Source organism: Prosopis cineraria, unplaced genomic scaffold (assembly GCF_029017545.1).
Source record: "Prosopis cineraria cultivar Desert tree isolate PC_DT_omini unplaced genomic scaffold, ASM2901754v1 PC3, whole genome shotgun sequence".
NCBI lineage: Eukaryota > Viridiplantae > Streptophyta > Magnoliopsida > Fabales > Fabaceae > Prosopis > Prosopis cineraria.
The window spans coordinates 37,269,608-37,409,655 of NW_026555334.1; the positions used below are offsets into that span (position 1 = coordinate 37,269,608).

The 140,048-nt window shown below is 33.0% G+C and overlaps 16 protein-coding genes and 1 pseudogene across 41 annotated transcripts; 8 read left to right on the forward strand and 9 right to left on the reverse strand.

Annotated features, from left to right (window-relative positions):
- Positions 1–3,144: 3,144 nt before the first annotated feature.
- On the forward strand, positions 3,145–9,442 carry LOC129306559 (uncharacterized). 3 transcript variants are annotated; one of them, XM_054947225.1, is made up of 14 exons: positions 3,152–3,474; positions 4,031–4,311; positions 4,500–4,542; positions 5,373–5,399; positions 5,501–5,590; positions 6,053–6,219; positions 6,916–7,087; positions 7,172–7,294; positions 7,598–7,717; positions 8,048–8,068; positions 8,250–8,308; positions 8,421–8,511; positions 8,844–8,949; positions 9,134–9,442. In XM_054947225.1, exons 1-13 carry the CDS (start codon positions 3,421–3,423, stop codon positions 8,922–8,924), a joined length of 1,329 nt encoding a protein of 442 aa, XP_054803200.1. In that variant the 5' UTR covers positions 3,152–3,420; the 3' UTR covers positions 8,925–8,949; positions 9,134–9,442. The 3 variants fall into 3 exon arrangements, with proteins under 3 accessions (XP_054803201.1, XP_054803200.1, XP_054803202.1); XM_054947227.1 differs by lacking the exon at positions 3,152–3,474 and adding an exon at positions 3,612–3,702; XM_054947226.1 differs by lacking the exon at positions 9,134–9,442 and having other exon boundaries at positions 3,145–3,474; positions 8,751–8,890.
- Positions 9,443–11,027: 1,585 nt separating this feature from the next.
- Positions 11,028–12,386, forward strand: LOC129305581 (protein PHYTOCHROME KINASE SUBSTRATE 4-like). Its single transcript, XM_054945574.1, has one exon. The coding sequence runs from the start codon at positions 11,028–11,030 to the stop codon at positions 12,384–12,386; it is 1,359 nt and encodes a 452-aa protein (XP_054801549.1).
- A 4,672-nt stretch (positions 12,387–17,058) lies between these two features.
- LOC129304913 (14 kDa zinc-binding protein-like) lies at positions 17,059–20,227 on the reverse strand. Of its 2 annotated transcripts, XM_054944758.1 has the most exons (5): positions 20,065–20,222; positions 19,461–19,518; positions 18,692–18,781; positions 17,696–17,813; positions 17,059–17,456 (listed from the first exon to the last, which is right to left on the reverse strand). In XM_054944758.1, the coding sequence occupies exons 1-5, from the start codon at positions 20,187–20,189 to the stop codon at positions 17,389–17,391; spliced, it is 459 nt and encodes a 152-aa protein (XP_054800733.1). In that variant the 5' UTR covers positions 20,190–20,222; the 3' UTR covers positions 17,059–17,388. The 2 variants fall into 2 exon arrangements, with proteins under 2 accessions (XP_054800733.1, XP_054800734.1); XM_054944759.1 differs by lacking the exon at positions 18,692–18,781 and having other exon boundaries at positions 20,065–20,227.
- A 4,801-nt stretch (positions 20,228–25,028) lies between these two features.
- Positions 25,029–27,635, forward strand: LOC129305396 (UBP1-associated protein 2A). Of its 4 annotated transcripts, XR_008591985.1 has the most exons (4): positions 25,029–26,611; positions 26,772–26,948; positions 27,057–27,126; positions 27,268–27,635. XR_008591985.1 is itself a non-coding variant. In XM_054945432.1 (2 exons), the coding sequence occupies exon 1, from the start codon at positions 25,127–25,129 to the stop codon at positions 26,609–26,611; it is 1,485 nt and encodes a 494-aa protein (XP_054801407.1). In that variant the 5' UTR covers positions 25,030–25,126; the 3' UTR covers positions 27,268–27,635. The 4 variants fall into 4 exon arrangements, 1 of the variants encoding a protein (XP_054801407.1); XR_008591983.1 differs by lacking the exon at positions 27,057–27,126; XR_008591984.1 differs by lacking the exon at positions 26,772–26,948 and having other exon boundaries at positions 26,985–27,126.
- Positions 27,636–36,174: 8,539 nt separating this feature from the next.
- LOC129304432 (ABSCISIC ACID-INSENSITIVE 5-like protein 2) lies at positions 36,175–39,449 on the forward strand. Of its 4 annotated transcripts, none has more exons than XM_054944082.1 (4): positions 36,175–36,322; positions 36,783–37,795; positions 37,882–37,953; positions 39,130–39,449. In XM_054944082.1, the coding sequence occupies exons 2-4, from the start codon at positions 36,977–36,979 to the stop codon at positions 39,214–39,216; spliced, it is 978 nt and encodes a 325-aa protein (XP_054800057.1). In that variant the 5' UTR covers positions 36,175–36,322; positions 36,783–36,976; the 3' UTR covers positions 39,217–39,449. The 4 variants fall into 4 exon arrangements, with proteins under 4 accessions (XP_054800057.1, XP_054800059.1, XP_054800058.1 ...); XM_054944084.1 differs by having other exon boundaries at positions 36,214–36,592; XM_054944083.1 differs by having other exon boundaries at positions 36,214–36,587.
- An 8,762-nt stretch (positions 39,450–48,211) lies between these two features.
- On the reverse strand, positions 48,212–52,889 carry LOC129306349 (myb family transcription factor PHL7-like). 2 transcript variants are annotated; one of them, XM_054946898.1, is made up of 7 exons: positions 52,488–52,889; positions 51,964–52,185; positions 51,071–51,147; positions 50,925–50,967; positions 50,738–50,795; positions 50,559–50,628; positions 48,212–49,109 (listed from the first exon to the last, which is right to left on the reverse strand). In XM_054946898.1, exons 2-7 carry the CDS (start codon positions 52,172–52,174, stop codon positions 48,843–48,845), a joined length of 726 nt encoding a protein of 241 aa, XP_054802873.1. In that variant the 5' UTR covers positions 52,175–52,185; positions 52,488–52,889; the 3' UTR covers positions 48,212–48,842. The 2 variants fall into 2 exon arrangements, with proteins under 2 accessions (XP_054802873.1, XP_054802874.1); XM_054946899.1 differs by lacking the exon at positions 52,488–52,889 and having other exon boundaries at positions 51,960–52,152.
- A 558-nt stretch (positions 52,890–53,447) lies between these two features.
- On the forward strand, positions 53,448–58,227 carry LOC129306676 (probable U3 small nucleolar RNA-associated protein 11; annotated as a pseudogene).
- Positions 58,228–58,963: 736 nt separating this feature from the next.
- Positions 58,964–61,683, reverse strand: LOC129306849 (translocase of chloroplast 34-like). The gene is made up of 8 exons (XM_054947612.1): positions 61,569–61,683; positions 61,010–61,112; positions 60,735–60,842; positions 60,513–60,637; positions 60,117–60,381; positions 59,587–59,655; positions 59,318–59,479; positions 58,964–59,219 (listed from the first exon to the last, which is right to left on the reverse strand). The coding sequence occupies exons 2-8, from the start codon at positions 61,106–61,108 to the stop codon at positions 59,133–59,135; spliced, it is 915 nt and encodes a 304-aa protein (XP_054803587.1). The 5' UTR covers positions 61,109–61,112; positions 61,569–61,683; the 3' UTR covers positions 58,964–59,132.
- Positions 61,684–63,002: 1,319 nt separating this feature from the next.
- On the forward strand, positions 63,003–63,982 carry LOC129305582 (uncharacterized). Its single transcript, XM_054945575.1, has 3 exons — positions 63,003–63,345; positions 63,436–63,560; positions 63,773–63,982. Exons 1-3 carry the CDS (start codon positions 63,003–63,005, stop codon positions 63,980–63,982), a joined length of 678 nt encoding a protein of 225 aa, XP_054801550.1.
- Positions 63,983–74,651: 10,669 nt separating this feature from the next.
- Positions 74,652–76,474, forward strand: LOC129307359 (calmodulin-2). The gene is made up of 2 exons (XM_054948293.1): positions 74,652–74,889; positions 75,896–76,474. Exons 1-2 carry the CDS (start codon positions 74,814–74,816, stop codon positions 76,267–76,269), a joined length of 450 nt encoding a protein of 149 aa, XP_054804268.1. The 5' UTR covers positions 74,652–74,813; the 3' UTR covers positions 76,270–76,474.
- Positions 76,475–78,202: 1,728 nt separating this feature from the next.
- LOC129307110 (ubiquitin-conjugating enzyme E2 22-like) lies at positions 78,203–82,696 on the reverse strand. 3 transcript variants are annotated; one of them, XM_054947978.1, is made up of 7 exons: positions 82,553–82,696; positions 80,575–80,637; positions 79,937–80,081; positions 79,774–79,851; positions 79,469–79,581; positions 79,248–79,351; positions 78,203–78,727 (listed from the first exon to the last, which is right to left on the reverse strand). In XM_054947978.1, exons 2-7 carry the CDS (start codon positions 80,575–80,577, stop codon positions 78,361–78,363), a joined length of 810 nt encoding a protein of 269 aa, XP_054803953.1. In that variant the 5' UTR covers positions 80,578–80,637; positions 82,553–82,696; the 3' UTR covers positions 78,203–78,360. The 3 variants fall into 3 exon arrangements, with proteins under 3 accessions (XP_054803953.1, XP_054803954.1, XP_054803955.1); XM_054947979.1 differs by having other exon boundaries at positions 80,575–80,666; positions 82,553–82,631; XM_054947980.1 differs by lacking the exon at positions 82,553–82,696 and adding an exon at positions 82,397–82,481.
- A 1,686-nt stretch (positions 82,697–84,382) lies between these two features.
- LOC129304778 (COP9 signalosome complex subunit 2) lies at positions 84,383–90,366 on the reverse strand. Of its 2 annotated transcripts, none has more exons than XM_054944567.1 (12): positions 90,241–90,366; positions 89,537–89,629; positions 88,843–88,921; positions 88,093–88,333; positions 87,933–88,007; positions 87,691–87,825; positions 86,043–86,230; positions 85,666–85,734; positions 85,449–85,539; positions 85,202–85,336; positions 84,789–84,901; positions 84,383–84,686 (listed from the first exon to the last, which is right to left on the reverse strand). In XM_054944567.1, exons 1-12 carry the CDS (start codon positions 90,248–90,250, stop codon positions 84,596–84,598), a joined length of 1,320 nt encoding a protein of 439 aa, XP_054800542.1. In that variant the 5' UTR covers positions 90,251–90,366; the 3' UTR covers positions 84,383–84,595. The 2 variants fall into 2 exon arrangements, with proteins under 2 accessions (XP_054800542.1, XP_054800541.1); XM_054944566.1 differs by lacking the exon at positions 90,241–90,366 and adding an exon at positions 90,005–90,207.
- A 4,589-nt stretch (positions 90,367–94,955) lies between these two features.
- Positions 94,956–99,475, forward strand: LOC129305936 (uncharacterized). Of its 5 annotated transcripts, none has more exons than XM_054946162.1 (3): positions 94,956–95,135; positions 96,046–96,339; positions 96,955–99,475. In XM_054946162.1, exons 2-3 carry the CDS (start codon positions 96,321–96,323, stop codon positions 99,033–99,035), a joined length of 2,100 nt encoding a protein of 699 aa, XP_054802137.1. In that variant the 5' UTR covers positions 94,956–95,135; positions 96,046–96,320; the 3' UTR covers positions 99,036–99,475. The 5 variants fall into 5 exon arrangements, with proteins under 5 accessions (XP_054802137.1, XP_054802140.1, XP_054802139.1 ...); XM_054946164.1 differs by lacking the exon at positions 94,956–95,135 and adding an exon at positions 95,145–95,318; XM_054946165.1 differs by lacking the exon at positions 96,046–96,339 and having other exon boundaries at positions 94,957–95,135.
- Positions 99,476–101,088: 1,613 nt separating this feature from the next.
- Positions 101,089–104,852, reverse strand: LOC129305938 (magnesium-protoporphyrin IX monomethyl ester [oxidative] cyclase, chloroplastic). 2 transcript variants are annotated; one of them, XM_054946171.1, is made up of 6 exons: positions 104,339–104,852; positions 103,892–103,956; positions 103,460–103,787; positions 102,899–102,997; positions 102,413–102,682; positions 101,089–101,381 (listed from the first exon to the last, which is right to left on the reverse strand). In XM_054946171.1, the coding sequence occupies exons 1-5, from the start codon at positions 104,798–104,800 to the stop codon at positions 102,419–102,421; spliced, it is 1,218 nt and encodes a 405-aa protein (XP_054802146.1). In that variant the 5' UTR covers positions 104,801–104,852; the 3' UTR covers positions 101,089–101,381; positions 102,413–102,418. The 2 variants fall into 2 exon arrangements, with proteins under 2 accessions (XP_054802146.1, XP_054802145.1); XM_054946170.1 differs by lacking the exon at positions 101,089–101,381 and having other exon boundaries at positions 102,255–102,682.
- A 1,249-nt stretch (positions 104,853–106,101) lies between these two features.
- LOC129305937 (probable protein S-acyltransferase 4) lies at positions 106,102–113,249 on the reverse strand. 3 transcript variants are annotated; one of them, XM_054946168.1, is made up of 6 exons: positions 112,760–113,249; positions 111,382–111,570; positions 110,310–110,618; positions 108,853–109,074; positions 106,802–107,401; positions 106,102–106,514 (listed from the first exon to the last, which is right to left on the reverse strand). In XM_054946168.1, exons 1-5 carry the CDS (start codon positions 112,859–112,861, stop codon positions 106,850–106,852), a joined length of 1,374 nt encoding a protein of 457 aa, XP_054802143.1. In that variant the 5' UTR covers positions 112,862–113,249; the 3' UTR covers positions 106,102–106,514; positions 106,802–106,849. The 3 variants fall into 3 exon arrangements, with proteins under 3 accessions (XP_054802143.1, XP_054802142.1, XP_054802144.1); XM_054946167.1 differs by having other exon boundaries at positions 106,102–107,401; XM_054946169.1 differs by lacking the exon at positions 112,760–113,249 and having other exon boundaries at positions 106,102–107,401; positions 111,528–111,570.
- Positions 113,250–115,054: 1,805 nt separating this feature from the next.
- LOC129307065 (probable protein S-acyltransferase 1) lies at positions 115,055–119,287 on the reverse strand. Of its 4 annotated transcripts, XM_054947927.1 has the most exons (7): positions 118,989–119,287; positions 117,424–117,606; positions 117,165–117,341; positions 117,042–117,086; positions 116,582–116,803; positions 115,994–116,446; positions 115,055–115,602 (listed from the first exon to the last, which is right to left on the reverse strand). In XM_054947927.1, the coding sequence occupies exons 1-6, from the start codon at positions 119,100–119,102 to the stop codon at positions 116,030–116,032; spliced, it is 1,158 nt and encodes a 385-aa protein (XP_054803902.1). In that variant the 5' UTR covers positions 119,103–119,287; the 3' UTR covers positions 115,055–115,602; positions 115,994–116,029. The 4 variants fall into 4 exon arrangements, with proteins under 4 accessions (XP_054803902.1, XP_054803903.1, XP_054803901.1 ...); XM_054947928.1 differs by lacking the exon at positions 117,042–117,086; XM_054947926.1 differs by having other exon boundaries at positions 117,042–117,341.
- A 4,581-nt stretch (positions 119,288–123,868) lies between these two features.
- LOC129306385 (histone-lysine N-methyltransferase, H3 lysine-9 specific SUVH1-like) lies at positions 123,869–128,250 on the reverse strand. 3 transcript variants are annotated; one of them, XM_054946969.1, is made up of 4 exons: positions 128,090–128,237; positions 127,801–127,903; positions 125,314–127,692; positions 123,869–124,177 (listed from the first exon to the last, which is right to left on the reverse strand). In XM_054946969.1, exon 3 carries the CDS (start codon positions 127,469–127,471, stop codon positions 125,369–125,371), a length of 2,103 nt encoding a protein of 700 aa, XP_054802944.1. In that variant the 5' UTR covers positions 127,472–127,692; positions 127,801–127,903; positions 128,090–128,237; the 3' UTR covers positions 123,869–124,177; positions 125,314–125,368. The 3 variants fall into 3 exon arrangements, with proteins under 3 accessions (XP_054802944.1, XP_054802943.1, XP_054802945.1); XM_054946968.1 differs by lacking the exon at positions 127,801–127,903 and having other exon boundaries at positions 128,090–128,250; XM_054946970.1 differs by lacking the exon at positions 127,801–127,903 and having other exon boundaries at positions 123,869–124,284; positions 128,090–128,250.
- Positions 128,251–140,048: the final 11,798 nt, after the last annotated feature.

Consider the following 140,048-nt stretch of genomic DNA (forward strand, 5'->3'; position numbering starts at 1 on the left):
AGTATATAAATTTAGAAAGTATTTAACTAAAATAACTTAATTTATTTTGATAGAGTATATTATCTTTTAATATACTTAATATAAAAAATCTAACAATCTTGACCTTCAAAATTAACATAAACTTGGTGTCATTAGTTCCATCTTATATACATGCATTTCCCTTTGATTTCTTCACGTAGCTTATAGTTTTAATTAGGGTATCCAAAAAACAAAAAAAATAGGTTTTTTATTATTTTAAAAAGTAACTTTAAATAACATTTGAAAACAATATAATACTGAATAGAAGAAAATGTCATAAAAATATGAAAATACATTAATATATATCATAAAATTTTAAAATGACTAAGTAATAAATTATTTTTATAAACAAATATCCACAAAAATATAATAAAATTTAAAATAGTAAATAATAATTATTTTTATGATTATAATCAAACGTAAAATAATATATATTTTAATAAAATTTTATAAAATATATCTATTTCTATAAATTATTTAAAATATTTAAAAATTATTTATTTTTTAATCTTAATAAACAAACTAGATCAAGCAAACTCATTTATACTGAGAGGGGGGGGGGGAGATAAAATTCTCTCACTATTTTCTTCGTCGGCAGATTTCTTTTTTGCCATATTCTTCATTCGCAGATTAAATTTGAGAATTTGCTTAAGACTAAATAATAATTGGCCAAGAAATATTAGTTTAATATTTTTATTATACTGAATTGTCTTCTAATGTAATTATCTTTTTGCCTAAAATATACAAAAATCTCCTAAATTTTAAAACAGTTGTACATGACTCCCCTCATATTTCAAAGTTAAAAATTAACTCCCTAACATTTAATTTAATTTTTCAAAATCTCCTAATTAATTAAATATTATTTTATTAATATAGTTATTACCGTGTCATATTAATACAATACTCATAACAAATGACATGACAAAAATATTTTTTATCAGTTTTTAATACAATTTAATAAGGGATAAAATTGTAATTTTTATTTTTAACACACATGATGATGCTCTCATTTTTTAAGTTGAACTACATTATTCTTATTGTTTATGGGCAATACAATTTAAGAAAAAATTATAATTTTATTATTCTTTATCAATTAAAATAGTCTTTTATATTAAACAAAAGAAAAAATATTTAAAAATTGTTATTAATAAAAGTAATATAAATTTCGCTATCTACTTTGTTTTTTTTAGACTTTTACTTGTTTGTAACAATTTTTTTTCTTCTTTGAATGACATTTTCAGTATTTATTTAAACAAAAATATATGTTACTGATATGTTGCAAATGAAATGATCCTTGCTTTAGAATAATATTTTTTTGCTATGGGTAATTTGCATCGATTTGGTTAAAAACAACTTGCAAAATATCATAATTTTCTTGTATTAAATGATAAATTTTTATTTATATAATTTTTATCAATGAAAGCTTTCAGATATTTTTCTTTCTTATTTTTTAATATAAAATAATGTTTTAATTGATAAAGAATAATAAAATTATAATTTTTTTCTTAAATTATGTTACTCGTAAACAATAAAAACAATGTCATTCAAATAAAAAAAATTAAAGTATTGTCATGTGTATTAAAAGTAAAAATTATAATTTTGCTCTTCTTTAATCTATGTTAGAAATAATAAAAATATTTTTCCATGCATTATACCTGTGTATTGCATTAATATGATATGACGATAACTATATCAATACAATAATAATTAATTAATAGCAAGAGGCTTTGAAAAACAAGATTAAAAGTTAGGAAGTTAATTTTTAATATTTAAATGTGAGAAAGAAGTCATATACAACTTTGTCAAAATTTAGGAGAGTATTATATGTTTTAGTCTATCTTTTTGTAAAAATAAAAAAATAAAATTGCTTTGTTGTTTTCACTGCTATGCTAAAAACAAATGTCTACTATAATTTTTTTTTTTTTGGTATAATACGGGGCAAAAGAGTGTCTACTATAATTTAATGGCAAGTACTCAACTTTTGAAATAAAAGGGATATGTATAAAATGTAATATATTCAAATTTTAGAAGCCAGCGTAATTGAACCTCCTGCGTATTCCAGATTCCTTGTACCTTTTATCGCACAAAATTTCTTACACAGGCCTCCCGCATCCCTGTCTCTATTTGCGTACTGTTCCATCAAAAGAAGGGCATTATTGTAATAGTGACAGTAGGCCAAAATTTTTGTTTTTTTATTTGGAGACAGAGAAAGATATATGAACTTCGTTAGAGAGCGAGGCTTGATCCAAAATAGAAGTTCAGAAGTAAGGGGTCCCACATCGTGCACTTTCATTTTGTTTTAGGAAAAATTATACCGAAATTCCCTTCAAAAAATTATTTGTGACGCCCGAATTTAAGGAAATGAGTGAGATCTTAAAATGATTCTTCTTTTATTTTATTATATACCTGTACGAGCAATAGTGTTGGGTCTGACAAAAGGTTTAATGGAGAAATTCTTATCAATGAAATTAACTTCTATTGGCATTTAAAGTTTTGGATTGGTCTGGTATTCCCTCATGTGAGCATACGCGAGCCTCTGCTTATGTATTGAAGTTTTCACATTTACACATACTAAGCTTTATTGCTCTTTTTATTATTAGAAAACGTTGGGTAAATCAATAAATAAAAAGAAATCAAACTCAAAATATTCCAGTAATTTTTTCTTTTAACTATCAGAATCCACCTCCACCTACATTAGAATCTTATTAGCTGAAGGCTTGCCATTTGTTTATTGCATGTTGTATCTCCTTCTATACACACACACACACATAACTGAAAAATAAAACTAATCGAATAAAATATTAAGCTATTCAAGGAGGGTTGATTCACTGATTTATTGTTCTCTTAAATTATAAAATATTTTTAAACAAAATCACATGCATGTATCAATTAGATTCATTAAATATACTTTATAATTTTTTTTAAATAAAAATATAAATTTTTAAAAATATCTCTCATTTAATACTCTATAAAGGAATATTAAAGAAATAATATAATAAAAATGATAATATCAAAAAAATATTATAAATGATTTTTGTTAAATTTAGTACATCAAATCTTCTCATATCTTATAATTTCTGATGGAGGTGGCACCAAACAAATCTGGTAAATTGTTTAGTAGATGAAAATTTAGAATAACGAAATCTTCGTCCTCCAATCAAGTTTTCCGATGGATACGAGGACCGCGATGCCAAATCGTTTTCGTAACTTGGTCCACGCTCCTTCGATCTCGCTCATTTATAATATGTATGGAAGGCCCAAGGATGGCTCTGGTTTTCACGTCCCCGAGTTAGCCGCCACCCGCAGCTAATTGAGCAGTGAAGAACGGCATCTTTTTATTTCCTCGCCGGAAATCCAAAGCTCTTTTCGAAAGCATCAGCGCAGTCTCTCTCGCTGTCTCGCATGAAACTGAGTTTTTCAGTGTATCCAAAATTTGGTTCTTTTCGTCTTTTCTGGGTATTCATCTTTCCGTGCATGTGATGTTTTTCTGCGTTTCACGTGTGAGTTTTGTCGTCTAATGACCTGTCATCTCTCGTGTTCCACTGAAGCGAGATTGTGGCGACCATTAATAATTGTTGAAGACAATATTTTATTTGACAATGATTTAATTCGGCGCATCCGTTCGCATTTTCATACTGTTGACAACAGTTATGAATATTCTGCCCGCTCCCTCTCTGGTTATGGGTTCGTGCCCTTCTGTCTAAGCCCAGATTTGTTGCAACATAACTTAATTTTCTTAATTATGGTTTACTACTTCTCTAATTCTGTTTTCGGGTAGTTACAGTCTTTTACTTCTAGGAGCAGAGCGAACCTTCTCTGCCTTTTGGTTTAGTTCAAGGAACATCGAAGTCATGCGTTAACTAGATTGCAAAAATGGTTACTTTCTAAAAGACAGCCCCAATATTATTACTCCACTACATTATTTCGTGACACTTCCAACGGGATATACTATTTTATTGCCATCTTTGGCTTCTTATGGCGTAGTCTGATCAGTATGTCCTGTCTTCTCCAGGAGGGACTCTTCATTGGTTTTTTTGAATTTCTGGAACTGCGTAGATACTTTGATTTAATGGGAGTCTTTGGGGACTTAATGACGTTGTGTCCTCGCGACCAGCATTGCTCACAATGGACTGTAAAGAATCTTTTCAGTGTGAAGGAGACGGCTTCCTTGACGTTAGGGATGATCAGTGTTGTTTCTTGGGTTGGTGCTGAGATTCCGCAAATTATCACAAACTTCAGAAACAAATCCACTGAGGGCCTCTCGACCTTTTTCTTGACGACATGGATTGTCGGGTTAGCCATTTTTCTTTTTGACTTCTTAGAAGCTGCTAACATTGTTATAATGATGTTCATATGTGCTTGCCTATTCTCGTGTTCTATTGATCTCTCTCTCTTTGATGGAATCTTCTCAAAATATCAGCTTGGAGTTCTTAAACTATGTTCAATATTTTGATACTGTTCATTTTTGTTGCCCTGTGCAGAGATCTATTCAACCTCATAGGCTGCGAGTTAGAACCTGCTACTGTGAGTATTTAAGTGTTTGATTTCTTGCGAATGTCAAGTTGATTTTCTTCTAGTCATGATCTGTACAAGTTTTACTTCAGTAACTTGCATGAAGCAACAACTACATCTTTACGAAAACAGAGCATATCCTTTTCTGTTAAGATAGGATTCTGCAGCGTGGAAATTGCTTAACAGAACATTAAAACCCTGACAACTCCTGAACAGCTTGATCAAAAATGTCTTAAATATTCTAAACAACGTAATACTGAATGATGAGTCGATGTATAGAGCATGCAGAATGATAAATCTGCCATGTGGGAAGTCTGAAAGTGATGACGTCGCTGTAATATGTCTTGATCTCAGCAAAGGCTCATGATATCTTGAGCAGCCATGACAATCTGCCTTATTTTAATTTTCACTGCAGCACATGCCCACCAAAGGAAAACTGGAACAGCCAAATTTGAATAACAAATTTGAGATTTCATTACCAGCAATTGAACCTTTTTTCATGGTCTAATCACTGCTAAGATTATTCGCTTCTGGCTTTGCATACCTTAGTCTTTGGATAATCTAGATTTCAATTTACTTAAGGACACTTGATTTGCAATGTCAACTGTACCTTTCTTAATCTCCTTTTGAGTAACTAGTCATTAGCTTCCTTTAGGCTCTCTTCATTTCATTCCCTTAGATGGTTGTTTCAAGGATCACCATAAGTGCTCTTTTACCCAATTTTAGTGGAATTTATTTTGAAACTGTATTCACCATTTGCCCATGCATCCATACATACATATATTATTGCTCAAACTATTAAGGATATGTTGAGTGATACCTTTTCCATATCTATATTGCAGCTTCCGACTCAATATTATACGGCACTGGTAAAAATTCTTACTGAAGGCTGACAAAAATCGTTCTTATATCTGACTTTCCCAGCCACGACTAGTTGAAGTGACCTTGCTTTTTTCGGATTGTTGTGCAGCTGTATACCTTGATAACTCTTGTACTTACTTTACAAACCATATTCTACGGATACATACATCCTCGATTCATATGCAACAGACAGAACAAGGTGCAAAGCGCATTCCTTTTAACGACATATGTGCACCTCATTACATACTTTTGTGTGTTTTATGGTGATGATTACCTAAATGATACTAACTTCATTGTGCAATACACTGTGACTGTGCTTCTGTCTGTCCAATCCACTTCATGTGAAATTGTTGGTCGGATTCATGAACCTTTTTTTAAGTAATCTCAGTAGTTATTTCACACTAAAGGACAATGAAATATCATATTCTTAGGATAGAATTCACATTAGAAGATATCTTTTTAGTTAACTAGAGTATTAAAGCACACCTCTAGATTCATAATTTGGTAGCATTTTCCCTGTGTCTCTCGAGAGTTGGAACTATATGATCGTATTCGGAGGTATAAAAGAGTCTTCTAAATAAGTATTGTATGTCTAAGATATTTTTGTTATGCTCTAATTCCTGGATATTTCGATTTTATTCTGGCATTCATGCGCGGACAGGCGGAGACACCAAAAGCTGCACACAGCAATAGTGGAGGAATGAAAAGCAGTGATATTTCTTACCAGTGTAATGAAGCTGAAGCTTTCAGCACAGACAATGGTTACAGTTCTCCTATTCCCCTTCCAGCCCTTCCTCGGATATTCGCTAGAGGAGAATTATATTACCAGTAATTGATCTTTCTCTTTGAGAATTACTCAAAATGCACCTTTGTGCTCAACCTTCTCTTTAAATTTCCATCTCCTGATGTGTTTTGGTATAAGAGGTTATATTTAATTTCCTTTATCTAGAAAAGAGTACATATTAAAAATTCAGATGTGGTTTGTCAAATACTTTTCAGTACATAGTACAAATATCTATGGCCTTCGAGGAAGGATGCGTTAATCATGTTCTATTATTTACTAGCAATGCCCTCTCCTTTGTCTTAAAAGATATGATTATCTGGGAAAGCTGTGTTTCAAGTCTCTGCCCTATCCTACTCAAGCTCCTTACCATTATTTTATTGAAGAAAAAGTAATTATTGAAACTTGATTGATTGAAAAAAGTAAAACAAAGAATGCATAAATGTATAAAATATTCCGTGAGGTGCTTCGCAAATTCTGCTATGAACATCTGGTTTCAACTCAAATTCAAATTCGATTAGCTTCAAATTCTATATGAAACTTTTTATCTTGATGAAATTCTTCTTAGTGTTCTGTAATACGTACACTTTATTTTGCTTTCCTTTTGAGTGTATTTCTTTATTAGGATGTCGAAAATTCAGAGATTTAAATACATGAGCTTGCAAGTAACTGGAGTTCTTGAGGCTTCTATTTTGTAATGTAGAAAAATTGTCATGAGAATCTTTTTGTTTTGAACACATTAGGTCAGCAAGATCTCTATCAACAAGTCATACTCCCACTGCTGGCTCTGTTTTAGCCCAGAGAATGACACCTACTTCTGCAGACTATTTGGATTCTAAAGAGGAGCCCTTGCTTGCTCCAATTGTTTCACCAGAGTCTGCACCAGACCTAAAGAAAAAAAACACTCTATGTTTGGTAAACTTCCTTCAACTATCTTACGGGTGAATATACCTATGAGTGCTCCTGCATTGATATCTTATGTATCTGGCCTTGGTTTAGGTATCTACATTCACTTTACTTGGTGCTTTAAATCTGCTTCAATCACCAGATAGAAAACCTAATTCCATGGTCAAATCTCCGAGGCATGAATTTGTCATGCTAGTTGGTAGAAAGCTTTTTCAGGTAATACAAATTACTTCTTGTTTACCTATGTAAGGTGAAGCTCGTTGCTGCTTGGATATTCATCTGACGATTTACAATTTAGTCATTGCATCCTATAAGAATAGGAACAGGCCTATTCAGCATCATATTCTTTTAAAAGTTAATACTTTTTCTGGGTCAATTGGGATGGGTTGCAGAATCGGACTCAACTCTCTTCTATAAACTTTTCCCTTCACAAACAGGAAGATCATAGTGATGTTAAACATACTAAAGGAAACAGGGAATTTCCAGTGTCCTATTGATCATTAAGTTAAGCAAATGCAGGCTAATGGGGTTCAGTTGTTAGAGCATGATTCAGAAGGAAGCAGTGGCATTGGGGTTCTACTTGGGTGGGGAATGGCAGCATTATATATGAGTGGTAGACTTCCTCAGATTCATTTAAATGTAAGTAATATTTTGGTACTGGTTAGGTCAGAAAGTTTACTTTCAAGAAATCTCTATTGCATAATTATGGACGTGGACTGTAGTAATCCATCGCATCATTGTTATACTTGCTTTTGGACTTTGAAAAGTATGTTAGTAAAACAAGAAATGCTCTGCATATTATTGACAAAGAACACAATAAACAATTGGAAGTAGTTATTGTGGTATATTTGGTAACTGCAAGAATTATTGAATAAAATTGCATTTTTAGTAGACCATACACTTTGAGTGGCTTTATTTGTGTACGTATCTGGATCATTTGTATTGACAGAGTTTTCATCAACTTTGCAGATAAAAAGGGGTAATGTTGAGGTAAGAAACTCTAACTGTCAAAGCTGATATTATCAATCAGCAAGTGAGTGAATACTCACATGAGTATCGCAGAGTCATCTTGTTCCCTTCTCAAGATATCCTCTATAGAATATTAGAGCTGTACTTTTCTACCTGGTTATATGAAGCAACAATGTTCATAGCTGTCTTTTATGATATGCAGGGCCTCAATCCTTTGATGTTTTTTTTAGCTTTGATAGGGAACGCCACTTATGTGGGAAGGTATGCTGCCAGTTGACAGTTATATGTTCTCGTCCCCGTTTGAAGTGTTGGTAAAAATGAATTTTTACATCCTCACATATATACATGAAATTGTTCTTTGTCTTCTCTGTAGCATACTTGCATGCAGTTTGGAATGGTCAAAAATTAGACCAAATCTACCTTGGCTGGTGGATGCTGCAGGATGTATCTTTCTTGATATTTTCGTATCCTTCTGTTCTATCTTTATTGTTGCACATTAATCTTGCTAGAGAAAGAGAATTTCATGTAAAGTAACAATTGTTTAAGATCAAAAGACTGTCTAATTTAGCTTATTAAATTTAATAGTTCACTATGTTGATTATCCGAACTCTTAGACATAAATAGGATTGGAGTTTAGAGCATGAAGAAGCAATCCAAGTACGCAACAAAATCAAATGATTTCCTGACATTCAACTTTTGAAAGATGCGAAAAGAAAGAGAACGGAGACATGAGATTCTTGAGCAATTTGCACAACGTGATCTGGCAGAATTATGCCTTCCTTAAAATCAGTTTTAGATTTTAATCCAATTTATCTATTTTCGCCATCGGGCATCAAATATCAGGAAAAGCAAAACTGAACATCAGAGCCTTGCTTAAGTGAGAAGCCAACAAGGATTTTCAGGTATTTGTGCTCGTTCAATTATTCTATGGGATCCCTTTGTGCATGGATTGTATCTGGATTTTTCATATCCTTCAAATCATCAGGTTTTGTTTGCCAAGGTTGTGAAACTTCCAGGATTCATTCTATAAAATACAAACACTACATATAATTTTGTTGATCATAATTCCTTGGTGATTTTCTGCAGCTATTGTTCGAGTTTGAGATTGCTTTGCAAAACCGACGAAGATATCCTCCTTGTCCATGAAATTAACCCAGGCAGGCATGATTGCGTAGCTGAAACGGATTCTCTGATGATGAATGATGATCACTGATAAACTGTTAGTGATCATTGTCCCTGCCTCCATAAAAGGATGAATTAGGTCCTCTCCTTGGGTTGAGGGCCAATGATTTTGTGTGACTCTGAATCTTCTTGTTTCCCCTTCGATCTATTATGACATTTCCTTCCAGGACATAGACAGAATCACTTTTATATAAATATTATGTATTTTCTTAATCCTGAGCTATCATCTTTGAACTCTATATTCATCCAACTTCATTTCTCTTTGGGTTTTCTTTTCTCTTCTTTTCATCAAGTGAGACAAACGAGACAATGTGAACATGAATAAATATTTATGTTATTCTCTTGTTGGAAATTGATGACTTTCAAATAATAGAATATGCTGATAGCAAACATAACAAACTCTATCTTTGATAATGAAATATTCCAGAATTTCTACCTATTACCTACACACACTGTGTATATGACATAAATTAATTATTCCAAGGTGAATTTTAAAGAATTCTCATGAATTTTAAAGAATTCTCATATGAATTGCTTCATGTTCACCAATTACTGGTTCGACCAAACATCTGACTTCTGAGAGAGGGATCTTCAAACCTCCATTGATATCAATTACTGTATATCCCATGACTCCTGATTGAGAAAATCATATATGTGAATAGCCAAAATTTTACTGAGAGAAAAATCCGTTCCCCTCAGGCAATAGCCGTACATGAATGGTCTAAAAAAAGCGAACAATAACAAAGCATTGCATGTTACCCGGAAGGTTAATGGTGACCCACCATGCTCTGCTTCCAAAATCAATCCAACTTTGAAAAGATCGTTTTGGGTAACCCCTTAAAGACACTTCTATATGGTCTGTTCAAGGTTTGGAGAGACCTTTCATAAATGTCAAATGAAATGGGCCCTCACATGACATTCACATTTTTAGCTGCCTCATGCTTGATGTCAGATCAGATCAGATGACCTTACTTCTTTTCTTGATCTCTTTAAATCAATGCCACTCAAGTTATCACGCGGCCAAATTAAGATAAAGCTTACTCACAAAGTGAAAGAAAGAAAGAAAGGTGAGGAATGGTCACAGATCTTGAGTTTTGGGGAAAAATCCATCAGAAGAAAAAGTGGTTCATTCACTTTTTAGGTCTCCGATGGTAAAATGGGCAAGATGCATGACCCTAGGTTCTCAATAAATTTGCAAAAGAAAAGCCATCAAATGTCAATATCATAGTTTTCTACCTTACGGGAACTAATTTAAAAATACTTGTTATTAATCGGTTAGTTCAAAATGCGACATGAGTGGTTAAAGATGATGGTTACCAACAATTATTTGCGGACAACAAAAAATTATCCTGCATTAAATCCTGAAAATATGTTATTATGATCACTTATACAAATATAATAGCTTATTGCTACCTTTAGCTCACGCTGAGAAAATCGTTTCAATGATTAACCCTTGAAAGAAATTGGCGCTGAGAGGTGGCCATGATGCATCCAAATGGCCAAGTAGCAGATGAATCGGCTGAATATCATTCTACTGCATAGGCATCATAGAATATAGGGAATGCTCTATTATTAAATTTAGACTTTATCTCTACATTCATGAAATACTAGAATATACTGTTCTTACTTGCCATATGATTGGTTTCCAAGACAAGATGGCACCAATCCTGGTCTATATATGTCAGCATAAAGCATTTTTGAAGGCAACAACTCAGCATTCCCTATTCACATTTTATCCTTGGGTTTTTTTTTTTTTCCTAATCACATTTTTATTCTAATTTCCCCAAGAGTAGGCAAAATGGAAAAGCCAGCTTCGACGAAGACCTTTCATGGAAGCCTGGCTTTGAAGTCACGGACCAATATAGATATAGATGCATATTTCTCTTCTTATCTCACCATAGATGATCCCATCTTTGAGCTTAGTATTTTCGATGCCCACAAGAGCTTCTTCAACCAAGTAAACAATCATCAGATTCAAAAATTGACCATTACCAGCAACACTAGAGCTTCTCCTATGCATGATAATGTTGTTACAGACTACGCTGACCCCAGAAACTACACAGATCGTTCATTTGCTGCGCTAACTGCAACAGCAGCCTCGTCAGAAGCCAATTGGAATAAAAGCCGCACTGGCTTGTTTCATCTTCTTTCAGGAGCGAAACCAGTCTCTATGAGCAATCAATCTCGTTCCACTGACCTCAAAAAGAAAATAAAAGCTTCATTGTCGAAACCTATACGGCTTTGCCGAAGGAGATGTCCGTGCGCTGATAAGAAATCTGTTCAAGTTAAGGAGATGAAACCAGCAATGAAAACCCATGTAGCACCACCTCCTCCCCCTCCACCATTTCTATCACACAACCCAAATGCTAGAGGCTATCTGAATCAGAAAAGGCCGCATCTTGAATCCAATCTGAAGACCCCTATAGAAGAGTCTGCCATGTCAGAGATTGCAGCCAACAATTCTGAGGCTCATAGGACTCCAATATCTTCCAACAACAGGGTTAAGCAGAAACCTTCGAAGCCGGATGCGTTTGCCACCAAATCTGAAATACTGGACACGGTTGAGAATGAAGAAGCTCCTGTGATTTTGCAGCCCCAGCAAGCTGTGGCCTCGGAGGCCTCTGTTAGTCCTGTTACCGATGGCTTCACCTTTCCCCTGTTAAACCCAAAATCAGTAGAAGAAGATCCACCCGGTAATTCTTTGGAAGTTTTTGGCCCCCCCTATATTGAAACCAGTTGTGTTTCACAGAGTCCCAAGTCCGGAATCGTCGACGACGACGCCGCAAGCGATGCAAGTTCGGATCTTTTTGAGATCGTGAGCTTCCCCGCTCAAGCCACATCGACACAGTCAGGAACTAACTTCGATGCAAAACCGTTAGATACCGTTATAAATAGTGGGTTCTTGTTCAAGAGTAAGGAATCAATGACAAGAACAATAACAGAGAAGTACGAGCCAAGCGAAGGCAGCATCGATTGGAGCATGAGCACCGATGAAGGTTTTGAATTTGACACAACTGGTGCTGGCAACTTGTCTCTTAAGGCATCGGAATCCGGCGACGGCGGCGAAGCTCCTCGGGAAACACCGACAACCCATTTCGTCGGCTCACCGCTCGCAATGTGTCAAACTGCTCACATTTCCCTTGCTTTTGCTATATAAGCCATTTTCCTGCTTCTGAATATTGCCCTGCGGTTTCCACTGTCATGCATGCATGTTTTGGGATTATGTATCAGATTTCATCCATCGCGGAATCCGTGTTCCATTGTGGCTAAGAGATTGTAGCTAGCTAATGCGTGTTAAGCTTATTCTTTATGTAAGAAAAATTAATATTTTGGTTTGATGATCAGGAGTATATTCACTGATATTGGAAATTTAGGAGATTGCACTTTCGTTGTTTTTATGAAGAATAATTTTGATTATTGTTGGCCAGCAGAATGAAGAAGACAATCAATCAGATAAAACCGCTCCTTCTGTGCATGACGCTGAGATTATTGAATTGAGTGAAAGAGAAACTAAGAATGGGAGAATTTCGATGGTGCCAGTACTGGCATTCACAAAGTTATCTTGTCGTTAGGGTTTTAAAAAGATAAGAACAACGCACGGAAAGTGGAGGGTCCTTTTAATGTAACTTTGCTGGGACCATTGCATGTGCCTGAGACTTTTTGAAGCTCGACGTGGGGAAGTTGGGCGCTGGAACTGGTCCCGTTTTCGTTTTACATAAAAAGTGGCTTTTATAGCTCAGCCGTCATCATCATGATTTGAGGAAAATCTAATCACTTCCCTACTGATTAATTATTGCCAGCAACATGAATGTAACGCGATAGATAGATTCAAGATGTATAAGATTCCTGTGTATCCAGAAAAACAATGTTAGCTATTTACGTGCATGTCACACACTCTGTTTGTTGTTGACCAAAACACAGTTCAAATTCAAACAAATCATACAAAAATGGAAAGGTCTTAAAATTCAAGTTGTATCGTACTGGGTAAAATTATTCACAAGGTTCGAATTCCGCTGGAAGAAATGATCACAATTATGACTCAATCATATTTGGATAGGATTGCTTTTAATAAAATAATACATGCACACAATAAAAAAATGCTATTGATATGTTCCTTGGAGTCACAATTTAAGGTCTCTTAAAAACTTATATGAAGTAGTTTTTGTAATTATCCTTTCAAATATACCCCTATACCATTTATTATTCTCTACTATTTTTAAAAAAAATAATTTATTAGGATTTTAATTGTTATTATTAAGGTATTTATATAAGATATTTAATGAAAAATAATCAAAAAGATATATATTCTTTTTAAAAGACTAAAGTTTCACCTAACTTTTTTCAAAATTATAACATAATTATCAATGCCCTATATTTTGGTAAATGAAAAAAAAAATAATCATTTGATCTCTGTAGTTTTGACATGGCTGTAACTTAATGTCTGAACTTTAATTCATTGTAACTTGATTTTTATAATTTTAACTCAATTATAATTCAGTTCTTATAATTTTAACTTGATTGTAATTTAATATTTAAATTTTTTCTCTTGCAATTCAGTCCCTACAGTTTAAACCATTTAAATATCAATTCTTATATTTTAAAAAATAAAATTATAAAGATTAAAATTTTTTTAAACATTTAATATTTATAATATTTAAAGATTAAGAGATTAAAATTATAATATTTTGAACTTTTAATATTTATGATATTAATAAAGATAAATATTATGTTAAAATTTATTACTGATATTTTAAATTATTAAAATCTTTTAATATTTATAAATATTAAAAGTTTAAATTATTTTTAATCTTCATAATATTAATATAGAGATTAATATTTAAGTGGTTAAAATTATAGAAATTAATTTGTTAAAGAAAAAGTTTAAGGACTAAATTATAATTGAGTTAAAACTATAAAGATTGAGTTATAATAAATTAAAATTTAAGGATTAAATTATAATTGAGTTAAAATTATAAAGATTAAATAATTAATTTTTTTGATGAAAAAAATGATATCTAACTGATGAAGAATTGAGAATAAGGCTGAAACTTAATTAAAGTTTTCATTTAGGAGATGTCAAATTTATTGGGCTGGATGAAAACATTATTGCTGCAGGATGACAAACTCTGATGGGATCATTCAGATCTTCAACAAAAGAAAAACTCAAGGAAGAATATTATCCTTAGCTTTCCTGAGAGGGTAACTAAATTTAAAGCAGACAATAAGAAGCATACCGTGGGCTAACCATGGGAGGCCTTAAACAATGGATTACCACACCTAAGCCCATTTAATAGCTATATCTTGCGGCGTGCCAAGTACGATTCGTTCTTATCCAAGTAGTGTCAGAACTCCAGAAGTCTACTCTGCACCCGACCTTTTACCTCTTCATAGGTCCACAAAATCATTACAAAAGTTGCTGAAAACTGAAAAGCCATGAAAGTCCATGGTTTTCCAAATGCCCCTTGTGACTTCCTGAGAATTGGTCAAGTACCGCCTTCTTCAACCTTTATAAATCAGATAACACTTCTTGGGGTTGAATATATATATCAAGCAAGAAACCAGAGGCTATTATATTCCCAGAAGAGAGAATGAGCTTGAAGCACTGCACCATAAGGTCAGCACCACGTAAGTTTGGAATCTCATTCACTGTGCCAGATCGTGTCACTGCTGAGATCAGTGATAAGAAGAGACTAATGGGAAGGCATCCCATGAGGATTTCTAGGATCCCTTCAGGAGGGCCACATGAGATTCATAAGCTTGTGGAAGAAGCTGAGAAAGAGTCATCCCCTTTGACTTTGCAGAAGATGAATGGCGGTATTATGAAGAAGAAGATGCTGAATCACAAGAAGGCTTATCACAGAAGCCGCTTCAATGATTGGTATGTCGAAGTTTTCTATTTCGAGAATTGGAGTGAAACCCAAACCTCAGACCCTAACTGATCAGGCTAATCTCTATCCTCAGACCCTAAGCTCTTAGTCACGTTCATATATTCGGAAGAAACTAGACTATATATCTCTCCTGGTGGCTGGTTAGATGTATTCTGTTAATTAGGATTGGTTAACGTTTTCTTTGATACAAAGCAGGTTAACTTACATGGTTCCAACAAAGTTCATTTACTATGAATGTCTTCGTCATCCACGCTCGAATAACAACTGAAAATAAATCGACACTGATAAGATTTTGGATTTGATAATTGTGAATGGAAAAATAACTTCATTTTCTCTCATTTGGGACCAGCACTAGCTTAAATCCAAAGGAAATTAAACGTGAAAGTTTATGATCACTGAACAGAAGAAACAAAGGTCCGTCGTGATTTGTTAAGGCAACATATTTCACCCGTTAACAAAACGTAACTAACAGACAGCGGTGATAGATTGAGGTCGGGAACGCAATTTTTACTAACCTGAATTTAAAAGTTTTCCATCAATAACGAAGTTTCAGATTTAAAACCCTGCAAATATCGAATTCTTTCTGTCCCAGTAAGGACCAGGATTTTTTGGTTATTAAAAAAAAAAAAATAAAATAGATTAAAAAAATAAAAATAAAAATAAATTTAATGACTCTTCTCCCTTATAATAAATATAATAAAACTTATTAATATATATATTATATATATAAAAATCATTACACCTCAAAAAAGTTAATAAATTATAATTCTTAATTTTATAAATTAAATTATCTTTTTTTTAATAAATGCTTTCACCTATCTCCTTTAATTATTTTACTTTTATTTTTATTTTTTTTTCATTCAATTCCATTCCATTTTGTTTAAATAACTAAATGGGACCCTGGAGTCATATTCATTCATTCCATCGCGTGCTCGAGATTCTTCAGGTTCTGTCGGTAATATTTCATACTCAAGTCTATCACAGCTAATTGACACACAAACAAGGGGGAAAAAAAAGGAATTCTATCAGAGCTAAAATATAGGGACAGGTAAAGCCTAAAAACCATACACCAACCAAACAGACAAACTGTTTATATTGCCTGAATGTGTATAATCTCATGATTCGTGAATCGAATTACAATACATTTCTACACAAACCAAACAGACAAACTGTTTATATTGCCTAAATGTGTATAATCTCGTGATTCGTGAATCGAATTACAATAGATTTCTGGGCAAGAAAATATCTGCAGCAACACCAAATAGAGACAAGCATCACTTGCACTCTCAGGAAATGCAGAAGAATAGTAAACAGTGAAACCTAAGCTTTTAATTGACGTAGCAGGTGACTTCGTATTTAAGTGTTGGGTTTTATTGAAGTACAGAGATGTTATTTCTGACTATACCATCCAACGATTAAGGAATTCAAGTGTCGGTGAAATTAGTCTCTTCTGTGGTTTGTTTCTAGCAGCATCCAGCTTCTACTTTCCATTGCTAGGTGTGGTTTAGACTTTAGATGCATCAGAGACATTTGAAGAACTAATTTATTTTTATTTTTTTTTTCAGATGATGATTTCCGATATCCTCCGAAATGTAGTGGAAAAAGAGGTCTTTTTTGGCCAACAATCGTCTTATTCTTTTATTTTTCATTTTGCATAAATTTTATAAATTAAGGGGACACACACACACAATTTAACAAAACTTTATATAATCTCAATAATTTATTCTTTTTAATTTAAAGAGACCTAATAAACATTGAAAATAAAAGAAAGATATAATCTCATCATGATATGTAATATGTTCAGTGGAAGACCTGAATTGAAGAACCTCGTTTAAATGTAGTCCCACCCGTGAATATAGTGGATTTCGCTATCCTTTAGGAATCAGGAGTGCATGAAAGAGCAAGAAAAACTTCACTTGTCAGGCGTAATTACCCCAATGATGGTAGCAGCAATAATAAAGAAATTAGACACAAGTTATGTAGACAGAATCCAGAACGTTAATGCCACAAACGTTACGTTGGAGCTTTGTACGGACAATCAGGATCAAGAAAGCACAGTGATTCAGTTAGGATAAAATTCTACTCGACAGTTTTAGTTTTAGCCATATTTAATTCTAATCATCATCAACAAGTAATCATAGTCACTTAGATGTAGAACTACTAATTGACCATGATTTCCCATTTTTAATTTAGATAGCATTAGGACAAATAAAAGTGTTCTGCCCAGAGATTCCTGCAACACATGGTTCACTGTGAATCCTTTCCTAAAGTTTACCCGGCAGGCCAGGTCATCTGTCGTCCCCCAAGGAGGTGCACATGAATGTGGTAAACCGATTGCCCTGCCAAAAATAATTCAATATGAATGTTAAACATATAAAGAAAGCTTAAATGAGATAGACAAAAACACAAACATTGTACTGACCGGCAGTAAAATAACCTCTGTAAAATAGATGTTTATTATGGTCGTATCGACTGACTAATTCATTGAGTTTCTAATGGCTCATTACATCGACTGGACTATATGGTTCCTCAGCATTTTTCCTAGCATAGTTCCTGTTTCGACAAGAAGAACACTTACATCCTGATGGACCATCGTTGATTACAACCCGAAAACCATCATCAAGACCTTCTTGCTTTGCAACCAGCTTTGCAGTGTAAAGAAGGCGGCCAAGAATCTCGCAGTGTCTCTCCTCAGCCTGGACAACAGCACCATTAAAAAATCAGGATACAAGCACACAAATAGCAGGAGCTGACAGTTTTGGTGCAACCAAGCTGGTACAACGTTGAAAGTTTCCACGCACAGTAAAATAAAGCAGATAATCCACATCCACAATGGATATAAAGTTAAAAAAATGTGTCTATGAAACCATGCACATCACTCAACGCATAGCATATATGTCCCAATTAGTTTATGATATATCTACTGGGAACGAAATGGAAACAAAACATAATGGAGGAATGATTCGGAAAAAACATAGGAAATAATAGTGGAGTAAGTGCAAAACGATCATCTATTGAGTTATTGTAAGAAAATAATACGCGTAAACCAATTTAATAAGTTTTGTGTCCCCTCCTTTCTACTCATGCAGGAAGAATGAACAGCCTTCCCCACGTTTTCTTCAGTGAACTCATGAACAAGAAAAGGATAATTGCTTCCTAGTGCTTAATGTGTTTCCCTTTGTTCTTATCTTGTTAATTTATTCCAAATCTTTTCACCCAAGTACTCAATATGGCGTTGCATGCCTAGCTAAAATGTTGGTCAAGTCTAACATTAGCTCTCTGATTATGGCTAAACACATAGTTGATTACTTGATTCGAATAAATGAGCAAAGTGGTCAAATAGATTCTTGAACCACTGCTTAGAAAAAGTGACCAAGACAAGTAATAATATGAATGTCAAAATTGATACCCATATCATAAATGAAAAGCCATTGATATCCGATGCCCCTGATGATCGGGCTCTATACTTAGCATGGTTATATTTGTGATGCTTTTTAATACACAACTGCCCGAGACAACAAATTATCAAGATGGTAACAGAAAGATCACAAGTTCACCACCCATTAACAAGTACCTTGGATAGACCAGTTAACCCATCCTTGACTTTAGGAATGATTAAGATATGCGTTGGAGCTTGAGGAGCAATGTCCCTAAAAGCAAGGACCTGCCGAAAATGCAAGCAAAATAGGATGATCGCTTGGGGTGACACGCTATTAAGACTTAAGACCATAAACATGATGACCAGAACCATGGTCAAGGGTTAAAAAAATACTTTCTGCCCACGACTCACTTTGAAGTTCAAAAATATACATAGAAAGAAATAAATTTATAATATGCTACCAAAAATACCAAAATAAAAATTTGCTCAGTATATATTTTGCAAGTTAGTGGTACTTCACTACTAGTGTTAACCAATTATTAGTTCAAAACAAAACATAGTACTTGATGGATTCAACTCAAAATCAGGATATGTTTCCTTCACAATTAACAAATCAAACATCAATTGAAATCGATATCTACAGTTAAGCGAAGACTGACAACATAGATCAAGAAATGATATTCTGGGCATGTAATGAAACTTCTTTTGGGAAGGGAATAAATTTAAAGAGAGAAGGAACCTAAATAAAAATAGAAATTGAATCAGCTATCCTCAGGAAAACATCCATAAAGGACGTTCATTCCCCCCTCCCAAGTCCATAAACAATATTTCTCAATAGAAACAGCGTAGTGACTGCTCCGTCTATAAGCATGCACAATGAATCCCTGCTCCCAAAAAAATAATGGAAAAACAAAAGGACACAAAACTAAGAAAAACAAAGGTTACACAAAACATCAGGAAGTACCTGATCGTCTTCGTAAACCACGGTAGAGGGAATTTCCTTGTTGATGATCTTGTCAAATCTGAGCAACGGAGAAAACAGGAGCCCATCAGTCCTAGGCACTGATGAGTGTTAACAACCAAGAAAAAATTTATTGTACTGCTACCGCCACAGACTCCAAAGAGGGAAAAATCTATGGTTGCGTTGTGGGTGAAGATTCCGGCATATCCATTTTGGACAATCAAATTAAATCCCAACAGATGGAGAAAAACTAATAAAAACAAATGAACAACAGCTTGAAAACAGCACCAAAAATCACCCGTCAGAGTTGCGAACTCCACTTTTTCCAACCGATCATGTACTTAAGCGTTTAATCATTTACCCGTTAAATTCTGGTAAAAAAAAATATCATTTACCCGTTAAATCAGACGACATCAAAATGCCCAAATTTTAGGTTTTTACGCCTAGAACGAGATAGCCGGGACATTAAACAGGCTACTTGCACAAAGATTCGCCAGATAAGCAGGTATTCAGCCAAATGAAGCAATAGTCTCTAGGAATGCGCAATGAAATATCGAAGAAGTGCGGAAAGAGACTGAAGAAGCAACGAAGATAAAGAGAAGATTACATGGTAGGAGAATCGGAGGGAGTGGTTGCGAGAGCAGCTTCCTTCTCTGAAGCCATGGAAGTCAAGTGCGATGCCAAAACGACGATTCGGCCACTAGCGTTGTTGGTGCTGCTGCTATGGGGCATGCCTTCCTTGCGGCTTCCTAAGTCCTAATTACCTTCCTCTGCGACAGTTTCCACGTCTTTTTTTTTTTTTTTAATTTTCGGTGATGCCTCTCCAAAAAGAGAGAGTCCACGTCACCTTTGGTACCTGGCTGTCGGTCCATGTAAGACTACATTCATCTTTTTCGGAATGCAAAATTTATGATTAATCTTTTGTATAATTAATCACGGTGAATGTGAAACTTAAATATTATTGCATGTCCTTAACTCCTTATTGAGGAGGGGTGTATTTCTTTCTTCTTTATTTCTGCAGAAACGTGGGGTGTATTCTTTAAAAAAAAAAATGATACCTTGATGCCAAATAAAGAGGACGATGATATTTTCCAACCAAATTGAAAAGGGATGGTTTCATTAAGATGTGTAATAAACTATCAATTGACAACACTTTTTTTTTTTATAGTCGAATTAACAGCACTCTTTTATTATGTTATGTTAATAACAAGTCTTTATATAATATTCACTTCAATTTTATTTATAAATTATTTTTATAAATCTCATCAATATTAATATAACAAAAATATAAAGAATAATATTAAATAAAATGTCAAAACTAATCGTCAAATGAAAAGGCAAAAACTACAATCAATTAATATAATATTAATTTTTTTATTTCTTTCTCTCATACTTTACAAATATAGGAATAATTGCTCCTTTTATAATGAAAAGGTTACTCTTGCTTCTTCTCACTTTTCTTGTCAGGAGTTGAAATTAACTACAAGATAAATTTTGGAAACCTTAAAAACATAATCAAATTGCAGATAAAAAAAACAAAACAAAATAAAGACAATTTCCACCATGAAAATGTGTTCCTTATCTTTTAATTTAAATACTCTAGCCAACAAGAAAGACAATGGAGACAACAGCAATGTTTCCTTAAACTTAAATGCTCCTCCCATGTAAAAAAATGTCCACTAGGACAACAAGGAAAGTGAAGATCAACATATTGCAACATCTTTTATCTTTACAAAGCTCATAGGTATCTCTATGTAAAATTTACATTGTAAAAATCTATAAAAAAGATGAATAATAAATATACAAAGCTTAATGCCTTTAGAGTTTGTAATTATGGCTAAGAGTGTATCTTTAATCTTTTACAAATTTTATGCTGAGAAATCAGTTCCAAGAAGCAAGGGAGTTTATTTGATAGGCTCTCAATTAATATGAGGACTAAAAAGAAAGTAATAAGCAGATTAAAAACTTAACTTTTAACGTGCTAGAAAGACAACAAAAGAATAAAATAACATTTTGATGATTATCATACTTGAGATCCCTTGACATCCTCTCAATTAACAACAAATCCATGAGAAGTCCCAAATTCAATATCTAATCTTTATAATCATCACCTAGAAAACAAAACAAAGCTTGGAAGTGTGATATGGCTTAGATGAAATAGTTGAGTTCTTGACACTGCCTTTATCCATTATATATTTTTTGTGATTTTAACCATTCCTTAATGGTTGTTAAATAAATGATAACTCATAACCAGATATAAGAACAAGGGAGGTAAAGTTAAGGATACAATTTTATAAATCCACAAAAAAAAGCCTCAAATTATAGAAGGTATAAGAGGTCGGCAGGCACATGTGTCATTTATCATTTGATGCCTCGTAAACTATAGAGTTCTCTCAATAATTTGAGATGAAGCAAAAAAAAAAAAATCAGCCCAAACATGTAATTCTTTTAAGTTTATTTTTTCAACCATAAAGAGAAATCTACTATAACTAAAGATAATTAATTTATGAGATCTTATCTCATTTGACTGGTTAAGCATTATAAAGCTTGTAGATAATATATTAATCATTCCTCATATTAGTCATTAGATTTATGTAAAGCTGTGATGCTAGAATTATAACATCCTAAATTTTAAACCTTAAATTGTTAAGAAATTAATCAAGTTTAATTATGGTGATTGAGTTATTTAATGTGGTATGTGGCTAGAGGGGTTTAATAAATGTATTCAGTTATGACTTTAGCCTTAATTATGGGTTCTAAGTAAAGTTGAGCCACTCGGACATTGAAAGAAGGAAAAAAACATGAAGGATTATATCTGTGCCACATGTCGTGACATGCAACACATTTACCATGGTGCACAAATAGAAATGAAGAAGGAAGGGCCTCTCTATGCCATACATCATGGTGCACGGCTAAAAATTTTCGTATACTAGTCACAAACTAATATAGAGATTAGAAGAGGAATACGAAGGAGCTCAACAAAGCTCTACCAAGGTTATCCGCATTGTAGATTTGGGAGTATTTTGGTGCTGGAAAACATCTAAAGTAAATGTCATATACCCTAATCTTTCTTTCTTTTCCATTTTATGAGGTTCTTTATTAGGGTTTAACAATGGAAGATGATTTTTTGTTCATATAAGTTATGCGTTCAAACTCATTAACTCAAATGGAGTTAATGAGAGTTATTTAATATTAATAGTTTTAAAGATTGTTAGTTGGTAGATGCTATAAACATCTTAAAATGACATTGATAAGGGTTGTTGGAGGACTTGTAATGCCATTAATGGAGGTTTAATGACTTATTGATGGTATTAGGAGTTAAAGAGAGTTATTATACCTAATGACTAAGTCCAAAGGTGAGAAATAAGAGTGTTGGATATTTTAGGAGTGAAAATGTGAGAGAGGAAATGTTTTAGCAATATTGATAGGTTTAGATTTGATTAATTGTAGATTTACCATTCGAGCACCATTCTGGCTTGAGAAATTGAGTTTGGAAGTTAATTGTTCAAGGGCAAACCTTTAATCTTTCAAAGATTTGAGTTAACTAGGAAAACCATACTTTGAATAGTTATTTATTAATTACATGTTAATGTAAAAATGGGTTTGTTTATCTGAGCTCAGTTTCACAAAGTCTAAAAATGCGATGATGGGTTTCAAATTGATTTCTTCTACCTATGCAAATGGATTTGCTACTTCGATCCAATCCTTTGGAGCACCATGTCTTGTGATAGAAGCTTTTGGCGATAAACTATCACATAGCGCTTTATTGTATTCTTGACGAAGCCTTGTCTACCACATCTTCATCCCGACAAGGTTGGGATTACTATTTCTAAAGGCTTAATAGAGACAAGGGGGGTTTTAAGGAGGAAAAATGTGTTGTTTATAAGAAATTCAAACAACTAACTAGTAACTATACAATATTTATCATATCTCACTTTATCAATTTATTATTTGTATATTTCAATAATATTTTATTATCATATTTTTATCATTTTACATTTTTTAACTAAAAATATCATTTTAAATTTAAGCTTGTTTTTAATTTGGTTTCTAATCATACAACAGAAATTTAGAATGCTTTATTTTATTTTAATACTAATAGTACAACTCCTTGAATGATATTTTCTTTTCTTTTTAAATTTTAACAAATAGGTATTTTTTGGGAAAATATCATTCAAGGGTTGTTGAGGTTATTTAATATCAAACAATAATAAAAAATTTTAAAATATCACTACATGATTAGGGAACTGATTTAAAAATATTTTTAGATGAAACAAGACTATAATACCTTTGTTCTTATTTTTTAATTGATATATCGTTATTCATAAATTAACAAGTATCATTTTGTATTAAATAATAAGCCCTTCACTAATTAACAGGTTCAAAAATTTGAAAGAGTTTGATTGTGCAAAAGGATGAATGTAGGTCATGTTTCAATAAGTAGTTATTAGTTAATTAACAAATAGCCATTTGTTAATTGATAAATTTAAGAATATGGACGAGTTTAGTAGTGAAAAATAATAAGTGGAGATTATGTTTTGACAAGTAGTCATTTTTTATTAACGAACACTCATTCACATTTAACATAAATTTGAAAATTTGAAAAAGTTTAGTCATAAGGAGGAACAAACGTAGATTATGTTTTAGCAAACAGTTATTATTAATTGACAAGTACACAATCACACTTTACAATAAACCATTTACTAATTGACAAGTTTAAAATACAAAAACAAAAGCAAGGGTATTATAATATTTTATCATCTAAAATTATTTTCAAATTAGTTCACTAATAATACAAAGATATTTCACAATTTTTTGGTTATTGTTTGATACTAAATTGCCTTAGCAACCCTTAAATGATGTTTGAAAAAATGACAATTAGAAACTTCATAAGAACATTAATAACAATTATAGATATTGAATTATAAAATCTCAATAACAAATCATGATTTTTACTTGTAATAAATTATATTTTTTTAATTAGCTCGAGAATCACAATAGTTTTGGTCAATCCCCAATTAACACTACAAATATTTTTAACTATCTTTTATTGATTGTCTAAGCGGTGGCAAAAAATCACAAGTAATTAATTTGTGATTCATAAGTGATTCTCATAAGTTCCTAATTGGCATTATAAATAATTTCAAGCATATTTAATAAATTTTTTAAATAATTTATTTATATATTAATATCAAAAAAATTTATAAGTGACTGACTTACAATTTACAACTTATTCTATTAAATTTCTAACCAACATATCAAAAATTCAAATTATATTTATTTAATTTCTTAAGTAATTTATTTATAGTTTGACAACAAAAAAATAAAATTTATAACTAATTTTTATAAATTTTTAATTAATATTATAAATAATTTTAAGTATATTTAATAAAATTTTCAACTAATTATCCGCATTTACATTTTAGTAACTTATAGTCTGTAATTGTCTAAAATTTTTAGGGTCCTTAATTGTCATTGTCCCATGATATTTTTTCTTTTCCTTTCTTTCTTTCTTTTATTTTTGGGGTCCGCGCATATAATGGAAAAAGGAAAAAAAAGAAGCGAAATTTTGTAATGCCGTCCGTATAAAAAAATCTGGGACAGTGCCGTGATTCCAAACCTCAAACCCTAAAGCCTTCGGCCGCACTTCAGCGAGTATCCATCCGGCAATGGGGAGGAAGCGAAAGCTCACGCCAAAACCTGCTGAATCCGTTGAACCCCCATTGAAGCAACAGCATCAACAGCAGCAGCAGCAGGAATATGAACCAGAAGCAGAGCAAACTGTTGAAGACCAAGATAACGGAGCCGAGTATGAGGAAGTTGAAGTGGAAGAAGAGGAGGAGGTAGAAGAAGAGGAAGAGGAGGAACAAGAACCAGAAGGAGCCGGAGATGATAGCGCTATTCCCGATCACTCCCAAAATGCGAATGACCTGGCATCTAAGCCCCATTCAACATCCGCGGCTGCAACATCAGTAACCGGTCCACATGGAAAGGACGACGATGACGACGAGCCGATACATAAGCTTCTGGAACCGTTCAGCAAGGAACAAATTTTAAATCTGCTGTACGAAGCGGCGAATAAACATCGCGATGTAGCGGATCGGATCCGCAAGGTGGCTGACGAGGACCCCGTACATCGAAAAATCTTCGTACACGGCCTCGGATGGGACACAAACGCTGATACCCTCATCAACGTTTTCAAGCAGTACGGTGAAATTGAAGATTGCAAGGCTGTATGTGACAAGGTATCCGGTAAATCCAAGGGGTATGGCTTTATCCTCTTCAAATCGCGTCGTGGAGCTCGCAATGCGCTGAAGCAACCGCAGAAGAAGATCGGGAATCGAATGACGGCCTGTCAGCTGGCTTCGATTGGCCCGGTTCAACAGCCAGTTGCTGCACAATCAACCCCGACACAACCGGTATCAGAGTATACCCAAAGGAAGATTTACGTTAGCAATGTTGCGGCCGATTTAGATCCTCAGAAATTGCATGTCTTTTTTTCGAAGTTTGGGGAGATCGAGGAAGGACCATTAGGGCTTGATAAGCTGACTGGGAAACCAAAAGGGTTCTGCTTGTTTGTGTACAAGAGCATTGAGAGTGCCAGAAAGGCATTGGAAGAGCCTCATAAGGAATTTGAGGGCCATATGTTGCACTGTCAGAAGGCAATAGATGGTCCAAAGCCGGGAAAGCCTCAATATCAGCAACATCAGAATCCTCAGAGAACCCAATTCCAGAGAAATGAGACCACTTCATATGTTGGTGGGGCTGCTACCGGGCAAGGGCATCTGATGGCACCGGCGGGACCTGGTATGGGATTTAACCAGCAGGCGGCTGCACAGACGCTAAGCCCAGCCCTCGGGCAGGCTTTGACAGCACTGCTTGCAACTCAAGGGGCTGGATTGGGGCTGACCAATTTATTGGGAACTCTAGGACCAGCTGCTACAGTAAACCCGGCTGTTCCTTCTGCAGGCCATGGAATGCAGGGTGGTTACAGTAACCAACCAAATATAAGCTCGGGTGTCATTGGTGGATATGGAAATCAAAGTGGTTTACAGGGGACATATCCGAACCAGCAGGCCGGACAAAGTGGTTCTGGAAGAGGGCAGCATGGTGTTGGCCAATATGGTGGCGTTGCCCCTTACATGGGGCACTAGGTATGCCTATGTTCTACTCGTATTCTTTCCTCCATTAACTCATCGTTGGAATCTATATTCCTGATTTCCACAAGAGAATTCTCCCTATCTTGATTTGTTTCCGTTTAAATGCTATGATTATTAGATGATAGAATTGGTGCTTTTTATCTTGTAATAATAGGTAAAGGAGCATGAACCTTAGAGTTTGATGATGAGTTGATGCTGTTCATTGAGGTTGATGTGTTTTTACATGAACTAGGAAGAAGAACTTGGGGTTTTTTTTTCCCGGTTTGCTGCTAATTCTTTGCATTGGATGAAAGCATCAGATTCATATTCTTAATATGATCATCTCTTCTCGGTAAATCCTTGTTTGGTGGTTGCTGTTGCGTTGTAGGGTCTTTCTGGCAGAACACATCCTATATTCACTTGTGGAGTAGTCTTGTAAAGTCTTTGTTAATGGTTGCAGCACGGTTTTCACTACATATACATAGTTAGATATCGACCCTTATTACGCCACTACCTGATGTTCCAAGCAAGTTAAGAGCATCAAATCATTTTGAACTTGCATTTGACTGTTTAATATCTCTTTCAACTAAGTTTATTAAAATCTGGTTTTTGGACACCTCATTCCTTTCACTCTTGAAATTGGTTTTCATGCTTTATTATTCATTTTGCAGATTCCACATAATCAGTCTTTTATTACTGGCCTGGTGATTCTTCTGAAGTTTAAGGAGCTGATGCAAATGGCGTCTTTATAATGAAATGTTACTTACTACAATGATCAGTATTTAAACTATCAAATGGAGTTCTGTTTTCCCCATCTTTTTCCATCCTGGCTTCTATTTCAAAATATTGTATTTTAACTTTTTATTCATCTTTAAAAACCCTTTGGAACTGTTTTAGACTTTTAGTGCCGTGAATGTAGTTTTATATGTACTTTGGGGGAGTTTCAGATGATGAACAAAAGACATTTTAGTTTATCCCTGTATGTTTCACTATGCTCGCACTTAATATTCTATAATCTATATAACGGGGTGTTATTTTCTCTTTTTCTCTTGTTTTTAAATAAATTTATTTTTTATTTATTGCATTATCTTTCTTTGTTATTTTTTGAACACCTGATGCTTGAAATGAAACTTTGATAGTATGCTAAGTTGTTTTCAGATCCTGGGTATAATTGCTTAGAAACCAATAGCTTATGTGATTATTTTTACTTTAAATGTATGCTTACTTGATTTTGTGCAGGTTCTTTGTGTTGCAGGTTTGACAGTCGTAACTACTATGTTATTATATTAAATATATTAAGTATATCAACAAGTGTTTAATGATGAAATCAGTTTAAATGAAAGAAAAAGATAAATGGTCGTGAAGCAAGTTTGAATTTTATCAGATTTTGTAAAAGCATTGAACTTTTTTTAAGGGAAGGGTAGGGACTAGGGTTCCTCAACTATGAACCTAACCAGTATTTTCCTTACTCGGTAATGTTCTTTTGGCTGTTATGTGATTATTTTTTTCTGCGGAAACCCAGATTTAAGAAATACGCCATCACTCCTCACTGTGGGTTGAGTAACACTTTCCCTTTTGTTTTTGTTTGCCTGCCTTCTTTTCACTGAAACAAGCCTTTCACTGTCACCCTTATATATGCCTATAATTGCTGAAGCAGTTATGGAGTAGTTTATTTTTAAATGATTCAGTGGGTTTCTTGACATTCTTTGTTTTAATTTGCGTTTATTTTGAAACTCGCAAACTGTTGTATGTTGCTTTGTTACAGGAAATAAAACCATCGTATAAATTAAAATTTATCTTATAAGCGTGTAGTTAGTTTTATTACAAAATGTGCTTCTGAGGTGCTTGTATCCAAAAATATGAGGCTGGTTCAGTAATTATGATAACGGCCTAGTTGGTTGCTAACTGTCCTCAAAGAACTAGGTGGCTTACAAGGACTGGAAGGTAAGTAGCAGTTTCAAGGATGTAGTTTTAATGTGTTTGTTGGCAATTGAGTGTGTTGTTGTGCTTTTTGTGTTTAAAAAGAATCTTGAAAGAGCTAAATTGAGAAGGTTTTTTTCCCCCTCTTGTGAGGGCCAAATGGAGGGAGAAGTGATTCTTGAGAAAGCCGATCGTTAATTTCTTGGTAGTTCAGTTGTCAGACAACCGTGACTTACTTCCGTTATGTGTTGGAAGCTCAAGCTCCAAATTCATGTGCAAATAGACTCGTTAGATGAATTCAAAATTTTTAGATGAATTCACTGAGAGCCTCATCTTTTTTCACTTCTACATTTATTGGAGCCTTTGTTCACCATCGTTTTTCCCCCCCTAAATCGGCGACATCGTTTTTTAATTTCTTCACAGTTTCAAGTTAAATGTTTTTTCGATTGAAAATGCTTATATTTTTTCAATTATGTAGTGTACTCTAACATTTTTTTTCCCTTTGTTTTTATTTTGGTTTTCTTTGATGCCTTTTGCCAGTCTTGGTCTTCGCTTCTTGTTTAGTTAAATGTTTTTTGGATTGAAAATGCTTATATTTTTTCAGTTCTGAAGTGTACTCTAGCATTTCCTTGTTTTTATTTTGGTTTTCTTTGATGCCTTTTGCCAGTCTTGGTCTTCACTTCTTGTTTGTTACTTGTCTCAAAAATCCTTAATGACCTGAAAAAATGCTTGTGTCAAAAGATTGCTTTCTGTTTGAAGTGATTTTATGTTCTCGTCGATGGTTGTCACGTCTTGTTCCCTTGGGCTTACTATTAAAACAAGGCAAGTCCTCGTCGATGGATGGCCGGATCTTTGTGCCCCGGGAGGGTGGGTGTAGGGGGTTAATGGTAGCAAAAAGTTGATTAAATTTCTGCAGTAATATAATATTGGAGGTCAAGTGTGTTTACAACGTGAAAGAGCTACAAGTTTGCAGTTCATCTATGAAGGTTTTACTTTAGTGGCGAGGATTGGGATTGGTGAGGGAATCATCGGAATAGAATGACTCGGAACGAAACATTCTGAGAGTAGTCGCCCAAGTTTTGCAGCAAGGATTGGAGGAAAATGGCCTGAGTAAAGAATACCAGGGTGCTCGTATGCCATTTTTGAGTGTATATTTTCAGGTGTCGGACATCCATGCTCGTGGGGAAAGAAAAATGAAATGAAAAAAATCCTGCAGAGGGTCCAGGATATACCTTCATCTTCCCCGCCTCAGGTCCTCACTTCGGGTGGATAATTTTGTCTCCATTTTTTTCATAAGCAGTTTTTCTTGGGCCATTTGTTTTTTTTTTTTGGGGGAGGGGTGCTTGGAGTTGACGGTGGTGCCTATTTGATTCAATTAAAATTTGTTAGAATATGAATATAAAAATAAATGAAATATATGTGCGTAACAATGGTGTCATTGATTCAAATAACCCAAAAAAATTGTGTTCCGGAAATTTGTGGGAGTACTGGATGCTGAGTTGACTATCATCCCTTACAAAGCATAAAATCGGGAGCATTCTATTCTTCTTAATCACCAATTTTATCTGGCTCGAATTTTCAGCCAAAACTTGAAAGAGGCTGCCCCACTAGCTAGAGACGTAGGACAAAAAATTCGTCAGTTTTATATGGCTAATTTGATACGGAATTGGCATGTTGGGTATGTCTAAGGAGAGCGATGGATAGAGCGTTTTTCTATCTCCCGTCGACCCTGTTAAAAGTAGCACAAATGTGTTCATGAGTTGAAAAAAAAAAAAAAATTATCTAGACCTTATTTTAATATTTAGTTGTGATGATTGAGATCATTGGGGACCTGATGCAATACCTTAGCTGGCAAACTCAACATATGCATGATCTGATTGGTGAGGCTGCAAATTCAGTACTTTTACATTTTTTTGGGGTAGGGAACACATTTCCTACTCTATTTTTTTATTTAAAAAAAAAATTCTTAATTCTGTTTTGAGGTACTGCCACTTACGAAATGTAAGCATTTTTTTCTGATGAAAATTTGAACTTTGATTTTTCATGTTTCGAAAGAGTAGTTCTGTTAAATTCAACTTCTGATGGTAAACTTAATACTCTATTTACTATTTAGGGTATGTTTGGAGAACGTCCCAATAGGTTGAGATGGTTCTAAACTAGGTTGGGATATTAGAAGTTCAAAAACTGTTATTTGGATGCAAAAAAGTTGCAAGCAGTGTTTGATGTGAAGCCGTAAAAGGTGGCTTTAAAACCCAGTGGTGGGGAAAAAAGAGGAGAAAAGGAAAGATGATGAAAGAAAGCTGATGTGATGACAATGTTACACAGGCTCCAACATGTGGGACTAGAGGTTTTTTTTTTTTTTTTTTTAAATTTTAAGTTACACAGTTTTATTAACCATTTTTTTTAACAACGTTGCAATGGAAGAGGATGGGAAAAAAGGAGAGGATTCATGCTCATTTTTATGCTTTATTTTGAAATATTAGAATTTATTTTTCAATTAGATTAGATTAATTCATTGGCAATATTATAATTGTTTAGGTTTATGTATAAATTTCAATTAAGATGATTAATAGTGTAATTCAATATTTTGTAATTTATCATTTTATTCTGCCTTTTAAAAATTTAAGATTTTTTAATTTGTCAATTTATTTTATCTTTTAGAATTGAATATTTTGTAATTTCTAAATTTATTTTGGCTTTTTATAATTAAATATTTTGTAACTTATCATTTCATTCTACCTTATTTAAAAAAAAATTGTAATTTAAAATTTATTATTTTTTGCTAGAGATCAAATGAGTAAAAAAAAATCATCAAATTCATATCTTATTATTATTATTATTATTATTATTATTATTATTATACATCTAAGCTGGTTTTTGAACTCAGATCATTCAAATAAATTTGAGTTTGTCCAATTAACTTTTAAAACAAAGTTTTCAAATATAAATAATGTTATATCCACAGATTTTTTTTTTTTAAATCTCAATTTGTTTATGTCAGTTGAGTTCTAACTTCAGCTGAAAATTGTTCAACTCTAACACATAGTGTCCCGGGGTCCTATTATGCAAGATGTGCAGCTGAAACACGGCAACACTCACGGCTTGGGCAAATATTCCTCTGCTCCTGGGGTAGCCCGTTCTTCATTTAGATTTTGTTGTCCGACCAAACAACAAAAACAAAAAGCCACACGGCCCAATAGTTATTTTTCACGGCTCAAGTAGGCTCATCTGGTAATTGAGTTAACCAAACGCGCGCATGATACGAAAAGATTTAGGGCGTGTTTACCCAAATCTCAGTTGGGATGTTAAAAACACTTTGGGAAGGGGAACAAAATCACGTTTTGGTAGAAAAATGTTCAAAAGGACTTATGGACCAAACATGGCGTTGGGTTTGAAGCAAGTTTTTCTGGCTTCTGTAGGGTAGGTGCGGTCAGTGCGGGTATTAAATAGAAACATTTAATTTTTTGTTACAATTTCTGTCTCTCCTCCATGTGGTACTTGCACAAGACAGACTCGTACATCTCTAAAAATTTATTACGCCTTTTTAAATGTTACTTCTTTTGTTTTTATATATAAAATATTTTTAATCAAATTTAATATATCAATAAAAATTTATTATTTAATTAAACTTATATAAAAATGTAATAATTTTTTAATTTAATCCTTAATAATATTATAATTAATATTATGATAGTGATAAAAATATATAATTAATGATTCATTTTATTTTTTATGATGAGGATAAAATTATTTAATTATTTAAAAATATTATTGTCACTACTTATATTTAGGAATAAAATAAACTTTCAAAAAACACTTTATATATAAGGACAAGAGGAGTATGATGTAAAATCATTTTATTGTACCCTTTTAAAAATCTATTTTTTTAAAAAAAATATTATTTTAATCTTAATATTTTTTTAAAAAAATATTAAATTAGTCATAAAAATATATATAAGAAAATTTGTGTTCATTTTCTCATTATAAATTTTAACTGACTTTTAAATTAAATTATTCAAATAAATTTTAGTTTGTTCAACTAATTTTTAAATAAAAAGGTATTCAATCATAAATCATGTTAAATTTATAAACTTTTCTTTAAACTTTAGTTTATTAATCTTAATTGATTCTGATTTTTAATCCAAGCACCTTTAACAAATTATGGACTTATTTAACAAAATAACTATTTTTTTAAAAAGAGTAATCTTGAAAAATAATTGAAAATATTGATATATTTAATTAGAGTTGCTAATTTTAACTTGTTTTCATGATCCAAGTGAAAGTTGTTAAATGTCTCCTAGGTATTATTTTAAATGATAAATAGTACAGTTTATTTTTTCGGTTTTCATGTGGTACATTAGACTCGTCGTAATTTGACAATAATTGACTCAATGTTTTTGCTGGAGGTTATTGTAAATTTTTTAACCTGAATTAAATTACTAAATATAACATTAGAAAATAAGAAGAAAGTAAAATAAAATACGTATGGAAATTGAGAAGGGAAAATAGACCGCATCCATAATTTTATTCTTGTGATTTTTAGTGTGTGTTTGGATTAAAAAATTTATAACTGAGGTTAGAAAAAATATTTATGACTTTAATGTAATTTTTATTTGGATATTTTTTTTTCAGAAGTCAGTTTGATAAATTAAAATTTTTTTAGATGATTTAATTCAAAAGTTAGTTTAGCAATATAATGATAAAAAAAGACATAAATTTTATTATATATTTTTATAATTAATTTAATTTTTTTAAAAAATATTAAACTTTGTAATTAACCAACATTCTGTTTTTAAAAAATTAAACTTTAAATTATAATTGTATTTAAAAATATAATGTTAAAAAAATTTAAAATAAATTAATATATATTAAATAGGCTAATTAATTAGAAATTCTTCATCAACATCTCTCTTGCTTTTGTCAGTAAAACATAAAAAAAAGCTCTCCCTCTCATGTTGAACACTGATGCAGAAATAAATAATAATAAAAAATTTAAATAAATTAAATGCTTTCAATACTCAACATTAACGCAGAAGCTATGAAAATGAGTTTTGAAAAAAAAGTTCATCTAGACCCTAACTTCAGTTAAAATTTTTTCTCAATTCAAACATGATTTTTATTTTGTAATGAGCTTTTAATATTTTTAATTAAGGTTTGAGTGTTTTCAACTTTAATTTGAAGCTAATCCAAACATAGCTTCAAATATTACAAGTCCATATTTCCACGGTTGATCCAGCTAAGCTAGCCGCCAGCCTACAACGTTACTAGCTGAAATGGTATTTCTGCTCTGAATGGCATTTTCTAGACTGAAGGATGGAAACCAGCGACGCAGTGAAGAGTGAACTACGAGGACTGATAAAAAAAAAAAAAGAAAAGAAAAGAAAAGAAAAAGAAAACTTAAGGAGCGTGATTAAAAATTTGATGAAACTGTAAAAATTAACGCATTAATATTTCCTTAATTAAACCCAAAAAAAAAAATATCACGTCGTAAGAATCTAATACTAATTCTTTCCTTCTCAAAATTTGAGCGTACGGTTCTTAAGTCGAGATTCAAATATATCTGCGCGACTGTGCCCCGTAGATTTTACAGCATCGCTTCACGGAACGATGCTTTTTTTTTTCTTTTCTTTTTTTTTGTGAATGAGCTGTGCTTGTCCACTCTATTTTGCAAAATCTGTTCCTTCAACTTTAAGAATTAGGGTTTCTCGTATCAATTAAAACAACTTGAAAAGTTATATATATATATATATATATATATAAAAAGAACAACTTGTAAAGAATGTCACAACATAGAAAATTATTTGAGTACTACAAGGAAGCACAAAGAAGCTAGCGCTCTTTAATTAATTAATTTAAAAATGGGGAAAAATGCAATACGATATATCTAATGCATAATTATATTAATTTGATGATGATAGACATAAGAATATGTAGGGAAGTGGGCATGGCCAGACGTCCGTGGCTGATAGAATGGGATGGTGTGGAGCATCCGCAACTGGCAGAAGAGTTGGCTCCCAACTTCCTCGAGGAATGAATTAGTCACACTGCTCTTTGTTTTAAAAAAAAGGAATGAAGCCGACACTGAGACAATAACTCTGGCAATCTGGTCCTAACAATGACACTTCTAATCCTTTTAATTATTATTATTACTAACTAAATCCCACTGATCTCAACGGCTATCACACCCAAAGCCTCTAAAATAATCACCAACCTTCTCATTTCTTAATCACTGACCATACGAATGTATGTATCAATGAAGATAAAATTTATTAATTAAGGTGCGAATGGGAGAGGGAATTAGGGGTGATAACATGGAAAAACATGGGCACGTGCTTCTCCTCCTCGGTGGAAGGCGCACGCAGGTTCTTTTGACTTTGTCCGTTTCCTCATAGCCTTTTGGGTCACGTGCTAAGAGTTTATATGCGTTTTATTATGTGATAAATTAATCAGTATAGAAGAAAACTGATAATTCCGTTGTGTGTGTGTATATATAGAATGGACTTATTTGGGAAGTTTCCAAAATGAATGGTCATTTTCAGAGAGTTTAATTTTGTGTAAAAGGATCTTTCATTGAGGGTGATCATGATCAAGTACGTCAGCTGTTTGTTTGTTGAAGAGTTCTAGAAGTCGCTTTTTTTGGTGCATGTTAAGAGAGGGAGGAAGCAGTCCTTGCAAACTTAACTAAATCAGCCTATTAGGATTCCAACTGCTTTAAATGAATTCTCGTCCTTCAAAAGAAAAGCCAGCACACATACTTTGAGTTCCAACATATCTTGTATTACTATTTATTGCAAGCCAAGCCAAGCCAAGCCATCTGTCATACTTATAATGTACATTATTTTACACATGAAGAAATGCTTAGTCAGTATCGCGGAAACCCTTAATGAATATATATATATATATATATATAATGCGTCAAAATCACTGCTATGATGCGTAGATATGTGTCAAGTATTGCGTAAGGGCAAGATCAATAATATTAGGTTATCCATATACATGGATACATATATAACATAGTCGACAAATCATGCATGCAGTGCCCTCACAATATAAAGTGTAATATATAAAAGGTAATGTTTTGCTTATGCCCTTTCTAGTTACATGAAATGCATATTAATTGTCAGGTCGTGAGCTTACACCTTACAAGTCACAATTACCTCGTGAGGACGTACACGAGAATTTAATTACATATTTTTCTCGCAATGTCATTTTCACTACAGATATACTTCAAACAAAATGAATTATCTGACGAAAAAATCAGTTTTATATATCACAACTACAATACTTGGTTTTTACAAAGATCATCCAGAACAACATGCCGAATTTCTAATACATTACAATTAGATGCTGACAGGGGATTTAATTTACAAAAGACGTAAACAGATTGTCGTTTTCATTTCATTAAAGAAATTTATTATTACAAATTTATAATAGATAGATGTAGAAAATGATTTGGCAAACCCCTCGGTGGATCAAAATCGTGGTCCAGAATTTTCCACAGAATTTCATTCCACCTGGAAAGGAGGAGAGAGAGAGAGAGATAATAATAATATAATATATATATATATATATATAAAAGAAAGGTGAAATGCAGGTCCTTTTTCTATTTAATATTGTAAATATTGTGATAATGCTGGTCGCTTTTCATATTCTTTTTTCTGGCTCGGTGCGGACTGATATCTCCACTCTCAACGATCAAAAATGGAAAGGCCCACTTTTTCATTAGACGGATTCAGATTAGATCCTGCGCCAAGTAGGTGGAGGAAGGGTTGCATAGATTTTTCTCTTTCTCCTTTTGAGTTCGGAGTAAGTACTGTCTGCATTTTCAAGTCCCAACGGTTCCACAAATTTCTTCATTTGTGAAATTCGTTTTTCCAATCTCTCATCACGGAAAATTTCGAACCACTTTTAGCTGTGTTTTCCACGGGATGTGCAACCCTACGATTTTTATGACCAAAAATAGTCTTGTTCATATTCGGCAATCAATGTTTTGCAAGATCAGTTTTGATGGTACTAATGACACGCATTTGCAGCTGATGGGTTTCTCTCTCGACTAATCTGTGCTTTTTCTGTGGAGTATCTGTTCTTCTACAACATTCTCTTTTATTTCCTATATTCCCTTTCATATCTGATCTGGACGATTCTCTGGCACTCCACTTTGCACTGTTTGCTTTGTGTTGCTAAGCACTTGTTGCTAAACCTTGAAGAATCTGGTTGTGTATCGATTGATTAGGGGGCCATTCGTCTGTTTCTTTTTTGTTTTCAGGTTCGTTTACGAGATTGTTTCTCTTCATATGTAAAAGAATCATTGTGTAGGCTTGCACGCTGTCATCTGGGTATTTAGGTCACTGTGGCCGGGTCGTAACTTGAGATAGAGACAATTCCTGGGTATTTGGATTTATTTCAGAAATGGAAGATATAAGGCTGTAGGCCTGCCTCAGGGAGTCGGGGGTTTAAATAATGGGACCTCAAGGAGGAGCAATCCAAGAGCTAAAGACGGCGTCGTCTTTGGCTCGGCAAGGTTCCTTGTACAATCTGACTCTTGATGAGGTTCAGAACCAGCTTGGAAATTTAGCGAAACCACTAGGGAGTATGAATCTGGACGAGCTGCTCAAGAGTGTGTGGACCGCTGAAGCTGGTCAGGGTCAGGCCTCTGGGTTGGATTCTCCTTCTGGTCAGCTTGCATCAGAGTCGTCCCTGAATCGACAGGGAAGCCTCACGTTATCTGGGGATCTTAGCAAGAAGACTGTTGAAGAGGTTTGGAAAGATATCCTGGAGAAGAAAAGCATTAATCTTGATAGGAAAGCTCAAGGCAGGCAGCCTACACTCGGTGAGATGACCCTAGAGGACTTTCTGTTGAAGGCAGGAGTGGCTGCAGAATCTCTCAATACAAAGAATGATGCTGTCATGTCTGGAGTTGATTCAAATGTGGCTTCCATGCAGAATATGTCACAGCATGCTCATTGGTTGCAATACCAGCTGCCTCCAGTTCAGCAGCCATCCCAGCACCCCCTTCAAAATCAACACAATATAATGGCTGGTTTCATGGCTGGTCCTGCAATTCAACCATCTTTCCCAGTTTCAGTTTTGGATCCAACCTACTCTGAGACCATGGTGAATATGTCACCATCTTCTTTGATGGGTACAATGTCAGATTCACAAGCTTCAGGTCGGAAAAGGTTGGCATCTGGCGATGGGGCTGAAAAAACAGTGGAAAGGAGGCAGAAGAGGATGATTAAAAATAGGGAATCTGCTGCTCGATCACGGGCAAGAAAGCAGGTTAAATCATTTATATGATGTAGTTTCTTTGAGGCTACTTGTTTTTTCATAGTTGATATAAGATTGATATCTTGGTCAATTGGCAGGCTTATACAAATGAACTGGAGATTAAAGTTAAGCGTCTAGAAATGGAGAATGAAAGGCTTAGAAGACTCCATGTATGTTGCGGTGCTTGTCACTTTGCATGCTTGGTTTATTCTACTTTTCTGATATTTCTTGGTTTGATTACCTCTTCCTGTCATTTTGATGGGGTTGATAAGACTTCATCTGGTTGCTTGTTTGCAACATGTCTCAGTTTGCCTGTTTTTTTTCATATCTTGGATAAAGATGTAACATACAAAGTGTCAAAGTGTTGAGAGTGCTAGGCATAAATGTTTTGGATAAAGATACTCTAAACTGCATTTTGCATTTGAATGGTAGCTTGTGAGGAAAGAAAAAAAAAGTCAGTTATAGTTGAATTTGTGTATTGTAGAAGCTACTAAAGATCAATTCTTGTCCGGGTGAGAACTCATTTACTTGAATTTTATCGTAAAGTTGAACAGCTTGCGCTTTATTCTTTAATGTAAGGAGCTGAGTTTATATTTTTTATATGTCTGGAATTTGGAATGTGATGGAATAAGCTTTAGAGAATAATGGAACATGTATGTGCTGAACTGGCCTATTCAACTTCTAGTTGTTTATGATGTTTAGTGTTAAGAAGGAATTTGACAGATAAATTCTTTTAGTAAAAAAAAGGATATTGGGCGAATGTAGTAACTAAGTTGACGTTAAAATTTTAGGATAGGTCGTTGATCTTAAGTTCTTAACTGTGATTTTCATGATACTTATGAACTATCCATTGTTACATTTGATCCCCTGTTTTCATATATATCTGCATTTTTCTTGGCAATTTAACTACGTTTTTAAAAAAAAAAAAATTCTGCGGGTGAAGCGAAATTTCCTCATTCTTCTGTAGAACTAGTATGCATCATGACGGTGATTGTTGATTGTATACATGCAGAAAACCTTCTTGTTTGCTCCTGCTGTTGTTTCCATGTGTGGTTGTTATTCATCTTTTTGAAATCATGTAAACTAAGTAGAGAAATCAATTGGGGAAGGATGTTACCACAGTAATTGGACTGTATAAGCAGTTTATTATCAAACAAGAAATTTATCTGTGGAAGAAAATTTTGTGGCGTGCTAAATTTTGACACACTGCTGTTGTTCTTCGATGTGCTGGTCAATAACACAATATTGAAGCACAAAGCGTGTAATGAATGCAGTGTCCATATAACTTGTTAGATACAACACGCAAGATGATTCATCTTCATGTTGGTGAACTCTTTCATTTGCAGATGCAGGAGATGGAGAGGACATTGCCGCGTGCTCCCCCACCTGAGCCTAAGCATCAACTTCGCAGAACGAATTCAGCGTCATTTTGACATTGTTGCTAATAAATGATAGCTCTCATTTGCATTACTTAACTCCCGAGTTTGCTTGCAATCGGAAGATTGTGTCTCTGGGTGGCATTTCGCTCGAAGCAAAGTATTTTTTGTTTGTGCTACTGTTAATCCTCTGCTAATGCATGTATTTTTTTGCATGTACATTTTTATGTTTGACTTCCAAGCTATGCAGCAGATCATCTCTATAAATATAACTGAATCTAATTTGGTGTTGTCTTGGCTCCATTACTGATTTCCCACTCTGTTCTTCATAGGCATCTTTCTTTTTGCCTTGTGGATTTCCATCTCAACCATTACTCCTTGTTTGAAGTTGGAACCCCTTGATTTCTATATGGGAATTTTGCTGCAATGGTTGACAGACGTGGTTACATATCTGCATGCCGCAATCTAGATGGCGAGAGAGGGACCTCTGAAGGGAAATGTTGGGTTAAGCGGGCAATCTTTTAAGCAGCTGGAATGACCGACTCGCCTGAAATGAGAGTGACCACGGTTATTTTAAGACAAGCTACATTCAGAAAATTTAAGCAAGTGGTCAAAATTTTTTGGGAAAATTATTTTGGGCAATATAGTGCCTGTTTGAATAGATGATATAATCAATTTTAAAAGTCAAAAATATAGTTTTATGAAAATATATTCAAATATTCATTACATGTCAATTTTTTTTAAAAAAATATTCAAACATCATTTATGCATGTTGAAATCAATTATAAACTAAAAATCATGACTTTTTTAAAAATATCTAAGCACTTTAGGAAGAATTTGGATATATTTTTACAAAATTATGATTTCATATGATTTTCAATTTTGTTTTTTTAATTCTACTTAAAATTAATCTTATTGATCAATTTTATAAATTAATTATATCACATAATATAATAAATTACATTCAAAATTAATCATATTAATCTAACTAGTAAACTACTCGTGCAATGCATGAATTTTATATTACAATTTTTGTGAAGAATTGTTAATCTTGTAGGAAGATGTTTCTTAAAAGAATAACTTGTAACAAATACTTTTGATCTCCATATCATCTTATATGTAGTGGGATTATATAATTATTGCCATGAATATTAAATATGTATATTAGAGTAAAGTAAATGATAGAAATTAAATGCACACTGTGTAAATGAATACGATGGAAAATAAATTAACAAAAATTTATAATTTGTTAAATCAAATTGCCAAAGATTTCTCTATAAGTGGTATTAGAAGTTTTATCTGCAAATAACCATCCTTATTAAGAATTAATATTTTCAAACCCTTAATTCCTACTTCAAACATGAGAAACAATATCATATAATTGATCGTGGGGTGAGAACAGGATGAGACAAGCACAAACCAACATAACGTTTAGAAAATTTGTAGAGTACATGCCATTAAGTAAATATATGTCCCCATTATCTTTTACAACACCATCAAAGCTCAAGTACACAACTTCATCACTAAAAAGTGGGGACAACATATACCTATTTGCTTCTTTAATCCTAGTCAAAATAGGAGTTAATATAGCCATATCTCTAAGATTCAAAGAATTATAGACATTGTTAAGGATAATCCAAAAAAGCTGAATCGATGATGGATTTTATTAGGTTATCCAAACCTTCCAATAATAAATTCAGTGGGGATCTTAATATTCATAGATCTTTCATTAATTCTAATAGCAATCCAATCATCAATTGATAATCTAGTATGCAAAATATTAAAGAACACTAATAGATGCCCTAGTATTTGTTGCTAGAAGTCATATGTTTCTTATTAGTTTAAGGAGTTGACAATTATCTTATATGTACGAAGGGTTAATGGTGGCAAGAAAAAAAATCATCTCTCAACCTACTTGGAATAACATGAAAAATTTGCTTAAAATCTCAACGAAACATAATAACTTTTCCTTTAAAGGGAAAGATAGTCAATTAATGGTCATTTAATTTTAAAATATCCTTTAAACATATGTTAAGAGCTTTGAAACAAAACTTATGTGTCATTAGAGCCTTATGCTATATTAACAACTTCAATATAGTAATTAACAATTTTAGTTTAAGTATTAATAATATGGTCATAACTTCAATTCAGTCATCCAATAACAAATATATTTATTATATTAACAATTTTACCTTTGTTATTGACAACTTTAACTTAAGTTTTAACAATTACGTTGTCTACTATTTTGTAGAGTGTTAGAAACATAATTATTAACAAAATTACTCCATTTTGCAATACTATTTTGTCATTTACTTATTTTAAAGAAATTTATTTGTCATTTTTCAAAAAATATATATGTATATGTATGTTACTATATTGTACTTATATTTTAAATTTTTTAGTTTTGTCACTAACAATACTGGGTTAGTTATCAACTCGATTCTTGATCTTTATGCATTAAGATTGGAACCAACCAACTTGATATAAAATATAAGTTTGGTCTTCTTTTAGAAACATGATCATTATCAAATAAATTTAAAATAACAAATAAATTTTATATACTATCTCCATCTATAATTATTTTCTCTTAAAAAATAATATTTTTAAATTATAAGAACTCAATGATTATGTATTATTTTAGAAAAAAATTAATATTTTGAATTAAAATAATATATTGATTTTTAATATTTTTTATGATAATGATAAAGTAATTTATATTAGGTATGACACATGAAGAAATATAATCTTATAAATTCAACTAATTAATAAAAATTCTAAATAATGCTCACTAACAACTTTTCTTCATTTAATTATTAATGTCTCAAACAAACCACTACATAATGGATATGATAATGATATTAAATATTTTTAAATACTTTTTAATTGCTCACAAGTATTTTCTTTATTGGAGACAATCTTATGTTAGGAAATAAAATTGGACATCTCTCCCAATTGAGATTTGAAATATAACACAACTATTATTATTTAATAATAAATTTATCATTTTTTTATAGAATAAAAATCGATAGAAGAAGAAACGTTAAGGTAGATTTGATGTAAACAAATGAAAGACTAAATAAATATTACCAACATAAATACATGATAGGATTGAATGATAATTAGGAATTTAAGATGCACCTATCTACACGATAAACTCATAAATGATAGAATTAATTCAAGCTTGAATCATGAAATGAAATCATGGCCAAACTCATGTTTATTAATTTATAATTGGCATAGTATCTTCACTAGAGAAAATTTTGAATTTAAATTGCCAATTTAATTTAGTTATCGAATATGCTTGGATTTTAAACCTAAAGACATTTTCCTGAATAATAACATAATTTTTTTTCTTCTTTTATTTGTTAGACGTTAAAATAAAAGGTCAAAATCACCCCCATTGATTAATTGTATAGTTTAGATTTTTAAAGTTTAAAATTACTACCTACCTGACTAATTGCATAGTTTAGATATTTAATTGCTCTTTTCACAATAATCAATATCCTTCCCTTTAATTATGAGATATTGGATATTATGGATCTCCATCCAAATCTAAACAATTAAAATTCAAATCACGATACTTTATAATTATATAAAATAAATTAACAACATAAAATGAATTAATGTTCAAATAGGATTGTTTAAATTAAGGAAAATAAAAAATTGAAGAACATTAAAAAAATTAAGTGAAATAAAAAGCACAAAGGAGAAAACCAAACTTATATATAATATATTAAATAGCAAAAATTTCATATGCCTTTTTATTTCCATATGATATAGTATACAACTATATATTACATAGATATTAGATATATGGCATTAGATTATAATTGTGTAATCTCGTACCTTTTTTAAATAATGTTGTTGTTACACTTGAGTGATCATTTGAACTAATACGTTATTTCTTAATTATTAAAACTGGTGTCATTTAGAAGGTAGAATAATTATGACATTTTTACTTTGTATGATTAATTAAATAAAATAAATTAGAATATAAAATAAATTTGTATTTGTATTTGAGCTGATAACAATTTTGAAGTTAGTCTCAAGAGATTTGAATTTAAAAAGCTTATTTATATTATGTAATTAGATGATGTTTTTTATATGTGCAGATTAGATAATTATTTTTTTTAATTTGAAACATGTAAGATTTATTGAAACAGATTAAAAGAAAATAAAATTAAAATTTAACGTTTAATCCATTTTAAATTGGTTCGAAGATTATGGGATTGATTAAAAAATTATTCTAAGCATGCATTTTATTTTGATTATATGGTTTTTAAGTTAATAAGCTATCAATTTTAAATTTGGAAATGGCATGCATAAATATTGAAATTTGATTATATTTGACATAAATAATCACATATATTGAATCTTATCAAGTTTCATTTAAATTTTAACATTTGAAATCATTTCTAGATTATATAAAATAAGTTGATAACATATACTGAAGTGATGTTCGGTTAGGAGCTCATAAGAATATTCAAGTGACCAAATTTGAATCTCAAATATTCAAATTATATCATTAACAACTTTTTTATTTTATATAAATAATAATTAAAAGGTCAAACAAAAAACTACCCGCCAATCAACAATTAAACTTAACTCTTGAAGCATAGAATTGCATAAAAGACTGTGAAATAAAAATTTTTGGAATGTATAGATAAAAAATATTTTTTAAAATATATCCTAATTTTTATAGTCCTTTTTATTTTTAATTTTTGTCATTAGTTTCTTGATTTAGTGAAACACTAATTCAATACTATTTGAGTTCTTAAATGCATTTTTATTTGGCATTCTTTAAATACAAATCACTTAAATCACAATATGCCACTCTTTTTTCGTTGTGTTGATAGTACGAATTATGTGAATATCATGTGTTAAAGCTATAGATAATATGAAAATTTAAGATACACATATTGCAAATAAGAAAATAGATAAATTAAACTTTAAACAATATCTAACAAAACAAGGAGCATAAAAAATAAATTGGAGAATACTTGGTAGCAAAATAAAATTGAAGAGGTTATAGCCATTGGTCAAATTCAAGGACATATGAAATGCAACATTAGCAACCTTAGTTATTTATAAGTAGTATAATATAAATTAATTCTAAAAAATTAATTCAAATTAATGTAAAATAAATGAATAAGCTTTTGTGAAAATAAACATATATTAGTTATTAATAAAATTAACATTAACTGAATATCATATTATGGTTTGAAAATTTGAAATTACATAGAATAAAATTCACATTAAGTATATCCTATTATCAAAAAACTGTTATAAAAATAAACATATATTACATATATTATATTTAAAATTTAAATTATATTAATAAAATATAAAATCCAAACCATATTTGATGAGCCCATGTTTTCATATGAAAGCATTGAGTATGCATATTTTGGTGAAAATAATACATAAAGTACAAATAGACTTGCTGTGATTATAAACAACGTTTACTTATTTAACCTTCATATTTCCATCATATCCACATCTCTCCAACATAACAAGTCTAACTTAACATGTTTCATACAAATAAAGTATAATGCTACATATATATTTCATTAAATAAAGTGAAAAAACAAAGTTTAAGATAGGAAAAGTTTCTAAATAAATAAGGTATTATATAAGGGCATTAAATAAAGTTTTCAAATAGATAGGAAAAGTTTAAGATAAAATATTATCTTAATTGTGCTAAATAAAGTTTTTGAATAAAAAATTTAGAAAGTTTAATAACATACCCACTAAGTAATTATCATTCATTGCCTCTCTATATACAATATCTAAAATATTGACAAATTTAAACCTAAAACAATGGATAGAACTTGTCTTAGGATGCAGCTTCACAGTAGTTAAGTATATGAAGCTAATCTTATATGAATGATTTGTTATCTAATACAATCCAAAGCATTGGGAGATCCTAAATTTTAAAATTTCACATTCTTAAATAGATGCAACCTATCTCTAAAACATTAAGAAAAAAAAGCTTCCAAATGACTACAAAAATATGCCAATTCTTTTTCATTGTATTGTATAGATCTCAAATGTAGAAGTCATGAATAATATAATAATAGTTGATAGGAGAATAAACCTAATATGATTATAAAAGTGAGTGGACGTAGAATTGTAAAATGTGATATTGCTTAGCCTAGTAATTTATAATTGAATAATTTTGAATTGAGAGGGAAAATGAAGGGGAGATTTTTTAAAATCATGATATATATTAAATACTAATTTTTGTAATGATAGATATCTAAAGTGATCCCAAATTAATTTGAATTCAAAAATCAATTATCACTTACCATATATATATATATTGTAAATCCTAAACGAAGTTAATATTTTCAAACCATGCAATACTAAATATTTATATCAAACAATTAAAATTAATATTTTTAAATGTAAATAATTGATAATATACATTTCCTTATTTATAAAAAATATGTATTTTACTATTTTTAAACCCATAATTGCATATTAAATATTTAGATAGATTGATCTTAATTTGACTTTAAATAAATAGATATCTATATTTTATTATATGATACAAATTTTTTGAAATCATGAGAATAAATCTAAATATTCAAACACAAATTATTTTTTCAAAACATTTATATATATATATATATATATATTAATTTAAATTTAAATTCAAATAGATAAATACACTCACAATCATATGAACCTTGATTTTCAGCAAATCTTCAGGATAGATAAAAATTTTTAAAAATGATGATGACAGATGGAAATTTTAAATAGAGATTATTTTTTCTAAATTTTAAAATAAATAGATATTAATTTAAATTTAAATATGATCATATTTGAATTTTAAATAGGTAAAAATGAATTTTTATATGCATATAAAATTAATAATTTATCCCACACCTAACTCTAAAATTGAATAATATATTTTGTATACATTAAAAAATGATAAATCATCCCAAACCTAATCTCAAACATGACTCTAAAGCACAGAATTGTAGGAAAGGTATCTCAAATCACAGAATTGCAACAAACCTAAAAATAAATACGTGACATTCTCTTATAGTTTTTAATCCTACTTATATATATATATATATATATACAATGATGGATATCCAAATGCATACTTAGATTTTTGTCTATAAATGTTTAATAAAAAAGTATCTTTTGTTGAAATTAATGTATGCCTTAGGAAAAATAATTTTGGCAAATGTGAATAGACAATTTTGGTTAAAGGGAAAATTTTTCTTAGAAGTTTTTTTTTACTATATTTAATTGGTATTCTTAACTTTTGATTGGGGCAATATTGGTCTAAAAATTTAAAATAAAAAGGGTGCAATTTTATCTTAAAGCAATGTTTGACCAATTTTGATTGTTCGTTGAAAATTCTTATTAAGATTAAAGAGTAATTTTACTCTAGAAGCTTTTTTAAAAGAGCAATTAATATCCTAAACTTTTAATTAAAGTAATGTTTTTGAGTTATCATTGATCAAATCATAAGAAAATTCTAACAATCCATTATTGTTGTTAAAAATGGTTGTTATTTCTAGATTTTGATGTGAGGTTTTACCCGAGATTACTTAAACACAAAATTAACTCTACCTAAAACACTCCACATATTCTTTAAAGTCTAGACTTTCCCTTATCTTGCTCATATGAGCATGTCTCGGCTTGCACATACTTAAATACAAACTTGTTCAGACCTGTTCATGAACAACAAAGATTAGCCTAGATTTGGATTTAGAAGCGTTTAGCTTAATTCAGCCAAAAGTCTTCTTTTGATTTTAAATTATTAAATCTTTGTTTTGATTGAAAGTTAAAATTTGTCCCAAAAAAATTAAAAGTTAATCACCCAAAAACATTACATCAATCAAAAGTCTAAGATAAAATTATTCGTTCAAACAAACTTTCGAGTAAAAAGTGCCTATTAACACTCAAAATAACGATCAATGTTAGTCACATTTATTATAGAGAGATATTGCATCATCTTTGAAATTTTTGGAGTAACTTTGCACCAATTGAAAGTGAAAAATATCAATTGCATTTGGCGAAAAACTTTTAGAATACATTTGTCTTTTAAGCCAAAGAATTTTGACAAATGCCAATACTTACCAGAAAATTCACATTTGTTACAGAGGAGAGGAGTTTCTAGAAATGGAGGAATTATCTTCTGTGCTCGCAAAGCGAATGAAATCTAAGTCGTTTAAATCAATACTGAATGGTTTAGATTTGACATTTTTTTACTTTTGTATTTTTAATAATTTTTAATGGATATAAAATTGCCCTTTAACTTAGAATTTTGATAAATATCCATACTTGCCAAAAAGTTCACATTTGCTATGCAGGAAAGGAGTTTCTAGAATAGGAGGAATTATCTCTCGTGATTGAGCAAATGAAATTTGGATTTTTCAAATTAGTACGAGATGGTCTAGATTAGATTTTTTTTTACTTTTATATTTTAATTATTGTTTTCATAGATATAAAATTTAAATAAATATAATCTTTTAACTTTCATTTTTTAAAAAAAATGAATTTATCAACAAATATTGATAAATTTAAAACTCTGAATCTTAGATGTCTAAATTAGATCTGCATGAAAAATCTGACCCACAAAAGGACAGGGAGGGGATTTTCGCCATTCATACGACTTATAGTGTTACACAGCTACAATTTCTTTTTATCTTTTTTTTGGGGGGGGGGGGGGGCACTGCTTGCTTGTTTTAATCTTGTTTCCCTCCTGAACAACTTTATTCCCCGACCATTTGTGAAAGTATTATGCATAATTTCTGACTATTTCTGAAAGTATTATGCATCGTTTCTTTGTTCTTTCTGGATACAATTACCCATATATATCGTTTCTGGAAAGCACATCTCGGAGCAGTTTAGTCCTTTAGCTGAATAAATGTTCATTTTACCCACTTTTGTATCTAATTGGATTTATCCCTCGTGTTACAGTACTGAAATGAGAAAATTTAAGTAAAATAAGACTTGTTATTGTTATTATTATAAATAAACAAGTTACAGTACTCAAGTGTGGAGGAAGAGAAAAGACGACCTGTTGACATATTCATAAAGGAAATGAAGGTATGATCCATCTTTTAATAAAATTTGACACCAGATACGGCTATACTTGTGGCCCTACTAGCATGCAAGACAACACCCCATTGTTCACCTTTTCACTCTACTAAATCCACAACAATCTCACCAGACGTGTCTCTTCTTAACTTCGTCATTGTTTTTCCCCCGATTAAAAGGCAATAGCTTCCCCCTTATACATATCATTACCTATGAAAAACGTTAATCTCGCCGTCGCTGTCCTTTTGATATTGCCAAGTGCAGCAAATTAACAGAACAATTATTAAGCATCCTGCCTCCAACAATTCAGCAGCCGCATGCACGATCACTGTCAAATGTCGATGCATTCCTATTGCGCGTGAGAGCAGTTTTCCCAACTCTCACCAGCTACAACAGGAGAAGAATGGATTGACTATTACCAGTTACACCTACAACATATATACAAGTGGATTGCGTACATAAGCATGTTTTTTGTTTTGTATCTTCTACCATAAAAATACAACAGGTATGACAAACCCAGTGTTGAGTTGCAAATGGGACCTACTCCATACTAACCCCCCCCCTTTTCCATCCTTTTTGAATCCAGCTTCTGAACGAACTCTAAATCACTGACAATGAAATCAATCTTCTGTGCAATCTTTGTTGGCAGCTGGGAGGGTCCTGATGACATTCTCGAAGCCATCATTAATTCTCTGTTTCTTCAACGGGGACTGTGTCTCTGCTGAGGCATCACCTGAAGGTTCTGACTGCGAAGGATCTTGCTCGTCTTTTGAAGATGGTATTGTTTCCGAAGCTCTCAAGGTATTACCTAGTTTCTGCTGCTCCTCTATGATCTTCTGCAAGTATTTACCCTGTGCTTCAATCCTCATTTGTAACTGCTTTTGAACCTGGAATTTTATTGAAGCAAATCAAAAGGAATCATCGTTAGCAGCCATGTCGCTTTTTTCACAACTGATAGATGGGATTCAAGAGTCACAAGGCTATGAAATCTCAAATGCAGCATGCATCTTCATTACACAATATGACACTAGTCTTAAAATGGCACATAAATCAGAAGTCTCACATGGTTATACCAAAAATCTGATGTTATACCAAAAATCTGATAAGTTTGATATCCCACCAGCATGTTAGCGCATAACTTGCTGATCAAACAAAAAATATACGGTATGTATACTTAAAAGAAAGACAAATGATTTTAAAGATAAATACTGAAGAAGTATTTCTTTTCAACCTATCACCATAACGGAATGATTAGGAAATGAGGTGAATGAAGAAGGCCATTCACATTGCATCTGGACTAATCATGTTTACTGATAAGCTTAATGTATAACTGGAACTCAAGTTTCAACCAATCATACGAATGCTTTTTCCTCTTTAACATACATTCGACATGCTCAAACTTCTTAAAACCCAGAGAGATCCAACTCCATGGCTATGAAGCATGAACATTCAAAATGAGTTGTGTATGCGACCAATTCATGTATGACAATATCACATGGCGGCTTGACAGAATTTATGAGACCCTTAAATTATAACCAGAGTAGCGATGCACATCCACCGTGTTATGAAATTATAAACCTACAAGCTAGGATGAGGTGGAATATCCCCTTCTAAACAACAAAGCATAAATAGGTTACAGAAATAGTCTATATATATATATATATTTTAACAATAACAATCTAGTATTCAATATTACTAATCCAAATCTAACCATTATCAAACATTGAATAGGGGTAGCTTTATCAACATGATTTCCCCCCCAATCTACAAGATATTTTTTATGGGACAATACAGCTTTTAGTTCCCAGAGTTTTGGTGAATTTGGGTCAAGGTCCCTATAGTTTTTCATCAAAGAATTAGCTCTTGGATTTATGGTTAAGTTGATCAAGGTCCTTGGAGATGAATGTGTCGTGGCAATGATGTTTTAGTAACAGTAGGGAATGTGGCCAAAGTTGACCACAATTCCAATGATTGATTCCTTAATAAAAAATAAAAAAAAAAACAACAGGGACCTCAATCCAACCTGACCACAATAATAGAAACTGTTTTCCTTTTTTTAATTGATGAGCAGAAATAAAAGAGGAGCTATCCATGCTAACAACAGGGAGTTTCAGGAAATTTTTGCCACTGCTCACTCTATTTGATTTATGCCTGTTTCCCATTTTCAACTTCAGTCTGTATTATCTTTTTTTCCCCAGCTCTTCTGTTCTTTCAGTCAACATCTATTTCTAATCTTCCTATACAAAAACAGAAGGGGGAAAAACTAAAACGGCTTGCTGGATTAATCAAAGTCTTCAAATTTAGGCAATAGGAAAGAGTAAGGAAAGGTACCAAACCTCTAGCTGTTCATGGAGACGTTTCTGAACCTCCATCTGCATCCTCAGAGCATCACTGATTTGCAATCCCCTGAAGGCCATGTAGGTTCTATAAATTGTTACCAGCAGAGGTGCAACGAGTTGAAAGCAAAGAGACATTTTAGAAAGTATAATTAACAATTGAACACAGAGATACCCACGGGGAAGAATCTGTGCCAGATACAGTGTCTCCAGAATTCCTTTTCTCATCCTTAGACTCTGAAATTCAAGAAGAGAATTCTCAGACCTTCAAATTAGCAAGAAATGAAAATGCAATTATATTTTTAGTAGATATTATCCCTCTCAGAATAAAGATAAGGCCAAAAGAAAGAAAAAAAAACACTTCACCATCAGCCGAAGACTCCGGCAGGTACTTTGCAAGGCGGTATTTCTGCACAGTGTAACGACAGAGAAAAATTAAAATCAGTTTTAAAATAAACAAACGGGCATTTCATGTGCCTGTATACCTACAATGGTTGATTTGGTGACACTACCTGTAAATGGCTTTTCACATGATAAATTGTGAGTCCAGGTACGCCCATAACCCTCAGAACACCTTTTGGAGTCGCCCCTGTTAGGAATAAATGGAATATCACGAGAGAAATCACAACTTCAGAAAATGTGCTAATCTGAAGCAGATCAACCCGCTAAAGAAGTAAAGGGAAAAGGCAAATGAGTAGCAATTAATAGCATAGAATCTACTTCAAATTGACTTCACCCACAAGATAGAAAAAGCAACCAGGAGTAGTTAGAAGACCTAAATGGCTAACAATTGGCTCACAGTGGAATGTAAACCCTTCAATTATTGATCTGAAGATTCTGATCAATAAAAGAGAAATTGCATTAAGCCATTCCAGAAAAATAAGATTTTGAAGGTGAACGGAGTTTAAAAAGAAGCATAATTTAAGAGCCATTTATGACAAAGTTAATATAAACGATTCAATCTGCATTTACCATGAAAAAAAAAAATTAAATAACCATTTTGTGTCCCATGAAGTGCAACATGGTGTCGTCAATAAGTGTGCAATTAAGATCTACCAATACGTCAAAAACTTCCAAAAGTTAAGGAATTGAACTATCAAAACTTCAAGAAAAGGAAAAACCATCTTTGATATGTTGCACTAAGTGGTGCAAGCATATACCATACATGCTCCGACTGACTTATGTTAAGTGCAAGGCTTGGCGCCACAGTAGATCCATAATGGGGAGAAATCAGAAGAACAGCAAATATTTCCTTCAAAACATTCTCATTCGTACAGGTTTTCCCGAAGATTATAATTAACTAATAAAAAAAGTAGTGACTTTGACGAATTTATATCTGATGCTAACAACAAATTGTTCATCATCCCAAAGATGTGATAATACAATACTCATAAGAGATACCCACTATCTGGTCCACCCAGTTGCGTAATGGCATCCACAAACCGGTCATGAAGATCTGACGTCCACCTTAATCGTTGTTTTCCACTTCCTCCCACAGGTGTGGCATTTTTTACTGCAGGTACACTCAAATCCGGTATACTTGCAAGCTGCTCAGCACCACCTTGAGCTTTATTTGGGACGACAGTGCCCGGGGGAAACTTCTTTGCGTGATACATAATTATACTGACTACAGTGTTAAAAAAAAAGGAGGAATAACTTTTGGTTCAGAAACAATAAAATTAAATCGTTAAATTAGGGCAACCTCACTGCCTAGTGTAACAATAAGAATACCCTCTATACATGGAGTGACATAGAAGCCTTGCACATAGCCTTCGATAACCAAGTTGATATTAACTACATCTTTTGGGAAAGAAAGAAAGAAAAATCTTTGGCAAATTTTATTGGATGCTATAATCCGCATCATAAAGGGAAAGATTTTCACGAGAATTTCAACAAAAAGCACCAGACACCACTTCGCTACAATCTTACCCCCAAACTTGAGATTAGACCACAGAATCCGAACGGAGAGATGGTAAGACAACAGATACACAACCTCCGGAAGACCTAGGAGCACTCATACTTCAATCCAGAAACACGTATAGGGACGAAGAGACCGACAGAACCGGAGAAGTCAGGATCGGAAAGTGATCAATTAACGAAGCGGGGCAGCTCCGAAGTGGTAAAGAGTATGTTTCAGGCGTTGAAAATGGGGGAAGAGAAATTGAGGGTTGGCCGGGGAGGAAGGGAATCTAGGGGAGAAAAAGGAATTTTCCGGTGAAGTTTGGGGGATTGGGATTGAGATTCGTTGGTGTGTATGAGAGCTCTTTTTGTCTCGCAGGAAATGATTGGACTTCAGGGAGAGAGAATTCCATTAGAAACCCCAGCGGGGAGTTGAATAGACGGCGGCGTTTAAATGGACGAAACTAAGAGGTGGGTCCCACATCCCACGTTGCTTTCCCTGTGCTATTTGTCCTAGCCGGAGATAAGCGCCCCATTTGGAGGGAGTGAAAGATGACGAATAGAAAATGGAAATGACAAACGAGGCGAAAGGGAAAATTAGATAAGTAACACATGAAATTAAAAATTTAGTACCAACAGGATTGGTTTGTTAAAGAGATTATTTTTTTACAACATGACAAATTTAAATACTCGTTTAAATTTTTCTGATTACATTAATTGTCTGATTTTGATCATAGGATTGACTTTAATAAAAAAAACACTTCTATATTTTATTTATAAAATATTTTTAATATGTTTCATTAATAAGATTATAAAGGAAATAACTTTTAATAAAATTTGTTCTGTGCATTTGTAATTTGTAATATATGAAGATTGAAAAGGAGACGTTGTAATAATTTTTGTAATTTTTCAATGTAATATGTAATTATGTATATTCTTATATGTCAAGATATCAGAACTTTTTTGGTGATTGGGCTTAGGTTTTTTCATTGTCGTTTTCCTCTACTACGCCAAAAGAAAAAAGATTGATCCTGGACGCTGGTGGTGCCTTTCTTTCTTATCCATGCTGCGTTCTTCAGCTCCTATCTCACGGACTCACGGTCACGGCCCAGCCCCCTCACGCGATTGAATAATCTCTGCCGCAACTGCCGCAGCTTTAAGTTACCTTTACACTGAGCTCAGTCTGTTGCAGCTTCTCCCTACTTGAATATGTTTTCCTTCACGAACGCCATTCCCAGACGAGCTCACAAAGAGCGTGCTCAACCGTAAGTTTACGAAATTCCCCGTTTGTCTTCCCTTACAAAATGGATTCGATAGCTCTTGGCTTGTTTGGATTTGTGGGTTTGTTTGCAATTTTATCTGGTCCTCGAGGAAAAAAATTGACCACCTTGAAAAGCACAAAAACTATGTCGTCCGTGCAAAAGCATTCCACAAGAAAGAGGAGACTTTACAGGTACAATCTGCGAAACAGTTTTTTTGTTCAAGTTCTGATTTTGCATGACTGGTCTAACTGCGTTGATGCTTATCTTTGTGGTAAGGGAAAGAGACTAGAAATAGAATGAACATGAAGATAGAGAGAAAATAATAATTTTGGAAATTTGTTAACATGACTTGACCTTCGTGATACAGTCCAGATTAGATATAGATGTGCAGGCATCTAGGCGCCCGTCATAGCTAGCTACTTTCTTAATAATTCTTGTATTATAAGGGTCAGTTACTTCAAGTCACTCGCTCCTTCTAATCTCTATGCAAACCAAACTCAATTACTAACTACTTATGCCTAACAATAACCTCTACCTCCTCCGAAAAACACTTGACCTCGAGTGGCTATCACTAGAACAAAAATTAGTGTGTATTCATTGAAAATCATAAAACTGGAGCCATATAGCATCTTCAACAACTTCCTTCTGTATCAGAACAGCATAGGAAGTTCAGTAAAGCAAACAGCCCCTATCATATTGATTTTAGCCATTGTATTTTAAAAGCCTTCTCAGACTCGTGTAAAGGAATAAGAAACGCTTCTCTTCTAATTTCCCTTCCTTGCAACTTCCTTTTGAACCTCTTGCCAACACCTTGAATGATCAATTTAGACCCTGTTTGGTTCACTAGAATTTTAAGGATGGGGATGGAAATGGAATTGAAATCCACGTCTTTGCATGTTTGGTATGGTTGAATTAGGCTTCTATATGGAAATCAATTCCTTCAAGATTGATGGAATTGGCTTCCATGAGGGGGACCGTGGAATTTTCACATCTATATGGAAGTGATATCTGGATCACCATTATGCCACCATTAGTAATATTTTTAGACTATTTTGTCCCTTTCCTTTTGAAACCCAAAACAAGATCCCCTTCTCCTCCCATTACCTTCTTCATTCTTTTCTTCTTCAATGAGGCAATGACCAGATGAATGATAGTGAGGGGGCCTCCTCCAGCAACGATGATGATGGTCTCCTCCGGCAATGGTAATGGTGGCTTCTAGTGACAACAAAGTTTCTCCGTCTTCCTCCCCTTCTTCTCCGATGATTAGGTGAATGATGGTGAGGTGGCCTCCTCCAGCAACAACAATGGCAACGGCGGTCTCTGATCTAGTAATTCCTTTGACGGCCAACCCTTGGACCAATCACGATGATAGTCTTGTTCCTCCTTTGATTTCGATTTCAATTTCGAGTAAAGGGTTCGATTTCGATTTCTGCCCCTTGGTGTTTGGAAGTGGATGATGGTTCTGAACGATTAATTATTGTTCCCTACCCTGTGATCTCGATGGTGGTTCTCTGGAAGGTTGGTTGTTGTTCTGATGGTAGCGGAGACTGGAAGATTGATGGCGGTGATTTCCAGTTGTGGATGATGGTGGTTCCGATGAAGAGGGGCTATTGTTTTGAGTTCAATATTTTTTTCTTATTTCCATGGTTGTACCAAACGTATTTTTATACTTCATATCCATTTCCAATTTCATATTCATCTCCATGTCTATATCTATTTCCATTTTCATAAAAATCATTTCCATTGTACCAAATGGCCCTTGTTTTTGTCAGCTTGACCATTTCAGAGTGTAGAGAATCATGAGTTTATCTAGTGTGGTCAAAAGCACTTGTGAGGCACTAAAGAGGTCCACCTCTGATGATGTGCAGGGCGCCACCTTCAGTTTGACTCCAAAAGGTGAGCACCTTTTCCACTTCTTCCCCTATGAAAAAATAGGAATAATGGAAATAGAAAGAATAGGAAAATTGTCTGAGAATTAGAATTTAACAATTGTGATTACTAATAATCACCATAGCTGCCTTCTTACTCCCTTGTAAGATTTAGTTTGATGAGAATCTTGTTAAGTCGGTCATTAGCAGCAATAATGGACTTAACTAGCTTCAGTTACTAACTACTTATGCTTAATGATTTTTCTATGTTTGCCCTACAGAAACTTAAGGATAAAGCAGAATTCAGGATCCCAGATGAGTTTTATTTCGAAATAATCAGAACAAAAGTGGTTGATAGAGTTCATAGACCCGAGTAGGATATAGCTCACTTTATGATTGTTCTATAGCTTTTTTCAGTAACTTGTTCCGAATTAGTTAGTGAGTCGAATTAACTTGATAGCTTTTTTTTCCTGTAGGAGGGAAGCGGATAAATATACCCAAGCAGAACTTATGTTGATGAAGACCCAAGATAAAGGATATGTTCTTCAAAAAGTTAGGAGCGAGAAAAAGGCAGATCAATGTGGTGGAATGTTTTCGTGTTATTAAGAATTTGATTGGAATTGTCATGGTCATGGGGGCTTAATTATGAATTTTTGCATGCAGAAAGTTGAAAAGCTAACTGCTTCACTACACTTTTGTTGATAACCAACGGTCAGCGCATGTTTACCTTACTGAGGACAGGTATGAGCTCCCATTCACTGGTGGAGCCAGAACCTTGCATCAGGATGCGAATTAATTTTAAATATAGTGATTCAAAAAAAAAATTATTTAATATTTTTTAATATAATCATATATTTTATAATTGTCCCCTACTTATTATTAAATACTATTAAAAATATTTCCTTCCATATAAGTCACTAATTTATGATATTATTTATATATAAAAATATATAATAATTAACCAGAGATTTAAAAAAATTAAATAAATAAGTATGTTCTTTTCTAAAGATTATATTAGAGTTTTGGATTTAGTGAATTCATAACTAAACTTCATTTAAAACATTTACAAAAAAAAGGGCCTAAATTTCAAAAGGTTCAAAATTTTGTTACCGGTGAAGGTAAAATTGTAAAATCTTTATTACTCATTTATAATTTTCTCCAGGTTGAGAGGGTGTATATGCCCCCTTTAAGTGTATGTGGCTCCCCCCAGTGCTCCCATTTCAATAACAAGCACGCATAGCTGGACAAGTGTCTTTTATCTTTATTTATTGGGTTTAATATTTGTTCCGTTCAGTTATACGTGTTTCAAGAGCATTGTCTCTTATGTTTTACTGACTTTTGATATTGAATGGAAGCTCCTTGTAAATTTTATGAAAAATTCCTTATTTCTTAGTTTTTCTGTTAACTCGATCTTTTCTTTTCTTCCTTATTGTAGCCTGATAACCCAATCCAAGTTTAGCTCAATGCATTTTACTTGATTTAAGAGTAGGCAATATCATTGATTAACGTAACTGTTAGGAATTTGAAACTATTGACCACTCTAGCCTAGAGACTTGTATGCATTTTTGAGATTCATATTGTTTCCTTATAAACTAAGAGGTGGGGAATTGCTTGTATTTGAGATTTGTGTTCGGTAAGACAGATATATTGGCCAACTGGGGAATAGAAAATTAGTTTAAAGTTGTTTTAAAGTCTATTTCCATTATCCACATTAAACTCTTCATGTTATAACGGGAAAGAAAAGAGCAAGAGAACCTTCAGTGTAATCTAAAACATAAGATTTTGGAAAGGTCTATGCCTTGTCACACGAAAAAAAGGAGGTTTACTATCTTTGTTCTTTTTATCAGGTTTTATTAATTTTTAATAATTATGATTAAGGGAAGTCTTTATTTGGGTCTGTATGATTGCAGGTGTATATTCGTTATTTACATTTATTATTAAATTGTATGGATCCTTTTTTGTCATCTATTTTCCATATTTATATAGGCTAGAAGCTATAGAGATGAAGTCACAAATTAAGGGAAGGAAGAATCTTGAGTCAAATGACGTTCCTGATGAGAGGTACCACTGTACAAAAAGTGGAAAATAAGATTTATTGACTTGGAAAATAAGATTTATTGAGTCAAATTTTTCTTTTTTCTTTCAATTCCTTTTTGTTTTTTTTTTAAATTTTATTGACATGATTTGTTGCTATTAGAGTAATCAGTAATAGTAATGTCTTTTTTTTTTTTTTTTTAATGTTCAGGCGAACCGCTGCCCTTTAGAGGGAGTTGGAAGAAAGGAAGAAAAGGCTGAGTCAACTGGAGAGAATCTACAATGATATGGTCATGCAGAAGGAGCTCCAGGTATTTTCCATTTTGTTATATTTTATTCTGAATTTGTTTTTGTTTCTATCCCTATTATGCTTAAAGAACATTTTTTTTTTTTTTTAACAGAAAAAGGGTCGGAAACGGAAGCTACATGAAGAGGAGATTGCCTATCCAACATCAGGACCGGTGTACAAGTGGCGATTTGAGAGAAAACGATAATAATTATTAGTGCTTCGGCCTAACTCCCCTCCTCCTCCTTCTTTTTTAACTTTATAAAGTGTTTTTTTTAATCCTTTAACTATTAGTTTTATCTTAATAAATGTTTACATTACATTTTTAAATATTGATAAAATATTTTTAAATATTAACATATTAAGTTTAATTATTTTCAAAATGACAATGATTGATATAAAAAATAATCATTTAAAGCTAATAATATTAAGGTTAAAGAATTAAAAAGATATTTTATAAAATTAAAAAATTAAATGAAAATTTTATATAATTTTAAAGGATTAAAAGTATATTTTAACCTAATAAAATATGTTTAAAAAAAACAATTTGTATGCACTCTTCATGGCTTGGCTCGTGCGATGAATTGATGATGATTAGTTCAAACACCACATTAATTTCAGTTAACTAAATGATATATATATATATATATATATATTACAACAATTGACATTTTAAATATTGTAGTTAAATGTTAAACTATGCGGATTTAAACCTTGCATTTTTTCCTTTTCATTAAAGGGCAAGACTTGTATAGTTAACTTTAAATACTTAATATGTTTTATGATTTTTATCCATTCAAAATAACACATGTAGACTTTAAGGTGTTTAATAATATAAATAATAAGAATTTATTATAATATAAATAATTTATAAGATATATATATATATATATATTGTTTTAGCTGAAAATAAATATATTATATATAGAATTAAGTATATAAGTTCAGTTTAAGAACACCACAGCCCAACCCCAAGCTTCTGATTATCTTCGTACCGGTCAGCGTAATCACTTCCGTCACTTTTCGATCAAGGAGCATTGTCAATCAATCATAATCTAACGAGAAACCAGTAAGTTGATTCCATAAACAGATGGTCAGTCAATAAATCCCGAGTACTGGAAGCTACATGAATTTAAACTAGATGAGACCAAAAAAATTACCCCCTAAACTTCATGAGAGAAAAAGGAACACAGCTAAAAGTAGATCGTTTCTGCGAAAATCTGCATCACTCATCCATCTCCCATGATGGCCTACTCTCGTTTGCAATATCCTTCTTGATAAATGCTTCGATGGGTTTCATGATGAATATATACTGATCACAGGCGGATCAAAAGAAGAGTTTATTAATCTATCTGTCAATATTCAATATACAGAGAAAACTAGAAAAGCCCCTAAATTCAAAATGCTTACTTGCAGCACAAAAATGAGTGGGATCCACAACTTTCCTCTCTGATTTGGATTTGGCCCATCAATCAACTTCTGGTCAACATGAATTGACTCACTTCCGTTCAATGCAACTTCTGTGATTGTTTGGACTAATTGAGGAATCCAGGCAGTTCCATTTGGAAGCACCTGTCACCATGAAAAGCGCCCACCCTCGATCAATTACAATACAACCCATGCTCAGATCAATGAGGTGGAAGAGGATACAAGGAAGCATCATGAGATAAATGTCTAACCTTTTCATCACTCTCATTCTTCTTGCATCTCCCACTGTTCTCAACCAACGCAACAGGAATGGTAGAATCCTTCAAGGTTGAAAAGGAGAAATCCAAAGGTGAATTTCTCAATAATTAAAACGCGCAAGTAAGCAGGTAGAATTTTGATTTTTAAAATCTCTCCTCGAGAATCCATACATTTTGCACCAGCCAAATACACCACGACAGCATACATAGCCCAGTACCAGAAAGCTTTTTCCTTTAACTTAGAAACCGCACCAAAATGTGAAGGCATACCTGTACAACTTAGCCCAGTGTCTATCATTAAAACCCAAGCAAACAGATTTTTAGATGAAGGGGTGCCCTTGAGTAATACAAAATCAACGTAAGGGAAGGCCAACGTTTGCCTTTGCCATTAAAAGCTCAGTTTCAAAAACGGGGATAATTTAACTTCAGATGTCCTTAAACCAATTGAAATTGTACCACGTATAAACACACGTGATTTAGAGGACCAGATTGCAGAACTTAAATCCTGAAATGCAGCAACATACCTGAGAGACATCTTTCTTTATCCGGGAACCCAATTTAACAACTTTCAAGAGAGCCTCTGATCTTCTGGATGAGAATTCATCATAAGGCAGTTCATCTGGTGGTGAAAACTGAGCATGTGTGAGTGCTATTATTGCTTTCTTCCATATTCCTTTGCCAAAACTATCTGTGATAGCCTTGGATACCAACTTATCCAAGTTATCCACTCTATACGCATCCAAACGGTCCACATAAAGCAGCACATCGATGGTCTTGTTCAAAAGGAAACTACTCACGCAAACCCATATCCAATGTAAAGAAACTGAAGTGTGTGAGGAGAAAGGACCTTATATAATTCCAATTAAACCATAAATATACTTTACAAGTGATGCGACATAAATATGCTTCACATGACATACCTTTTTATGATGTCCAGTGCCATAATATTGATGTATCCACCTTCTATGAGACCAGGAGTGTCAATAATGTTTAATGTAAATCCTGCTCTTGATCGTGATACCATCACAGGTCTTGGTCCTTCCGACTTGTCAAGAATGAAACAATTTACTTTACTGATACGTAAATAGACAAGAAGCTACAAAGACTGAGTATAAATAGGAGGAAACCAACTAATTTAATACCTGAAAAGGACTAATAGAAACGACTTTTTCGCCAATGATGGAGTTCACTATTGAAGATTTTCCAACACCACCTTTTCCCATCACAAGTATGGTCAAAGTGTTCACATTCTACAATCACGCAAGAAGTTCAAATAAAAGAAAGAAACTTCTTACAAACAAAAGAAATTATAAAGCATAATCAAACAACCGCGGACAGTTGTGCATTCTTGAAATATAACGCATATGCACGAGTTATTGTCTTGAAGAGTGCATGAATTTGAAGGAAAAATAAAAACCTCCTGTTTAAGTTTTCCCAGCAATTCAAGTAACTTTGTCTGCGTAGCTGGCGCAAATGTACTGATTCCTGCCCACTCACGGATTGCTTGAGATCCCATTCTCCTAACAAAAGAAACAAAAACAGAAATCCAGTATATTTTCAAATTCCCTCCAACAAACTCCGGTCAATATGCTAATAAACAGGAAGCCAGAAACCCAAACAAAATAATCAATGTATATTAACCATGTTATCCATGAAAATTTAAAAAAAAAAATGTAAACCAAGTGCAACAAAGAAATTAACGACTTGTCACTTTCCCTCAATCCCCGCTCACTGAGTGACCCGAAGCACCACTTCAACGGACAAATACTAAACATTTGCATTGAAGGCTGTAAAACTAACTATATATATATATATATATATAATCAATACAAGTAATCCGCATGAAGAGGTCAATTTCGGTCGAAAACCGAGAAAACTACAAAAGACCCCCCAAAAATAGTGTTATCCGCAAATGCGTTTAAAATGAAAGCATGAGTTCAAAAAACTTGAGCAAGAATGGAAGGGAAATGAATTACCTGAGCAGGCTTGTTTCCTGACGATAGTCGCTGAGAGAGAATCTTGCACTTCTGCAAGCGCCCTTATCGGTTTATCCGTTAATTCTCTGCCTCGATGGAAGCCGGTTTGTTATTTAATTGATTGTTTGCTTAAAAGGCTTTTGGTTTGTTTTTCAACTTGGGTCTTGGGCCCTTCCGGTTACCAGAAAAGAGGCTCTTGATTCGTGGCCCGAAGTTCAGTTGAAAAATCCCACAAATTACATTTAAAAAAAAATCAAAACTATGTTTTTGTGAAAATATTTTTTGTTTTCTTTTTCAGTCACGCTGAAAAACTTGGAATATCTATCATCCTCGGTGATGAAATGATAAATACCATAAATTCTATGGAGAAATTCTTTTTTCAAGACATGAAATTTTAAAATATTTCTTAACAGTTTTCAACTTTATAAAGATTAAATGTGTGAGAAATAAAAAAATTTTATTGAACAATCGTATCTCAATCTCAAATTACAAAATTTACGTACCTTTTTACTCGTCACCTATTCTTTCTTGAATTATAGCTTATTTCTGATTTTAGTTGGGGAGAATGAAAAATAAATTTCTTTAAAATAGAAAAATAAAATGTGTCTCACGAAATGTAATAATAACAGTAAGGTTTTAAAGAACTTTTTTAAAATTAAATTTTTGTATAAAAATACATTATTATTCCTCTAAAATTAATTTTATATAATTCACAAGTTTGGTATAAATATTCATAAGTTTGATTTCACCAATAACTAAAATAATTTAGAAAATCATAATTTTTTATTAGTAATTTTCTTTAATGAGCAAAATACTGCTAATTTTATATGATTTATAAATTTCATATAAGTATTTGCAAGTTTGTTTTATTGGTGATTAAAATGATTTAAAAAATCACAAATTTCTATCATCAAAATTCAATTAATTTTATATCGTTTATAAATTTGATACAAGTATTTGCAAGTTTAATTCTACCAATAACTAAAACAATTTAAAAATATCAGAACTTTCTAAATTATAGAAGGGCATTAAAATAATTTTATAAATAAATTTAATATCAAAAAAATTCTTTGAGATCTCACTGTAATTATAATATTTCATGAATCAAATTATCACAAGAATTTTTCTGCCCTTTTTCCTTTTAATTAAGATGACTGAAAAGTTTAATCCAGTAGGTGGCGTGCAAGGCACCGGTTAAGATAGCAAGTTATGGAAGGCGCTAAATTTAGCCTGGCCGGACACACGATATATGGGGCTGGTGAGGTCACTGGAACCTAGTTGTCAGACCAGGCGAACGCCACGCCATCTCCTCAAGCCGAGTAACCATGTCGCTAACGACAAAGTACAGCAGATAAACACAGCTCAGAAACTTGAGACTGATCATCATGAAGCAGAAAGATGAGAGCCCAAACAGAATGGGATAGCACAACAATGATGGCGACCCCTGGGAGGATCGTGTACATCAATGGCTCCCCTTATTACGATAATCCTTATCCCTACCAGATGCGACCTAGCTCTTCTCTTGCCGCTTTCATACAGTTCCTTCACAAGCCTCATTCTGTTCCCTTGGTTTGCATCTTCTTCCTCTTCATCACTTGGCTCGTCATCCGATTGCATCACGCTGCCGATCGCGCTCCTGATTTCGAATGGAGTTCCGAGGACGATCTGAAGGCCAATTTAGTCAGGTTCAGCTCTGGCATTGCTTCCCAGATTGCCAAAGACAGTCGTGGCTGGTTGCTCCATCCCGTTTCTCTCGCTCCATCTTCTGGCATTTCAGGTTTGTGCATGCATGACTCTTCTGTAATATTGGTATAGAAAAGAAAGTACGTACATTTTGTGGAGGAATGAAGAATATGCTTTTCCACAGGAGGAGCTGTCTCTTGTGCTTCGGTTTCTGTTGGGGAAATACGACCCGGCAGGTTGAGAGGAAATCACAGACACCACGATCGCAACGAGACGCTTCTCTTTTGGGGTGCTACAACAAAATTTAGGGTAAGATGTATCCTAGCTACATTTCACTTTAATGTATATTTTTGAAATAAAAAATAATATATATATACTGTGGGTCAATCAATACGGGTACAAGCTGAATGTCTCTCAATATACTGTGTGCATGTATAAAATTTTTGAAGCGGTTCTCTTTGATCACTGCTAATTCTTGTATCAATTTCTCATTAAAAATGATCAGCAAACTGAATGCGCAGTTGGAGAACAAGAAGGTGGGTGAGAAGGGGTACGCTCAAGTGATCGTTGGTGGAGATGAAATTGCTATTGCTGCGAGTCCAAGTGGTTCAGCCCACGCCCTGGTGAACATTGATCATATTCGGAGCACTTTCTTCATACGATGCCAAGATAACGTGACTGATCAGCATAATAGTTCAAGTACAGACGTTAATGTTTGGAAAGATCTTTAAGGCGCTCTTGATCCAATCTGAAATTTGCTTGGTCCCAGGATCATCACCAGGTAGACCGAAGTCTTTTCCCTGGGAAAATGGAAACGAAGGAATTGAGTGGATAGAAAATGGATCAGTGGCTAAAAAGAAATGAAAACCTAGTTGTATACTTAGATTTCATTGTTTCAGTTCTGATTAATTTCAATTTTCATGTTATATATCATATATTTTGTCATATTAAATATTGGCTCTTCAGAATAAGAATATTAATGCAGATCAGTCTCGGGCGGAACCAGGGCACGGACAGTTTCCCCGTAAGTTTTTTTTTTTTTTGGGGGGGGGGGTTATAGAAAAACATTATGTATAATATATTGTTAGCTTTTTATTTTTAAATAAATATTTCATTAAAATAATCTTATAATGTAAACAAAGTATAAGATAAAAATATTTTAAACCAAAATGAATAACTAATATTAATTTTGAACCAATAGTAAAAATATATAAAATTTGTTTCTATTTAATATACTACTCTCTCCGCTAAAAAATGTAAGACATTTTTTAAAAAGTTGGATGTTCAAAAATACAAGACATTTTTAATCTTTTAAGATGTAATCATTGTTTTTTTTTTCAAAAGTGCCCCTATTAATGATAACTTTATATTTATTGTAAGGTATTTAATAAGAGTAAATATAAAAAAATATGATTAATTAAAAATAGATAATTATTTTATTAAGAGTGAATTTAATTAAAAATATCTTATATTTTTTTAACAAAGAAAGTAAAGCAATAGCCAAAAAAATATATACATGAACATATATGCGTGTCAGTATTACTGTATTAGCATTGTGTGAGTTGCTGTGGGGAGGTTTTCTTTAATCGAAATTATGCCCAAAAGCATCATTTCTCATTAGGCCATCACCCTCAAATAGTCCCCTAGTAATATTCAAGGGGTGGACATACACTTGGTTTCGCCCAGCATAACTCTTAATTCATTCCAGTGATGGAATAATTATGTGATTAGATGAGAAAAAAGTTGTCATAATAGTGTAAATTGGGGATCATAATTTTTTAAAAATATAGTCTTTATCATATTAAAAGTTATGCTATTTAATTGGGCTTGATTTAAATAAGAGTATATGTTATTCTCATAATTAGTGTGAATAAAATATAATTAAAATGATCAATTAATATTGTCTTATAAGCTAAGTTTAAAATAATAATTTATAAATAGAGACCATTTTTTAAAAAAAAATACTTGTATGAATATTATAATTATACAGATTTTATCTGGTTTGTTTTAACATCATGTATTTGATGCGAAATCGTGAGGGTTTTTTTTTTAAAACCTTTTGTAAAATCATAATTTACTTCTAACTCCTGAGAAATATCAGTCAAATGTCGCATTTTGTTGGTAGTTTGTCGTGAAGTTGAGGCCTTGAGGAAGCCCTCCACTGTACAAATTTAATGTTTTTTTATTTTTATTTCTAAAAAATAAAAAAATTATATAAATTGTAAAAAAATTAAAAATTTAGTTTTTAGTATGAACAGTGAAGATTTAACATGAATAGATATACAATTTTTTTATTTTAATAAATTTAAAATAAAAATAAATACATAAAATATAGATTATAACAATTCAAATCTACACCTCCCATAAAGGGTGCAGAGGAGGATTTCCCTCAGCGAAGAAAAACCAACTCCGTATATAGTGTGGGCTTCTACTTTTGAAGAGGTTTTATTACATTACTAACCGACAACATAGGATTTAATCTTATTTGTAAATGATGAGGTGGGGTGATTAATGATTCTTTAAAAATCCAACCTTTTGTTTGATCATATGGAATTTTAGGAAAAAATATATTTATTTACAGTTTATGAACATCAGAGTTTTATAAATTATGAATCTTGGCACTTGTTATCAGAACTCTAAGATTTTATTTTTAGTCACGTTAATTAAAAATATGTAAAACGTCTATTCACACTTCATGAGATCATCAAAACTCTGAGGATCGATCAAGAATAATAGAATAAAACTACGTAGAGTTCGTACGTTATATTATAATTTTAAAAAAAATATTTAAAAAAAAAAAGGTATATAAACGACACGAAGGAGCCACCTGAACTCCTCATGTACGCTACCCAAACAAAGCCCTTCCAGGTCCCTATCATGAAAATTTCCGACAATATGCTGTTGAAATTTCTAGGAGAAAGACGGCGAAGAAAGTCACGGACAGATAAATAATATAAAATGTAAATGTATGTTTTATTTACATAGCAACACCGGAAACACAAGGTGTGTTTGAATTTCAATTAGAAAAAATTAATTATTAAAATGTGATGATATTTGAATAAATTTTTAGAAATTAATTTTGATGAATTGAATATGTTTGGATGATTTGTTGAGAATCAATTTTGAATGTGTAAATAAATGATATAAAGAAAATGAGCCAAATGAAGTTTTGCAAATGAAAAAATTTCAAATTTTTTAAATAAGTTTTTCAAATCAAATGGAGTTTTGTAAAATGAGGGTGTTTGGATAAATTTTTACAAAATCATAATTTTAATCTCAAAATTAATTCTCAATAAATATCCAAACAATTACGTAATCTTAACTATCAACTAGAAATTTTGGTTGGGACTGAACATTATCTGGACACTGACTGTGTGTTTTTATCATATATAAAGATAAAAACAAATTATAATATTTAATAATATATCATCAATATTTAATAAAATGTTAATAATAATATTTTGACATGACTTGACATAGGAGAGATTCTCTCTATTTTTTTCTCTCCATTTTTTTAATCTTTACTGTTTAAATTATTTTATTAAATAAATTTTTTAAATAATAAAATTAATGAATGGTGAGGATATGAAAATGGAGAGGATAAGAGTGGGGAAACTCCAAATCCAACTTGACACCCCCTAGAGCCTTGACAAGGAGCGACCAGGTCGGAGGTGGCAGACAACGTGGGCCTAGGTGCTCACCTCTCCGCGTTCAAGCCGTGTAACGAATGAACATCTTCATTAGGCGTTTAGAGAATTTCGTCCAAAAAGAAAAAAAGAAAAAGATGTTAGAGAACAAATATCAATGATATAATAAAATATAAAAAAATATATAAAATGGCAATAGAAATTAAAAAGCATGACGTAGGCCTAGCGGGTAGGGACCATATATTTATATTTCGGATTTTTGCCGAAAGCGACAATAGATGTCAGTGTGTCACAAAGTCGTACCGTCGGGTGGCCTTTCAAAGGGAATTGGTTATATTATTTATAGTATGGTTTGTCAAAATTTTAAATTATGGGATTAGTTATTAAAAGGCCATTGGGTTCAACCTATTGATTATTGTAGCCATGCAATGGTAATCTTTATCCCATTGCAAATGTTGTCTTTTTTTCAAAAAATAAAACCAAGTGGACAGATATATACATTAAAGTGAAAGAAAAAGAAAAATTAAATAACTGCAGTAGCTATGGGGAAATAAAATAAATTAAAATCATCTAACGACCATGCAGAACTGTACCAAGCAATTGTCTTATTATTGAACAGAAGAAATAGAGCAGCTATGAGTGCTAGGTAAAGTTATAGCTAGTAATTGGGACAAATCTGAATAAGTTTGAAAAATTTATGTTTCATATCAAATATATTAAATGAAAGTTTATCATTGAGAACTGAATTGATATATTAAAAATATCTGGATGAATTTAAAAATTATGAAAGACATTATCTACATATTGTTACAAAACAACACGTTCTTCACATACATTAATAATTTAAATAACTAAAAATAATATGAATATATATACAAGAGAGGTTTCCATCCACTTTATTGTACATATTGGACTTTGTCGTATTTTAATTTTTTAAAATTATTTTTAATCAGTAAAAAATTTGAAATCCCTCTCATGTTCTAGACGGGGCATATTCTAGTTATTTACAGATAATTAAAAAATTTATATTATTATGATTTAAAGTATATTCTTATCAATTTCCACTGGCCAAAAAAAATATTCCTATATTTAACCATGTTTCAGTGCAGCTATAAGGTGTATTCAGGCCAGAAAAGGGGGTGGGGGGCGAAGATAAGGGGAACAGGAAATCAGGTGCGGTCAGTTTCACGTTACAGAAGAGGTGCCTCCATTTCCCTTTCCTTTATTTTCCTTCATTTCTCTCTCGTTACTTTTGAATCAAAAATTTAATAGTTCAGATTGAAATTTTAATAAAATTATTATTTTATTTTATAAAAAGATATATAAATAAATTTAAAACTATAATATTTTATTTATATATTTTATATAAAATTAAAATAAAAATTTTTAAAAAAATTAAATCTAAACCATTAAAAAGGTTTAATCCAAAGGTGATGGGAGAAAAATGAAAGGAAATGAAAGAAAGGAAAATGAAAGACACCCTCTTTCCTTCATATTCACTTTGCAATAATAAGTGTAACACTTTAAAATTTTTGACCAGTTTTTCTTCAATAAAATGGTAATTGGTTAAAACTCGAATTTATAAACACTTACTCTAATAGAAAATAGTTTATAATGATAGAAATAATAAAATATTTATTATAATAAAAAGAATAACATATATTATTTCAAAACTCTACTAGGCGCAATGCCGTGTGAAATGTTTTGAAGCTTAAAGCAAAATTATTTAAAAGATTTAATTTTTTATTATTTTTTAGCTTTTTGAGCAGCAAAATTAGATAACAAAATTTTGTAATCAAATAATTTTATTAGTTTACTTTCAATAGATAGTATGGTTAATTCAATTAATTTATTTTATAGCATGGTTGATATTAAATAAGTGGTGAGTAATTTTAATTTTAACAAGCTTCTTTTAATAGTAACAATAAATTTTTAATGGGAAGATGTAATTAACATTAATACTTAATAAAATAATAATAACAAGCTATACTTGGTATAAGCATTCAATGAATTCTTAATGAAAATGTATAATTAGTATTAACCTTTAACAAGAAAAATGATGACTTGTTATATAGGGTATAAGTAAACATTTTGTTAGGCTTAAGGCAATGGCCCTAATGGCATAATAGCTTATACTGTCTTACCATGGTAAAAAATAGTCAATGATAATAATTAAAAATCAAATTAACTTTAGAAAAACTTTACCATAATAGAAAAATATTTTTCATAATATTAAATTGATTTCTTAGGTCAACTATTATGATAGAAAATGATTTATCATGGTAGAAAAAATTTAAACATAATAATTTGAACCCATGTGATAATTTGGGGATGAACTAAATTAATTAAAAGTGTACCAAGTGGACAAAATGGAATCCCATTTAAAAATGAGGATTTGAAATTCAAATTAAAGATATAAATCATAAATAATAATAATAATAATGATGATAATAATAATATAAAGCATGGTTTTTTAAGGTTAAATTGTCTAAAAATAAGTTTATATAATGATCAAAATGTCAAAAAGAACATTTTTGAAAACAAAAGTATGAATTAGAGCATTTTTGTAAATTTTGCATCATCCACCATAGTAGAATAGACGAAAAAACTCTCCCTCAAGAGGACCATGCTCCACAATGCAATGCACCTTATCAGCATTATAACATAATAAATAATAATTAAAAACCTTAAACATAAATAACTTTTAGCAAATACATCCAAATTGAATAATTAAAGTGTCCATATATGAAATCTAGCAAATAGCTTGTTTTGGTTCAAAAATTACTCAATATGAAAATTTTATCCACAAAAACTCCTTAAGTTCATAAATACAACTTTCCAAATAATTAACTTCTCTAGACTAACACTAAAGCTACAAATTAATGTGTGAACAACTTGATCACATTATAAACACCTCTAACAACATTTTCCAACTCAACAATCAATTGTGCAAATTAAATTCCTACAATCGAGTCACAGTCACTAAAAATAATAAAATCAAATAATTAATATAAATTGTCATAAAAGCATTATCATACCCAAATCATACTTTAGTCATGACAACTAAGACCATGAGAGTTAAAAACAAGTCTCATGGCTAACTTATGCAAGTTTAATTAAAAGTAAGAAGCCACAAAGCTTGATTGCACAAAACAAGACCTATGGTTGGCAAGATATGCATTAAAATTCATAAAAAGGCCAATAGGCAAAAGTGTTGATCATGCACATTACACTATTCCTTAGATGCTTCTCTAACTGAATCATTCCTTAAAAAATTGTTAATCACAAGAAATGAGACATAAAGGTTCTAGTAACCAATACTAGTATGTCATGATGCATGCAATGCAATTAATTATGTGATTGTTAAGTGGAATACAAAACATATTCCCAAACAAATCAAACAAAAATATATGGCTAACATCTCCTCATTTCTCTGAGACCAAAGTTCACACCCAACACTTAACTTACTCGATCATAAGTAAACTAGTTCAAACTATAAGCCGCTCATTAATCAAACGAGGGCACACCACATGGCACCCAAACAAAGCCCAAACAATAAATTCCCAACATCATTTTTCAAACCTTGACAAGTCATGCAGACAAATTTCTAAATAATGATAAGTCTAAACAAGTTGAATCATGCTTCCAAACAATTGTTTTCATACTAACATAATCATATATAATTTCATCCCACTTGGCAATACCTATCTCCAAACAAATAACATACATTTCTAAACATAATATTTTCAAGTAACATTTATTTTCAATAAATCACGCATAATCAATCACAAAGAAAACACTACAGCACATTAGTAAATGTTACATTTACTCATTGTAAGTAAATTTTCCCAAACAAGCAATTTATCACTTCACACCATGCGAACATCACAATCTACATACAAGACAATGATAACTATTATTAATACATGTAACACCCTCATTAAAAAAAAATATTTTTCTTAAATCATTAACATTGAAAAAAACCTTTCAAGATAAAATATTAGGATTTCAAAAATACAAACAAATGGGTTTAAAACAGTCAAAGCCCAAATTATCTTCCTACAATTAGTCAAACAACGTAACAAACTATTTAAAAAATATTTTGATATTATATAAGGGCTCGGCCCACACTTTAACTATTATTTAATTTAAATTCTCAAAATGAAGTCAACTTAAATATAAATATATTTAAAAGCATAATCAAATTATTTAAAAATTATTCAAATCCAAGCAACTATTAAAATCCTCATAGGTCAAGGAAAAACAATAAATGACAAACGATATATGCCAAGCCATCAAATGAAGCTTACAGGCTCAATTCTTTGGTGCCTTCTTTTTTGCCTAATCAATATCCTTACTTGAAAAATGTAAAAGGTAACATGTGAGATCAATGTCTCAATAGTATATGAGAATTTTAAATATACTAGCAAACCAATGTAAAGTATCATTTCACAATATTTATTTACATGCATAATACTTTTGTTTCTCAAATAAGTTCACAAATCATGAAATATTATTTTCACAAATAAAAATATATTAAAAAATTATTCAAACAAGTGATGTCGTCACTAACCATCCCTCATGCCTCCCATCTACCTTATCTCGCTAGCCATAATCTAGTTTGAGGATACAACAGGCCAAAATGCATTGCCTGTAAGACTAAACTTTATTTCTTAAAGGAAGTATTCAATGTCCACAATTTCGAGCAAAAAAATAGAAAAGGTTTTGATAAGAAATGTCAACCATGAAATTCTTGATGGTGGCTTGCCATATGGCCAACTAATAACACAATTTTCAACACATCCATCATAATCATATCTTCTTTTATATTTCATGCAATTGTATCACATTACAAAATTCAAAACATACAAGCATGTTTGAAGAGAGTAAAACATATTTCTTATAAGATTTCAAATACTTAAGAGTATACTTGAAAGATTCGAGTAATTATAATTAACTATTTTCACAATACAATTCATTAAACAATATAAATTAGCATACTTAAAAAAAGGAAAAAATAATATATAAATTTAACTACAGCCAAGCATGCTAGACAACTTTAAAGATACATTTTCAGTCTGGAATAAATCAATAAGTTTCAAAAATAATCTATACATATAATAACATCACACAAGTTTTCTATAATAAAAAGAATAATTATTGTTATATCCTTTTAAGCTAAAATTATGCGTTATGTAACGTTCAAAGAGCCATGTACATAAACGCTAGTCTAATTTTTAGAAGCCTTGGAGTTAACCAAATAAATTTAAGATCCAACAGCCTCAAATAAAACTTCCGTGTATACCTCAAGCTCTCAAATTCGATCACTATCATTCACTTGCACAAGCCGTGCTTACTCTCTGGTCCTTTCCGAATTGGACGCCACGAAAAATAATAAAGTGATGGCAAGTTTAGTAGTTTTATAAGTCAGGTTGTGTGCATTTGGTTTTGCCGATGGGCAAGGGTTGTCATATATAATTATGCACACATAAAAATTATATTGTATTATCTTATATTATATATATTATTTTATATAATTTTAATAATATATCCACTTGTGCGTGTTCTGGTATAATTTCTTTTTATCTCATAATCTTGTATTTTGGTTTTATAAATTTTAAAACCATTTTATTATAATATTTATATCTAATTCTCCAAAATTCTCCCAAAAAATTTATGACTGAGTTCAATTTATATATTATGCCCACCTATGATTTTCTAATACGTAAATAATTTTATTATGATAAATTGAAACACTAGTTTAACTATTTACTCAATCCCAATCCCACAAAAAAGATATCTTTCTTCTTTTCTGAAAATTATATATTTAACACCTTTTAAGTAGATTATCTTTAATCACTAATTACAATGTAAATTTTAATTACTAAAAAATCCCATCCCCATGTTACTTAAATCTTAAAAATAAAAATTTTGATATCACAATAAAAGTGTTTAAATATTAATCATACTCTAGTCCTAGGGTTAGATTAATTAATCTCATAATCCTAATACACTCCCATCCACTTTAATTATCAAATTCAATCATTCTCATCCTTATTTTACCTCTTAAACATAAATTTAACCTTTAATCACTCTAACTGTTATTAATTATCTCTCGACAAGTGTAGGTTTTCAAATTTAAGCGATCCATTAACATAAATATCATTAAAACAACTAAAACCATGCTTATTTAGTCTTAAAACAATCATAAAATTCGGACCCAAGGGCTGGAACCTCTGTCCATCACAAGCCCGAGCATTTTTCCGAACCCAAACAAGCCAAAAGAGAGGATTAGAAGGTGGAGGAAAGATTGGATAAGTTACCTTAACTATTTGGAAGTTAAAATTCCAGCCTTAGTGATGAAGATCACCAACCATAGAAGAGCCACGAATTTTCGCATTAAACCACACTATTTTTCCTTCCTTCTGTTATGTGTCTTGACAGAATGATAAATTAATTTTTTTCGCCATAAGTTGTGATACATGATACATATTCAGCTATGCCACCAAAGCTCACAATGTTTGGCTCAATCCGCTCCAATACTCATTTTGGACCCAAATTAACCCTCATACATGATCATAGACCTAATTTTAATCATAACTAAGTGCCTAAATAATTAATCAACCTCAATAAACCTTAGTCACAATTTATTCCTCAATTGAAAACCTCAATTTTACAATAATGCTAATTTAAATTCTCAATTAAAAATTTAGAATGTTATAATTATCGTGGGCTATATAATGTAGAAACTGTAAACTCTTAGTCAATTGCTAATGCCTCTTGATTCTTTTTTGAGAGTCGGTAATTTAAGCTAAACCTGATGAAATTAGCTAAAAAAATCTTAAGATCAAGTTAAGAGTTTAAAATTTTTTTTTTATTGCCGATCACTTGAACAAGCTTGAAGAAATGCAAGCCAAGCCTACAGTAAATATTTTTCATTATTAATAAAATAAACATAAAATAAGCAAAAATTTGAAAATCATAATTTTTTAATGATAAAAATTAAAAGTGGCTAAAAAAATAAAATAAAAATTAATAATTTAAGTATTTAAGCTAACTCAAACAAGTTAAAAAATTCAAGATGTTAGTATCAAACTTAACTATATTTTTTTTTGTATAATCAAATATTTTAGACTTATTTAAAATAAGTTTAGCCCGAATAGCCAGGTGGACGACTAACTCTTTTCTCTCTTTTTAGTTAGTTTTTCATGCATTTTACTTTCATACCCATTACTATTTACTAGCAGTCTAGCACTTTTCAATTGTTCAGCGGGACATTTTTTTTTTGGGGGGGGGGGGCAACAGCAATTGATTGGGACTTGAGATACTATCCTCGAGCCTTATCTAATTAAGAAAAAAAAATATAAAAAAAGGTTATCGAGACATGTTTAATTTCCATTTTTAACAATTATTTTAAAAAGTTAAGAGCATACCAATCAATACCCAACATATTGCTGAATGATTCACGTGAATTATAACAATGTTAGACTCAAGTAAAGGGCTTCATTGTCATTCAAGCCATTGATTGTAAAGTATAAAAATGCTTAAAAAAGATACTTAATCTTCCTACCCAAAAAAATAAATTACTATAATTATAAAATAATAAAGTCTAAACAAGTTAACAAGAAGAGAATAAAAATCCAAATATAGGTGCGTGGTAATTACGGATAATGTTAAGGGCAAAAGAAGAGCAAGGGGGAAAAGGTCAACATTTTTTTTTTTTTATAATGTCGAACAACGAACAGTAAGTCATCAATTGATGTCAATGAGCTCCTATTAAAGCGGCAGCTTCTGTCGGAAGAGGAATTAAAGGGCTCTGTTGTTTGGGTGCCTCGTTCTCCCTTTCTTTCATCGTTAGCACGGAATTCCCTTGAAGAAAGTTAGAGCGATTTCTCTTTCAGAGAGGAAGCGAACAATGGCCGATCAACTCACCGATGAACAGATCGCCGAATTCAAGGAGGCCTTCAGCTTGTTTGATAAGGATGGCGACGGTTCGTCTCTCTTTGCCTGCTTCGATTTGACCCATTTTCCTAGATCCGTGTTTTCTTCTAGATATGTTTTTCCAGCTATTGGTGCTTCTTGTTTAAAAAGATTAACTTGATTATTGAGTTGGAAGAGTTATTTGGCGCTTTTTATTAGAGCTGATTTTTGGTGATTTGAATCTGTGCCTGTTTCATTTTTATACGAATCCAGGAGATATTTTTATTTCCTGATTAGTGTTGGTATAATTTTTTCCTTTTCCCTGTGTTTGGTTGAGGTGAAAATTCTGGATAAGAAGAGTGGAGGATTCAATATTCATTGCCTTATATTAGGTTTATTGTACGTCTTGTGATTGATTTTACACAGGTATTATAAGTTTGCTCTCTTTGTTTTTAGAATCTGCTTTGCCTGACGAAATATGAGAAAAAAAATGGGTGGGTCTTCGCAAGTGCAGATTACTCTGCTTCAGCTAAAGATCTGTACAACTTGTAAGCATATATGCAATGGTGACAGAAAAACAGATTTTGCACTCCTACTTTTGTCGTTCTATCTTTCGGCAAATATAAACAAGGAAAGAGAGGGCGTGGTTCCCCTTTTTTTTTTTTTTTAGCGCGTGTATTTATTGGGTCATGAGAGAGCAGGTGATTTTGGAATATAATATGACTGTTTCACTCTTGGTTTTTGATGTTCTCTTCTGAACCACCTTAATTTCGCCTGTTTAAATTGAAAGCCATTACAATGCTAGAGGTAAAAGCCTAGAGCAGAACTTCAGGCACTGACATTTGATTTCTGAAGGGTTGCAATTTGCAGCACTATTGAACTCTGCCTACTAGCCTTTCCTTGTTGAAGTGAGGAAGTTGTAACTTTGGTTATATCCACTCACCATGCTTGGCTCTTAGTCTTTTTAACATCATTTTATTGACATCCTTGTAAATATTGATAGTTTGTGAGCATTTTTCTGTGTCTATGATCACAATAACTTACAATTTACTGTTGAATGCTCACATAATATTTCAGGTTGCATCACAACCAAGGAGCTTGGAACTGTTATGCGGTCGTTGGGGCAGAACCCAACTGAAGCTGAGCTTCAAGACATGATTAATGAAGTAGATGCTGATGGTAATGGCACCATAGACTTTCCTGAATTTCTAAACCTTATGGCCCGGAAGATGAAGGATACTGATTCTGAGGAGGAGCTGAAAGAGGCATTCCGAGTTTTTGACAAGGATCAGAATGGGTTCATTTCTGCTGCTGAGCTCCGCCATGTGATGACAAACCTTGGAGAGAAGCTTACTGATGAAGAAGTTGATGAGATGATTCGTGAGGCCGATGTTGATGGTGATGGCCAAATAAACTACGAGGAATTTGTCAAGGTGATGATGGCCAAGTGATCGCTTCATCCTCCTAGAAGCTATATTTATGAAAAGAACAAAAAGGCATCAAGGTTGAGATATGTATAATCGGAAAAATTTGTATGCAGTTCTTCTATATCCTTGTCATCAGATTCTTCAATTAAAATATTATCAAGTGTACGGGTTTTCAATAATAATATTCCAGAATATGGTTCATACAAGCGTATGATTACCAATTAACTCATACATCTGTTATGTTGTTACTGGAGTCATACACTTGACATATTTTAATCAAGGATAATTTGATAGCAAGGATATAGGAAATTTAAGTCTTACCCAGACAATATGTAGTAGCCGTAATCCCCCACCCCCGGACCTTTTTTTTTTTTTTTTAAATGCTTGTTAATCTGATGCTTTTGAATCCAACCTTCACAACACATATCTGTAAAATTAGTTGTCGATAATGGAATTGCATCCTTCTTGTTTGCCTTGTCATTGTCTCACAGAAGTTTTAATGGTTATTTGAATATTTCACTCCATTTGCCCCTCCTCGTTATTGTTTTCTTTATGAAACTACCTGTTTAAAGATGATTCAATATCCCACGTTTGAACGAGCAGATCTTCTGAATTCTGTCTGCTGTGGTTGAAATTTTGCGTATTTCGCAGAAAAATTTTAGGCTTTCGTTCTTGAGATTACCGACTTTGTGCTGCTTTAGTCTGAAAAAGGAGTTAGCCATGTGCAATATGTTGGAATCATTGCATCTGTTTGCGATTCCTCAAGGATTATTTGGAATGATCTTCAATTTCCATAAATTGATTTGAAAAGCACTAGAACTATTATTTTCCATTTACAATTAATAAATTAGTTGCACGAATTGTTATTGGCATGATCATTTTTCAGTTTTCCACGCCTTAACCTCGAAAACTGATTCTTGGAGATAGAGGAGGGAGGACTGGAGGAGCATTCTATTTTATTCATATTCTAAAAGCAATGAAGACGTATAATGTATTCTGGTGTAAAGTATACACATAGATCTATAGTGTTAAATAGTTAAGGAGAAAAAAATGGAACCAAAGATTGAAATTTACATATATTCTGAATATTTATTATTTTTAATTATTACTCCCTCCGAACTAAAATATGAAATATAAAACATTGATAATTAATTCATAATTTTAAAAAATATTAATTGAAACTTTAAATTTTTGAAAAAAGTATACCTTTTTTAATTTTACCTTCATTAAATATTCTATATAAATACTTTGATAATGATATTTAAAATTTTAATACATCATTTTTAAAAAAAATTAATAAATGAAATGTGGGTATAATTGAAAAAACAAATGTAGAAATTGCCCAATATCTTATATTTTGAACTAAGACTTGTAAAAGATGCTCCTTGAGGGCGTATATCACAACATTATTGTAAAGTTTTAAAGTTTATTTCAGAACGATCATGGCTGCTAATGGAAATTATATTTGGCCATCTAAAACCATTAAGAAACCTTTCGTTAAGGAAAACTATCATTAGCAAAATACATCTGGGCATGTTTTGAATATGCTGTAGGCTTAGCCACTCAGGGCGACTCAGTTTACACGTCAATACTTGATATACGTCAGTTGTAGTTTGAATATAATACAACATAACATAAAATATAAAATTCACGTTAATTTTTTTGCCCTTCTCAGTTTTGTATGTTCGTATTTTTGCATGGAACAGTATTTATATATGACATACATATTTACATAGATAAAATTTTCGTATGTAATTTAAATCCCAATCTTAGCTATTAATTTGACAACCTTTTTTTTTTTTTTTTTGTACTCTTCGCAGCCGTTTATAAAATATGTTTTTGAACGTGTGTGTGTGTGTGTCAGATTTTGCTTCACCTCTTCTCCAGCCAACTTTGCTTCACTCGCCCAACTTCCCCAATGGATGCAAAAACAATTAAAAGGCAGGGGCACAGCATCAACCGCATAACTACGTATGTATACATGTATACTTTAAACATTTTCCAGAGGCATCTGCTTTCGATGTGACATAAACCCGCCTACGCCTAGTCCCCCTTAAACTTTTTCAGTCAGTCAACAAAACTACAAATGAAGAGTTCAATTACTCGACAACTTCATTACAATCTTTTCAAGCTTTTCTTTCTGGCATCAATCTTTTTCTTGTCTGCCTGAGCTTTTGGTAGACCACTTTCCTTCTTTTGTGGTGCAGGAGAGGTAGGAGGCACTATGGTTGCACCGGAAGAGCCATTAACGCCTGCCTCACTTGGAGCAGCAACTAGCTGCTCCTGATTGCTCCCCCTAATTGCCATAGCTGAGTGGGCTGAAGAGGACTGCAATGGCAATGAAGCACCCAGAGATGCATTTTTCACATCAGTTTTAAGAACTGGGGGGTTGCTCTGATCAACGTTCAATGCAGTTGTAGATTCTGATATGGCACCGGTTTTAAATTTGGCCTTCGGCTTGGCATGGATTCCTGTGTAAAGCCTGCATGAAAAAGAAGCTACTTACTCACATACTCGGGGAGGAAAATATACAAATCAAATATGGAGGGGAGAAAAAACGAGAGAGAGAGTAAACTGAATTGGAAACCAGCCCCTGCAGGCATCAAACCAAAGCAAAAATTACCATAGAAGTATAAAATTAGTATTATTAGTTTATTCTTATATTTAAGTGAGCCGCGAGCTACATGTCTTCTGAATCATAAATCGGTATAAGTAACTGTAATTTCACAGAAAAAGTAACAAAATAAATTTATCTGAAATATGGTAAACTAATATATAGCTAGCTGTCTGGCTCTGGCTGAACTAAACAGATAAAGAGAAGCGGCAGTATTTTTTTATTTTTATTTTTTAATCTCAAGTTTTAATTCAATGCTCACTTGCCTTTATAAGACTTGAGGACATGATTAGTCTTTGTTAGCGCTCAAGGTCTCTCACATAACATCCCACTAATCCCATACAACACAGGAGTTGACAACACCAATAGCATTGTTGGCTTAACATACCTGGCATGTCTAGCATACTCTTCATAATTTTCGAGCAGCATTTTACCAGCTTGTTCATTTAAAGCTGATTCTGGAAATGGTTCAATCAATAGACACCTAACTACCTGTTAATTATCAGAAGTTAGAAGACCAGACATGTCAAACTATTCAATAAGGCCCAAAATAGATATGCTTAACCGTACAGGCAAACAAGATTTTGCTTGCGTGAACTGAACACTTACAATAAGAACATGACGTAACCCAAGACTGGGATTCCAATCTTTTTTTAGCGTGTTGACACAAATCTCTCCATTTGTTGCAATATTTGGATGAAAAATCTTAGTCAAGAAATAACCTACAACATTTAGGTTTGACAGCTTCAAGGTTAGTAAAGTTGCAAAACTCACAAAAGCTTAGACAAGATTATGTAGCCATTCCAGGCGCTTATAAATATATTAAAAAGTATGTCCCTTGCTCATTATCACATGCCTAAGTTGAAATCACTAAACCAAATAAATAAAATAAAATTCCTAATATGTAAATATACCTTTAGGTGGAGAGTTTGGAAAATCATGAGACAATAACAATTTCATGCGGAAAACTCCATTCTCATAAGGAGTCCCGGCTGCAAGAATAATGAATAACTCTGGTTTAGATTGAACCATGTGACTGAATACTCAAATATCGACTCAAAATAAAAGGCTACGTGCCTGGGCCTTCAATGTCCGCATATATTGTTGAAAAATCATCATCATTAACCATAACTTTGATGCCCTCAGGAGGAGATTCATCAAGATTTTTCAATTCCTTGACAAGTTGTTTTATTACATTGGGAGGAAGATTTTCATTTGTTGCCTGCAATAACAACAACAAAAAACTCAAGACACTAAAGGCCAAAACTTACATCCATGCCAACTTCATTGAATATAAACCGCAAACATATTATCAGCATCATGATAACTCTAGCCACCAAAATTATTCAGTTCATGGTGAAGGATATGGTTCCGCTAAAATTTCCTCCATTTCAATTCCCTATCCAGTTGTGCATGCATACCGGCTAATAAGTTGGCTTGAACTCACAGCCAATCCAGTTGCTCAATGAATATTGAGTCTGTTCACCAATACAAACACACACGCACACACACCCAGTCTAATAGTAGTTATCAGTAGATGAATCAAATGGTGGATGCCAAGAGATGTCCTGAAGGTCAGACTAGACCGACAAGCAAGTTTACTCCACAAATAAAATATGAGCCAAGGCCAAACAATGCAAGCCTTGGGGAACAGCCTCCAACAGGAGTCAAACTACAGAAGAGCAGTTGTGTAACATAAGAAAAGAAATACTTACCATTGGCCTCAAATACAGCTGCAATCTATTTTTTTATGTCACCAAGTAGCAACGAGCCCTTTCCTACACAAATTGCTGAATTCTCAAATTTTCTGTTCAGGAGTAAAGGAAGCAATCAAACCAAACCAAAAGCGCCTGTAAAATTCTGATTACGACTATGTGGAAAAAGGCAGCTCCAACATGATATTGAGGAATTAACTAGCATATAATATGAATAAACAACAAAATCAAATGCTAGAAAAGATATAACAAAGAGATGAGATAAATTAGAGAAACAAAAACAACAAAAATATGTCAGTATTCAAGTCCCAATTTAACTTCAGAATGAATGGGCCAATAATGGCAATACAGTCAACACGACTTTAACTTTAAGTTCAGAGTAAAGCAGACCTCTAAGCAATACATGATATAACAGGGACAACAAACATTAAACAGCTGAGGCAAATTATAGCATCAACTAGAATATTCCAGTTATTCATCAAAGCCAATTCAGCATGACAATGCCCAAAGCAATAATGTTAATATATTTAACACAATTCAACTTTTGACTTCACTATAACCCAGAGTCTTACAAACTTATATTTAACTACCCACTCAACCATCCCAAAATCCTTGTTTAACCCACATAAACTAAATTCTATTGAACGAAAGTATATTACTATATTGTTTTCAAATAATAGCTTTTCTATATGACTATCCTGCTCCCCAGACCTCAGTTGGTCAATTGATCCGGAAATAGATAAAAAAAATTCCCTTGAAACTTGAAAGTTTCAGCTAGTGAATCGTACCAAAATCTTATAATGGTCAAAATGTTATAGTAAAGAGATAATTCCAACAGAAGAATTCCTAAGTTGCAAGTTGAATGCTTAAGAAGCTGTTTATGCTTACCAGGATGTCAAAGAAAAAACCTAGGCTTGTAGCTAAATTCATCACAGTCTCAGATCAACTATAACCAGTATCACCAATATAGCACACAAACATGGGATTCAAATTGGTATATCTACTCAAATCACAGACACAAATAACATTTGAGGTGATTCCTCATTCAATGTCAGGTTAAGAAAAAATTAAGAATCTAAAACATCCTAGAATAATCAAACACCATCACACCAACCGTACCTCCTATCAACACAATGACCAAACCGTATTACCTGGAAAACCTATCAAGCCAAAACTAAAGTCATATGATATAGCAAAATCAATAGTGAACTGAACACAGTTCACGTCAGAAGGAGAAAATAAAGCACACAAATTGCAACTTTCAACTCATTTCCGTAAACACAAAAATAGACACATTCATGCATAGGTGCATTTGGAGTCGGACAGAAATACTTCATGACGAATAAGACCGACACTTGTTGCAGATAGCCAGATACTGATTACAACTGTCACAACATAGAACAAAAAGGTAATATTTTGAGCACTTAATCAGCCTTAGGAGTGAATGTTAAACAAGTAAAAACAAATAAGCTCCTCAAGCCCGAAGAAAATCACATAATCATAGTACAAGAAGCAAGCAACTAGCTTGAAAAAACCCAACTAATACAGACGGTCCACAAGAACTAGAAAAACTCTTTTCACGTTGGCAGCTCTTTGGTGCCCGAATTCACACAAGTGAAGCTCCAAAATTACATTTGTCTAACATACCCGTGCAATCCATGCCAGCAACAGAAACAATTTTCCTCACAAAAGAAGAAAGAAGCCAAACAAAAAACTGAACATCCATGTCAGATCAAACGAAACCAATCACCCAGTAAAGCACAATGCATAGCATAAACCCACGAACCTCAACATCCCAAATCGGACAAGAAAGAAATCATACCCATGCCAAATCGGATTGGACAAGCATCAACAAAGTGTACAATATAAACACATAGGACGCAGAATTAGGGGAAAGATGACATTGAGCTCCCACAACTCCACACTGAATGTTAAACCCACACAACCAAATTAAAAGAAAATGGAGATGCGAGTTCACCTAATCAGGGGCCTCCCAGGTGCGAAGCTAAAGCCAGGGGGAGGCGAGAGACAGAGAGAGTAAATGAAATACAGATGAGAGCGGAAAATGCGATCCCACTTGGAATGATTGATCAGAGGATATGAATGAGAATATATTATAGTCGAATAATAAAATAATCTTCTTGGAAATCCGATAATGATTATTATTATTAATCTGATTCTAATTGAAATTGAAATATATTTTTTATTTTTGGTGCCAAAATTGAATTGAAAGTTTAATTATTTAAATAATTTTGAGTTTGAATGACGTGTCCGCGAGCCAAGAGCCCAAGATTCTCATTCTGCAACTGGATTGATAGACGTTGGTTTCTTCATGTAGAGATGCCCCCACGTGCTTTTGGAGGGCGTGCAGTACACCGCCGACTGAAATGTTTTATTATTATTATTTTTTATCTTTTGGGCCAACAGTTAATAAGTGTTGTATTGGTGTCGTTGCAAAGGTACTGGTTGGATTGAATTAATACAATTCGATTGCATTCCCCCCCGGAAAACGTGCTAGTTACAACTGACAAGGATTCTCTCATCTTAGATCTAACAATTATTGCAACGGTATAAGAAAGTGATTCAGTAATCTTAACAATTACTGGAGAATACCTGGATTTTGATCAGAATGGGAAAAGGGCTTAGCTGCATAGTTGATCAATAAATTTTAAATAAATTCATCCAGCGTATCGTAATATTTGGAAAGAACAATTTCAGAAGATTAAAATTCTAAAAATATTTAGTTGACAGATTTTTTTTGTAGTGAGTGACAGTACCTAATATTTTAATCAAGCCCAGTGAGGTGAACGTTATAGGGTCGCCTTCTCAAGTAGCCGTTGCGGTGCCAGCAAGCGCCCTGTCACATGTTCTTAGAGATACACAACTAACTTCTGATTTTTGACAAGTATTTCAAATTACTCTTAACCTTTAAAAAAAAAAAATTGAAGTTATGGATTATGAATTGCGTATGACGAATTTGTCCTCCTTTTAATGTCAGTATCACCAACCCGCATCCACCTTACAAAAATTCAAAATATCTACAATTTGCTTTTTGTCACCTAAAAATTGGTGTTGCGACATTTTAACCAGCAGTAGTATATATAATTTTAATGTAAATTATACTTTTTTCAAATTTTGTTAAAAACGCACTTGTTTTCATTTTTTAAACACATTCAACTTTTAAAATAAAAGGGTTACATGACATTATTAAACCATAAAACACAAACTCTAAAAAGAAAATAATCCGATAGGTGCCCATTTTTCTTCCCATCTCGATTCTTGAAAATAACTTTCAAACTGTCAATCCCCCACTCCATCCAATGAGTCCTAGAGGCGTCTCTATCTGTATACCCACCCACCCCCCAAAAAAGGAGAATATAACCTTTTTTTAACTTCTTTTTTTTTAGTTGATTAGTTTTTTATTTCATTAAGAATACCTTATTAACCAGATGTTTTCTTAAAACCCTTTTAAACAATGTTTTACGCATATAAGCATTTAAACTTTAAGTCGTACAAATGAACACTTCGTTGAGTCACATTTCATTGTGAAATAATAGACAGATCAACGAAAAAGTAATTTGCGTGCTAATCATCAAGTCAGAGAGGGGCTTGGTGAACGTCGAATGTAACTATGTCTGCTCGTTATGGCCATGTACCGTTTTTTAAAAAAAAGGAAAAGGGGGGAGGGTTGACAATCGAGAAAGCCAGTAGTCTGAATATATGTGCACAATACATATACATATATATATATATATATATATATATAGGGCAGGCTGAGTGGGAGGGGGCCTTGTGAACAATGGAGACATTTCAGGGCTAAAAATTGGATAAATTTACCTCGACATGGATTTGCAAATAATCATATGTAGAAAGTAATACATGAACAAGTTGAGTTTCACCCCGGTTCCACTACTGAGGTAGCACGTTCCTGATGCTTCATACAGCTAAATTACTTCTCCTGACAAAACTGCGAGTTGAGGAAACAGAAGACAGATAAATAGAACCATTTCCCAATCACATTCTAACCGACTCTGTTGCTGATAGCTTGATGAAGAGATTTAAGCTGCGTGTTCCATTTCTCAACAGCAGAGTACTTTTTCATTCCTTTCGATCTGGATCACAGTATTTTTAAGGTTATGACTTGTGAGAAGTACTAGAATTCTGCGTAGCATGAATCAAATAAAAACTAGAAATGAAAGCGAGAAAACGCTGACCTATCTGAGCGTTCTAATAGCCGATTAACTTGATCTATGTGGCCCTGAATTCTGTTGTCCAAAATTAGTGAAACCAGTAGCTGCTCAACATCATGCTCAGGCACATTAAGTTCCTGCTCAACAATGGATTTCATCAAACATGTTGAACTAATTCATAACTTGAGCGTGCGTCTACATGTAATCTTACACATAACGATGGGAAGAATATAAAAGCAAATGAGTTTTTTATATTCATGTTCAAAATGTTCATGTTCGGCTTGTTCCGTTCTCAATGAGTAAAGAGTTTCTCATATTCCCCCTTAAACCAATGACGTCAGCCTTAGCTTGTCCAAGATTTTCTCTACTATTCTCCCCCCCTCCCCTTGACGGAGGTGGCGGGTGTTAAAAGGAAGGAGGCATGGGAGTAAAATTACCTTAGATATAAACGGGATCCTGATCCTTGTATAGGGTTTGATGAGCTTCAGCAAGACTTGTGTTCTAATGTTCTTCAGCAGATCCTCAATATAATTTCTGATAAAAGGATCGTCCATAATGGTCCTTCTGTTACTCTGAAAGTCAATCACCAAACATCCACTTAGGAGTTACACAAATATAAAAGGAGAAAGCTCTTAAGGTCAAATTTGCGCATGACACAACCTAACGACAGACTCAGTATTTTACCTTCAGGATTTTCTCAAACTCTAATATTTCATTCCGTTGATAGGCTGCTATTAAATTTGTCATTGCCAAAATTTCAGGGTCATTCTTGTATCTGAAGAACACAGTAAATGAAAGGTGAAATCAGACAAGAGAGCGCAAACATCATCCCCAAGTATTGAAATATAAGGAAAAAGGAACTATGAGACAAGCAAAATGAAATGGGATACAGAAGACTTACGGCTTAGCTTCCTGCCCGTCAAATGGATTGACTTCCGATTCCATCAACATGTTTGCTAGGACAAGGTATCTGGCATGGATAATAAGTAAATGGTACATGGTTTATGAGAAAAGCTGTGCAGCTGGGCACAGATGTCAATAATTGAACAATGCAACATGAACTCTGAATCCAAATAAATGAGGGACTTAAAACCAAGAAGATTGCCTAGTTTGCTAAAAATACAAAAATCTTGGTTTAAATTGATTGTACATATTCTCTCTTTTGGCCAATGAATTGATCATGCAAATTCAAGAACATGCATCTTGTGTTAATTTTGATTCACGTGTTTAGTTAAAAAACTGTTTGAAATATATTATAAAGAAAATGCTACAACGTACTTCAAGCATTGAATACGCCTCTGATTCCCAGCTTCATCATAATTCTTAAAAGCATCAAAGAAGTCAGTAGCTGCATCAGCCCACTGTCGCTCTGCCATATGCATTTTCCCCCCACATTCATGAATTATCCCCATTATCCTTGGATGGGGAATTGCTGACTTAATAGTGAGTGCTTTCTGGTAAAGTTGCTGCATTAAATATACACGGAGACTTGTAAACTACATAAACAAACTCCACCAAACCCAGCATAAATTTAATCAATCAGTTAGTCAATCCATGAGGAAAATCATTGAGTATGTGAACAATCTTATTAGCCAAATGCATAAGAGTTTCAATATCAAATATACTCCTTGATCCTTCCTTTCTATCAAGAAAACCTTCACTGGCTCTTACTCACGTTGTAAAAAATAAAAATTTTCACTGGCTCTTACTCCAGTTGTAAAAAATAAATATCTAAGCGAACTCCATCTTAAAGCATTAAGATCAGCTATAAGCTAGCAAGGAATTCTTAAGTTAATGATTTTCCTCTTTCTACAAATACTTAACTCATCAAGTTACGCCCCATGGATACAGCACTGCCTAATCATAAGAGAGAACAGCCCTGGAATAAAGCTGCAAACTTTCCTCACTATGTTGGGAGAGTTGCTTGGTGATATATTGATGATCTATATAACCCAAGCAAACACATTAAAATTCTTCTTTTTAGTTCCCCTCACAATATAATAATATATGGAAATGGGTTGCGGAAACTAGAGAAAGAGTAGTTAGTTAGGACAAGGAGGGAGCAAAAATGAGAAAGGTAGAGAGGGAGGATGAGAATGTAATTTACTTTATTCTAATCATTAAACATTAATTTTTGTATGCTCATAATATGTTTTCATCTATCCATATATATATTTGAAAAACATTAAAAAGTCGAGAAGTAGAGATACGATGTCTCCCAGGTCATTCATCAGAGGCGTAGCTCAATTACTATGTAGCATACCATAACATGAAAAGTGATATTTCATAATAGCCCCAAGTTTTCATATGCACCAGCAGGGTAGCTCACTGCCCAATCTATACATCATTCATTAATACCATATTTCTACTAATGAGCGAAGTTTAAATTTTCATCAAAATGGTTGATTTTGAGCAATTCAGGCCAATATGATATCTTAGAATTGCAAGCAGATGTGCAAACAGAGAATGAAGTTATACCTTCATAAATCCAAAAACTCCTAAGCTTCAGCATTTTTTCAATGACAGGTGGAAATTCAGATAAACTATAATAATTTAAAAATATAGGATGAGACAAATACATAGAGATAACGTGCTTGTCATAATCTCCAATACAAGCAAAAAATGAGATGCTTGTATTCCACCAAACATTTTGAAAGAATTAGGTGCATTTAGAATCTTCAACTTTACAAAACTAGTAAAAAGCATATTATTTGAAAACTAGCAAACATTAGTGAAAAGGCATTATTTGAAGAGTTCTGCTTCTACCAGAATCAGTAAGCACGCAAGATGGTTAAGAATCAATTGCAGCAAAATCCACAAGGCCATTAAAAAGCCAATGATTACTACTCATATAAAACAAGCCAAAGACCAATAATTTATTTAATTCCTTTTTTTTTAAGCAAACAATAATATATTTAATTCTAACCTTGAGTTTTTTGTTATTTTTAGTCTCCGTGTACATTTGAATCTCTATTGCATAAACCTCCAGAAGTTGGGTTCCTTTCTTGTGGTCATCTGTGCCATCTTCCCTTTGACAAGATTTATGAAGTTCCTTCAATATCTAATAAGGTCCAATGAATCATTGAATTATTAAATGCTTGTAGAAGCTAGTAACAGTAGGCGCAGAAATCTATATTTTGTTGGATTCTTATAAAATAAATATGATACCTTACTCATTCGTCCATATTCACCAATATCAAAAAAAATCTTGCAAAGCTTCAGATTTGTCTTGAACCATAATCTCTGTAGACAAGCACAAAGGTTGAATCACAAAAATGGGAGATACGATGGTATAAAATGAGACACAGATGATGTCTAATTGTCTAACCTCATTCTTTGCTTCTTCAAGGGCTTTCAGAGTTGTTTGGTAAAATTCCTGCAAAAGGCTAAAGTTCTGGCTAGCTGAACCTGAGACATAGTCCATGATGCTATTGATACATTTCTCACTATAGTTTCGAGTCACTGCTGACTTAATATAAGTCAACATCTCCCTATAGGATTCCATCATTTCCTTATACTTTCCCAGTCGATAATAAATCTTCACAGTTTGTTTGAGAGCTTTAAATCCCCTGATGAGTAATATATGATGAGTAATAGTTTATAATAAAACCCCTCAAATAAATATCAAAATGTGAAGAACTGAGACAAAAAGGTTATGCTTGAATATCAGAAATTCTCAGCTAATAAATTACAAAGGATAAAAAAAGTAAATATCAATAAAAAATATACAGGAGAAGAATCTCAAATGGAATGCTTAAGGCTGAACAAAAAGAATAATTGCTGAATGAGAATTAAGCTCAGAAGCTAAGGATGAGTTCAGGAAGCGAGTGATAACCGTTAAAAGCATGAGAGTTAATAAAGCAACCAGAATTATACAGCAAGTAAATATTTGGAGAGACAACAACAAGGAAAGAAAAAATTGCAAATGACCAAAAAAATAAAAGAAAAGCAACAACAGATCATGGAATTGATACAAAGAACCACAGGAGATGCAACCAAGTGATGTTGATATTGTTCTCTAGTTTTTCTACCTCCATATCATTTTTTATAAGCATCACTCAGAGAATAGAATTCCTACCAATCTGCTTTTTCTTGTTCCATTTGCACTACCTCGGCAAAACCAGCAAGTGCACCTTCAGGATCAGTTTCAACCAAACCTACATTCAAAAGAAATATTATTATCCTTATAAAAAAACCGTAAAAAATATAAACCAGACTGGAAACATCAACTATGAAAAACCAAAACCTCCAAAATCATAATAGAAACCCAACCGCTAAGTACTTTTTGTCAGGTCCTTTTTCACTTAGTTTTCCATGAGGAGCAAATGCTAAGCCATTATTAACACAACATCAGCAGGATAACAAAGTGAGTTTCTAGATATGACCAATTAATCATGATGCTTACATGGGAAATGGCCATAATAACTTGCAGTCAATTTTTTTTAACCGGAAGATCCTATGTTAAATTAAATTTAAACATAAAGAAATCAGTTTTTTTTTTTTTTTTAACTAGCACATCCAACAACAGTGCTAATAGCCACATGTGAACTGGTTCAAAACTCCTAAGTTCCAACAGAATAATGTTACCACGTATTTACTGATAAGAATATCAGCAAGCAAAAAATACAGCTCCAAGACAAAACAGCAAGTTTTAACAGAATAGACAGCGTCAATGTTGCATTTACTTCAAGCCCAAGATTAAACCAAAAAATCCTTACTAATAGTCATAGATGGTCATAAGAAGAATTGATTAGTATATTTGTTGGAAATACCTTTTGAATTGTAATATTGATTCTCAATATCAACATCTTGCTCTTCTGGTTCCTCCTCTGAGTACTCAAATCCATAGTCCTCCATATCGGCATCTACAGAATAATAGAAGCGGGAACTTAATTTTTCTATGTCAACTGAGGATAAGAAAACCAGACATTATGACAATGTAAGTCCATATTTGGTCACGTCTTGAAGGTTAAGAATACTTCGAAGAACAAAGAAGCAAGATCAGATAATTTCTGGGACTTTCAACCCACATATTTAGATGGTAAAATATAATCTAAACTGGCATTGTATCAATGGCCTATATTTGAATTTTGTTTCCCCTTTAGCCTTCGCTGTTTTCAAGAATTTGGATGGCTCAGAGTGAAATCAACATCGGTAGCATCTCTTATACTACATCACCCACGACTCGTCATCAATTATTGACGCAAATGAAAATACTAGTACTGCACACAACCACTAACACGTTCTGCCGCAACGAAAGTATCCTAGAAGTTTCCAGGCGCAGTTTAAAGCTTTCATCACAGGAAACATGTAGATGATCGAAATAGCAAATAAGTATCCAAAGATTCAAAAAATTAAAAAAAAAAAAAAAGACTTCTTTGGAACCACGGTAGTGGCGATAATAATTTCGAGGGCACGGAACATGAAGAACGATGAACCCCCGCCCAATACTGAGAAGCAAGAAACCAACGCATACCGGAAGCCATATCGACTCAACCCGAATCTGGATCCAAATTAGGGATTTGATCGTTACTACCGGTAACTATAAGACCTCAAAGCTGTTCTAAGTTGTGACTCCACAGAAGCAGGTGACCAAGTGGAGTGAAGGAGCCATGGGCTATAGCTGCTTGCACCTCGGGGTTCATCTGTTGGGCTATTCTGAGCCCAAGTTTGATGAACCACCTAAGTCCTCTTCATTTTGGGCTTAGTATAATGCTCTCATTGCCTTCTGGAGCCTTGTTGGTGTGTTAATACATAAAGAAAAAAGAAGCAAGCGAGAGCCGGTGGTAACCAACGCATGTTGGCCCAAGCAGCAATGGGTTTGAGTTCTCTTAACTATCAATTCTCGGATTTGATTCTTGGGGCGATGGGAATAAAGAAAATATGTTTGAAAGAGCCACCCACTTTTGGGGACCCATGATGCTCGAATTCAGATTAATTGAACTGTCATACCCAACCAAAAAAAAAAGAGAAAGCTAATGGTAGCTGTTTCAACTCATTAAGTATCATTCTAGAATTAGGAAACTTGTGGAAAAAGAGTGCTCGGGACTTAGGACCTCAATCCCTTCTTGTTTAGTTTGTGTAATTAGCCCTCTTTTATACCAAAATAAAGTATAATTCTAGAATTTAATTCCTAAAGTTGCATGTGAAAAATTAGTTAATGAGAAAGAATAACCCCTCAAATGATGCTTATATTTCTTGATAAATTAATCTCATGGCTATTAGTTATAGAAATATCTTAATAACTGATAACTTATAGAAATTTATGTCATCTCAGCACATTTTTCTATAATTTCATATACTTTTTTATGAAATCGTGCGTACTTCTAGTAGATATAATAGGAAAATGTGCATATCTCATACTTGATTTTAAATGACAAAATCTTGATGTAAATTGTGCATGATTCTTATATTGGTATAATTAAGCTTGGATTCACAAAATTTCTTACCTTCTTAAGTTGTTGAAGCATTATTTGAGGAGTAAAGAAGGAGTTATGGAGTTATTACATGAAGAAAAAGTTAAAACAAAGACTGAAGAATTGAGTTTTAGTCCAAGCGCTTTTGACCTCAGCTGAAAGCCAAAGACAACATACTACTAATGCATTTTTGGCTATAGTTGAGGAAGAATTGGCTGCAACTGAGAGATCATGACCGAGAGGTTTTGGTCACAGCCAAAAGCCTTTTATTGAAGCTGTGCATTTTTGAATCAGACTTGAAGCTAGAGTTATATATGCGAAATTCCTGCACTTTGAAGAGGAAGCTGCGACTTTTAGAAGTTCTTGGAAGCTTTCTCTACTAGGGTTTAGGGTTTTTGAAGGAGATTTGTTAATGATTAAAAATTTGAAGAGATTCAAGTGGATTTCCTTTAGCTTTTCTTCTTCTCATCCCCTTTCTCTCTTTGTTTCTAACATGGATATTGTATATTGTGATATTTATGGCTCTTTTATAAACATGAGTAGCTAGTTCTCTTGTTTTAGGATTATTTTGAACCTTTTTATGAATTAAGACTTGAATATTCCTTTCTTTTTACAGTTAATGATGCATATGTATTTATTTTATCCTATATTTAATGCTTTTAAGTGCTTGATCATCATTTAGATTATTTTGTTCGCTTGAGTTATACTTAAGAGAGTTAATTTAGGTGTATAACTTGGATAAAATAGTATTGGACTTGAAATTTACAAAGATAAATTGATGGTTTTGTAAGTAAAATAGAGATATTTTATTAACCATTTATAATCATATTAAGATTGGTGCTTAAAATTTGTTTTCACTAATTATTTTCAAAAGATTATAAAATTTTAGTGTTTTCAAATATACTTAATTTTGACTTGAGAAAGCTTTTTCAAGTGAATTGAAATTTTAGACTAACACTTATTTTTATTAAAAATCTATTTGAGAGGAATTAATTTTAGTTTTATGAAATAAAAAGGGGAGAAATAATCCTAAATCATCACCTCTAAAAGTCAAAGTTTCAATAAATTTTAATTGTTTTAAAATAATTTTAATCAAATTTTCCTTACTTTTACACAAACATATTTTTTGATTTTGCTCAACTTATTTTAAAGCTTAATATTTTAACTTTCATTTGCCTAAATCCTCATGAAAATAATAACTCTAAAATATTCTACACTTGTAACGATCCGTACACTTGCAGTAATGATTGATGACGAATAATAACCAAAATAACCAAAAAAGGAAAGAAAGAGAAGAAAGAAAGAGCCTTGTTGGTAAGGTCGGTTATTTCTCAAACAAATGGTTGGAGTTCAACTCTTAATCCTTGTGGCAAAACATTTTCCAAAAAAAAAAAAAAAAACTGTGGCAGACTAGTGCATTATGTTTGTTATTAAAATAAAAAAACTAATGGGTTATATACGTGACCAATAAAAACGAAAGATCACAAAACAATGACATGCAAAATCACAGGATCATAAAATATTGAAATTGAATTTAAATACTTGGATCCCTTTTTTACAGCTTATATATTATTATTACCGTGACTATAATATTCTAAAATTAAGCCACTAAATATGGATTTCAAACGTTAATGTTTTAGTCGATACATTATTTTTTTGAACCCACAAAAAGTGACCATGGTCTTGAATTTCAACTTTACCATTAATTTTGAGTGGTCATACTGAATTTTGGTAGGGCTTATCTTCCATTTTCCTTTAAAAAAATAGGAAAAATTGCAACCAAGAATTATTAAAGAATGTTTATTACTCTTTGGGACCAAACAATTCTAAAACTGCATTGTGAGACTAAAGACTTAAATGTAATGAACGTCTATTGTGAAAAGATAGAACTATCCTCCACACACACACATTAAAAATCCCACCACAATCACCAACTGCTAGACCACTATCATTGATTGTCAAAGCTCTTACAATAGCCATCAAACAGATGTTGGAGCTTTAAAAAAAAGTTTTATTTTCATTTTAATAACTATCAATTTCATTGTGAATAGCTTCAAAAAAATTAATGTGGCAATTAATAGGAATAATCGTTGCAATCTAGTAAACAAGTTTTCATTTAAAAAAATAAATAAATTTCATTTTCATTTTAACAATAATTAATTTTTTGGTCACAACACTTATTTCTTTCATCATTATTTTCACTGAGGATAAAACAAGTGTTGCATTGAAGGAATTAATTATTATTAAAATAAAAATGAGATTTGTTTATCCTATCACAACACTTGTTGCTCTCACTTAATGTGTTAATTTTTTGGAGTTATTAATGAAGGAATTAATTTTTATTAAAATAGAAATAAAACTTAGTTTTTTTAAATGAAAAATTGTTCGCTGAATCACAACATCTCATTTCTACCACTTAATTAATTTTTTTAAAATTGTCATAAAAAAATTAACTATTATTAAAATGTAAATGAGACTTATTTATTAAAACTTTGGCTGCCAGCCACAATTTGATGGCAGTGCCAGCACATTAGAGCTTTGGCCACCAACAGGCTTTTTAATGTGTATGTGTGTGAGATGGATAGTTTTATCTAACCATAACAATTTTTAATTACATTTATGGTCTTTGGTCATACAGAGCAATTTTCAGAAATGGTTGGTCTTGCAAAGTAATATAAGTTCTTCAATAATTATTGTTTGTGATTTTCCAAAAAAAAAAGGCGGGTAAGTTGGCTTGCATGTAAAATAATAATAAAAAGTAGGCAACAAAATCCGATCTGTGTACTTGTGTTTGTATATCCATAATCGTTATTTTAATCGAGGCCTACTCTGGTTTCAACAAGTGATTGAAGTTACCTAAATTTCATTGTGCCTAAAACAAATAATGGTAAAGGAACGACAACAAGAATTTTCTAAGAATTGGTCTCAATCTAAAGCCTCAACAATACAAGAAGAGAAAAAATAAAAATAAATCATAAGGATAAGTGGATAACAATGCAATTATACATCAAACAGAAAACTATTAATTAAATCAGTACAACTTCCACCAGAGTTACAAATTTGTTAGTTAATTATAAGGGTAGCAGCAATTTTTTTTTTAAGAGTAGCAGCAATGGAATGACCAATAGAAAAATTTAAAATATTTATTTGAAAACAATCAAAATATTTTTTATTCTTTGAAAACAGAAGAAAAATACACCTTATTCACAAAAAAAAAAAGACAGAAAGAAAAGAAAAAAGAGAGCAAGTACAATCAAACATTCTGCGCGCGTGCTAGTGCGTGGGCATCAACCCCAGAGGGAACACGGCAAGGACCATGGGCAATTGGGCACGCAAAGAGGCAAATTGATCCCATGCCCTTTTACTTGTTATTTACGCGAAAAGCCAAAAGTAATGAATAAATATTCCTGAATTGAATAGGAACTAACTATAAGAATCAATTGTTTATCATGTCACATAATTAAGATTCTTACTTCGGTAAAAACTCATTATGCACCGCACCTCATCGGTTTCTCCCAAAGCCAGCCATCGCTTTTTTGTTTAAAACGCTGGCCCAACTCACATCATGAAAGCCACCTTTGAGAGTTGAACAAACAACACGCAGATAACTTCACGAGAAGGAACAAAATATCGCTTTCATGTGAGTAAAAGAGTAATGTTCTATTTTAGATTATTATTTTCCCTTCCGACACAAAGGAATAGAAAAGAGATTGGAAGAGGACTGAGTCTGAGTCCGAGTCTGGCCGTGTGTTGAATCATTTCTTTACAGTGTATGTATTGGCAGTACAGAAAACAGATGACTGGATTTTGAAAAAAAAAATAAAAAATAAATTGGGGGGACAGGCGCTTGGGGTGGAGGGGCTTATGGTTTTTTTATTTTTTCACAACGCCAGCGGAAGGAAGATCTGAAGGCTTCGTGCCAACAAACAAGCCTGACAAAAGGAAAAAATGCAAGGTATGAGCATGGTTCTTCTTCATCTCCTCCTCTTCCGGAACCCTAAATTCTCTTTCCGTTGACACTCCTTTTGACGCAATTTGACTTCACTCATACCGCGATCAACTCGGCTCACTCCACATTATCTTCGGCTACCTGCTGTCGTTAATTTGCTTCTTTTCAAAACTCTCGCCATCAATTTTTGTGGGTTTGTTTGAATTGAACTTGTCCTGCATTCTCCGGCTTTTCTTCTAGAATTAGAAACTACCCTAGATACTGAATTTGAGTCCATCTCTATTTGTTCTGTAATTAAGTTGGCTGGGTATTTTGGGCCGTGATGCTTTTGGTTTCTATTTAGACTCGGACAGTATTACAGAAGGTTGATAATTTCCTGCTTGGGATTATCAGCATGGAACATCTCTTTTATGTTGGCATAAGAAAGGCTTCTTTACTTTCGGGAATTTGGCTTTGTGCGATAATAATCCTATTTGTGAATGTCGAAAATCCTGTGTCTGCAATCCCTATGCACCGTTTGTGTTTCTTTCTTGTCCGAAAAGGGAATAAGAAACTCAAGTCAACAAGATATCGAGTGTAACAATTTAAAAGAGGCCACTGAATTCCGAGTCGTATATTTGAGTCCACTATTTTCAGTTGATAGCTATGCGGCTCATAGTTTGTTTGCCGAAGTGAGCAGATAGCATGATGTCCAAAGGATTTTTCTTTTGCACTTTTAGGGTGTTGACTGTTGAGATTGTCTCATCCCCTGTCTACTCTAAGTTTATTACTTCTATCACTCTGCCATTTGAAATTTCATGATATACAATATTGTTTAACAATAAGTGGCAACGAGGATTGTATGGTAGTTAATTTCTTCTACTTCCTGCTAATGCCCTTGTGTATATGTCTCTGATTTGATGTACTGCACGTGCAGAATGATTAGTAGACTGGGGTGGAATGATTGGTAAGTAATTGAAGCTGTGGGAAAAAAATGGTTGATATTTCTTGTTGTGATAATAGACGTAGGTATGGTGTCATGTTTTCCTCTACCTAAACACACTATTCTCTCACCAACAACAGTTGATTCAAGTGGTTTCACACTTGTCTCTCCTAAGTATGGTCTTGGGTTTAAGGATGGAGAAGATTACGTTGGGAGAGTTTTGCACTCATGTGGTCTGACATCACTCAATTTGTATTAGCTGGAGCCTAATGTGGCTTCTAGAAGCCGGTTGGTATACCAAAAAAAAGCTTTATCCTTTCATATCCTGCTGTCTTTATTTCATTCAGGAGTTTCAGAACTGTTAGTAACATTAATTAATCTCTGATTGCTTATGGTTGAAATTTTAGAAAGGATATATATTTACGATTGAATTCTGAAAGTGTACAAGTCCACATGACATATGATGCACTTAAACAAACTATCTTGTTTTGAAGGATTTGCATAACTGTGTTTAGAAATTTCAAAGTCCAAATGGGCATGTTCCAGCAGTTGAGATGACTGGAGATTAGAGGCTGCATTAATGCTACCTTGGATAAATTAACAAGAGCAGTTGTGCCAAGTCTTCTCATTTTGACCTCACCCTCAGTGTGTGATATGATAACTAAGACCTTTTTAATCTAGTTATGGGTAAAGATGGCATTTATTTTCTCTGTGCAATGCCTGCTTACTTATTTCTATGTCAGTTTTTCCATTATTTCTGTATTTTGAATTTTGGTCATGTGAGTATTCTAGACGTAGTTCGGTATTCGTGATTCTTTAACTAATGAATGTCTGATTTTACTTTCCAACAAAAAGAAGAGGATGAATAGTATTAATAATTTTAAGAAACTTTGATGTTTACAGGTATATCCCCTGACCAAGAATCTGTCGGGTCTGGGACAAAGAGGTCTAGTGCATCATCAGGCAGTAGGCCTCGGAATCAGAAGGAGTTCTTCTATAAATTTCTTGAGAGTGACAGCCTGACTGAAAAACTTGTTGACTGGTTTGAATCTCTGGCAGAAAAATGTGCACCAAAACAGCACGCCTTTGATGTTCCATTTGAGCTGATAGAACTACAAAAATTTGATTATGCACTGGAAGGCATTTCATTTCAACAACTAATACGCATGCCTAATGCTGTCCATGCTTCTACATCTGATACTGTTGAAGCTACAGCTTATCTTGCTATTGAAGATTTTCTGCATGCAAGTGTGAAGGGTTTATGGGAGGCTTTTTGGAGTCCAGATGAACCCATGCCTTTTTCAGTGGCCTGTCTGTATAATTCTAACATGAAATTTTATCAGGCTGAGAAGGCAATTGCTAATGGAAGGCTTGGAGGTCTTTGTGCTACAGGTATACTACTCAATAATCCTAGACATCCCCATGGAAAATGGGATCATGTCCTTGAATTAACTCTTCTAAGGCCTGATATCAGAAGTCTTGAGGGTGGGGACTGCTGGCCATCTTCATCAGTTATTGGGGATGCTCTTTTTTGTGCTCTCCGCATGCTACTGGCAAGAAGTTTGAGCAGACTGAGTTTCTTTGAGGATCCAAACACAGTCTTTGTTGTTCTAGTTGATTCTCAATATGGGGGAGTTGTAAAGGTTGAAGGAGATGTAAATAAACTAAATTTTGATACAAACAATGTTTATGAATGTGCTGCTGAATGGGTCAAAAATCATTCAAGAATTGCTGTTTCTCCAATTGATAGAATCTGGAACAAACTCGGAAATGCAAACTGGGGGGACATTGGTGCTCTACAGGTGCTGTTTGCAACCTTTCACTGTATAATGCAGTATGCTGGACAGCCCAAGCACTCTATTGAGGATTTAGCTGCTGATCACAGTTTGCGCCTCCAAACAAGAAGAGTGGATAGGCAGTTAGGGGATACTAGTGTGAATGAAAATGGTCTATTTCGACATCAGCAGAGAAGTATTTCCCCTGAAATTGTTGAAGTTCATGAAGATTCTGTGAAAGTTGAGCCCAAAGATTCGATGAAGTTAGAAGTAGGATCTGTGTTATGGCTGGAGGATTCAGATTGGCAAAAGGGTTATCAGATAAAAGAAGTCATCAGCACTGGTGAATTGACATATTACATTGCATCGCATGTTGAGGAGCCAGGAAAAAATCTTTTTCTGTACGTCGGTTGCCATCTTCTGGAACCAGCATGGGAAGATATGAATTTGTGGTATCATGTTCAGAGGCAGACAAAGGTATTGACAGTAATGAAGCAGAAGGGTCTTTCAAGCAAATATATTCCTCAACTGAGTGCTTCTGGTAGGATTATTCACCCTGGTCAGTGTCGAAGACCAAGCTCGGGTGGAAATTGTGACCATCCTTGGTGTGGGACTCCAATTCTTGTGACTAGTCCTGTTGGTGTGACAGTTGCTGAAATGGTGAGCAAAGGTCAATTTGGTTCAGACGAGGCTATCAGATGTTGCCATGACTGCTTATCAGCACTCTCAACTGCTGCTTCTGCTGGAATTCGACATGGGGACATTAGGCCTGAGAATGTAATTTGTGTGAAGTCTGGTGTGAGGCATCCTTATTTTGCTCTGATTGGTTGGGGGCATGCAATTCTTGAAGACAGGGATCGCCCTGCCATGAATCTTCATTTCTCATCAACTTATGCACTTCAGGAAGGAAAACTGTGCTCGGCTTCAGATGCAGAAAGCCTAGTCTATATGCTTTATTATTCATGTGGTGGGGCCTATCCTGAATTAGATTCAGTTGAGGGAGCACTGCAATGGAGAGAGACGTCGTGGTCAAGGAGATTAATTCAGCAAAAGCTTGGTGATATCTCCACAGTGCTGAAGGCTTTTGCTGACTATGTTGACAGTCTATGTGGGACACCATATCCCATGGACTATGATATATGGCTGAGAAGGTTGAGGAGAAGTATTCATGATGGAGATCATGGAAAGGAAATTGATCCAACGGGCTAGGTTTTCTAAATGCGTCCAACTCCAGGGACGATCGCTCTTGATCATCTATGACATGTTTCTCATTGCAAGGATTGCATTTTTGGGGTGGTAAATAAAACTTGGAAACCAATGGTTTAATACTTTAATCACATAAATCTGATTGGAGGCATTTGAGGAGCATGGGATGGTACTCTGAACTTGGTATACAATGCCTCGGCCCGTTGAGGAGCTAAAGTGTCGTGACCTTTTTTTTCCCCTTTTACAATTTTCTCAAGAGATTCCTACCAATGTAAGCTATATTGATAACAATATTCCTTTTGTAAAGATAATAGCTCTTCTGGAATGCCCTGGTGGTTCAAGACTGGTCTGAGTGATCAATTGTGCGCTGGGCATAATCATTTTCTGTAAATTGGTTGGTTTGGTGTTATTGGGAGTTTCAGATCAAGCCGCTTAAACCGTCATTTCATGTCTGTGTACGTTATTTTTCTTCAAATTGATCTGTCAGGATTTCGACTTATTGAACGCTCTTCAGCTCATTCTTTAGAGTGGACGAGGGGTATTATAAAAATTTTCCGTGTAATTTCCCCCGGAATAGCTGCTTATTTAGTCTGGGATAGAGCTCGGTAAAGATGTGAAATTATCAACCAGTCTTCCTCCCCTTTCCACGCCTTTAGTTTGCTCATTCTTTTTCTTTTTCGGTGAATACAAGGCTTTGGACAGAATATGCAAAAGACAACAAAATAAGATCAGATTAGAGGTCAAAAAATTTCTGCATCCAATTAGTAGATTTTGAAAAATCTCAATATCCAAGTTCTCATGATGGACATGGTGGTGATGGGAGAGCTAGTCTGCACATTTGTTAGGTTATTTCAGGGTCATACCACTACGTAGAGAGGGCAAGTGGCCCAACAAAAAAAATTTCATTTTACTCGAGTTTATATAATATATATATACATATATATAATTTCCAAATCTAACAAGTTTTAATATCCCCATAAAATATATGCATATGTACGTTGCCACAACATTTTAAATTTTTTGGATCCATCACTAAATCTGAACATATATTTAAGAGTAACTCTACTTAACACGCATCAATTAATTAACGCTTTTCATTTAAACTTTCTTGACATGCTTTAGCTTAAGCTTTTCAAATAAACCTACGGTACTTCAGCTAAGCAAGCCTTCATGATATAGCTGTAGAAGATCTATCACGGATACCCCGTACAACAAGGGCTTGCGGCATGTTTCTTTGGGGGTCTATTGCTTCGAGATTAAACTTGCTATCCACGGGGAAACAAATGCTACTAGTTTTCGAAGCTAGCGGGGTGCAAGGCTGGTTCTGATTTAGCTTGATATTCAGAATGGTTCTATCCGGTTTAAGAAATCATATGCCTAGAATTAATGGCGCAGGGTTCTTCAACGTCGCATTGAGCATGGAGGATAAAACTTCCTATTGTCAGTTGCACCCTTCTGCCAACTAGTTTCAAACACTGTCAAACCTAAATGAGATGGATCTTTTTATCTTTTCCCTCATTTAACAAGAATCAAATCCTTTCTACTCGATTTAACCACTATGAGTACCGTGAACCTTTCTTTTTCTCTTTTAATAAAGAAATGAACTTTAATCATATATAAATACAGACACGGACGGGGCCAGGAAATCAACTAAAGCAATAATCAGGAAGCATAAAGATCAACTATTGAAAGCATAGAAATATTATAAAATACATCCAGAGGATGAACTATTTTTTTTTTTTTAAATCAGCTAATCTGCATCCATTTCTTCAAGGGTTGCTTTGGCTTGTAACTTATGAAAAAATCAAGTGTTTCTTATGGAGAGCGGCTTGGGATCACCTACAGAGTAATTTTACAACTAATGAAGGGCACAACCCAATACAACGAAACTATACCTTTGGTTGTAATTCTCCTGACTCTTCAATTCACATCTTACGAGATTGCAAGAAAGCGTGGAGGTTTGGCTAAAGCTAGTCAATCCTTTCAAGCTAAATAATTTTTTCTCTCTTAACGTGCAAGACTGAATAGTTTGGAATGCAAGAAATGAAGCAGGGAGTACTAGCACAAGAAAAATTAATTGGCAGAAGCTCTTTGCTCATGTCTGTTAGAACATATGGAAAGCGAGATGCAAGAGATCATATTCTGAAGATGACAATCAAGACAAAGATATAGCTTTCTCTTGTAGCCAACAAATCATAAATGATATGTGGCTTCTATCAAGAGTGGATATTTTGAATAACAACAGACTCAGATCCGAGTTTAAATGGCGTCCTCCGAAGGAAGGATGGGTTAGGCTTGATGTTGACAGTCTGTTAACTCTCTCGGTGCTGCAACTTGTAGTGGAGTCATCTGCGATGAACAAAGAAATTGGATTATCGGTTTCTCAAAATTTCTTGGATATCAACCCTGTACTGCAGCTGATTATCAAGCATTTTAGAAGGTTTTCAGATTGGTTGGAATGCTAATCTTTCCAAGATTAACTTATACACTGACTCTATGGAAGCCCTCTCTCTTATTCGACATAATTTCTTTGATAGCCATCCTCTTGCGGCAACCATCAAGAAAATAAGGGAGCTTATTATGAAAAACTGGACGGTTACTTTTGACCACGTTTTTAGAGAGGCAAACAATTGTGCTGATTTGCTCGCACGGGAATCTTCGCATGACCACTATGACCTCTTTATCTATAATGTTCCGCCTATAGGATGTAGGAACATTTTGGACTCTGATATGTCCTGACTTCTGTAACCCTTACACGATTTTGTCCGTGTCTTTTCATTCAAAAAAAAAATATATGCAACATAAATATATTAAGAATATAAGATCAAGCACATAAACTTTACTGAAGTAAAGAAGAAACTTATACACCTACCTTTATATATTTAATATCCTTTTTTTCAATTAAATTAATATACGTTGATCTTTTATAGATTATATATTAAAAAAGATAATAAAATATTTTAAAATTATACAAAATGACAATTTAAACTATTAAAATATTATAATATCAATAAAATTTTAAGGACCTCATTATCAAAAATTATATAAATGATAAATTTTGACTTTTCATTGAATTTTTACGATTTTTTTAAAAAAATTGTAATTCTTTAAATAAAAGTTGCGAATGAAGTTTATTATTTTAAAAATTTATTTTTTAATAATAGAAATTATATTTAATACAGTTAAGCTGACTTTTTTTTTAATAAAAAAAAGAAAAAAACATTCAGTCAAAGAGCAAACTAATGGATTCTACTGTCGCAACTCATAAATGATACAGAAGACACCATTTCAATGTTTTCTCGGTGTTGTGCACTGCTTGCTACGTTTCACACCGATAGCACTCAGATGAACATTGAGAAGGGGATCAAAGGAATTTATGCCTGAACTCAGTACACAAGCTGTGGTTCAAACTCTGCAAAATCTACAGATCCGGACTCTATTGGTGGCATTAAATATGTAGCCAAGAGCTCAGATGCCAGGCCTGCAATTAGTGGGATCCTCTTTAAGTTCTTCACCAAGGGAATGTCATCACTTTCACCGACAGCAATAAGCTTCTGGTTTATCTCCACCATTCTATCCAACTTCCGCTTGAACTCTGGGTTCTCCACATCCAGAACTGCTGGGAAAATTCTAGCTGTCGTGCGGTTTGTCTGCAAATACAGCAATCCACAAATGTAGCTTTTAGTTATTTTCTGATATACTGGCTTGTGCTTTAACGCTATGGAATTAGGTTTTTGTTTTATAATGTATTAATCCACAAAAGTCAGTTGCAAGAAACAGAATTACTCAAAAATAGTGACAGAAGGTGACAGTGAAATATGAATGATTTCTAATGTAGAACGCAGGAACATGTAGCATAAACTTACTTCAATGATGACATGCATGTCAAATTCTTTGGTATTCAACCCAATGCCTTCATAGAAAGCTGTGCGTTGGCAATCATTGAGATACATCGTGACATAGACCTGAAGAAAAATTTGAGAATCAAGTTTCAATACTCACAGATGGAAAAATAATAACCAATCTACTATGAAGACATTTGGCATAAATAAAAAGGGGAACAGAAGTCAGATGTTTCATGGCCCTTAAGGGATGCAAAGGTGAACATGATTTTTGCATCTTGGATATATACACTTGCTGTTGAACATCCTTAAGTAGAATTATAGATAGATGCAATTTGATAAACAAATATAACTATATAAGCATGTTAAGCACATTTCTCAGTGGAATCTACTTGCAACATGCTTATATATCCATCATCAATGACCTGGTTTTCTATCAGATAATATCTTTGATATTCTATATACCCTCTCTCCCCCTTCTCAATCCTGCTTTTCAAATAGCAACTTCAAAAGGCACTTGATTGGCACTAAGTATTAAGATTTCAACACAAGATTGTAAAAGACAAACACTGTAAGTAAAATTACCGATAAGCAGAAGAAACGGGCCCACAACTTTGCCTTCCAGTCATTGAGAAATTGTGGCTGAGCTTTCATCAAAGCAGAGAAAAAGTCTCCATGTCTATTCTCATCCTGGCACCAGTTCTCGAAGTACTTGAAAATGGGATAACATTGGTACTCAGGGTTGGCCTTGAGGTGTCTGTATATGGTTATGTATCTCCAGTATCCAATTTTCTCAGACAAGTATGTTGCATAGAAGATAAACTTTGGCTTGAAAAAAGTGTACTTTCTAGCCTTTGTCAGGAAACCCAAGTCCAGCGCCAAATTGAAATCTGATAAACCCTTGTTCAGAAACCTGCATGGAATTTTTCAACATTGAGGTTATACACCATCCAACTAACTGATCATAAAAGGAAAACAAAACTTCAATGGCAAATAAAACTAAGTTCGTGTCTTTACCCAGCATGCCTTGCTTCATCCCTTGACATGAGAGAGAAAATCTCAGCAACCACTGGATTGGTTTTCTGCAATATAATCATGAACATTCCAACCAAATTATCAGTCCAGGAAAAGGGGAGACAACGTGCATGAACAACATTCTTAAAAACATGGCTAGCTGTGCCACCACGTAGTCCAGGAAGCACCAATAATGATAGAGATTCAACATACAGCACGACCAGACATGACTAGGTTTTTTAAATTATCAATGCACTTCAGTCAAAAAATAAAATGAAGACAAAACACTTGTCCCGGGATGATTTTACGACGTCCCAAGAGTTTTATTTTCTTATTTTTTTTTTGTGTGACTGTTTTCCACAATAGAGCAATTGTTTCCATCCAAAGTAAAAAGAACCTCGATTATCAGCGAAAACAATCAAATAATAGAGTTGAAACAGAGTATCGCACCTTGAGCCTCCTTCCGAGCTCTTTGTAGAGAAGGAATCCAGAGAATTCAGCAGTGCAAGACCTCTCAAGGAACTCCACGAAGATTTGCCGGAGAGGGCCTTCGATTTTATCAGCAGCCTCCTTGAACTCCTTGTTCCTCACAAAATGTGTCTGGTTGTAGTCAGTCTTAAACTCCTGAAGCAGAGCTTCAAACTCATTCTGGTTCAAGTTCTTGTTAATCTCAGCGTTGAAAAGTCTCTCCATCTCATCAAAATCTGTGGTGTAAAACCTTGGCGTCAAAAGGGTCTCCTTGATAGCAGTTTTATTGCCTTTCTTGCTCGGCTTTGTGGGTGTGGCGGTGGAGGAGGCAGACATTCTTACGATGCTGAACTTGGCGTATGAACCCATTCTTGGCTTCCCGAATTTGGGAGTAACACTGCTGAATTTGGAAACGGGTTTCACGAGAGCCATTTCCGCTGCCATTCTTACTTCGGAGGAAATTCTGCGGATTTGAGCTGATGAACTAAAGAGTGCGCAAGGGAGGAAGTTGTAGTTATAGCTTGGTCGGATGGACAGTGATAGAATCAATCTCATCCAATGAAATCTGTGAACGTAAATCGTAATTGGACACGTGGCAGCTGTTGTGAGCTCCTTCTCATTGGATGATTGGCGGAGATAATTTCATTTGGATCAGATTTTGTGGTCTGCATTTAGTTGCGTTTAGATTCTCTCTCTATTTTCTCTTTGGATATTTCATTTTCCGTTTTTCCTTTTTTTCTAAGCACCAAATTTTTTATTTTCTGTTGAGTTGCCAATGATAATCAACCCATAATAAACTTGTGATTGTTTTTTTGTTTGTTTTTTATTTAAGAAAACTGATAATCAAGCCATAGATGTATTCTATTTACCATTTATGCTTTACAATTCATTAATCTACTACTGTCTTTTGCAGGTGATATTTTCCATTGTAGCAGCAAGCAGCAGCAGTGCAAAATGGGAACCACATTTCAATGATTTCATTATTCGGCGTGATGTGGCACTCTAAAAATCTTGTCTTTTTTTTTTTTTTCAATTGTGGGGCTTTGAGGAGAAGAGGCCCCATTTATATTTTTTTGTTTTTGTTTTTAACACCCCAACGTTTTCTTGCCATTTGTTTTAGATTTTTTTTTTGGGGGTTATTAATCATTTTTACCGTTTCTTTTCAAAATAAATTGGCTCAATCACCATAAAAAATATATTAATACAAAAATTATGATGGAAGTTTTTTAGAATTTTAGAATATAACCCATTTACAATTAATTGGGGTGTGATTTTCTCTTTTTATTTCCAAAACAAATAAGAAAAACTCGTGTAACATACTAACAAAATTCTCATAATTAAATTATTATAATCATGGTCTATTTATAACCATATATCATTTTAATATTTAAACACTTTTGAATATTTTATCATCGGTTTAATGGACATAATATATTTTATATTTAAGAATGAGAATAAAATTTTAGAATTGAGGAGAAGATTTATTTTTATCATTTCAATTTAATTTAAATATTAATCCAACAACATAACAAAATATTTAAAATGTTAGGTTGTAATCTTTGTTTGATCCTATTAAATAGGCCATGTATGCAAAAGTCCCTTCTTTTTACAGGCCAAGAATCCTTTTTACTAACTTGTGTGTGCGTGTTTTTTTTTTTTTTGGACCAACTCTTTCTACTATGTTGAAGAAATATTCTCCGAAGCCTGAGCCCTGAGGCCTAAGGTGAGAACTGAGATGCGGGTAATAAGATCAAGTTACATCCTGCAGAGTAAAATCTCTGAATCCATGCGGTTTCCTTTCATATGTGATACTTACAAGAGTTCCAAGTTTCTCCCTAATAAACAAGTAAACATCAAATCTAAATCTTGACAAGGGGCTGGCCAGGAAGAGAAAAAGCAAACCTAGCAAAGCACCTATTAGGTGAACGACAATCTTTCTGCACTATTTTGAGCAAGGTGGCGTTTTACAGCTTACAACAGTAACACTTCTCTGACGCTTATAATAATGAGAAGTGCAACGTCAGCCTCTCCATTTTCAGCAAAATATGGCATCAAATAACTTGCATGTGGCCTGCATGATGGATCTTAATCTTCACACGGATCACTGATTGCTGCAACTACTTCATGGTAAACAAGCAATCCACCACCTGCAGCGAACCTGTTACAAATGTTTCTTAGGGTAACAGCTCGAGAATAAAACTGAAATCAAGGTTTTTCACTGTTCATTCTGCATCTTCAGCATCAGCTTCTTTTTGGCCACAATTACAGAACTACAAAATTTGATTTTTATTTCTTCTTGGTATTTGAGTATGATATATTGAGTCTAGTTGCCATTGGTCAAACTTTAAGCTCTTGCACCTTCTTGCCACGGATCACTGCAGAATAACTTCACAAATGCAAGAACTTGTACAATTTAGCAATGAAGAGTGAGGGAAAAAAAAAAACCTCTCAAAGTTTGACAAAGCAAAATCTGGCTTTGTGGCTTAACATGACCTATTCTTCTTTATCATTATTTTCCTTGGTAGCATTTATTCTGTTGACATCAACGGGCCTTTGGGCTGATTCTCTGATTCCATCTCCAGCTTGGGGGCTTTGTGTATACTCTTCCACCTCATCTTCAGTTTCGATGCTTTGGAAATTTAGCACTGTCACGGCAGAGGTTCGAGCTGAATCTTTCATCATGTCTAGCTCAACACTGAAGAATGGATCATAAGAAGACTGTCCTTCATCTGGAAACCTCATCTTCTCGAAATGATCATAATCAAAATTTCGTAAAATTTCAGGAACTGGCATATTACAATCATCTGCACGCATAGATCCCATTTCAAGGTCACTTCTCTCATGTGGTGTCAGAAATCCCCTGCCTCCAAAATTTGGGATCACGGACTCAACCTTATCATGATCATAATCCAGCACAAGAGACCGAAAATTATTCCTTGAAGCTGGAATAGTGGAGCAAAATGTTTCTTTGATATTTCCCAGCGTTCCCATGTGGTATGGATTCCCCCTCTTATCGTACCGATATCGGAAGTTCTCATAAGTTGTCTGTGCACCAACAACAACTTCTAGTATAAGCGAACTCAAACTAACAACCAATAGTCTAGAAGTTAAAAGGAAGTATTCTGCAAACATGATAGGCCGATGGCCATACAGACAAGTTTTGGAAGAAATAATTATTCAGACAATTATTCTAATTAGCTGCTTATAACTCAAATGCTTGTCTTCATGATATTAAAGAAATAGAAACCTCTTATATTTTGACATGAACAAGATAAAGACAAGTAGGAAAACAGTGTCCATCGAATATCCAAGACATCATCCGTGGTTGATTTGCTAGTCAAAACATCTCTCTTAATTTGTCTTCTAATTTTCTTCAAATATTTTATCCAGAAAAAATAGTTATCTTATCTTTTTGCGATAGGTCTCAATATCTAAAGTATCCTTGTAGTGATACCTCGACATCAAATTCAACATAGGCACCTAAAATTTAAAACTTTTACCTTTTAAAACTTTTAATTTAAAACTCAGTGAGTAGTAATTTGAAAGTGAAATTGTATTACATTTGAAAGTTATTATTCAACATAATGGGAAAATTGATGAAGATATTGCTCATAGGGTACAAGCTTGGTGGTTAAATTAAAAAAAAAAGCTAAAGAAGTTATTTGCAATTGCAAGATACCTAATAAACTTAAAAGGAAGTTTTATCAAACTGTTATAAGACCAATAATATTATATAGTAGTGAATGTTATGTTGTAACGGAACAACAAAAACATAAAATTGGAATAGCAAAGACAAGAATGTTAAGATGGATGTGCAAACATACAAATAAAGATAAAATCCAAAATGAGCGGATGCAAGAAAAAGTGAACATCGCACCTATTGAAGGAAAATTGGTAGAAAATTATTTGAGATGATTTGGACATGTACAAAGAAAACCACGAAAGGCACTTGTGAGAAGAATAAAACAAATAACTTTAAACCCTGTCAAGAGGGGTAAAGGAAGGCCAAAGAGGATACTTTTAGAAGTTGTTGATCGAGACCTTTTAGTTAATAATATTTCTAAAAGCTTGATAAATGATAAAGTACAATGACATTATATAATCCATGTAGTCAATCCCACTTAATGGGATAAGGCTTGTCGTTGTTGTTATAACTTCTTGCACCAAGCTCAATGCATAACTAATTTGAGCCAAAAAGGAAAGTGAAAAAAGTAGGTTCATCTTTCCTTTAGTAGAGTCCTGTTAGATAAGGATTTTTCTTATGCATAATTTCAATTCACAAAATTTTCTTTAGCAGTTGAGCTTCCTACAGAATCTAGTTTGCTTGAAAACATTTTAGAACTCAATAAAAATTCATTCACCTAACATCTCAAAGTGGACCTAAAAAAAAACATATAAAGAATAAAAAAAACGTGATAAGTAATACCGCATGAAGCAGAAGGGAAATTGCATATAAAACAATCGGAACTTCAAACTTTGTGAGGTAGGGGAGTCACCTGGTTTGTACAGATGAGATAGAAATGGAAAATTGTGAGGCCACCAACAAACCAGACAGCTACAAAGCAGTATACTACAAGGATATCTGATACATAATCATTTGCTATCCTCTTCCCAAATGAAATGTCACCCTGGGCCAGACTGATACAAGAAAACACGAAGACAAATATGCACAAGATGGTTGATGTTGAAATAAACATGATGAAGAACCGATAGTTTCGCTGCAAAATAATCATCATGAACAAGAATAGTTATTTCCTGTAAGAAATGTGATGAAAAGAAACATGGGGAAGCCCATTAAAACAAACCATTCATCTTACTAGAGTAAACTGTGGCCAGGAAAGGGTAGGATCTATTGGCCCTCTCTCAAGTAAGTCATTGCATCTTTTTCTTTGGGCTGACCAAACAACACTACACTGACTTCATGAACCCAAAATTATGAAAGATGTGGAGCAATTATTATGAATTTAGTAGGTTTCATGATCACTCTCCTGCTTAATGAAGAGCTTAATTTTAACATATAGCAATTGCATTATTAGGAGAATAGAATTACTACTAAAGCCGCATATGATAGCAAATTGATTCACTGGTTCACTAATTCCAGATTGAGCAATCTCTTAGTAGGTGAAATCCAATATGAGTTTGACCATGAAAGCTGCTATCATTCCGCAGTAGCTCATACAGGCATTTTCATGGTTTGCATAGGAAATATCTGCCTAAAGCAATGTTTTAACAAGAGCAATCAATTAAAGTTTCTAGAAATGGAAGCATCTATGGAAAAAGAAATAAACTGTAATTGAAATTGTTACCCAATCTGCTTCATACTGGCCAGAAAACATGATCCAAATACATGTCAGGTTCACTCCTAAATGGTTTGGAAAATTTTAATTTTCTTCAATTGAAGGACTGTGGAGATTCCAAGTTAATAACATGTCAAATGTACAACTTCCTCACTTTGAGATCAACCAAACAACAACTGCAAGTTACTGCATTTTTTTCCTCAAAACATATTGGTTAGGCCTAGAGAAATTATGTCAATTTTAAGCAATATGCCTTACAATTTGCAATAATCACCCCACATCAAATTTTCAACAGAATAGTGTTGCAGAAGTCCTTGATTTTTCCTCAAAGGAAAAGAAAACAATGATCTAAATGTTCATGTCAATCAGTCAAATGGCTTTTCAAGTGTCGATTTCTAAGCCTGATAGGATTTAGGAATATTAGCAATAAAATTATACATTCCAGTAACTAAGTGTGTAGAGACTTCTAATAACTTCCTCATTGTATTCAAGGCAAATACTAAGTTCCATCTTCTGCTAAATGGAAATCATGACCGAAGTTTAGATGCAGTGTCCAAAATCACTTTTATATTATGATTCTCAAAACTGGCTGACAAGTACCATAAAATTGAGCTTTGTATTTTCATAAAAATAAAAATGGAACCTTATCAACTTACAATTCCAATACACTGGCCGACCCAAGGACAGTGATGATCAAATCTCTGGACACAATTGTTGCAGATGGAACAATGAGACGACCGTGGAGGGCGATAAAGCAAACAAGTATCACAGAACTTCACTTTTACTTTATGACCATTAACAATTACATCTCTGGTTCGAGGCAGTTTCAGACGAGGGGTTGAGCCATTAATCCACTCCATGGAAGGAGTAGGTATATCAGATTCTTCATCCAACTCAGGAGGCCTGGAATTCCTCGGGACAATTCCAGGATCCCTCCCAGAGGTCAATAAGAGGAATGTTAAGTCCTGCAAAAGAGTTGCTATAAACTTTTATCTCCAATTTAATAAAAGAGATCTCATCCTAGATTAAGGAAGGTAATATGATGAGGAAAATAAAATCATTCATGTGTCTAGAGTCAAATTGAAAGTACTTCGTTTGCCCCTGGGGGTGGATGTGGATTTTTTTTTTCTTTCTTTTTTTTTTGGGGTTAGATAACATAGTCATAAGTTATAAGTATTGAAAAATGCAAATACCCCCTTCGACTATGAGTTATTTGCAAGTACTTCCCTCAACTTTGAAAGATGAAAAATACCTCCATGCACTTCAAATTTCTAGATTAAATTCATTTGCTTTCTTTAACATGCCATTTTCAAGTGCGGTGTAAGCAGGTCTAAATAATTACAATCCAACCCACATGAGCAGTTATTACACAATTCAAATAAATGAACATTAAAGCAAACGCACAGGTAATAAAGTTAACAGGAAAGTGAGCGAATGAGTTAAAATCCAGGCATGTGAAGGAGCAGGGAGGTATTTTCTCTTTCTTATTTTTCTGGGGGTATTTGCAAATGGCTCATGGTTGAAAAGAGTATTTGCATTTCTCCTATAAAAATATTAATAATTGAACTTTCAATTCGAATAATAAAAAATACAGAAATTAGAGGAATTGAAGAAAAATCAGCAGAAAAACTAGGGAAAAGATGGTAAACAGAGTGAATTGGCTGATAATAGATTTCCACAAGATACTAAAGGCATTACTGTAAATTAAGGCACATGTGGATTACTTACCAAAATAGTGACAAGTGAGACTGTAATCAATATCAAATACCAGAAACGAACATCAGCGGTCTCTAGATTTCTGGTTTTAAGATATATCTTCACACAAAATGCAATAACAGGTCCAACAATTAAGAAAATGGTGAGAAATATGGAACCTGCATCAGGACCAAAGACCAGTCTCCCGCCACAGAAAAATATCTGGAATTAAGGCAAGAAAAAGCTGAATCAGTCAAACATAGCTTACTTATTATAGCTTCTACAAGTCCAAGTATACCTCAGCAATGTAAATTTCTTGTTTTCAACCCAACACAAGTACATGAGTGCTCTCAGATGGCAGAAACGTATGAGCTAAGAACATCTTTAGCCATGACAAATTTATCTATAAATAAGACATTTTGACTATATAATGCAAGTGGGTGACAAAATCCTTCCAACTAAAGGTGCAGCCAAATGGCTTTACAAATTACAGTATTGAGTGTGGATTCACAATTCATCTTAAAATGTAGCTTTAGAAGGGTAGGTATAAGGAATGAAATAATAATCATGTAATGTTAAACAACTCTTTGCACATGATCAAGACTTGTAAGTTGTAACTTGATTCAAATCTTGTTTAGCAAAACTATTATACTTTTCCTGTGGCTAGTGTGGATCCAAACAGCAAGAGAGAAGCAACCAATAAGAAGGCCTAACAAATTTAATGATTAAGAAAAATCAACTAAGCCCACACAAGTAGGCAGTTGAAATTCTTTTTTTTTTTTTAGAAGCAAATACAAAAAGAGTTAATATATCCAAGACTGAAAATAGGAAGGAAAGTATTTTAAGGTAAAAAACCTCAATAGACCGCTCCTAGAGGAAGCATAAAGGAAAAATAGATTGGAGCTACTCTTATTGTCATCAACACGAAGTCCAGTATTAAAAGTAGATCCAAATATGCATTTATCGTTAGTCGTGCATTATAGTTGCTTTATTATTAGTCTCCCTGGATTATCTCTCATATAATTTTCGCATAAGCATGGGGAGGCATACTACCCCATGCAAGAATAGAATCTTTCTTGTTTGGCTTATCTAATCAAATTGGCAAATTTTGTATTCAAATTTACAAGAAAAGTCGATTTAGCAATTAGCGTGAAGCAAGAATCCATACAGATGAGTTATAAATGTCCTCAATGTTCATGGTCAAAGGCTTAGAAATGCTCACTTCCCTTCCCCTTGGGGCAAAAAGCAGAAAAACCCATGAAAATTGACAAGAAGGGCATGTTCCCTAATTGATAACAGGACTAGAAGTCATTATGAGTTCATATTGAGTTTGAAATGTGATCAAACATATCTTTCTACATTACAAGCAGCCCAACTACAAGAACCATACAGAAAGCTGAAAAGGACTCACATTATTACCCCTCCAGACTTGGTGAAGCCTCCTCGGTCTCAAATTGGAAGACATACTGCCAGGTGGAGAAGACGCCATATCTAGATTTCTATTTCCATGCATGGCAGCCGCCTCTTCTATCAAAATTGGTCTTATCTTCTCAGAAAATCCATACCCAACCGAGAGGTCCTCGGACAGATTCGAATTCCTTTCTGGGTATCTCGAATTATAATCCTCTCCAGATCAACAGTTAAGGTGACAGTGCAGACAAGAGAAGGATGAAGGGAAAGAGAAAAGAAAGAATGTTCTTGGATCACAACAATTTACAAAGAGCCTGCAAACGCATAGGCTCATGAAATCTTGTCTCTAAGGCGGATCATACCAAGACGAGATTCCTCGTGGCCCTTTCTCTCTCCCTTGCAAAGTTCGTTGCTTTCTCTCTCTCCCTTTAATCTGAACTGCTGGCACCTTGGGATTCTTGGGGGCATTTTCCAATTCCTCGCGGCATTTACGCGCGTAACTCTTCTTATTCGTTGTGATGTTAGTTGTGTTGTGCCATTTATAAAAGGAAGCTGGAGCCAGATCACATATTTTTTGTTTTATTTTATTTTGTTTTGTCTTAAGCGTCCATATATTATTACAGTGAGAAGTGAGAACTGTTCCAAATTTAATTATCTTTCAATCCCCAATTCCAAAGGTCGACTTGCTCCAACTTTGGATTTGAATTTGCTGGCCGCCTTAACAATTGTATGTTATGTTTTCTACTTTCTTCATATTTCCGTTCTAATATAAAAATATAAAAAATATACATGTGCAATTCCTGTTCTTTATGGAAGAAAAACGGTAGTATTTAGCTGTGAATTTCTTTTCAAAACTTTTTTAATAATTATTTTTTAGAGAAAAATTAATTTTATTTTTCCATATTTTTTGATTTTTAAATATAATTTTTCAGAAGAAAAAGCGGCCGAGCGGTGTACGTGTGAATATTGGAGTGAAAAAAAAAAAAAAAAACGACCAATGTAGAACATGTCTGAAATATCCATAATATATAGATGAATTATGTCGGGGCTGAATAATTAATTAACAATTAACGAATACTAGAACTATAGAAGGTAGTTGAGTTTACAAGAAGAAACACGCTATTTAAAAGGGACTGACATTTGGCATTTTTTTGGTGCTAAATACTAAATAATACTCCCTACGTTGCAAATTATAAAATAATTTTAAACTAATTTTATTATCTTAAAATATAAAATAATTTTAAAAATAAATTTTTATTAATAATATTTTTACAATATTACTCTTTAAGGTGAGAGAGAATTGAAATAATACTTTTTTAATATTATCTTCTGGATCACAATATAGGTATCTTCTAAAAACCTTGCTTGATTTAAAATGCAAGGTATTTGTGCAACTTTTATTATAATTTTTTTAACTATACCCCTATTTTATTTATTACTCTTTTTAAAAAAAATAATGTATTAAAATTTTAATTATCATTATTAAAGTAATTATATAAAATATTTAATGAGGATAAAATTAAAAATATGCAATTTTTTTAAGGAAATTAAGGTATCAATTAGCATTTTTTGAGAACCCTAAATTAATTATCGATGTTCTATATTTTAGTCATTTTTGAAAGTATGGAAAGACATTTTTAAAGGTTTATATTTTTGTTTAAAAAAAAGTTTGTAAAGCGTTATTATTATATTTTATTAGTATGCATAAACTTATCTTGAATTATCTTCTAATTTATAATAGAGGGAGTAAATAAGTTCAAGTTGTAATTTAACCATCTCTTGGACCAATTATAAAACAGCTTGCCCTGCAGAGAAAGAATTTTAGAATATACAAGTGAAGCATGCTTACATGCCCTTCAAACTAGAATACTAGATCATATATATAGAGACTCCAATAATAAAATCTTTTTAACACATGAGGTGCTTTAATTAATTTTTTTGTATTCAAAATTCTGTGATTTTATGGTTACACTTACAATTGAACATTTTTGCATGCATGTTTATTATCAAATATTTTAGTTATTTTATTAGTAGCTAGTGTTCATTCTACAAATCATAATATTTTCAAATATACACCCTCTTTGCGGTTCCATGAGCTTAAAACGGTGTGTTTTAAGTCAAAAGTTGAGGTTGGCAATCCAAGAAAGAGGAACTTATCATGACAATCTAAGAATATGAATTTGCTTGGAGATTATTCACAATTTGACACATGTTGAGCTTAAAAATGCCAAATATTATATCAGGGCACTAAATATGGTTTATAAATGCATTACAAATAAAATGATCTTTGGGATTTTTTTATTTTTTATTTTTTACCAGCAGGTTTTGGGATATTATATTACAAAGAAATGGCTTATCCATTGATAGCCATTCATATACAATGAGGACAACCACAAGAACATCTCCTGTGTTATTCTGCAACAATAAATACAGCTCCATAACCCGTGGCTACGTGACCATTATGTGTGGAAGGGGAAGAGAAGGGAGGGAAGGAGATTGATTTGAGACTGGAGAGAGAAGAATGAACAAGACATTAATTTACAAAATCAACAATCCATTCCAACCAAAGATAGAGAAGATGCCTAGTCATCCATCATCTAGAAATTTTGTTCCATGTGCCAGTTAACAGTAACCTCCTTGTCAGTCTTTTCTCCCCGTTTTGAGTGACCAAAGTATAACCTAGTTTTCATTGGGTCAGAAACTAATAAGGAGTTATTTCGTTTCTCCTTCTTTCCTCTTTCCATTGTGCATCAGTTCATGTCACTTCAGTCAGAGCAAATCAGCATGCTTACCTTGAAACTCACTATCTACAAATATCCCTTGCATCAAATGCCCCAAAAGGATCTGCATAAAAAACAGAAACAGTAAGGTAATCCTAAACACTTCCATAGAACAGAAGCCAAACGCTGTGGCCTCATAGGGAACAACGTTTCAACACCAAAACAAAATATAATCCTTTGCCTCATCTCTTCTACACTTAACAACACCTCATGTATCACCATCTGATCATGCAAGTCCTTCCCCTCATTTCTCTTTCTTCAATTCACCAATTGAAGCTTGAGGTTATTTTGGAAAGGAATTTGTAAGTGCTTGATTATTTTCATCAAATTTCCCAAAAACTAGAAATTATTATTTACTATTTAGGGCATACATTATGCATAAGATTATTCATTAAGGCCTTGTGAAGAGAATCGTTATATGTACATGGAGACTAAAAAAGATATCAAAGTGATACCTCTGTTCTAAGAAGCAGCAACGTAATCTGAAGGAGCTATTGCTTTTCCTTATCTTGGGTAGCACTGGCTCCCTTTGTGGATTTCTGATGTGAATATTTTGGCTCTTGATTAGTAGGAACGAAAATATCAAATGCAGCTTCTTTTTCTCCTGCCGCCTTCTTCAGATGATCATCCATGCTGTTGCAGTCCAGATCATTTAACATGCTTGGCATTATCACGCTATTATGCTTGCCATGCTTTCCTCCCATTTCTGCATCAATTTTTCGTTTAGAGCTTATAAGGCTTCTTTCAAGATCTGAAGTAACACCCGGTGCATCGGTAACCAGCCCTCTGAAGTTGACCAGTGAAGAGGGGATCTTAGTACATGAAAGTTCTTTGAAGTTCCCTAGCAGTCCCTTTGAGTATGGGTTTTCCTTCTTATCATAGCGGTACCGGAAATTCTCATAAGTTGTCTATGAGAAGGCAAATGTGAATCTTATGTAAGTGTACAAAATACAGCATGCTGGACTTCATTTGTATGACGCAACTTTAGCTTATAGAAGCAAAAGCCTGAAATATATAAAGCATTAGGAAGAAAGATAAGATACCTGGTTGGTGGAAATCAGGTAAAGATGGAAAACTGTTAGGCCACCCACAAACCATACGCACATGAAGCAATATACAATGAGAACAACTGATATGACATCGTGTGACATGCTGTGCCACAAGGTGCCTTTAATCCAACGAAGATTAACCCAGGAAAATGTGAACACATACACGCACAACAAGGTTGATGTTGATATGAATAGTATGAAGAATGGATAGTTACGCTGCAAAAATATGAACGGGAGAGACACTGTTAAATTCAGTTTAAGGCAAAGGAGTGGGAAAGAATGAAAGACGGCAGAATCTAGAAGAGAAAGAAGAACATTAGAAGTAAAAAAGTGACAATCCGATAAGAATCTCCTGCAAACTATATTGGTCCCTTGGATCAACCTTCACCAAGGCTACTTGTGATGCCCAAAAGTTTGATTTCCGAGAGTCTGAAGGCAGATTTGAATAACTTACCAATCCAATACACTGACCAACCCAGGGGCAATGGTGATCAAACTTCTGCACACAGTTGTTGCAAATAGAGCAGTGTGAAGCACGTGGTGGACGAAAGAGCAAGCAAGTTTCACAGAATTTCACCTTCAATGTATGGCCGTTGACCTTTACATCCTTCACTTTAGGTAATTTTGCACTGAAATTTCTGTTGTCTATCCACCGCATGGACGGTGCATTTAAATCAAATGTTTCTTCTCCTTGTGCTTTTCTGGGGATAATTCCCGGATCTCTAGCAGATGTTAAGAAGAGAAAAGCAAAGGCCTGCATAAACCATTGAGAAGCCAAATTTAGATTGCATGGGGAGGCTAAATTTACACTCTACTGCTAAAGAAACTTTACCGACCAAAATTGTGAGGATTGCTCCCCCGATAAATACAGGATAGCCATAGAGAGGACTGTCCCCTTTGATTGTGAAAAATAGCATTCTCATGCAGAATGTTATCGCAGGACATCCAATTAGGAATGATGTCAAAAAAAGAGATGATGCATCATGACCAAAGACTAATCTTCCGCCACACAAAAATTTCTGACATGAAGAAAAAAGCCTCATTAGAATTCAGTCCTGTAGAGTTAATTCTATAATAATAATTCAAGCAGTTATCCTTCAGAAATAGCCTATTATCTCATCATCAAATGACCTTTTTAAAATTAAGCAAAACAAGAAATGTTAGAATCTCAAATTTGACTCCAACATGTTCAAAAGGATTACAAAGCAAAATTCCCACTTTTATTTATTTAGATTGAAAAAGCAGACAGTGAGCAGTATAAAGCTGTGCTTTTGCTAAACTAGTGCAAAGCTCTCAGCATTGACTTTCTACTACCCTGTTGGGCGAGACTGAAGTTTTTAATAAGTGCATCAGCCAGTATTATTCTTGACCAATCCAAATATTAACAAAAAGATGAATGGAACACTAGAACAGACAGATAGTCTTTGACTAGCCAAAGAATTTCTCAATCTCTTGCATTTCCTGTTTCAAAAGCCCAAAACATAAGTGATAGTCTAGCCTAGGAAATGTATGGATGAAAAAAGTAGCTCCACTAATAAACTGCCACAGAATTTTCAAAATTTTTTATATAAATAAGAACGAATTTGCATCGTTCATAAAGATGCATGAACATCATGTCACCTATATCTCTATCCCTCGGTCAGTGTATTATTCACATAAAAGTTTACATTCCCAGGCTTCAAAGCCAACTTTCTAAAGAGAGCAAGTCTCCGACCTTACTTGCATAATGTTCTGTATATCTGTTTTTTTTTTCTCTCTCTCTCTTCTTGATGTCATGTAAGTCCTATAAATCAGTTTTAAAAGTTAAAAATCTTTAGTGTTAACCAACAAGAGTGTGCTTTGAACACATATACCACATATAACCAATCAAGAAGTCTCTCTCATAATACATAACCTGAACTTGCAGCATGCCTTACACCCAATAACAGATTGCAGCTCAGCGCAACTCTAATGTAAGACCTAAGTTCTGAACAAAGAAAGCACTAAAACATGGAAAACGGCTCCTGCATTTTCAAGGCCAGTTATAGATGACTCCTCATCTATCTAAACTTACTTCAAGCATTCTCAAGCTCTAAAAATACATCAATTTATTTATTCATTCTAGTAATCAACAGCAAAAGCACCTTGAGCTATTTGATTGGTCCATTCATGCCTTAGAAACCCAGAAGCTCAAACTTGAAATTTTTACAAACGAGGGGTACAAAACATATGGGCACATGTAAATATGATAAAGGGTTACTCCAAATTGTTCAAGTTCAAATATCCCTCAAAAATCTCAGTAACAGGGTAGCTGACAACTATATCCTCCCACTTCTCTTATTCCAATGCTCTTAACAATCAGAAGGTAAACATCACTACTAAAAAAGGACAAGACATAATGACGGAAAGAAGGGGGGGATACATTGTTTCCCTTCCAGACTTTGTAGAGTCTTGTGGGTTTGGGTTTGGATGGTTCGAGAGAGACGACCATGGAATCAGAGGAAGAGCTGAAGTTATTTTGGAAGTTTCTCATCATAATGATGGGTTCAACAACTCGCTGAAGCTCTTGCAATGATCTCCTTTATTCGCGAAAAACCCACATGTAATGTGTAGGGATCGCGGTGGGCTAAGCAAATGAAACGAGATCAAATGGCCGTGCTTGGGATTTGGGAAATTTACTTCTGTCGTTACATTCCTCTCTCTTACCGTCTCACCTCACCTCCTCTCCTCTCCCACAAACCAGCACTCCTGTAAAACGATCTTTAAATTCGACCGGCTATTTCGCGGGCTCAACTGATTCCACCGACATGCATTAGGGAAAATCACCACAAGGACCTCTGGAGAAACATATTCACGTTTGAGGACCAATTAATTTTAAATTTACACTGCAATCTCAAAAGTCATAACTGTAATTAATTATTACTTCAAAAAGACAAAAATGCCCCTCTAATGGAAATGAAATGAAGCATGGAACTCAGGAGAATAAACTGGCATTCGTGTGAAAACATCCAAAGCTTTAGCTAATGTGAGTTGATAAGTTGAAAATTGCAAATTCCTTCATCCATTTCTGTCTTTTTTAGTGAACTAGTTTTGCATTATTTCTTTCAACTAACTTATTTCTAGTCCTATTTTTTGGGTATCACAAGCTTATCGTCAAGGTACTTGGAAATATAGGCATTTGAATCTAAAGTTTGCAGTGTTATTAAGGTAAATGATTTGGGCCTAACTCATATTAGCTTTGACATTTTTTTATTGCAATATGTACTTTTATGCCACCGAAGAAACGCGTTTAATGTCAGAAAAAGTTGTTAGGGGTTTGCATATACACTTAGCAATAGGAGGTGCATATTAATGGCATCTGCTATCATTACTCTATTTCATTTAATGTGAGTTTGTCTTGGCAATGACAACGGCATTCTGTTCTCATATGGAATATAGTGTTATAAACACAATAATGTATTGTTATTAAAATGGAGAATGTAGCTATTATTTTATAATTTGATTATATTTTTCTTTTCAACATGTTGTGATAGCCTAAAAAGGAAAGTGTAAAAGTAATAAACTATTTATTAGTAAAATAGTAATGATACATAGTTGATATTGAAAATCTAGTTATAAATTCAAAAATAGAGTAAACTTCAATTAAAATTTGGAATCATTAAACTTTGTATTGTTAAAATAATAATAATACATTATTGATATTAGAATTGTAGTTATGAACTCGAAAGTAGAATAAAATTCATTTGAAATGATTGTAGAGTGACATGATAGATGGCAAGCAACAGTGGAAAGAAATTATTTTGTTTCTTCCATTATGGGGGAGTTTATGTGAGGACGAGTGAGGGCAATGTCAAATATGATGGAAGGAATGTTGTTACTAGAATAATAATAGAGGGCATGACATATGATGAACTTAAAAGATTAATATCAGCTAAAGTATCTTTTGGAATTAAAGAAATGGACTTAAAGTTTACAATCAATTATTAAAACTTTCACAACCATAATGACAAACTTTATAGATGATGTTAGAGTAGCACAACTTATTGAGTTCAATGGCAATAATGGTAATGTTTATATTAGTGTAAGGGAAAATGACATTACGCAATCATCACTAAATGATCATCCTCAAGAGTAAGTAATACTTAGTCAATTCTGAAAATAAAATTTATTGATTTAAGCCTCTTTATATTTAATATTGAGCTTTAATTATTTGAATGCGGCACAGGTAATGTCCAAGGAATTTATGAAGCACCCTCTACTTGTGAAACTGAATGGGAATTTGATATGTTAATTTTACCATCTCCATTTTAAACTTTGGCAACATCCTCTGTTGAGCAAATTTTAACTATGGAAAGTATTTCAACTCCAATGGCAGAGATAAATGCAATAAAGTATAGGGATTTGCTTATTGGTATATGGCGAACATTTGTTGATACCGTAGCTTTTAGACAAGCATTGCACAAATATAGTCTTACCAACAAGTTTGCATACAAATTTTGGAAGAATCATAAGGACAAAGTCATTGCAGAGTGTGTGACTAAGGGGTATCCATGGAAAATTGGAGCATATAAAGGAGCTAAAAAATAAAATCGATTCTTATCTATTAGAAGTTTCATCAATTTTTATGACATTTTATACTTTTTACATGTCTTAGTTATGTATCAATAAATATGGACTTATTAATAATAGAATGGTTTGTGCATGGTGAGTTGTTCACCAATTTTGCTCACTTAGACATTGGCTTAAGTCAAGAATTCTAGCACATTAAATTATTTCTTATTAAAATAGGGGGAGAGTTGTTTTTTTTCAAATAGCAATTTGTTCACTAGCTTCACTCGCTGGACAATGCTCGTCAAGACAACGTTCGATGGCTCCGCCCATGCTTTTGCAACACACCAAACATCAGTTGACTAGATGAGTAGCATCTCCCAAACTCAAATATGGAAAAACCACCTTCAGGATATTGAAATCATCTCTGAAGCAACAATTATGGCAATGGGGTATAGTGAAGGTCGTAAGAGGAGGAGTCAGAACCAATGATCTATTTTTTTTTTAATTTTAAACACTAGGGGCATTTTCATCTTTTCACAATAACAATTAATTACGGTTAGGACCTCTAAGACTGCAACGTAAATTCAGAATTAATTAGTCCCCAGTTGTGAATATGTTTCTCCATGGGTCCTTGGTTGTGATTTTCCCCATTTCTATTATTTTCTATAGTAAATTTGCTAATTTCTTCCAACTTTTTTTTTAAATTATACGTCACGTTTCTATTTCTATTATTTCAAAAATAACATTTATTTTTATTTGAAAATCTCATTCTTTATTTTTTAGTGGTGTAATTATTTTACATTATATAAAATTTATCTTGGTTGATCTCAATATATTAAGAAGTAATTAATGTAATGTAAAATTGGCAATAAAAAAGGTGACGTTAAACTCCAATATAAAACATACATGGTGAAAGTTGGCTTCATTCGCAATTCAAATTTCACAAATATAAACAAATAAGAGTAAAATACTCTAACCTCCCTCCATTTTACTTTAATTATGTGTATCTCTATTCTATTTTTAAAACCTATATAAACCTCTCCTAATATAAATAGTTACAAAATACAAATATTCTCTCTATTTTTAAGATTTTATTTTCATTCACCCTCCCATTAGTTGACTGTTAAATGATATATGTTAAACCAAAATATCTTTTTTAAAATATAAATGTTGTCCAACAATCATTCAAATTATCAAAAGAAATTTAATGCATATATATTTTTTACTTATTTCATTCATATTTTAAAATTTTAAATTATATAAATGTATTTATTTAGTATAATTTTCTAAAATTTAAATATATAAATTGGCCAAAACAATATTTCAAACACACAATTAAAAAAAGATTACTAAAATAAGGATTTAATATAATAAACCTCAATTTAATTTATATTTATTTTTTAAATTTTATTAATTTCAACACAATTTTAAATTATTTATTTAAATATCAAAAAATATATAAATTTTTTAAAACTGGGAGAAAAAGTAGGAAATTATATTATAATAATAAAATAATAATTTTAAAATTTTCAACATAATTAAAAAAATTAAGTATTTCTGAAATTTTAACAGAATATTCTTAAAAATACTAATAATTGGATTAAAGTATAAAATAAAGAGATTTTAAAATGGAAAAATATTAGTGTAATTTACTCCATAAATAAATACAAAGTGTTTTTTTTGTTTTTTAATTTTCGGCACATTGAAGGTCGAAGGCCCAGAAAACCAGAAAAGAAAGCAGCGTTATCCTGCCGAAGCATGGATACAGATCCACTCAGCGGCCAAGTTCTCAGCGTCCCTCAGCAGCCAAATCTGGTCCATTTAAACAGTTAAATCTGATCAACATACTCATCACATGAATATTAAAAATACATATAAATAATTTATTTTTAAATAGTAAAAGTTATATATTTTAAAAAATCATGTTTAAATTTTAAACATGAATTTTTTATTAAGCAGATTATGTCCAAATTAAAACAGGATAAGCTGTATGTCTTTACAGGCCTATTTATTTATTTTAATATAATCAACTTTTTTGTTAAATAGATCTTGCTTTGCCTATAGAGACATACAGCATGTCTTGTTTAAATTTGAGCCTGGTCTATTAACAAAAAAATCATACTTAAATTTATAACTAGACCTACTTATGTAAATAGATTAAGCCTGTTTTTATTATTTAAAAAAAATTATTCATAAGTATTTTTAATAGTCATGTGATATATGATAATGATCAGATTTTGGCTATTTAAATGGATTAGATTTAACCACTGAGGTACACTAGGAATTCCGCCACTGAGAGGATCCGGTTCCGCCGAAGTATGATGGTGTGTCAGGACTCAGGATAAGCAACTTAGGCAGGTGGTCAATAAATTTTGTTTCCCTTCGAGCTGTGTTCAGTAGAAGATCCCAACACAACACCATTCAAGGCCTTTCAGAATCACGGGGCTTTGAAACCGAAAGACAAACCATTGGTTACTTTTATATAGAAAAAAGGTTTTTTTAAAAAAAAAATTAATCCCCCTAAACATACGAATATCATTTAAGGACCGTTCTCTTCCAAACAATACTCTCAAATTCCATGCACACCTCCAAAAATTGAATCCTGTATCAATACTACACTCAATTGGTAATTGAACGGTAATGTTAACATCATAAATGTTAATTTTGGCCACTGGGAAAACAACCGAGAAAAGATAGATAAAGTACGTCAGACAGAAATTTAAAATTACGATGATTTTCTGAAACAGTCGCTTTAGAGTAACCTTCAATACTGCATTCAACAGTACTAAAAGCATTGTCATTAAAAACCTAGCATCCTACTACTGAGAATGAAACAGAATTACACGATCAGTCTGAGAATTTATACTACTACAGATTACACATAGTAAATAGACAGCCTGATCATTCATGTGCCAACTCACAGGAATTGTCAAAAGGAAAAGTTGATCTGCTATCTGCTAACTAAAGAACATACGATTTCAGGATATACTATTTGCTGCACTTGCCATGTCGTCAGCTCAAAAGTTCCTTGCTACTACTGTCTGTCAAATTAACAAAAACCTGAGAAAGAACCAGACAATGGCATGAGTAAGATTTTACTTACTGTCTTCAGTTTTATGGCCTTCCTTCTTCCTAAAGCAAGCAAACCTAGTAGCACTGTGTAATGCCTTCAAATCGTCAAAGACAAATGTGATTCACTAATCACTATTATCACCTTTCGGTTTGTGCAACAGAAAAGAGTGTATCAGAATTGAGGGCGATATGTAAATTAGCATTCTTCTTCTGAATTGAACCCCCGCCCCCCGGGCCTAGGGGGGGAGCTGAGCACAAATAAATGACATGTAAACTAAACCAAAAAAAATAATGAACCAAGATATTTCCTTCTCAAATCAAAATATTTGCTAATGCGCGCCCTGTTTTATATAATCAAGGGGGACGAATTCCCTCCTCTTCACACAAAGATCGTGATATACAACACTCTCTCCTATCAACATTTTCAACCATTTCATGCATCTTAAAAAAAGTTAGTTTTTTTTTTCATATAATGAAAGTAATGATATGTACTTTCATTTTTACCTTTGTCTTTAAATAATAATACAACTATATTAAATACCTTCACGCTAATCAAGAAAGGGTAAAATTGAAAAAAGTGAGTATTACAAGGTGTTCTACATTTTGAATCAAAAATTATATTTAAAAGGTGTCCTACAAATAGGATCGGAGAGAGTATTTATTATATCATTGATAGTTTGATATGATTCCTGAACAGTAATTATTATTATTCTCCATTACTTTCCTTTTACCTGAGGACAGAAATGTTTATTTCTCATTGATGAAATCACATTTTCAATTAATTTTCTTTTGCATTCCGTTGAATTTTGCTTACCAAACCAGCTCTTGACTACAGAATCATTATATTTCCACGGGCACAATACAAAATTAAGGATATTAAATTATTTTGATCCATATTCCCAAATACGCAGTGTCAATTAGTTACAGGGAAATGACCTTGCACGTTCATAAATGGCATTAAGCATGGAAAAATTGTAATACATCTCGGGAACCCAAAATTCAGAGAATGGCGGCTATAACATGCTTAATTTTATTCTTATAAACCATCAATATTACCGCTTAACCATGGACCATGAAAAAGAAATTAGAAAGCAAAGGATTCATGTAGCATGATGGAAACTAACCTTTTTCAGAAGCCTAAGCAACTGGAAGCCAACCCAACAAGAACTCAGCAGACAATTAACAAAAGTAATCCCTACATTTTGCTGATCCACATAGGCATTTCTTTTTCCTCTGGCCTGCTTTGAGAGGAAGAACTATTCCATAGTCATATGTCAACTCGGTCATGGGAGGGATATGTCTGACTGCATGGAAAGCAATGTGGAGATCAGACTCAAGTTTATTTTCACGAACAACAGGGCGCCAGAATACAGTTGGAGAACAGCTGTGATTCATAAACCGAGCAACATTCCCATAATTCTTTGCTGTTACATAGAGGGGATACGGGATCTTTGGAGCTTCGGTTTCACTTGGAAAAACTTCCAGCTGCTGATAAATTCGAGTAGAGTCAAAGATGTAATCATCTTCATTTTCAACACCAAGCTCCTCCATTCTAGCATTATCTATGACTTCACCAGCATACTCACATATAAAAGCTCCTGCACGAATAGGATCCCAGGATCTTAAACCCCACCCTTTATTCTTAGTTTTAAAAACCTCCAAGCGAACTCTCAAGCCACCTTGAGAAACTCTATTTCGACAAGTCGGGGGGCACTGACAGGAAGGGCCACACTCATATATCACAGATTTTAAGTCCAAGAGTACCCCATTTGCAGAATGTGGGAGATGACCTCCATTCTTTTGAATGCAAGAACAGTTAAAGGTGCTGGGACGGCATCCACCAATACAATTACATCCAGCAGATTGATCTACAGGATTTGCTGGCTTCAAATTCCTGAGAGAAGGACAGTAGGTGAAATATGCAGGGCCCTTCTCACTATCAACATCATTCACAAGACAAACAGGCACCTTTTCAGCACCAGAAGTAAGATCAGGCAATATAACCCCAACTCTTGAAGTAGACTTCTCAGTCCATTGCTGAATGGATTTCCATATCGTATATGCTGCAGGCTGCCCAGGCAGCCTGACTAATTTATACTTAAATACACTGAAACCTGATTTTCCTTTTTCTACCCATGAGTGTTGGATCTTGTAAAGGCCATCATAAACATATATCCTCCCCATAGGATTAGCATTGTCCTTGAGACCTCTAATTACTCTAACTTCATTACCTCTATGCAGGCTCTTTTCCAATGCAAGATTACCTCTTTCAAGCTTTTGATCACTTCCATTAGCCCCACCTTGGCCACTGTAAATCAGCACATCCCCATCCTCTGTATTATCTTCATATCCTCCGGATGAGACAATACTTACAGCTAATGGCTCTTCTTCTTGAGTGAATTTGACGCCCAAGTAATCAATTCCAGCCATTGATGGTGCATGCAACCCCACTGCACACAATTCCATCCTAAAAAAGAAAATATCCCCAATTTCAACACCAGGAACAGCTCCAATACGTTTCTTACTATTTGTTCGAACCCCTTTACTCAACATTATTGTGCCTGCCCTCAAATCAGGCCGCCTTGCCACTCCAGGATTTCCATCTTTCATATCTTCAATTTGTGTGATCTTCCTTCTTATCACTTCAAAAATCATAAGTGTATATGAAACTGAGTCTTTGCTACCATCTGGTTGATTCAAGACATCAAAAACAACAGGATTAATTGACTTGAGAATATCATTAGCGACTGCATCCAAATCAACCTCTGCTGCTGCAGAGCCACCTCCCTGCCTTCCTTTTTTCTTCTTCTGCGATCTAAGCCTTCTATCCTGGCTTCCATCTTCTGCATCTGTTTCATTCACCTCAAAATTGAGTTGATGGCTATTACTATAGCCATCATCGTTTGTGAAACCCTTGCTGCTTCTTCTAGATGACCCCGCAACTCCATTTGTAGTAGCCTTAGCTCTTGGTGTTGGAGTCCTGAATGAATTAAGTGGAACCGCAGGCACACCAGCTGCCGGGGTTTGAAGATTTTGTTCAGAGAATCTCTGAGACTCTGGAGAGAAGAAGAACGGGTAGAAGGAGGAAATGCCAGGGGGGAAGGGGCCAGACGGAGAGACTGAAACAAACGGTGCCCCGCCTTGTGAATTTGAAGATGAAGAGGTATTAGATGGTGAAGGGAATATAGGAACAAGAGTTCGCAATGGCTTAATATTCAAAACCCTGGACTTGTCAAAGGACCCATGTGCTGGATTAGATTCTTGACCCAAACTGTTTTCCATTTATATTTTGAAGGTTTACGGACACACTCCTCTCACAACAAGCTTCCACGAGTTTAATATTCACTCATCCATATAAATCAGAGCAAGATGAGAAGGCTAACAAGCATGGCGATTGCTTTATCTCAAGAGTAAAGCCAACGGACTGCAATTTTACACTAATTACATACAGGAAGAGATGAAATGACGAAATTAGGAGTCGATGCTGGCACATAATACGTTTCCTGAAACATGCAACGGAATCTGAAGTTAAACAACGGACGAGAAGGAAGAAATCCAACCAAAATGTATACAAATATATAAATCAAAAGTAAAAGCTCCTAAGTGCTAACCAAAAGGAACGCATTAAACAAACCACGAAATTTTCTCTGGTCAGTCGACATGGAAAGAAATCCGACTTGACAAAACCAAGTGAAACGACTGAAACTGAGACTACTGCAAATAAAAAATGAGGAGAAATGGTACAAACTTTCATCTCTAAAATCTGAACGAAAACAGAAGATCCCCCTACAACACAGATCCGGGGCTGATCAAGGGCACGAAAGCAAATCGGGTTGGAGTTCGAAGACTAGCTGAAAGTATATATAATTTAACGAGCAAGCAGGAAAGACATAAACATACCTGAAAGGGGTTTATCAGATTTAAGCTTGTTTCTGTGCTTGAATTTGAGCTGAAGCTCAAGACCTTTCCGGCTTTCCCCGACCAAGGCTCTTGTGTGTTCTTTTGAGGAGAGAGGTGGTGAGAGACGGCCCGAATATTTTCCGGCCTTTATGCAGTTCCTGAAATAATCATATGCTTCGGAGACTACATATGTAATTTGGTACCGTCAGGTAACTTGAGAGTGGCATTATATTATTGGATGGGGATAGAGGAAACCTTCTCATTATACTTTAGCTGGCGGCTTCGGAAGAGTGGAGTGTTAATTTAACGAGAATGATGATAAAACCAACGGTAGGATTTATCTATTCAGAAGGCAAGCAATGTAATAACGAAAGCATGGGATATTTGCACAAAAAAATGGGCACGCATAAGAGGACACGAAGTAAATATTTAATATTGTTATCGATTCATATGAAGCAACAAATCATCATTTTCACTTTCTAATTTATTATGCAGTACTAAATACATGAACGTTTTCTGGTCAGAAAAAGTACATGAATGTTTAAAATCAGATTCAATGTTATCAATATTAACCATACACATTATCCCTGATTATGATTGATAATGGTTAAGAAGACTTTCCTCCTCGACCTTGATTATGATTATCCATGCATACGGCACATTTACCACAGAAAAATAACTGGGATCATTTCTAATTTATAAATCTTGTTATAAATTTTATATTTTATATCAATATCAATAAAATCATCAACTTTCAAATTCATGAATTGTAAATAGAACCGCTCAATGCTCAAAATGCCGTAAGAATCGCCTAATCATCAACATTGTCCACAACAATATCATCATTATCATTGACATCTATATACATGTGCCTACTTTCCTCATGATGTAAGACACTTCAATTAAATTACATTTCAAATGAGCTTTCCGATTATTCTTAAAACTAATTCCTTTGATTTCCATTACAATAAATATTTAATTACTTTCCTGAAACTAGTGAGAGGTTATTAAATTATTAACTTTGTTTAAAAATATAATAAAGTTTCAATTTTATTTCTATTTAGATAAAAAGTTCTTAAAGATATATTGTATTTTTTCTCATAATTAATGAATTTAAATATAAATAATATTAACAAAATATAATTAATACCCCATCAAATATCTTAAATTAAATATCAAAAAATACTTATAGAAAGCAATCATTAATAAGAATCAAAGACAACACGCACTTTGTTTATATTTAACCTTATTTAATTAAATGTATAAATTTAAAAACCTTACTAGTTTCACCAATAATTAAGAGCATTTTTTAGAAAAAAAATCTCATTAATTATATTTTAAAAAACTCTAAATTTTTTATACTTTTGAACATGATACTTTAAAAAAATGTCTTATAATATTAAATGGAGGGAGTAACAAATTATTTTGCAATACATTATAGATATTTCTCACACTCTATATGTATAAATTTTTAACCCGCTAAATGTCTAGGTTAGTTTACAAAAAATAAACACATATTTTAGTTTTAATTAAAAATAAGAAAAAATTAGTCATTTGATCTTTATAGTTTTAACTCAATTGTAACTCAATTCCTTAACTTTGACTCATTATAATTCAGTCGCTAAAGTTTTAACTCAATTGTAAATTATTCTCTGAACTTTATCTCTTGCAAGTTAGTTTCTAAAGTTTTAATCTCTTAAATATTAGTATCTATATTTTTAAAAAAATAAAATTATAAAGATTAAAAATGTTTTAAAATTTATTACTGATATTTTAAATTATTAAGCCCTTTTAATCTTATAAATATTATAAATAATAAAAGTTTAAAATATTTTTAATCTTTATAATTTTATTTTTTAAAATATAGGACCTAATATTTAAGAGGTCAAAATTTTAGGGACTAAATTGCAAGAGATAAAGTTTAGGAACTAACTTATAACAAAGTAAAAACTTCAAGGAGTGAGTTATAATAAGTCAAATTGAGGAATTGAGTTATAACTAAGTTAAAATTATAAAAATTAAATAATTATTTTTCTCTAAAAATTATTATCACCACTTATGTGTTCTGTGTGCAAAGCACACGAATTAGCAATGCCTAACCAGTTACGGTTCAAAATGACATCTAGTATTATAACATGACAATTGACAAGTAAAAATATACTTTATATACACTTAACATGAAAAATATTTTTTATTTCTACTGCAAATTTCATTCTATTTATGTTTAATCTCTCATTTCATGTTTCAACATGAACTAATTGTAAGTTGTAAAATGCCCATCTTGGCCCGTTGCTTGAACTTGGGCAAGTAGATTTGGATTGGGCCAGGGATATCCGTGTTCAAATAGTCCTTTTTTATCCCAAATAAAACAATGAAAAACATGTCTCGGTTATCAACTTTAACAGGCAAACACATAATGAAAAACGCAGGCAAACATAGGATGAAAAACTAGCCTCTCTCTGTGTGTGTGTTAATATATATATATATATTCCCTAATCTGTAAAATCTATCGACTAACTCAGCAAATCAAAGAGTATATATAATTATATATATTATGTGAAAGATTGAAATTGAGGCTGCCATTTTACCAATTGGAATCAGGCACAAAGTTAGGGGGAAGAAAAAGAGAGATAAGTTAAATTAGCGCATGTTATATTTGGATGCACGTGAATTTAAATTTGAGCTAAATTTATTTTTTGATTAATTAAAATTGTGTGAATTTAGATTTGGGCAAATTCAAATCCTATCTCAATTCTTCCTAAACCTTTACTATTTTAAATTTTAATGAAAATTTATCTCTTTATTTGTGTTCTTTTGTCAACTTTATCACCTTCTTGACTTTAACATCGCTTCCTTTGGCTAACATCCATCAAGATCGCAGGCAATGATTGCGATCAAAATGCCAGCGCCAACCAAGACTAAACCTCCAACGTCAATCGGGACCTGACGTTTAACATTGATAGGGACAACCAACTTTGACCTAAATCACATGGATGGCACCAAGTAGGATCAAATTGCCGAATTTGACCAAGACCAGACCGCTAGCTTGACTAGATCGCCAACATTGATCGAGACCACCCTTCTCTGCTACCTGATGCTAGTTTGCCAATCAATTCAAATATAGAATTCAAAATTGAGAATTTTATTTAAAATCCAAACAAAGTATTTTAATATTATAATTTGAAATTTTTTATATCATCCAAAAAAATAATTTAGAATTTATGAATTTCAAATGTGAGATTTCAAATTTAAATTCTCAACTTAAATTCACCCATCCAAATACAACATTAGCTAAATCTCAAAAACACAATTTAATCTGTATAAATATCTTATGTATCACAAATCATAAATTTTATAACTAATATCTTAACTATAAACCCTCAAATCAATTAATAGAATAAATCTAAATTGATAGAATTTAAATACTAATCTATCTCTACTATCTCGTATTATCATTTGTTAAAAGTTAACACTTATTCTAAACTCTAATCATAAAATTTGCTTTATTCATCAAAATTAGCCTTTACTTCCCCATGAGCTGTGTGTGTTGCATGGGAAGCATTTAATTATATGACTTCAATATTTTTCGACAAAACTAAGTTTCATTTAGATTAACATCATGCACATGCTAGAAAATAGAGAAACATTTTATAGAGAGAAGTTTCATTACTTATTGAATTACTTGTGAAGTGAAACATGTTCAAACATGATTAAAAACAAAACACATGTTTAACCAAGTTTCTAAATATCTCTCTGTAGACAACATTTGTTGTTGGACATGTCCCATGAGGCAATAGAATCTTCAACCCTCTCTCACTCTTAACTCTTTATAATGCAACATATAGTTGACTATGTGTGAAAATTGGCTTTGGCATATACAATCTAACATTGCGCAATGATTGCCCTTAACTTTTGTTAATTGTCATTACAAATAAAATAGCAATTGGGAATTGCCTTATTTGCATGTGAAAGGGCTATATACTTTTGGAAGAATTCATGTCCATTCTATGAATTAATATTTTTTCATTTTGCTTTGAACTATTGAAAGTTATAGCTTCTGTTACATTTCTTCTAACATAAGTGGGGCATAACCTTATACCATTACACAAATCAGAGGCTTAGTTTATATTGCGAAGCAACGTTATAGGGGTCTCAACCTTCAAGTAGAGCTTACGAGGAGCTAATCTAGAGCAAGTGATTGTGTTAAGAAACTCAACACTATACAAATCATCAAAGAAATCACTATCGTTAGTTGACTTGCAAATGGAATTAGAACTCAGGAACTTAGTAGATTTACTAGGAAGTAATGAGCACACGTAATCATTAACTTGATTTACTATTTCAACAGTAGGAGCAAGAATTGTTCTATCATTAAAATATTGAATGTTATATAAATTCTCAAGTAGATTAGGATAAGTAGATGAGACTATTGCTTCAATTAAGTTCCTATAGCTTGAAATCAATAAATTATGAGAGACTTTTATCTCAGCTACACCATAATGTGGTTGGTCTAGGTTCCCATCACCTACATTTAAAAGTCATTGTGAAATTTTTTTTCAAATCTTCATTAACATTATTTGAAGAAGATGATGATAATCGCACGTTCTTCTTAAGTTAAAAGATTGTACAATGATCCTATAGAGGTAAAGACTAAGTCTTGCATTTATAATTATTGCTCTGATTCCTTTTGAAATGACAGGAAGGGTCTGTCAAAAATCACCTCCCATGACAACAAATTTTCCACCAAAGGGATAATTATTATGCATTATATCCCTAAGGATGCAATCAAAGGTTCCAACATAATAGCATTGCACCATAGGTGCTTCATCTTATATGATTAGCTCGGTTGCTTTAATTTGATGTGCTAATGTTCAGTTTTATTTTATGCAATAAACAGATTCTTCAGTTATCTGTATAAGTATTGCAAACCTTGAATGTGTTGTTTTACCAGAAGGTAATCAAGTTGTTGCAAACCTTAATGCCACTGTTAAAACAATATCTCCCTTTGCACGAAGTAATAACAATAGAGCATTCTATAAGAATGTTTTTCCTGTGCTTCCACAACTATAAACAAAGAAAAAACCTATATTTGGGGAAGATAGCAAGGATATAATGCTATTGTACGCACATCTCTGATTTTCATTGAATGAACTAATTAGACTTGTAATTTCTAAATACAAGCTATTCTGTAACATCCCAATTTAAATTTTAATAGTTAATTTGGGTTAATAGAAATTTTGAAAAATATTTAGAGCTAAATAAATTAGTAGGAGATGATTATTAAATTTAACTTAGGATATAATTATAAATTAAAAAAATAAAAAATAAAAAAATAAAAAAAATAACAAAAAATAAAATATTATTAAATTATTATTATTATAATAAAAAAAAGAAACGAAGAAGAAGAAGAAAGTTTGGCTTCCTCTTTCGACGTCCGTGCAATCATTATATATAATAATAATATAAAAAAAAAGGGGGAGAGAGAGAAAAGAAGAAATAATTAAAAAGAAGATGTGGGACCCACTGAATTTTTATAAAAACTCACCTTCCTTCATTTCCTCATTCATTCCTTCGTGCGTGCTGAGGCAGAGAGAACGCGAGTCACCGGTGCGAAATATCTAAATTTTTAAGGTAAGAGTTTTTAATAGGATATTTAGGGTGTGATTTTAAGCTTTTCAAGACTAAGTAAGTGTTCTAAAAAATTTTTTTAGTCATCCTTCTTCTTTGGTTTCTGAGTTTGTAGTGGTAGAAAATTTAAGATCTGGAAGAGGGATGAATTTATGTTGAATAAATATGGTTTTTGAGGTTGTCAGTAGTATAATAAATGTTATAGAGTATAAATTTGTTAATGATCTTTGAATTTATGGCTTATGGATCAAATTCTAAACTAGATCTGAAAATATATATTGATTTATTGAGGTTTAGATGATTATTTGGGATGAGAAATGAATTATTATGGCTATAGGATTATGATTCTAAGCTAGAGACTCAATTTTTAATTTTTGAGTATTTTAGGTGCGAATTTATAAAATAAAAAGAAAATTTTGATAATAGAAATTAGTTTAGAAGTTGATTTTTAGATTATTAATGTTTATTGATAATTAAAAGAGGATTTAAAAATTATACTTAATAGTATTAACTATAGATTTGTATTAAGATTGAGATTAGGAATTATGTTATATTTTTAATTCTATTATTAGAATTATTTTATTAGTTTCAAAAATTGAAACTAATATTTATAAATAATATGTTATTTGTAGATTGTATTACTGGTGAAGATTGTGGTGAGAGAGAAATTTTAAGGAATAATTTATTGAAAAAGCCACAAGGTAACCATGCTTTTAATTTGTGATTAGTGTTATTTCTTGTTAATTGGGTGATTATTGAGAAAATTATGAATTTTGTAATATTGTATAATTGTGCAATATTATTATGAATTTGTTTAATTATTGTGGGAGGTGTTAGGAGACTTGCTATTATTGTTGTATTTATGTGCCACGTGGTACGCCCCTATTGGAGCTCAATAGGTGGCTTGTAAGGGCTCGGGCTAATCTACCTTTGGCCGAGTAATTTAGCACCGAGTGAGGGCTACGGCTCGAGGTTAATGGAGGGATATAAGGATGGTTGTTTGTGTGTATTGTAATATTTCTTATATTTGTTGGAATTATATTATTTTTAATTCTCACTTAGTAAGCACACACTTAACTGTTTGTATACACTATCATAAATTGGCTTTGGTTACTGGGACTTTTGAGTCTCATTATGTGGTTAACAATTTTCAGGAGAAGAGCCACGAGTGACACGTGGAGGAGTCCCAGAGGCTTAGTGGTATAGATCCACTGTCTCTTTTGGGTATTTAATTTATGATTTATAATGTGTTATATTGCCAATATTAGAGCTTTTTGTTTATTGTCAATTATATGAATATATAAATGTAATCATGCCTTTCAAACTATTTCTATTTTTGGTACAATTTGGATGACTGTAATTTTAATATTTGGTTTACTTTGGATTGGTTAAAATGACATGATTATAAGGCCAAATAACTGGCTTGTGTTGAAAATTGACTAAATTGCTTATTTTACTTGTTGGGAGTATAAGGATGGACAAATGTGATTTAGTTTACTTGTTGGGAGTATAAGGATGGACAAATGTGATTTAGCCTAATGGCATGTAGGAGGTAAAAATTTATCTGAAATGTTATAGTGTGTGAGTTGAAGCCAATTATAAAATATTTTATATCGAAATTATTGATATAAAAATGTGTTAGGTGGCTGTAACCCAACTATGGTTGAGTTAAATTATTTAAAAAAAAATTTGGTGTGTTACATATTCTGATCATAGTTCAATTCTTGCAAAATAAGATAGTTGGTTACATTAATTGTTGAAGCTCCTTAAGGCAATGGTAAAGAAGGATAATCTTGAAGATATTTTTCATTATTGTGCAGGAGTGAATCAATCTCATATAGTGCAGTCTATTCTTTTTCAAAGATTGAAACATCAACTATTATAAGTCAAAGACAATTTCAATGATTTGTCAGAAACATGCACAAATCATACTATTTGATAGTAACGTAAAAAGATAATATTTTATTCACCTGATAAGCTTGGATCATTTTTGAAGATATATAATAAATTTTCTAACAATACCTTAGAAGTGTTATTCCATACAAAATTAGGACAATTCAAGAAAGAACAGAGTAGCATACTCATGAACATTGTTTTCAACAATGTTCCTGAAACCCAAGTCATAACTTTGTGTATTGCATTTATGTATTTTATATCATCATCTAATAATCCCATCATAATGCAAACATATCTGAAAATTTCATGAATTACCATTAATAGTTTCAATTGCAGTGTATGAAGAATGACCTTTCACTTTTGTCAATGAAATTATAAGGTAGTAAAGTATTTATGAAAGTAAAGTATTAATTGCATTGAGGAGTAGAAAAATATTTATGAAAGTAATTTTAAGAATGAAAATAGTTTTGAATATAAAATCTTACCCTAAAATTTTTTCAAAGTCAATGAACCACCACTGCGTCTCTTCTTTCCTTCCTTGTCTACTACTGTAACTCACTAGAGAAGAATGAAAAAGGCAAAGAAATTAAATTTTAAATGGAAGAAATGCATTGAATGGGTCCCATGCCACCTCCTTGTTTGTGTGTGTGTGTGTGTATACATATATATTTAAATTAATATTCTCCTTCTCTTCTAGTCCTTTCTTTCTTTATTTATTTTTAAATATATTTATAGGCCCTCATAATTTTATTTAATTTTAAATTAGTTTCCTATAATTTAATTTGTTTTAATTAAGAATTTATAGTTTTTTATATGTTAACCCTTAAAAATTAAAATTAATAATAAATTATTAAACTTCATAAAATAGTTATAAAATTTACAAAAAAATTTAATTTAATACTTTTAGCCAAAATAAATAAAAAGAAAATTCGATTTATTACTTGGTTACATGTTTATTAATTTTTTATAAAAATTATATATTTATAAAAAATATTTAAAAGACAACCTAATTATATAAATTTTTTGTTATAAAAAATATGTAATTAATTCTAAAGTCATACAATTATTTAATAAAAATATAAAAATTTCTTAATTTTGTTTTATCAAATAAAAAATTTAAAAATTTTAACCTTTAGCGATTAAAAAATTTAATTGATCAGATTATAAGGACTCAATTAAAATAAATAAAATACAATAACCTAATTTAAAATTGAGTAAAATTATAAGGACTTGCATGTATATTTTACTTTTTCTTTCTCATATAATTATTATTTCATTTACTCTTGTATATATATCATTTTTATTTTTATTACTATTATTATTATTACTACTACTACTACATTAAACTAAGAAGATATTTCCTAATTAATTTATTTTTCTTTAAATATTCTTCTTAATTTCTATTAACTTAAAAATTTAAATTTGGATATTAGTCCATGACAGCATATTGTTGTCATATGATAGCTTTGGAGCATGCCTTGAAATTTCATCCTATGTCTGATCGAGGCAATCTAAATGCTCACTCTCATAATGAACTAGTTAATGTCATTAGTCTCAATTATAAATTATTTCATTTAAAAGTCAAACACCTAAATAAAAAACAATCATATTTTCACACTTAGATATAATTAAGGTGTTCAAAACTTAATTCAATTACCAAAAGCTCAACCTAATACTTAAATTATACTCAATAGACTCAACACAACTTGTATAATACGCTACAGAAATCACATAACATATGCAACTCATTTTTAAGGTGGGCAAGTATGATCATAATAAAATCACATTAGCATTATATATCATCATAGTCATAAACTTAACAACCGTGTAATAATAATTAATAACCTTTGTAACACTTGCCCCGAGTGTTATCCAAAAATCACACAATTCAAATAAAATAAGTGTGGTTAAGGAAATAAATCCTAAAACCAACTTAGAAAATAAACCATTTAAATTACTAAGCAAATACACAATTGAAAAGTAAACGTTTAAAGCCTTTAAAAAAATTTATAGGTTCTACTTATAGCGCGCAGAACTAAGCTAGACGAAAGTAAAATAAAAAAAAATGCTGTCATGACAGTATTAAATTGCTGTCATGACAGTCCTCCTGGTCTAACTTCTGAGAGGCACCGTTTCATCATTCAACCTCTGATCGAAGTGATTTTAAAGCTCACACATTACATTCAAAGGATACTATAAGTATACCAAATTTCAAAAAGATCCAACGGTCGGATTGAAAATTAGACATGTTAAAAAATTAGTTATTCCGGACCAACTTCCAGAGTGCATCATTTCATCATCTGATCTCCGATCGGAGTGATTCCAAAGCCCACATGTCACTTTTAAAGAATACTATTAGCATACTAAATTTTGAAAAGATCCAATGAATGGATTGAATTTTATACAGGTTATAACATTAACACTGTAGCTATCATGACAGCAATTTAATGCTATCATGACAGCACCTTCAGACCAAATTCCAAAGTGCGTCGTTTCTCCGTCCGATATTCAGTCAACATGATTCCAAAGCCCACACGAAGCTTATAAAAGGTTTTACTTGTGACCCAAATTTTAGAGAAATCCAACGGTCGGATTAAGATTTGGACACCCAGATGCAAAAGTGCAGCTTTTTTGGTAAAAACCATTTTCAAAATTGTCCAAATCTCATCCTAATGGTCATAAACCTGTGGAAACACTTTGGACACGTCAAATAAGATTAAAAACACCTGATAGAACATTCAAATGATGGAAAACCTCTATACATCAAAATTTGACCACCCGGGTGCCATTTCCCAAATGAACCCTAGACCCCCAAAATGCACAAATCATACAAGAGTAGTCACAAATCAATCCAAATATTATATATTTATATAAATACATATGCTAAACATTTTCACTTGGCTCAGAGCTCCTTGTGGGGCCCACGCACCCACTCTCTCTATCCAAGCTGTATGTTTGCCCATAGCACACCATTTGCAATGCAACCACTTTGCATTTGCTTATAAAATCACATATATATCAAAATAAAGATCTGCTCATAATAGAAACTTGGTCTACTAAGTAAATCCATCAAAACCACACACCATAACCAAGTTTCCTAGCCACAAGTCTGCAAACAGACAAAAATTCATACACAAGCACACAATCCACACATATTCACACACACATACATAATCATATCCTACTAGCACCCTAATCTTAAATACATTACAATATATTTGCTCAAAAGAAAGGGGTTGTAGTTCTTTATAAATCACAAGCAAACCCTTAGCTTTGCTCCTTTCCCTGTCCACCACTGGATCCTTCGCCTAGACCTAGAATATTGAAAAGAAAGGGGTGACACAACCACAGTCTCAGTAACAGTGAAATCTACATTGATTATTACAAAGTAAGCCATAATCAAATAAACGAATAATAAATTCAACATAGTATATAATTTAGCCATTTAAAATGCATGAATGCATGACCTAGGCCGGTATGGCCTTTTATGACCAACAGAATGTCCCCTAGCACTCTTTAACTCGCAGGTAAACCTTATACCTACTTGTACCTCCACAGGCACAAAACATAATCTAAGGCATGATCTAATCCACCGAACCTCCTATGTCCCTTCGACGTGAATCCTAAGCAGTTGAAACTAACTCCCTCCCAAAACCAGCCCAACTTACTTTCCATGTGAAGGCTACTTTGGCCTAGGCACTCAACCTCACACTTCATATGTTGGATTCCCTCCCCCACTGAGAGGTGTCGAACACTCAATACACTAACCACTTTAGTGCACCGAGCCCACAATACGTAAGACAACACTGAGTACTGACAGTGTGCCATAGAATATCAAAAATCCACACCTTCTCATTGGTGAACTCCCACCGAGATCATGCCTTTTACTCTTGTCTATCTTTCCTGAGTATTGACCATTCAACATTCTAAAGTAGTATAATATTTATAAATCTCATTTTCATAAAAACATTGTTATTAAACAATTAGAAAACATATTTACACTATAATCAAAGTAGTACCCCATAACCCCTTATAAAGCACATTTAATCTTTTAAAACATGTAATGCATGATAACTAGTAATATTTATTCAAAAATAGCTAAAACAAAGTAATAAGAAATATAAATTCCCCTGTTACCTCAACCCTTTGGTACCAAAAGGGTTCCCCTTGTACAAAATAGGGCTCGGCTTGTTCCTTACTTCTCAATAAGTTCCACCAACAATTTTCTATCGTGTAGCCGAGCTCGCAACGGTCGCAAAGACTCCTAGATCCGAGCTTAACTCCTTCTCTTTCTCCTTTCTTCTTCCTCTCTCTCTCTCTTACGTGTTTCCTTTCTTTCCTTGTTTTCTTTTCTGCGTTTCTGGTCTGTTTTTCCTCTTATAAAAGCTGATCTAAAATTTTGGGGAAAATTACAAGAAATGGCCCAACATTTTTT

What these genes read in the sequence shown, in the direction of transcription:
- LOC129306559 (XM_054947226.1), top strand. Translation starts at nt 3,421, where the DNA reads ATGAAACTGAGTTTTTCAGTGTATCCAAAATTTGGTTCTTTTCGTCTT. An exon ending in AAAAAAACACTCTATGTTTG is followed by an intron (nt 7,088 to 7,171) that starts GTAAACTTCCTT and finishes GCCTTGGTTTAG; the next exon opens with GTATCTACATTCACTTTACT. An exon ending in TTCCTCAGATTCATTTAAAT is followed by an intron (nt 7,718 to 8,047) that starts GTAAGTAATATT and finishes TCAACTTTGCAG; the next exon opens with ATAAAAAGGGGTAATGTTGA.
- LOC129305581 (XM_054945574.1), top strand. Translation starts at nt 11,028, where the DNA reads ATGGAAAAGCCAGCTTCGACGAAGACCTTTCATGGAAGCCTGGCTTTG.
- LOC129304913 (XM_054944758.1), bottom strand. Translation starts at nt 20,189, where the DNA reads ATGCCCCATAGCAGCAGCACCAACAACGCTAGTGGCCGAATCGTCGTT. An exon ending in GGTTAACTGGTCTATCCAAG is followed by an intron (nt 17,814 to 18,691) that starts GTACTTGTTAAT and finishes GCTGTTGTCCAG; the next exon opens with GCTGAGGAGAGACACTGCGA. An exon ending in CAACGATGGTCCATCAGGAT is followed by an intron (nt 17,457 to 17,695) that starts GTAAGTGTTCTT and finishes TATTTTTGGCAG; the next exon opens with GGCAATCGGTTTACCACATT.
- LOC129305396 (XM_054945432.1), top strand. Translation starts at nt 25,127, where the DNA reads ATGGGGAGGAAGCGAAAGCTCACGCCAAAACCTGCTGAATCCGTTGAA.
- LOC129304432 (XM_054944082.1), top strand. Translation starts at nt 36,977, where the DNA reads ATGGGACCTCAAGGAGGAGCAATCCAAGAGCTAAAGACGGCGTCGTCT. An exon ending in GATCACGGGCAAGAAAGCAG is followed by an intron (nt 37,796 to 37,881) that starts GTTAAATCATTT and finishes GTCAATTGGCAG; the next exon opens with GCTTATACAAATGAACTGGA. An exon ending in AAAGGCTTAGAAGACTCCAT is followed by an intron (nt 37,954 to 39,129) that starts GTATGTTGCGGT and finishes TTTCATTTGCAG; the next exon opens with ATGCAGGAGATGGAGAGGAC.
- LOC129306349 (XM_054946898.1), bottom strand. Translation starts at nt 52,174, where the DNA reads ATGTATCACGCAAAGAAGTTTCCCCCGGGCACTGTCGTCCCAAATAAA. An exon ending in ATGTGAAAAGCCATTTACAG is followed by an intron (nt 50,968 to 51,070) that starts GTAGTGTCACCA and finishes TACACTGTGCAG; the next exon opens with AAATACCGCCTTGCAAAGTA. An exon ending in GTCTCCATGAACAGCTAGAG is followed by an intron (nt 49,110 to 50,558) that starts GTTTGGTACCTT and finishes ATAAAATTCCAG; the next exon opens with GTTCAAAAGCAGTTACAAAT.
- LOC129306849 (XM_054947612.1), bottom strand. Translation starts at nt 61,108, where the DNA reads ATGGGATCTCAAGCAATCCGTGAGTGGGCAGGAATCAGTACATTTGCG. An exon ending in TGGGAAAACTTAAACAGGAG is followed by an intron (nt 60,843 to 61,009) that starts GTTTTTATTTTT and finishes GCGTGATTGTAG; the next exon opens with AATGTGAACACTTTGACCAT. An exon ending in AGAATGAGAGTGATGAAAAG is followed by an intron (nt 59,480 to 59,586) that starts GTTAGACATTTA and finishes TCATGGTGACAG; the next exon opens with GTGCTTCCAAATGGAACTGC.
- LOC129305582 (XM_054945575.1), top strand. Translation starts at nt 63,003, where the DNA reads ATGGCGACCCCTGGGAGGATCGTGTACATCAATGGCTCCCCTTATTAC. An exon ending in TCCATCTTCTGGCATTTCAG is followed by an intron (nt 63,346 to 63,435) that starts GTTTGTGCATGC and finishes GCTTTTCCACAG; the next exon opens with GAGGAGCTGTCTCTTGTGCT. An exon ending in GTGCTACAACAAAATTTAGG is followed by an intron (nt 63,561 to 63,772) that starts GTAAGATGTATC and finishes CTGAATGCGCAG; the next exon opens with TTGGAGAACAAGAAGGTGGG.
- LOC129307359 (XM_054948293.1), top strand. Translation starts at nt 74,814, where the DNA reads ATGGCCGATCAACTCACCGATGAACAGATCGCCGAATTCAAGGAGGCC. An exon ending in GTTTGATAAGGATGGCGACG is followed by an intron (nt 74,890 to 75,895) that starts GTTCGTCTCTCT and finishes ATAATATTTCAG; the next exon opens with GTTGCATCACAACCAAGGAG.
- LOC129307110 (XM_054947978.1), bottom strand. An exon ending in TCCAAACTCTCCACCTAAAG is followed by an intron (nt 79,582 to 79,773) that starts GTATATTTACAT and finishes TAAATGTTGTAG; the next exon opens with GTTATTTCTTGACTAAGATT. An exon ending in GGTTACGTCATGTTCTTATT is followed by an intron (nt 79,352 to 79,468) that starts GTAAGTGTTCAG and finishes GATAATTAACAG; the next exon opens with GTAGTTAGGTGTCTATTGAT.
- LOC129304778 (XM_054944566.1), bottom strand. Translation starts at nt 90,074, where the DNA reads ATGTTTCCTGTGATGAAAGCTTTAAACTGCGCCTGGAAACTTCTAGGA. An exon ending in AGGCGTATTCAATGCTTGAA is followed by an intron (nt 85,735 to 86,042) that starts GTACGTTGTAGC and finishes TATCCATGCCAG; the next exon opens with ATACCTTGTCCTAGCAAACA. An exon ending in AGTTTGAGAAAATCCTGAAG is followed by an intron (nt 85,337 to 85,448) that starts GTAAAATACTGA and finishes ATTGACTTTCAG; the next exon opens with AGTAACAGAAGGACCATTAT.
- LOC129305938 (XM_054946171.1), bottom strand. Translation starts at nt 104,800, where the DNA reads ATGGCAGCGGAAATGGCTCTCGTGAAACCCGTTTCCAAATTCAGCAGT. An exon ending in AGCTCGGAAGGAGGCTCAAG is followed by an intron (nt 103,957 to 104,338) that starts GTGCGATACTCT and finishes ATTATATTGCAG; the next exon opens with AAAACCAATCCAGTGGTTGC. An exon ending in ACATGCATGTCATCATTGAA is followed by an intron (nt 102,683 to 102,898) that starts GTAAGTTTATGC and finishes CTGTATTTGCAG; the next exon opens with ACAAACCGCACGACAGCTAG.
- LOC129305937 (XM_054946168.1), bottom strand. Translation starts at nt 112,861, where the DNA reads ATGCATGGAAATAGAAATCTAGATATGGCGTCTTCTCCACCTGGCAGT. An exon ending in AAGTCTGGAGGGGTAATAAT is followed by an intron (nt 111,571 to 112,759) that starts GTGAGTCCTTTT and finishes CCTTAATTCCAG; the next exon opens with ATATTTTTCTGTGGCGGGAG. An exon ending in TCTCACTTGTCACTATTTTG is followed by an intron (nt 110,619 to 111,381) that starts GTAAGTAATCCA and finishes ACTCTTTTGCAG; the next exon opens with GACTTAACATTCCTCTTATT.
- LOC129307065 (XM_054947926.1), bottom strand. Translation starts at nt 119,102, where the DNA reads ATGATGAGAAACTTCCAAAATAACTTCAGCTCTTCCTCTGATTCCATG. An exon ending in GAGCAATCCTCACAATTTTG is followed by an intron (nt 117,342 to 117,423) that starts GTCGGTAAAGTT and finishes TGGTTTATGCAG; the next exon opens with GCCTTTGCTTTTCTCTTCTT. An exon ending in ACCTGATTTCCACCAACCAG is followed by an intron (nt 116,447 to 116,581) that starts GTATCTTATCTT and finishes GCCTTCTCATAG; the next exon opens with ACAACTTATGAGAATTTCCG.
- LOC129306385 (XM_054946968.1), bottom strand. Translation starts at nt 127,471, where the DNA reads ATGGAAAACAGTTTGGGTCAAGAATCTAATCCAGCACATGGGTCCTTT.